Source organism: Daucus carota, chromosome 3 (genome assembly GCF_001625215.2).
Source record: "Daucus carota subsp. sativus chromosome 3, DH1 v3.0, whole genome shotgun sequence".
NCBI classification, from domain to species: Eukaryota; Viridiplantae; Streptophyta; class Magnoliopsida; order Apiales; family Apiaceae; genus Daucus; species Daucus carota.
The window spans coordinates 3759105-3900816 of NC_030383.2; the positions used below are offsets into that span (position 1 = coordinate 3759105).

At 33.7% G+C, this 141712-nt stretch overlaps 18 protein-coding genes and 1 long non-coding RNA gene across 19 annotated transcripts; 14 read left to right on the forward strand and 5 right to left on the reverse strand.

The window, feature by feature from the left end:
• Positions 1 to 6653: 6653 nt before the first annotated feature.
• LOC108211776 (1-acyl-sn-glycerol-3-phosphate acyltransferase 2) lies at positions 6654 to 14190 on the forward strand. Its single transcript, XM_017383459.2, has 11 exons — positions 6654 to 6933; positions 7032 to 7154; positions 8355 to 8394; positions 8492 to 8565; positions 8812 to 8871; positions 9906 to 9983; positions 10118 to 10276; positions 11820 to 11945; positions 12173 to 12265; positions 13158 to 13244; positions 13830 to 14190. Exons 1-11 carry the CDS (start codon positions 6853 to 6855, stop codon positions 14049 to 14051), a joined length of 1143 nt encoding a protein of 380 aa, XP_017238948.1. The 5' UTR covers positions 6654 to 6852; the 3' UTR covers positions 14052 to 14190.
• A 3885-nt stretch (positions 14191 to 18075) lies between these two features.
• Positions 18076 to 19871, forward strand: LOC108213673 (cytochrome P450 93A3). Its single transcript, XM_017385467.2, has 2 exons — positions 18076 to 19033; positions 19118 to 19871. The coding sequence occupies exons 1-2, from the start codon at positions 18125 to 18127 to the stop codon at positions 19772 to 19774; spliced, it is 1566 nt and encodes a 521-aa protein (XP_017240956.1). The 5' UTR covers positions 18076 to 18124; the 3' UTR covers positions 19775 to 19871.
• Positions 19872 to 21184: 1313 nt separating this feature from the next.
• On the forward strand, positions 21185 to 23119 carry LOC108213340 (cytochrome P450 93A3-like). The gene is made up of 2 exons (XM_017385124.2): positions 21185 to 22244; positions 22364 to 23119. Exons 1-2 carry the CDS (start codon positions 21339 to 21341, stop codon positions 23018 to 23020), a joined length of 1563 nt encoding a protein of 520 aa, XP_017240613.1. The 5' UTR covers positions 21185 to 21338; the 3' UTR covers positions 23021 to 23119.
• A 691-nt stretch (positions 23120 to 23810) lies between these two features.
• LOC108212077 (cytochrome P450 93A3-like) lies at positions 23811 to 26013 on the forward strand. Its single transcript, XM_017383807.2, has 2 exons — positions 23811 to 24782; positions 25279 to 26013. Exons 1-2 carry the CDS (start codon positions 23874 to 23876, stop codon positions 25933 to 25935), a joined length of 1566 nt encoding a protein of 521 aa, XP_017239296.2. The 5' UTR covers positions 23811 to 23873; the 3' UTR covers positions 25936 to 26013.
• Positions 26014 to 27799: 1786 nt separating this feature from the next.
• On the forward strand, positions 27800 to 29923 carry LOC108215468 (cytochrome P450 93A3). Its single transcript, XM_017387984.2, has 2 exons — positions 27800 to 28826; positions 29056 to 29923. The coding sequence occupies exons 1-2, from the start codon at positions 27918 to 27920 to the stop codon at positions 29710 to 29712; spliced, it is 1566 nt and encodes a 521-aa protein (XP_017243473.1). The 5' UTR covers positions 27800 to 27917; the 3' UTR covers positions 29713 to 29923.
• Positions 29924 to 33630: 3707 nt separating this feature from the next.
• LOC108214563 (DExH-box ATP-dependent RNA helicase DExH10) lies at positions 33631 to 42574 on the forward strand. Its single transcript, XM_017386625.2, has 17 exons — positions 33631 to 33736; positions 34254 to 35259; positions 35413 to 35727; positions 35821 to 35925; positions 36014 to 36082; positions 36214 to 36381; positions 36462 to 36533; positions 36645 to 36761; positions 37389 to 37613; positions 37717 to 37875; positions 38590 to 38679; positions 38827 to 38919; positions 39332 to 39485; positions 40589 to 40737; positions 41003 to 41098; positions 41328 to 41420; positions 42166 to 42574. The coding sequence occupies exons 2-17, from the start codon at positions 34294 to 34296 to the stop codon at positions 42274 to 42276; spliced, it is 2982 nt and encodes a 993-aa protein (XP_017242114.1). The 5' UTR covers positions 33631 to 33736; positions 34254 to 34293; the 3' UTR covers positions 42277 to 42574.
• Positions 42575 to 43127: 553 nt separating this feature from the next.
• On the reverse strand, positions 43128 to 46453 carry LOC108210633 (FCS-Like Zinc finger 14). The gene is made up of 2 exons (XM_017382005.2): positions 45552 to 46453; positions 43128 to 43715 (listed from the first exon to the last, which is right to left on the reverse strand). Exons 1-2 carry the CDS (start codon positions 46136 to 46138, stop codon positions 43556 to 43558), a joined length of 747 nt encoding a protein of 248 aa, XP_017237494.1. The 5' UTR covers positions 46139 to 46453; the 3' UTR covers positions 43128 to 43555.
• Positions 46454 to 50309: 3856 nt separating this feature from the next.
• Positions 50310 to 53849, forward strand: LOC135151156 (uncharacterized). The gene is made up of 4 exons (XR_010289698.1): positions 50310 to 50428; positions 52430 to 52634; positions 52707 to 53019; positions 53715 to 53849. It is a non-coding gene; the product is annotated as an uncharacterized LOC135151156 (long non-coding RNA).
• Positions 51215 to 54167, reverse strand: LOC108213999 (pollen receptor-like kinase 4). The gene is made up of 3 exons (XM_017385779.2): positions 53288 to 54167; positions 52359 to 52967; positions 51215 to 52273 (listed from the first exon to the last, which is right to left on the reverse strand). Exons 1-3 carry the CDS (start codon positions 53961 to 53963, stop codon positions 51702 to 51704), a joined length of 1857 nt encoding a protein of 618 aa, XP_017241268.1. The 5' UTR covers positions 53964 to 54167; the 3' UTR covers positions 51215 to 51701.
• Positions 54168 to 56026: 1859 nt separating this feature from the next.
• Positions 56027 to 61263, reverse strand: LOC108211111 (protein APEM9). Its single transcript, XM_017382622.2, has 6 exons — positions 61104 to 61263; positions 60865 to 61032; positions 60088 to 60165; positions 59553 to 59835; positions 58203 to 58525; positions 56027 to 56394 (listed from the first exon to the last, which is right to left on the reverse strand). The coding sequence occupies exons 1-6, from the start codon at positions 61148 to 61150 to the stop codon at positions 56265 to 56267; spliced, it is 1029 nt and encodes a 342-aa protein (XP_017238111.1). The 5' UTR covers positions 61151 to 61263; the 3' UTR covers positions 56027 to 56264.
• Positions 61264 to 70595: 9332 nt separating this feature from the next.
• On the forward strand, positions 70596 to 73348 carry LOC108211265 (sodium transporter HKT1). The gene is made up of 3 exons (XM_017382817.2): positions 70596 to 71926; positions 72212 to 72436; positions 73031 to 73348. Exons 1-3 carry the CDS (start codon positions 70770 to 70772, stop codon positions 73215 to 73217), a joined length of 1569 nt encoding a protein of 522 aa, XP_017238306.1. The 5' UTR covers positions 70596 to 70769; the 3' UTR covers positions 73218 to 73348.
• Positions 73349 to 75610: 2262 nt separating this feature from the next.
• Positions 75611 to 81589, reverse strand: LOC108210418 (probable serine/threonine-protein kinase PBL17). Its single transcript, XM_017381687.2, has 6 exons — positions 81105 to 81589; positions 80186 to 80490; positions 78091 to 78226; positions 77279 to 77415; positions 76866 to 76989; positions 75611 to 76388 (listed from the first exon to the last, which is right to left on the reverse strand). Exons 1-6 carry the CDS (start codon positions 81184 to 81186, stop codon positions 75829 to 75831), a joined length of 1344 nt encoding a protein of 447 aa, XP_017237176.1. The 5' UTR covers positions 81187 to 81589; the 3' UTR covers positions 75611 to 75828.
• Positions 81590 to 84518: 2929 nt separating this feature from the next.
• On the forward strand, positions 84519 to 87818 carry LOC108211711 (ankyrin repeat-containing protein NPR4). Its single transcript, XM_064090455.1, has 6 exons — positions 84519 to 84693; positions 84941 to 85144; positions 85573 to 86061; positions 86249 to 86356; positions 86427 to 86908; positions 87059 to 87818. Exons 1-6 carry the CDS (start codon positions 84681 to 84683, stop codon positions 87668 to 87670), a joined length of 1908 nt encoding a protein of 635 aa, XP_063946525.1. The 5' UTR covers positions 84519 to 84680; the 3' UTR covers positions 87671 to 87818.
• Positions 87819 to 89716: 1898 nt separating this feature from the next.
• Positions 89717 to 94003, forward strand: LOC108214924 (serine/threonine-protein kinase STY13). Its single transcript, XM_017387173.2, has 3 exons — positions 89717 to 89917; positions 90750 to 91719; positions 93368 to 94003. The coding sequence occupies exons 2-3, from the start codon at positions 90818 to 90820 to the stop codon at positions 93705 to 93707; spliced, it is 1242 nt and encodes a 413-aa protein (XP_017242662.1). The 5' UTR covers positions 89717 to 89917; positions 90750 to 90817; the 3' UTR covers positions 93708 to 94003.
• A 1251-nt stretch (positions 94004 to 95254) lies between these two features.
• LOC108215163 (YTH domain-containing protein ECT1) lies at positions 95255 to 103666 on the reverse strand. The gene is made up of 8 exons (XM_017387538.2): positions 103348 to 103666; positions 102113 to 102150; positions 101841 to 102015; positions 100869 to 100945; positions 100262 to 100774; positions 98551 to 99039; positions 97140 to 97352; positions 95255 to 95941 (listed from the first exon to the last, which is right to left on the reverse strand). The coding sequence occupies exons 1-8, from the start codon at positions 103415 to 103417 to the stop codon at positions 95714 to 95716; spliced, it is 1803 nt and encodes a 600-aa protein (XP_017243027.1). The 5' UTR covers positions 103418 to 103666; the 3' UTR covers positions 95255 to 95713.
• Positions 103667 to 108376: 4710 nt separating this feature from the next.
• On the forward strand, positions 108377 to 111758 carry LOC108212078 (uncharacterized). The gene is made up of 3 exons (XM_017383808.2): positions 108377 to 110820; positions 110916 to 111021; positions 111120 to 111758. The coding sequence occupies exons 1-3, from the start codon at positions 108377 to 108379 to the stop codon at positions 111756 to 111758; spliced, it is 3189 nt and encodes a 1062-aa protein (XP_017239297.2).
• A 1353-nt stretch (positions 111759 to 113111) lies between these two features.
• On the forward strand, positions 113112 to 114701 carry LOC135151101 (uncharacterized). Its single transcript, XM_064088661.1, has 5 exons — positions 113112 to 113210; positions 113300 to 113425; positions 113516 to 113932; positions 114064 to 114324; positions 114414 to 114701. Exons 1-5 carry the CDS (start codon positions 113112 to 113114, stop codon positions 114699 to 114701), a joined length of 1191 nt encoding a protein of 396 aa, XP_063944731.1.
• Positions 114702 to 114800: 99 nt separating this feature from the next.
• On the forward strand, positions 114801 to 116029 carry LOC135151148 (uncharacterized). Its single transcript, XM_064088764.1, has 5 exons — positions 114801 to 114962; positions 115048 to 115149; positions 115254 to 115320; positions 115422 to 115520; positions 115619 to 116029. The coding sequence occupies exons 1-5, from the start codon at positions 114919 to 114921 to the stop codon at positions 115706 to 115708; spliced, it is 402 nt and encodes a 133-aa protein (XP_063944834.1). The 5' UTR covers positions 114801 to 114918; the 3' UTR covers positions 115709 to 116029.
• A 16162-nt stretch (positions 116030 to 132191) lies between these two features.
• On the forward strand, positions 132192 to 133259 carry LOC108212079 (putative F-box protein At4g21240). The gene has a single exon (XM_017383809.1). The coding sequence runs from the start codon at positions 132192 to 132194 to the stop codon at positions 133257 to 133259; it is 1068 nt and encodes a 355-aa protein (XP_017239298.1).
• The last annotated feature ends 8453 nt before the right edge of the window (positions 133260 to 141712 follow it).

Genomic DNA, 141712 nt, shown 5'->3' on the forward strand with positions numbered 1-141712 from the left:
TTCATCAAATAAACCAAATCTAAAACTTCCTATACACTTAACAAAATCATAGATATAATTTTTTCTGGTCCTCTTAGTTATATATACATGGTCCTCTTAGTTATATATACATATCTGATTAAAATGTATACCAACATAGTCATATACATGACACACATGCAAATAACAAATTATATGATGTAACTAATATTTCACCTTATAATGTTGTGGCATCTACAGATTGAAATGGAGCAAAACATTAACAACAGTGTAACAGAACAGGGTGGCCTAAGCGGAGTCGGCAGGATTGATCAGAACCGAGGTGGGAATACCCATATGGTTGTCGTTGCTGTTGATGGTGGAAGCGGAATTGCTGCTACTGGTAGCTACAATGAGCAACCAATTAATGCATCAGAAGAGTAAGATTGATCAAAATTATTTATACATTATTTATACATTGTCATGTTCTCGTCTCTGCAAACTAGCTAGTTTTATTATCCTTAATCGAGAATATAGTACTAATTATGTTGTATTAATTATTTGTTTACATAATTAATTTGTCTTGACATATTTTTTTGTAATTTAAATTTAGCTACTTCAACGACGGTGGACAATTTAACATATCGGGAATGTTTAACATGTTGGGAATGGATGAGCTTAAACAAGTCCAACGTAACTTGGAGAATGAGCTCACTCAAATCAAGGTATTAAAATTTTCATGACTTTGTCGAGTTTTGCCTTTTTTGTATATATGTAGTCTAGGTACTAATAAGATAACTTAGTTAGTGTACAGTTATGCTGCTTCTTATTTATGTAGTTGATACTTGCATTTAATTAACCTAGCTCTCAACTTTTTAATTTCAGGAGGAAAATGATGCTATCCAAGCCGAAAATGACAGGCTTCAAGCTGAAACAAAAGAATTACTGAATAAAATTTGGGGAAAAATTGTAGAATACAGTAACCCGGATTTCCTCATGTGATGGTGTCTCCGGTAACGGAAGCACATGATCCCCCAAACTGTGCAGGTAATGGTCATGTTGAAGGACGTGAAAATGGTGGCGAGGAGGTGGGAGAAGGCAGCTCAATGGGTGACAATGACGGCAATTAGGCTGATATTTTGTTTTATTATCTTTTGAACTATTGTTTGGGTTCAATGTTGGAATAAATTAATATGGTTTGATCTTGGTTTGGATTTTTCTATATATGGATTGGTTTTGGATTATGTCTGTGGATTGTTTATGTTTATGGAATTTGTGTGTTAATTAATCTGTGCTTGATTGTTATTGGATAACATACGCACTGGTGTGTGTGATGCCAGAAAATCAACAAGTTTTTTCTCCGATTCCAAGCTTTTCACCAAAAATATATGTTATTGTTCTCTTCTTTCAGTAGAAATTTTTATCGCGCGCAATGCTGACAAGGTCGATGTTGATCGCAGTTTTAACATATTGCATTGGTGATAAAGAATGGACTGCTAAACAATTTTATACCGTTGCCAATTTTGTGCCTTGTTCTTACAATCTTGTCTACAGTGGTGGAATGTTGTACTTGTACATAGTCTCTCCTTGTGGACAACTAGCTTCCTATAATATTGTTAATGGGGAACTTAAGTTTGAATTTTTGCTTGTAAACCAGCTTTTTCTTATAAATTTTCATTTTTCGACGAGACTGAAGTGTTACAAGACAACTATAAGAATAATTATGGTATTGCATTCTGAGATAAAATAAGTTAGATTAATGGCCAGAACTCCCTTGTGTCCTTTTTTTGGTCCATTGACCAAGAGGACAAGATAGAAAGAGTCGAGGTTCATTTTCAATTTTATCCAAAAAAAAGAGATCCAAAATGTAATTATACCTCAATTAGCATGCCAATTTCTTCTCCAAAGGCCATCATTTTTGCAAGACCTTTTTGGCAGTTTGGTCCTCCGGTGCTCACATATATGTGCATTCTTGCAGCTTTAAGTATTGATTCTTGCAGTTGATAGTAATTTTCACATACAGGTTAAGAAAAGTGTCAAAGGCATCAAGCATGATCCATAAAAATATACACTCGCCATCTCTTTTAGCCTATGAATTATGCTGTTGAGTGTAGCTGGTTAGAAGCAACATCTGCAAAAGTTAACTACTCCAATTTCCACCGCCTACAATTAAAACAGGCCATCTTTAGGTCTGACTATGGGATGGCTATTTTTTTGGTGTGAGAATTAAATCAAGGTTCCATCCCAATAAAAGGTAATTTTGGAAATGATTATTGCCCAGTACTAGGCTCTTAGTGATCAAGTAAGAGCCTAAATAACATGTAATATATGTTAGGTTTAAAATACATGATTATTTGACTTTCATAATACGTGGTAATTTCGTAATAACATGAAATTAATATTTAAATGGTTAGAATTCATTTGGTATAGTGGCCTGATAATTGTGTAAACACCTCCTCATTTGGTGCCCCGCTACATTCTGCATACTCAATAAGTTCTTCAGCAAATCCTAAATCTTTAAGCTGAACACATTTATACAGCGAAGGCTGGCAAAAATTACATACTTAATAAGTTCTTATTACATGATTCATGTTATGTTTTGATTGTGAATCTTAAGATAAATAGTAAAAATATATATGTTTGCTTTATATTAATATTCTAACTATGGTTTTTTTAATTATAAAAATTAGTTATTCTCTAGAAATTGACAAAATAATTTTTTTGAAAAAAGAAATTATTGTCTTGATATTAATAAAAATTTATTTATTTAAATTAAAATAAATATTATAAGTGTCGGTCTAAATTAAAATTATAAAGTGAAAGAAATAACAAATTAGTGAATAATTAAATACGGAAAAAAGAGATTAATCCTGGCTTGGATTTGTAGAACTAATTTCAACGGCAAACATGCACTTTAAATCGAGTCAGAACAATCAACCCATATGCAATACTCTTTTTGAGTTAATTTTGTTTGGCAGTCAAATTAAGTTTGTGACGTACTTAATTGAGATTTTAATGAATTATATATATTATATATTATAAAGAGAAAAGGGATATGAGATCATAAATCTGATATAAGCATATTTCTTAAATAAGGTGAAACTACATGAACCATGTAGTTTTATACAAAACCCTAGACCACCCACGTTTTATGAAAAACAATACACACCCACGTTTTATGAAAACAATACGTGACTTTTGCATCATATCAGCATTCACATACCACAATCCTGTACTCAGAAAATCATCAATCATCCCGTGGTTCTATACCAGAAGACTTACATTCTTTATCGGATCACTTGGAAGATAACCTCAATAATGATATCAGCAGTACAGGAACATCACTTACACCTCGAGAGGGTTTACAGTTTCAACCCCACGAAGAAGCATATGATTTCTACAATACTTTTGCTTTGACAAACGGATTTGCAATTCGAAGGTATTCTACTTACAAGTCTAGAAATAGTGATGTTATTATAAGAAGAACTTTTGTATGCAACAGAGAGAGTTACAAAAAAATAGTGCAGAATAGTGAGAAGTCTAAAACTATCGAAGAATCCGAGAAAAGTTGGATCCTGTTATGTGAGAAATACAAGCCAAATAAAGAAGAATTAACCGAGTCTCAAAGGAATATGGCAAAGTCTTGGAAGTGGGTTGAAAATATGTATGTAAAACGACGTCACTGGGTGAAAGCATATTTGAAAGACACATTTTTTGCAGGTATCTATACTTCCGAAATTTTTAAATGATACTCAAGGATGTTATATTCTAATTTAGCGAGAAATATTTTTTTTGGGTATAATTTGAGTAATTCACAATTGATCACAAACTTGTTCACTTATTTCTCAGGCATGAAGTCTTCTCAAAAAAGTGAGAGTATGAATTCATTTTTTGATGGATATGTCAATAGCAACACTCCTTTATCCGAGTTTATTGAGTAATATGAGAAAGCAATTGCAAGTCGTCGTGACGCAGAAGAGAAAGAAGATTTGATTTCAATGATCACAGCTCCCGATTTTAAAAATATGCACTCTATAGAGGCTCATGCAGGATGAGTTTATGTAGAAATATTTTCAAAATATTTCAGAATGAATTTAGTCAGATTTTGCATTGTCAACATAGTAAGGGAGTAAAAGAGGGTGTTGTGACCACATATGAGGTAGACTTTAAGGAGCATAAGAAAGCACACATTGTTAAGGTGGATATTTCAACAAAATTTTGTAAGTGTTCACGTGCAAGATTTGAGACCTGGGGGATTCTTTGCAAGCATATATTGTATATCATGAAGCAGAAGTTACGTGTGAAGGTTATTCCCGAAGAATATATTTTACAGAGATGGACGTTAAACGCAAGATATAAGACTATATCTTGCCAGAATTATGGTGAATCTGAAGCTAATGAGACTAATACTTCAAAAGGGGTTACTGGAAGCTTGGATATTACGGGGTGATCTCAACAAAGTATATGAAAAAGTAATCTGTCACAGGGAGCTATATGAACAACTGAAGAATACAATACATGAGTCGCTGAAAAGGGTTCACGAAATTGAGAAGATACAAATGTTACCATTGTTGACCAACAATGTGGAATCAAGCACGGCAGAAGGTTCTCAAGCAACACAGTTAAATTTTACTATCCGTGATTCGGCCAAGTGCAAGACTAAAGGCAGACCAAAAATTGCATCACGTATTCCTACTGGGATGCAAGAAGCTCAAGATTTAAAACAAAAAAGAAACTGCAATTTGTGTGATCAAACAGGGCACTATAGGAGTACTTGCAAAAAAGTTGACTAGTGATTGTATTGTATGTTCTTTACCTGACAATTTAATGACAATTTAAAAATTGTTGATTATGATTATCTGTTGGGTGTTCTAAGTTTAAGATTTGTACTTCAATTCAAATAGTCATTGATGCTTGGTAAGGTAGTGTTCTATACTACTGTTTAGTGGTGTGTCCTGCAATCGATGAAGTTTTGATCTGGGTATTAGTTGTTACAATTGTACCAAGCTGTTAGGAACTATGGACATAGGAAATAATCAGAATATGAAGTTTTTGATCATTTAAAAGATGTAGCATTCAAACCAAGACTATTTTATTCACAATCTCAACACTACATAAGTAACATCTAAACTATACTTCTTGGTTCTGCAAGAGCTAAAATTGCAGAGCATTCAAACTTGATTACAGCAACATGATCTTTGTATTTTTGTCCATACCAATTTGAGCATTGTTAAGTGCAGCAACAAAAAAGGAAAGAACACTCCCTTTGTGAGCGTGTATTTGGTTGAAAGCGTCTGATAAAGTGTAACACATGATGGTGTAGTGAGCCAATCCAATAGAAAAAATTAAATTCGGGCCTTGATTTAGATCCTTTATTGCTTCAAGTAGCGACCCAAGTAAAGTGCAACAAACAGGACGGTGATAATACTCCCGACAAGCAGCCTTAAAGTAGAATAAAATCTTCAAAATATAGATCAAAGCGACTCTGAAAAAAAAAAGAACAATGGATAAGTATTGCAGAACAATATTTACTTTCTATATTACATGAAGTAATCCACTATATATAGTACTACAACACGGTCACTAATAGACGTACTGCATTACACAAAAAGCAATTCACCAATACATAAAGAACTAGGAGTAGAAATCACGTTAAGTTAGAAAGTATGAAGAAGTGCAGGATGCTAACAAGGAATATAGATCAAAGTGAATGTTAAAAAAAAGAAAGAAGATCAAAGGATAAGTAGTGCAGAACAATATTTACTTTCTAGCTTACATGACGATAAGGAATATAGACCAAGCGACTCTGAATAAAAAGTGAAGAACAATGGATAAGCAGAGTGCAGAACAACATTTCCGTATAGCCGTACTGCAGTATACAAAAGTATGAAGAAGTGCAGAATACTAACAAGGAATAACTAAGTTCTGTAATTATATCCTCACTAAAACTAAGTTCTGTAATAATAGTCGTACTGCAGAATACTAACAAGGAATCCTAAGTTCTGTAATAATAGCCGTACTGCAGTATACAAAAGTACGAAGAAGTGCAGAATAAGCGTATTGAAGTGAAGAAGTGACAAAGTTTCTCAAATGTGAAATGTGATCGAGTCTTGTGTTTTTAGTACAAATGAGCCTGGCTGTTTTGACAAGATGGAGTCGTTTAACCTGATTTAGGCCTGGTCCTTAACTGAGATTAATCTGATATCCCGTACTCTCATATATTATATTAATTTATTTAAATTTTAAATAATTATCATATAAATAAAATGGGATTTTAATATTTTATGAATAAAAATAATATTTCAAAATTTTAATTAAATACAAACCATAGATCAAAAACATTTCTATAATTTTAACCAAATACTATCACACGAATTTGTTTATTTGAACGACAGAAATTTGAAACTAGAGTAATAAGCATTCACACGTGTATGCTTAAAAGTGCATACTATAAACGATGAAGTGGACAGCTGTCAGAATTTGTCAGTAGTTTCAGGCAGGGACGTATTTAGAGGGGGGGCAGTGGGGGTATTTGCCCCCACTGACCTTCCCAGTAGATATATATTTCTACTATCATTCTCATCAAATTGTTTATTTGCCCCCATGGTTGAGGTGTTCTATGTTAACCCAGGAGGTAGAAGTTCGATCCCTTCTGGCAGTTTTTATAGCAATTTTTTTGCCCCTCTTCCTTTCTTACCCTCTCTCTTATATTTTGCCCCCACTAGTTCAAAAGTCTGGCTCCGTCCCTGGTTTCAGGCAGCCACCTTAATTGTTGCACACATACCTATGCGCCCTTATTCGGTGGAAGTGGCAACTGGCAACTACTAGAACAATCTTTGTTGCAAAACACACTTTTTACTCTCTCTCTCTCTCAACTCTCGCTCTTAATCAGCCATGGCTATTCCAACAGCAGCCTATGTGGTGCCACTGGGGGCCATCTTCTTTTTCTCAGGATTACTCGTTAATCTCATTCAGGCATGTCTTCTTTTTTTTAATGATTTTGTTAGTTGCTAATCACTCTCAAGTTCTTGTCAGATAAAATAGCAATGATACTATTACTCAATGTTTTTCAGGCGTTTTTCTTCATAACTGTGTGGCCATTTTCCAAGAAAACGTATATAAGGATCAACAAAGTGATTGTAGAGCTCTTGTGGCTTGAATTCGTCTGGCTTGCTGACTGGTGGGCTGGGCTTAAGGTACCTGATATGATAATTTATTATACCGATTTTCTTCCGCGCAAACTAACAACCACTTTTTAGTTAGATGGTGAAATTCTATGGAGTCTAATAGCGCTAATAATGATGGTCCGCACAAAAATCTTCATCAATTAAAATCTTTGGCCTAACTAAAAGTAGATGGAACATGCTAAGCACTAAATTCTATAGGTTTGAGACATTTTGATTGGTGTGGTTGTTATATATGCAATGGGTCCACTATTATTAAGAAAGAAGAGCCAATCAAAATGTCTCAAATCTATAAAATTTAGTGCTTAGCATGTGCCCATAGCCACATACTAGAAAAACCGTAATTTTATACTACTAGTGCAATCCTTTACTTTCTCTTTTTCTTGAAGGGGTGTTTACTAAGAGAACTACAATTTTAGCTTTTCCCATGTTTAATCAGTATAACACATTTCGATATTTTGATTATTTGAGATGCAACTTCTTGACATTTTAGTTTTGATGATTAATTATGTTGACACTGTTTTGCTAGTGTAAAGTTCTATATAGGAAAAACCTTACTCAGACTATTGCTTTAAGCCTTTAACTGGATATTTTGTTTCTACTTGCAATAATAAGCATCGTCAATGTGCAACAAAAAAAATGATAAATGATCATCTGAAATTTTTTTGGGGAAAAACAAAATGATACCTCCTTCAGAACAGAAAATCGGAACCGAGTGCAGCAAGTATTGTCAGTACTCTTGGGTTCTTTCGCACTTATTAACCGACAGTATGCTCTTTTACAATAAATTTGTAATTACTCAACAATCTATCTGGTCTTGACACTGGCAAGTACCACTGCCTTTGGACTATTTCTTTTGTGTACCAAGTAATTCACTCCCATTAGGGCCAGCTCGGAGCCATAATACAACATTCTCCAAGGAGATATTCATTCCAGTTAGGCTCGTAGGTGCTGTTGCTTCCAGAAGCACATGGTCATATGGCTGTTGTGGACATTGACATTGGTTGTGGAAGGAGGAGGAGGATGGTTATTAAGAATGAGGAGTCCTCGTGAAGTAGTTTTGGATTGAGATAAAGCCAGTAATACCCAAAAATATTGTGATTACTATAAATTCACTGTACTTGTGGTAGCTGCCACCTGCCAGTTCCTTTATATTTAATAAGCTAATTTTAATTTTTGCCGAAAAATTTGATAAATTGATTTTTGTTGCAGATTGAAGTGTATGCGGATGCGGAAACATTCCAGTTGATGGGTAAGAGCAAATATTGGTTTTGTGCAAGGTGTTTGTTTCTATTTGGTGATAAGCCTGTCCAGCACTAAGAGGTCAATAATGATGTTATATATTCCAGGGAAAGAACATGCGCTCGTCATATGCAACCACAAAAGTGATATTGACTGGCTGGTTGGCTGGATTTTGGCTCAGGTTCCTGTATCAAAACTTTCATTATCTATATGCATGTGGATCTCTAGAGAAACATAGGCAAAATTGATTTCATTATCTCTGTAGAGAGCAGAATCAGTCTAACAGTGCGAGATATATTCCATTTTGGAATAAAAAAAAATATGGAACTGCATCATTCCAGTTCTGTCTAATCTAAAAGTTGTTTTTTACATTTTTGAGGCTAACATATGGTATGCTTTTGCTGGAACCGTTTCTTCTTTTTGACAGCGAGCTGGTTGCCTTGGTAGTTCATTTGCCGTGACAAAGAAATCAGCAAGATACCTTCCTGTAAGTGACAGAAATTTCATCTATGCTCTGCACGTCACTTTTTGAAGGCATCTGCAAATTGAACTCGAATCAAAAATAGGAATTGTTTGCTTTAGCCTCTTAGGTTTTTGGAGCAGTAGACTAGCATTTGACATACTAATCGGGTAGAGCATAGTTACACTAAATATACAGAAGATGGAAGTAATTTAAATCAATTTGTATTAAAGATGTTTAATGTACAATTGTACACATTTGGTAGATGCTGGTGTCTCTTCCAAAAATGGCACATATGAGTTGTTTATCTCACCTACATGTCACCGGGAGGACAGTGGAGAGGAAATAAAAGAATGCATAATTGAACTCATGAGTGGATTGAGAGCCAATATACCAGGCAACAAGTTAACCAGATTAGAGTATTAACTGATCTGAAAAAACTACTTGATATTTGAAATCCTTAAGTAAAGCAAAGCTTGTCTGCTATGTAATTAATTAGGATTTTAGCAAAACAATACATAACTCTGATTATTAATTGATATTAATAGGTGCATATTAACTAATGTTTAGAACTTTCATATTTTTCTCATTTTTCTGTATATTTGGCACAGAACAGATAGGCTGATATAACAAAAAAAAAGTGAAGGAAAAACTCCATGTTGTCAGCTAGCTTCTTAAGCCTACTGAACAATCTGGAATATTCTTAATGTGTCGCATTGCAAATAAAAATGCAAAAACATGGTTATTGTGGGAATGTTATATGTTGATCTTTCTCTTACACATATTAGTGGTGAGGTTTATTTGTTTATTTTAGTATATTCTGGATGGCTTGGATGTCGAGTAAGAAAAATTCTTTATGCTTTTGAACTTGAAGTAGCTAGCGGAAAACTCTGGGTGTTGAATACCATGTGCAAAGATTAAGTTTTTGTAAATCCTACTTATTTGGCTTCCTACTGTGTCTTCTATGTTTGCATCATAGTTATTTTGTATAGCGTCAGTGAACACCTGTTGTTTTCAGAATTGTCAGTGAGTTTACAGCTGCAGAGTGCCAACTTGTACAGGTTGTGGGTTGGTCAATATGGTTTTCTGGGGCTATCTTTTTAGAAAGGAGTTGGGAAAAGGATGAAAATACTCTCAAGGTATGGATTGATATATTCGTAATAGGTTAGATGCATGCTATTTGATGCAACTTTTGCTTTTTTGTTTTTTTTATCTCGTTGGTGGCACTTGGATATTTATGGTTTTGTAAGTACTGTGCTGCACTTTTTGTCAGGCCGGATTTCAGCGCTTAAGGGAATTCCCATGTGCTTTCTGGCTGGGGCTATTTGTTGAAGGTACTCGCTTCACACAGGCGAAACTTTTAGCCGCTCAGGAATATGCATCTACAATGGGATTGCCTTTTCCTAGGAATGTTCTGATTCCAAGAACGAAGGTTAGGTCTTTGGTACTCATGAAATTTTTTGTCTTTGTGCCTTTTTATTTTTCTAGAGATCATTTGGTAAAGCCTGTATTGCTTTCAGCGTATGTCATGTTGTTAATCTGCAGATACTGTGTTTTTGTTTTGATTTGATCTAAATTTTCGTGATAACATATTTTGTTGCTCATCTTGGACTTTTATCCTTCATACTATAATCATATATTCATATCTATTTAGAATAGTGATTGGGTTGCGAGTTAAGGTAAACTATTATTCAACTGGATTGATGATCTTTTTATACAGATGTACACGAAGGTCTTATGTACATTTTATTGAAATTTATGTTTTTTTACATGCTGCATAGTGTATTTACTTTTTCCTTTCTTCATTTTTCTATATATTAAAAACAATGATACTACATGCAATTTGAGTTTATATATGGATTCTGCCTGTGGGATATTTTTCTAAAATAATATTTAAGAATAAATTATTAGGTGACAAATAGGTGTCATATTTTGGGAACACGAAAAGCTTATTACTTACAGCATATTGAAGTATCATGATGTTTGTTTTCTGTTATATACTAGTTGACTAGTAGTAAATATTAGTCCCTCGGGAGCTCAGCTTAATTAAGTAATCATTTTCCTTCATTTTGAATAAGGGGACAAAGTACGACAAAATGTAAATCTTCTATCTTCCGGTGGGTTCATGTACTAGTTAAATAGTAATCAAGGATAAAGGAGAGGGGCTGTGCAGCATCAATGAGTAATGAAGGATAAAAGGATTTTCTCTTTCAGTGTTTGCCAGTAATCAACATTTTACGGTGATGTGTGTGTGTCTTTGGTGTTTTCCAGTTGTTGGATTTAGGATGAAGAGAGATTATATCTGATGATCTATTACTATGGTTTGAGATTGCTTAGATGAATTTTCAAGATCCTTTTTAGAAGTATGAGAACTACATGCATCTCTATGTGACTATGTTGGTTTTAGCATCAGTTGTGACTGCACCTAATGTTCAAGATATAGAGCAAGTCTGCTGTATTAGTTGGAACGTTTGAAGAAAAGTATACATACTTGAAATGGACATACTGAAGGCGACATTTGAATTATAGATTCTTTTGCTTCCTGATTCACGAATTACTGAGATCTTCGTCTTTGACAACCCTGAGCATAACGTCTGTCAGATAAGGCTTGAGTAAATACTTACTCCAGTTGAGGGTCCAGATTTTGACTTGCAAGTTACAAAGATAAACGCTCAACCTACTATACTAGAACCTCTTGACACAAGTACTATGAGTTTGCACCTAATGTAACTATCTAGTGATTGTTTGCACAACTCATTGATTTTCTCGAGTCTGTCATTAACATCATAGACAGTTATTAGCCTGTTTCTAATAGTGCTAATGTAATTTCTAAAGACTTTAAAATCATATACTTTGGAACCTTCTTGCTTCAGATCATAATATGAAAACATATGAAGCAATATAATCTTCTTCCTCTTCTTCATAATTCAGTTCATATCATTTTGCTGGAATTAGCTGAAACATATTATTTTCAGGGTTTTATTGCCGCAGTAAATCACATGCGTGAGTTTGTTCCAGCTATTTATGATCTAACATTCGCGTTCCCCAAAGACTCGCCTCCGCCCACAATGCTAAGACTTTTAAAGGGGCAACCTTCTGTGGTAAGTCAATTGTGATACTTAAGCAGTTTGTTAATATTTTAGGATGAAGTGCTTACTTTGGCAATAATCCGATACTCAGTATACTCCACAAAGAATGGTTTACAATATTGGTTTTTATTGAACGATCTGCAAAATTTTAACAAAATAAACTTGAAGAAAAGTCTATGCAGATAATAAAGTGTACTATTTAATCATATCAGTTCCAAATGTTTTTTGCTTTGTTGCAGGTGCATGTTCACATCAAAAGGCATTTAATGAAGGATTTGCCTGAGAAGAATGAAGCTGTTGCACAATGGTGTAAAGATGTATTCTTGGTTAAGGTAGTACTTTTCTTTCTCATGCATTGACCTGATTAAGTAATTGGCTTATCCTGCACCTTTGGTGATGCTTTTCTTTCTCATCTATTGACCTGATTAAGAGGATGTTTATCCAGCACCTTTGATTGCCACATGTGTTACAATACTGGCTATATGGGTGCTTGATAGGAGCACCATGGACAACTTAACTATTTCCCGCAGTCAGTAATTGTTGAGCGCTATTGGGCTTATCTCATTCACAGCCTCTAGCGTGTAGGCCAAGGACCCTCACACTTGTTAAAGTGCACCCTGTCCCGTTCATATTGGGTTTAGGATTCCTAAAGCAAACCAAGTGGTGACTGTACCCTGTGAAGTGTGCCAGCCTTTCCTGTTAAGATGCATGAGGACTTCCCTCACACTTACTAACACCCACCCTGCCCTCCCACAACCGGTATGGGGTAACCTACAGTACTGTGTCTAACATATACATCGCACCATTTACTTTGAAATTAATGCAGTCAATATATCATTTTAGTTTAGCCTTTTCCTTCAACATACTTTTGTTGTCAGCTTTGATGTCAAAAGAAGTTGTTATTAGGCTGTTAATTGAGAAATATATGCAATTTAAAAACAGATAAATTTATTCAGTTCAAATCAAATGCATTTTAAAAAAAATATGCCAAGAGTTAATTTATAACTAGGTGGAGTATTATGTCAGGAATTAAGGTTATAAAACACTAATATAATGGCCGTTGGTGGTGGGTTTAGCCCTCAAACAACAAATTAAAAGGTCTGGCTGCCAAGGTACTTATGTACTAGCAAGTTTATGTAATGCTTAAACTATAAAATCTGATGTATATCATTGAAATTCTGCTTTGAGCATATGCTGATTTTCTGCTCTGGAATTTGTAACTAGGATAAATTACTTGACAAACATAAAGAGGACGGCAGTTTTGGTGATGGAGAGTTGCATGAAATTGGCCGACCATTGAAGTCTCTTGTGGTAAGATAAATATGATTAAACAGTAGCCACATTATGTGTTGTTCTCTTTACCCCAATTTTAATGGTCTTGTGTAAAGCATAACTTGAAAATGTACTACTAAAGATATTTTTGTGGTTACCATGAATCAAGGGGTTAAATATCATCAATTATAAAGTGGATTTCATATTTTGATTTCTGTTGTAAGCCATACAAGTATCATCATTGAATCTTTTAGGTTTATTTATGGATAATTCTTTAAGTATATGCCTATGTGTTTTACAAAACGTCCCATGTGTAGATTTTATTGCAAAAGTGACTGTAACTTTGGTGTATTTTGTAAAAATTTAGAGCAATTTGAAATGTTCTCTTGCATTTGTCTTGCAATGTTTTCTAGTATAACAATACAGACAAGCAACATAATAGTGTAACAATAATGTGCTTGATATATAATAGTTGAGAAGGATCTGCGAGCAGCATAGCTTATATTTCCGGGTGGTGTTATTTGGCAAAACATGTAGTCTTTGTTTTCCCTGCACTCTGCAGTCTGCACCAGTTTCTTTGGTAAGGGTATTGTTTCTGGGGCTAACTCAAGTATGTGTAAACAGGTTGTCACCGCTTGGGCTTGTCTACTCATTTTAGGAACCTTAAAGTTCTTGCAATGGTCATCGCTCCTGTCTTCTTGGAAGGGTCTTATATTTTCTGCTACAGGCTTGGCTGTTTTGACGGTACTCATGCAATTTCTAATACAATCAACGCAGTCAGAGCGCTCAAACCCTGCTAGTCTGTCTAAACCTGTCAGGGCAAAACCAGTGAAGCCAAATATATAACTATAATGGCATATTTGGGAACTTGGATTTCATTGAAATCCTGAATTTGATCAAATGACATGTTTGGATACATAAAAAAAGTTGGATTTAAATTTCATTTAAAATCCAGTGCATTCAAATACTAGTATAATGCTGAGAATTTGAAATGACACCTGAAATCATGTCATTTGGTATCCAAATTTTGAAAAAAAGTATATGTTCTCAAACGCAATCTAAGAGAAATCTGGTAACATTCGTCCTAGACTGGTAGAAGAATGATTAACGTAATCTGTACTGAAATGTAAGCAGTAGTTTGTAACTAAAAATTAAGAGAGGCCAAGTTGTCTCAGTTACTTGAATTATTAAAGGTTTCTACAAGAAGTGAACAAGTTTGATGTGATTATCATATTAAACTATATGTGTGAGTGTATGCTAAGTATACCAAGTTTGGTCTCAAATTTTTTTCTCAAATGACATGACAAACAAATGGCTGATTTTAGTTGGATGGTTTATGTGCATACATTGGTCTCATTATTATTAATAATATTATTAATGTGAGTGGAACTGGTTAAACATTGCCGACTAGAATTTGGGAAAAGAAATTGGGAAAATTTCTTGGGTACCTAACATAGAATCAGATGCGATACAGTGACTACTTCATTTACATTCTGCTTTCGAGTAAGCAGAAAAGCAGACCGAAGTAGAGAAAAATGAAGCAAGAAAATGACTGAAGTAGAGAAAAATGAAGCAAGAAGATTTGAGGTTTATACCAGTTAGTTCTATGACTTCGCTTAAAATGAGAACTTAAAACCCGATTATAGGTAGTCTTTTTTCCGGGTAATGCAACGTATCCCAAATTTTGTTTCCAAATTTTTTTTTGCAAATGACGTGGCAGACAAATGACAAGTTTTAATTGGGTGGTTGATGTGCTTATTGCAAGTTACCGCGTGATTCTCGGGTTGTCACTCCAAATCGGTTCCCAGTTAATTCAACTCTTCACTTGGAGTGTTCGGCTTATTCTTTCGTTCTAGTCACTTAACTACCTAAGTACTGCTAATTTTCTCCATGGAACTTATATGTGGTTATGGAACAGTCACACATTGAATAGAACTTGTAGATTAACGTGTGATGACTTCTATAATGTGGAATTATGTTAGCTGTTTTCTACGTTCATACAATTTTAGTGTCGTGGCTATCTCAATCTAGGACTCTGGTTCTACTTTTCTTGTGTGAAATTTACAAAGAAATGAAATGCCTTTATTTATAACCAAATAACAGTATAGGCAACATTGGTTTTTCCTACACTAGTTGTTTCCTAGGCTAATTTATACGCACTGCATCCTCGTAATTCGTAAAGGAATTTCGAATCTGCAACGTGTTGGAAGACCTCAGTTTTCGTTACTAAATCAGTTTGATAGGCCTGTTGATGGATTTATCCTGTGTCGTATCGGGATATCAAGGTTCGCTCGCTCTTCCTCCTAAGAAGAGATACTCATTTGTCGCTTATAAGCTTAAATTATTAAAAAAGTGCTTGATTCTGAACAAATATTCACAACCTAACAAAAATTCGACGATATGATGAGGAATGATACTCATACACCGATTTTTATTCGGAACAGTAGTACATGTATAAGATACAACACAAAATATGCTGAAATGATACATTGATCTTTATTCACAACAAACAGAGTACATTTATCATATACGAAACAAAGAAACTCAAATCCTGATGAGAGCAACAAGAGAGAAAATCAGGGAAGTCGCGACGAACACGATGGAAGCAGGGAGAGAAAACCCGGCTGAGTCGGCGGTGGGTGAGGGAGCAGGAGAAGGAGGCATCATTTGCTGCCCGGATACCGCGACAGAGGCCAGCAGGGCAACCATCAGGGCCTTGTAAATGAAGCTGCTAAGCTGAGCCATTATGATGATACAAGTAGTAGTAGCAGCAGCAATGAAATGGCTAGAGAATTGGAGTGAATGGTAAAAGAGCAGAATGTGTGTGTATTTATAGGCTGATGTGGTGACATAATGCATGCAAGAATTTTCTAGTTGGGTGATGAGTTTTGCCAGGAAAGTTGGACTGAGAGCTGGGTCTATTTCTGCATTTTTTAAGACCAGGAGCGTGTTGCCTGGGATTATGGCCTAATTGGTTTCGAGTGATTTTCATTCCTAAGCAAAAATGTGTGTACTAAATTAAAAATCAGTTTAAAATTAAAACTAATCTAAAAAATGATTTAAAGTCAAAGTTAGCTGGATAAATTTTTTTGATTAACCTACTTTTTAAACAAAATTAGTTTCGACACTACAACAAATAATCTATCAAATTTATTATTTTAATTATTATTTTAATAATTATTAAATCATCTATAATATAAAATTATTCAAATTACTGAGTGATTATTATATTAAATCACCGTGAATCTTTTGGGTGATCAAAAACTAGTTATGAGTTATGACTTGATTGTCACATATAACGTGTTGGTTATGAGTTGACAAGTTTTCTCTAATTTATGTTTGGGAGTTCTTTTGTTTTTTTTGTTTTTTTTATCGGAATTCTGTATTTGAAAGTTGAGACTTCCTGTTCGTAAGTTCAAGTTGCTTTACAATCCAAATTAAAAATCCATTTCATTGCAAGTCTCATCATATGAGAGGTAACTCAACTTTACAGCATGTTATACAATTTAAAAATCAATTTGAAGCCAGCATCAAAACATTCTGATTCCATGCTAGATCATGAAGTTTATAAAAAGTGAACAAGTTTGATGTGATTATTATTTTAGTAATTAATATTAATAAATCATCTATAATATAAAATTATTCAAATTATTGAGCAATTATTATGCTAAGTCACTGTGCATCTTTTGGCTGATAAAAACTAATTATGACTTGATTGGCACATTATAACGTGTTGGTTACTCCTTAACCGTGAGTTGACAAGTCTTCTCTAATTTGTGTTTGGGAGTTTTTTTTCCCATGTTTGGAAATTAACTGTTAAGCTGATAGTAGATTGAATTAGATGTTTTGACTAGGTGATTGAAATAGATGTTTGATTCGCGGATTGAATTAACGGTTTAATGTAAAACTGTTTGGTAAATAGTTGTTTCATTAGTTTTTTATGACACATATCAAAACCATTAACTCAAAAACTCCTCAAAGTAGCTTTTTGAAAATTAACTTTTTGAGATCAAACCTCTATTTCAATCCGCTAACTATCAACCACTACCATTAGCGGATTGAATTAATGGTCAAACTTCTAACTCACTCCAAACCTCTACTTTTTTCTCAAACCGCTAACTTCCAAACACGACCAAAGTTTTTTTTTTAATCAGAATTCTGTATTTGGGAGTTGAGACTTCATGTTGGTAAGTTCAAGTTGCTTGACAATCTAAATTAAAATCCATTTCATTGCAAGTCTCGTATACGAGAGGTAACTCAACCTTAGAGCGTGTTATAAAATCTAAAAATCAATTTTAAGGCAGCATCAAAACGTTATGATTCATGCTAGATGATGAATTAAGTATTTTTTTTATAAAAATGGATCCTAAACAATCGACATCCCGTTTAAAGGGTGAATAATAAAAAAATTGTCAATAAAATTTTAAACAATAACAATAATTAAAATAAATTAAATGAGGACTTATACTTGACTTAACTTCCTATAAAAGAAATTAAATAACTTATTTCTATTTATTTTTTCCTTTACATTATATGTAATATATGTGTTGATATATATCTATGTACATAGTCAGTGATATTGCATTATATGTATAAAGTATTTATTTAATATATAATATTATTATTTATTGAAGGTAAGCAAATCTATACCTAAAAACAAGTCGTTATTACTCCCAACAAATTCCAACAATCAATAATCAAGCACCAAATATTACCAAATCTCCAACCAAACAACAACAATTAACAAAATCAACCAATAATTCACATAATCAACACCTAATAATAGAACAATAACAATACATATAAATATCTAAACCCTTGAGTATTAAAATTCTCTTACCCTTTAAAATCAGTATATAAGCGCTGCAACCTATGCAAACCATACCACATTGTCTCTAGTTCTCTAACAAAATTTGAGCATGACAGACTATCAAGTTTATCTAGTTTACTCACTGCTTCTGATCATTTCCTCCATTACACTACGAGGCATTTTTAAAACTCGAAACACCTCTAGCCTTCCACCTAGCCCTCCGAGAATTCCAATCATTGGTCATCTGCACCTTCTTGCCCCTATACCACATCAGGCTCTTCACAAGCTCTCGACGCGTTATGGACCTTTAATCCATCTCTTCCTTGGCTCCAAGCCTTGCATTGTGGCCTCGTCGCCTGAAATGGCGACAGAAATTCTTAAAACACACGAGGCATCTTGGTTAGACCGGCCTAAAACTGAGGCGGTAGATTATTTAACATATGGTTCACAAGACTTTGCGTTTGCCACGTATGGACCATACTGGAAGTTTGTTAAGAAACTTTGCATGTCTGAGCTTCTTAGTGGCCGAACTCTTGATCTTCTACAACCAATTAGACGCCATGAGATTGAGAGTATGGTGAATGCAATGATGAAAAAGGCCAGAGCTGGAGAGGCTGCTGATGTTAGAGTTGAGCTTATTAGGCTCGCCAACAATACATTTTCAAGTCTGTTTATGGGCAAGAGGTGGTCAGAGAATGAGGACGAAGCTGAAGAAGTACACAAGTTAATCCAAGAGATCACTGAGCTTGCAGGGAAGTTCAATTTCTCTGATTATATTTGGTTCTGCAAGAATTTGGATTTACAGGGTATCAGGAAGAGAGTGGTGGATGTACGCGGAAGGTTTGACAATATGATGGAGAGGATTATAGAGGATCGCGTAGACCTGAGGAGGACGAGGAAACAAAATGGCATTGGAGGACATTTGGAGAAAAACTTGCTTGATATATTACTTGATATATCAGAAGATGAGAGCCGTGAGATTAAATTGAGCAGAGAGAACATCAAGGCTTTCACACTGGTACAATGAGTAATTTTAAATTAATTTTAATGCTTGGCAAACAATCACAGATGAGACATAATTTCTTCTGGTATTAAATTGCAGGATTTGTTTTTTGCTGGATCAGAAACTTCTGCCACCGCAACAGAATGGGCGCTAGCAGAGCTAATCAACCATCCGGACATCATGAAAGAAGCTAGACAAGAAATAGATACTGTTGTAGGAAAGAACAGATTAGTTGAAGAATCCGATATCATAAATCTCCCTTACCTTCAATCTATTGTAAAAGAAACACTGAGACTTCACCCTCCCGGTCCACTAATAGAAAGAGAAGCAAGTGAAGACTGTACCATTGCAAACTACCAGATACCCGCCAAGACAAGACTATTTGTTAATGTTTGGGCTCTTGGCCGAGACTCAGACTACTGGGAAAATGCACCTGAATTCATCCCCGAAAGGTTCTTCCTGAGTAGTGAAGATAAAAGGAATGGAAAAAGTCAGTTGGATGTTAGAGGGCAGCATTTTCAAGTGTTACCATTTGGAAGCGGACGAAGAGGGTGTCCAGGGATTTCACTAGCATTGCGGTCTGTCCAAACAACTCTTGCTGTACTGATACAATGTTTTGAATGGGAAGTAAGAGGTGAAGGGCAGAATGGTGGGAGTACTGTGAACATGGAAGAAGGTACTGGTTTGACAATCTCCAGGGCTCGGCCTTTGGTTTGTGTTCCGGTTGCTAGGCTTGATCCGTTTCCATCTATGTAGGCTAGACAACCATGCAACAACTATAAATATACGACCATATAGGCCGAGTCACCAAAGCATTGGAAACTTCTTTGTGATATATTGTATTTTCAGAATATATGGTAAAAGCTTATAGAGTAGAATCTGTTCTCCAATAATTTTCGAGCTACAGATACATAGAAATACGTGGCGTTAAGCATGGTTCAAATCTAACTATGTCAAAATGAAGTTAAATCGGGTTCATTCGAATCAAATGAATTAAACATCCGTGCATATGTCTAGCAAGCAGGTAGTATGATCCCGGAGAGGAGAACTGCAGTTGTAAGTCTTGAGATTGTCAAGAAGAATGAGATTTGAAAATTAGTGAAGATTCTTGTTTTTCACAACTATTACTCTAATAGTCCTCATCTGACAAATTCTGCAGGTGTAAATTTTCCCTCGTTTTACTTCAAGTTAGTTAAGCTTCATTTTCTTGGGGCTTCATATGCACCCAAAAAATATATAGATTTATTAACTCCCTATGCTTATTATATAAAATGATCCAATTAGAACGGGGCATCCCAGGATAACAGAGGATATATAAACCCAACCACTTGGGCTATCCATTCGCGCTCTAACAAATTACAACACTAATAGCAATTTTAGTATGATTTTATTTTACGTTTTATACAACATATACTCACCTAATCACGTACTCGCAAAAAACTGCAGTTTTGGAAACTACTAAATATCAGAAAAGACTTGATTGTGTGATAATATAAAATTTCGAGATAGACCTATAGGCTACCGCAACCAACTGTATCAGAATCCAGGTGATCAGGCTGCCTGGTTACGTGATCAGGCTGCCCTATCTACCGCTGATGTTGAATAAGAATTTAACGAATACAATGCAAGTAACGGGTCCTGATTTTCTTATGGGCAAGAAGCTTGAATTTTTGTTCCTGCCAGATGCCAAGTATTCTGCTTGACCTTAATAATACAAGTGGTAGGTGAAAAGAAGATAATGTTAACATTGCCAAAATGCCCAAAATATGGATGCAGCACGTTGCATTTACAATAATACAACCAAGATATATATTGTTGGTTTATCCATATGAACTGCATCCAGAGCAATCAACACCACGTTTTTCAAGGCAGTTCTTGTTAAAAATATTATAAGATCCTGGTAAGCCTCCTCATCGAGGTTTTAAGAGAATTTGTCACTTAACATGATATCAGAACTCAGTCTCGGGAAGACTCAGATTCGACTCCCTATATAATCATTAACATGAAAACAAAATTATGCCTAAAAAATGAGCGTCTGTGATCCACTCTCAACCCAAAAATGAGCTTTCGAGCTAAGGAAAATATAATTAATATGATTCCTGTAAACCCTTATTTTCCGTGACCCTTATTTTATATTTATTTAAATACCAGCCATCTATGACCCTTCTTTCTGATTCAAGAACCAGAAAAAAAATGCTCAAATGGCCGCTTTCTGTGACTCTTTTCTAAGCACGCAGTTATGCTTTAAGGGTCATAAAGTATATATAAGCTGCATCATGAGCAATCCACATTGTCTCTCCTTCTCTGTGATAATTTTAGCATGACAAACGCTGAAGTTTATCTAGTTTACATATTCCTCTTGATCATTTCTGCCATCATACTAGCCATTTTCAAAACTCGAACCACCTCTAGTCTTCCGCCTAGCCCTCCTAGAATTCCAATCATCGGTCATCTGCACCTTCTTGCCCCTATACCACATCAGGCTCTTCACAGGCTCTCGACGCGTTATGGACCTTTAGTCCATATTTTCCTTGGCTCTCATCCTTGTCTAGTTGTATCATCTCCTGAAATGGCAAAAGTGTTTCTCAAAACACACGAAGCATATTGGTCAGACCGGCCTCAAACTGAGGCCACGGATTACCTAACATACGGTTCACAAGACTTTTCATTTGCTCCGTATGGACCATACTGGAAGTTCGTGAAGAAACTATGTATGTCTGAGCTTCTTGGTGGTAAAACTCTTGATCTTCTACTGCCTGTTAGGCGCTATGAGATCGAGAGCTTGGTGAAAGTAATGTTGGAGAAGTCTAGAAGTGGAAAGGCAGTTGATATTGGTGATGAGCTCATGAGGCTCACCAACAATATAATTTCAAGAATGATTATGAGGGGGAGGTCTTCAGAGAATGAGGATGAAGCTGCGCGAGTTAAGAGCTTGATTAAAGAGGTAGCGGAGATTACAGGCAAGTTCAATGTATCCGACTACATATGGTTTTGCAAGAATTTGGATTTGCAGGGTATTAAGAAGAGGCTCGTGGATATCCGTAAAAGGTTTGACAAAATGATGGAGAGGATTATAGAGGAGCACATTGATGCAAGGCTGAAGAGGCAAGAGAATGGGAATGGAGGTGAAGTAAAGAAACACTTGCTTGATATTCTACTTGATATATCAGAAGACGAGAGCCTTGAGATTAAATTGAGCAGAGAGAACATCAAGGCTTTCATACTGGTAAATTATTTCTTTGTTTACACATTAGTTGACGTGCTCTTGTTTTAATGGTATTTCTCTCGCTCTCCTTACTGGATGTCACGGGTTTGATTACTTATTCTTTACTAATTAAATTGCAGGATTTATATGTAGCTGGAACAGACACTTCTGCTGTCACAATAGAATGGGCGCTTGCAGAGCTAATTAACCATCCGGAAATTATGGATAAGGCCGTACAAGAAATAGATAATGTTGTTGGAAAAAACAGATTACTTGAAGAATCTGATATCGTGAATCTCCCCTACCTTCAAGCTATTGTCAAAGAAACACTCAGACTTCACCCTGCTGGTCCGCTGACAGTAAGAGAAAGGAGTGAAGATTGTACCATTGAAGACTACCACATACCTGCAAAGACTAGAGTCTTTATCAATATTTGGGCTATTGGGCGTGACACGAATCACTGGGAAAATGCACTTGAATTTAAACCTGAAAGATTTCTTATGAGTAGTGAAGACATGAACCATGGGAAAAGCCAAGTAGATTTTAGAGGACAGCATTTTCATCTGTTGCCATTTGGGAGCGGACGAAGAGGATGTCCAGGGTCTTCACTTGCTATGCAAGTTGTCCAGACAACTCTTGGTGTATTGATACAATGCTTTGAATGGAAAGTAGGAGGTGCAGGGGAGAATGGTGAGCATACTGTGAGTATGGAAGAAGGCTTGGGTTTGACACTTCCGAGGGCTCATCCTTTGGTTTGTTTTCCAGTTACTAGGCTTGATCCATTCCCATCCATTTAGGAGCTGTCTTTATATTGTAACGTTTAAATATCACTTTGAAGTGCCTATCAAAAAGGAAAAGGTATATGCACAGGTACACTGGTTCCTTTAGTGATTTTACTACTCTGCAATATTATTGGTAAGAACCTATGAGCAATCTGTGCTGCCATGTGTGCACCCAACATGCCTATTTTATGATACTAGAGTCATTAATGGAATATTTAAGAAAACGACAGAAAGGCATTTCAAGAGATTTTAGTTAAAAGGTTGCAGAGGACAATCTTGCACCCTGGCTCGACAATGTTAGTTATATAGTGAACTGATACGAATGGCAAAAGTACAACTGAGTTGTGGAAGGTCATGCTTGGCTTCAAGTGTTAGCTTGGCATCCATATATCACATATTCAAATCTCCAGACAGTCTCATTACAGAGAAAAAGTAAAGTTAAAACTGACTACTGCCTGCTAAATCGCGAGGCTTTTGTATTTTGTATTTGACATGACCGACTAATTTTAGAAATATATATATCAGAAAAAATTAAGGCAGATTATAAAAATACACGACAAGAAAGTTAAGACGAACAAAAACTATTAGAAACAACAGTGCCTATATTAAGCAACCTTGTTTAGTCTTTGGTGCCGGCATCATGCTCAGCTCTGAAACAGCAGTCTGCAGAAATTACCCATCACAATCCAACTGATAGCCATATTAATATTAGTCTAAAAGATGTCTGAATCATTAAGACTTGATTATTTAATTTGGAAGCAGAACTTATACTAATTCAACCAAGCTATTGTTAACTCTATATAAACTGCAGCAGGAGGAATCATCACCATATTGTATATTGCCTGTTCTTTGCCAAGTTAACTTTTCAATGGAAGATTTTCAAGTTTATATTGTTTACTTCTTCATTTGGCTCATCTCAACCATTATTCTACGAGCCATATTCAAAAGTCGAACCACCTCTAGCCTTCCACCAAGCCCTCTTAGAATTCCCATCATTGGTCATCTTCACCTTCTTGCTCCAATACCACATCAGGCTCTTCACAAGCTCTCGACACGTTATGGACCTTTAATCCATATTTATCTTGGCTCTAATCCTTGTATTGTTGCCTCATCGCCTGAAATGGCCAAAGAGTTTCTCAAAACACATGAGGCGTCTTGGTCAGACCGGCCTCAAACTGAGGCAACAGATTACCTAACCTATGGTTCACAAGATTTTTCATTTGCTCCGTATGGACCATACTGGAAGTTTGTAAAGAAACTTTGCATGTCTGAGCTTCTTGGTGGTCGAACTCTTGATCTTCTTCAGCCTGTTAGACGCCACGAGATTGAGAGTATGGTGAATGTACTGTTGAAAAAGGCCAAAGCTGGAAAGGCTGTTGATATTGGAGCTGAGCTTATGAGGCTCACAAACAATGTTATTTCAAGAATGCTAATGAGGGAGAGGTGCTCAGAGAATGAGGATGAAGCTGGAGACGTTAAGAACTTAATCAAAGAGGTCGCTGAAATTACAGGGAAGTTTAATGCCTCTGATTATATATGGTTTTGCAAGAATTTGGATTTACAGGGAATCAGGAAAAGGCTTGTGGATATACGCGGGAGGTTTGACAAAATGATGGAACGGATTATAGAGGAGCACAGAGACGTGAGGAGGAAGAGAAAAGAAAATAGCGATGCAGGACCTGAAGAAAAAGATTTGCTTGATATCTTACTTGATATATCAGAAGATGAGAGCCTTGAGATAAAATTGAGCAGAGAGAACATCAAGGCTTTCATACTGGTAACTTTTTTCCCCATAAATTTCATATTGGTAGCTTATATCTGATCTAGCACTTCACATTAGTGGTCTTATGATATTCATTCTCTACTACTATAAGTGTCAAAGTCATCATATCTATTCAGTCGCTTTAAGGCCCTCGAGTGCAAAGGCATAATCACCACCATCGTCCATTGGAGATGCTCTAATCACAGAAAAATGACGGTCCCTTCTCTGAAATTCTTGTGATACTAATATGTTTAGGAATTAGTATAGATGCTAAAACGAAGTCAAACTGAATAAAAATATACATGAATTTCAAGTATAATTCTGTAGAGCATCAGGTTAGCCTGCAGAGTTGCCAGAGTTTATTAATTAAATCATCTTGCATTAACAAAGTACATAAGTAATTAGTTGACATTTATTTCATGTTCTTTATTAAGCTATAGAGTGGAAACGAGTAATTTTACATGAAATGTTTGGCAACTAATCACGGTTGACAAATAACCCAAAATTGCAGGATATATTTGCAGCTGGAACAGAAACTTCTGCCATCACAACAGAATGGGCACTAGCAGAGCTAATAAACCATCCAAACATCATGAAAAAAGCTAGACAAGAAATCGACACTGTTGTTGGAAAGAACAGACTAGTTGAAGAATCTGACATCGCGAACCTCCCTTATCTTCAAGCAATTCTAAAAGAAACACTGAGACTTCACCCTACCGGTCCACTCATAGTAAGAGAAGCAAGTAAAGACTGTACCATTGCAAACTACCACATACCCGCCAAGACTAGACTATTTGTCAACGTTTGGGCTCTAGGCCGTGACTCAAACTACTGGAATAATGCACTAGAATTCAAACCCGAAAGGTTTGACATGAGTATTGAAGATATAAAGAATGGTAAGAGCCAATTGGATGTTAGAGGCCAGCATTTTCATCTGCTGCCTTTTGGAAGCGGACGAAGAGGGTGTCCCGGGACTTCACTGGCATTGCAGGTTGTCCAAACAACTCTTGCTGTATTGATACAATGTTTTGAATGGGAAGTAGAAAATGCAGGACAGAATGATGAGAATACTGTGAGCATGGAAGAAGGCCTGGGTTTGACACTTCCCAGGGCTCATCCTTTGGTTTGTGTTCCAGTTGCTAGGCTTGATCCATTTCCATGCATGTAGGGTCTGATTCAATATCATTGTACCTCTCTTTATGCCTATACAGCATGCCTGCATTATTTTCTAAATCGATTTTTATCATGCTCTGGCGTTTCTCTTGATACAAAAAAATTTCAATATGTATTTTGTATTTTAGAAGGTTTGAATCTTAACAAAAGTGAAGGTAAGTTATAAAGTGAAAATGTTGTTTGATAAATTTTTTTATACAAAATATGTGAGAAGAAAATATTTTTTAGGTGAATTTTAAATTTCGAGTATATTTTTTGCTTATAATATGTTTTAAAAATTTAGAAACAAATATTCAAATTTATATTAAGATGAAAAATCATATTACTTACTGATCTTTCGCACATGACCCGATAATTTTGACCCTTCTCTGGAATCCAACTTCCGACATTCTAAAAATTTGTGAAAACGGGTCACTTAATATATAATAATAGGCCTAAAGACAGACGATCAGTTCGGTCAAAAATGAACCCAATCGAAATAATAGAAATCGAAGTTTCATAATTTTGAAAATCGAGCCGAACCGAATTCTTCTTTCAAACTGCACCGAAACTGAACTGAAATATTTCAGTTTTTTCAGATCGGTTATATAAAAACCTAACTTTAAAAAAAAAATTGCAGAAAAGAAGCCAAAATTTGGATTCGAAAGTACTACGACGAATAAGCAAGGAATCCCTTTTATTAAATAAAAGTAAGGTAGAACTGAGCACGATCGGATAGCCGTGATGGGTTTATCCTCTGTTATCTCGGGACATCCGGGTTTGACTCTGGCTCACCTCGAGTATTATTAGAACAAATACTAATTTGTAAGGCATATAAGTCTGCATTGTCAAAAAAAAGTAAGATAGAGCTTTTTTAGATGTAAACTAGTTGATAGTTTTAATTGGCCATTAACTTGGTGAATGTTCCTTTCTTCTGCACTGATAGAAATGAACACAGTGCAACAATATACTCAGCATTTGTGTAACCTCTTGATATGTTGTGGAAATTATATATATATATATATAACTTCAGTTTAACTGAAAGACGAACCGGATTTTTTTTCGGTTATAACCCAACTAACTGGATTTTCAAAAAATTCCAAACCAAACCTGAAATTTGTATGATTTAGTTTGATTCGGCCCGGTTTTGCTCAACCAGATAAATAAAGCTCGGAGGAAAATCGTAGTGCATGAGATTCAGCTCGGGGGCAAACTGCAAATTTAGTGAGTGAGATGAACATGTAACAGCCCCATTTTTTCCATCTGTGATCTGCCCCATTAAGAGGTCGATGTCTCAATGATCGATTCGCTTCTTGCTTGGTGTACTAGTACTGTACTAGATTTTGATTATAAGGTTACAGAAATTGACTTGAGTACGTATATAATTGAGAAAAAAAAACATTAAACATATTGTCCGTGCATAACTATATTCTTGTACACACGATTATTTATAAAACATTCACAGCCATGACAAATCAAGCACGCAATATAAGAATGATATCACAAAACTGGTGACATATTTTAGAAATTAGACATATAAGATTGATACGCAGATTTTAAACCTAACAGATACCTAGGGTTGCTCTTAGATATGACAAATTAGTATGTTATATATTATAAATAAAAAATAACAAGATTTGGACCAATATATTTAGGATTACACATGGAACATTTCAAGCGAGAGATGACGTGGGTTTTTTAAGTAATAGCAAAATCATCTGCAAATCTAAACGTATGTGTTTATCGGTATTTAAATTTATACCTAACACGGTTGGAGTGGTCCATAATTTATGACTTTTACCTGAGACACTTATCGTTTAATGTTAGAGATGCTCAATTTACGACTTATTAGTCACTTTATTTGAGTACTGCTCGGAACTTAGAAGTTATTCTCGTCCAACCAATTGGCATCTAGTCTATATAAACTACATCTTGGGGGATCACATTCAACAGTATCATCATATTGCCTCTTCTCCTCTGAATAATTTTAAGTTATTCATGGAAGATTTCCAAGTTTATCTAGTTTACTTTTTCATTTCCCTCATTCCAACCATTATCCTAGGAGCCTTATACAAAAGTCGAACCCCCTCTGGCCTTCCACCCAGCCCTCCTAAAATTCCAGTCATTGGTCATCTTCACCTCCTTGCTCCGATACCACATCAAGCTCTGCACAAGCTCTCGAGGCGTTATGGACCTTTGTTCCATATTTACCTTGGCTCCAAGCTTTGCCTTGTTGTCTCGTCGCCTGAAATGGCCAAAGAGTTTCTTAAAACAAACGAGGCAACTTGGTTAAACAGGCCTCAAACTGAGGCCCTAGATTACCTAACATATGGTTCACAAGACTTCGCTTTTGCTACTTATGGACCATACTGGAAGTTCATAAAGAAACTAACTATGTCTGAGCTTCTTGGTGGTCAAACTCTTGGCCTTCTGCAATCTGTAAGAGTCCAAGAGGTTGGGAGTATGGTGAAAGAAATTTTGAAAAAGGCGGAAGCTGGAGAGACTATTGATGTTGGATCCCGGCTAGTGAGGCTCACAAACAATGTTATTTCAAGAATGCTAATGAGAAAGAGAAGCTCAGAGAATGAGGATGAAGCTGGAGACATTACGAAATTATTCAAAGAGGCAACTGAAATTTCAGGTAGGTTTAATGTTTCGGATTATATATGGTTTTGCAGGAATTTGGATTTGCAGGGAATCAGAAAGATCTTTGTGGATATACGCGCAAGGTTTGACAACATGGTGGATAGGATTATAGAGGAGCACTTAGACGTGAAAAGGAAGTGGAAAGAAAATGGCGATGGAGGACATGCAGAGAAAAACTTGCTCAATATCTTACTTGATATATCAGAAGACCAGAGCCGTGAGATTAAATTAAGCAGAGAGCACATCAAGGCTTTCATGCTGGTAAATGTTTAGAATTTCATACTGGTAACTTATATCATATCTAATCTAGAGTTTCTTTGTCTAGGCTTTAAGTCGGGACTTAAAGTGTTTTCTGATCTTAAGCTGAAAAATGTCTGTCGGCTGTTATAAGCCAGATTCTGAATTAAACCGACTTCATTTTTTTAACTGTTTTTTTATATAAAAGTTACTAGCAAGTCATAAGTTACTTTTTCCTGGTATTAATTTGCAGGATGTGTTTTCCGGTGCAACAGATACTTCTTCCCTGACATTAGAATGGGCACTAGCACAGCTAATAAACCATCCACACATCATGGAAAAAGCGAGGCAAGAAATAGATACTGTTGTTGGAAAGAACAAACTAGTTGAAGAATCCGATATCACCAATCTCCCTTACCTTCAAGCTATTGTAAAAGAAACACTGCGACTTCACCCTCCTGGTCCACTAGTAGCAAGAGAAGCCAGTAAAGATTGTATCGTCGCAGGCTACCACATACCAGCCAAGACTAGACTATTTCTTAATCTTTGGTCTCTTGGCCGCGACACAGACTACTGGGAAAATGCACTTGAATTCAAACCCGAAAGATTTTTCCTGACCAGTGAAGATATAAGGAATGGAAAGAGTCCGCCGGATATTAAAGGGCTGCATTTTCAACTGCTGCCATTTGGCAGCGGACGAAGAGGGTGTCCAGGAATGTCACTAGCATTGCAGGTTGTCCATACAACTCTTGCTGTATTGATACAATGTTTTGAGTGGCAAGTAAAAGGTGAAAAGCACAATGGTGAGAACACTGTCAACATGGAAGAACGTTTGGGTTTGACACTCTCCAGGGCTCATCCTTTTCTTTGTGTTCCGGTTGCAAGGCTTGATCCATTTCCATCCATTTAAAGGGCTGCTGTCCATAGTTATGCTAGCTGATACATGTTATAATCAGCATGCCTTAATATGCTAAAATAAATCTAATAAGTTGGCAACCAAATTGCTTGGATTGTCCCCTGCAGCCTGTTGTGATTATACCAACTACTTGTATGCTTTCCCTGCATATTTTATTTTTTCTGAATTAAAGATAAAAATAAATTATCACAGATTTTGTGTAATATACTGTTGTGTTGAATATAACTAAATATTTGTTGTATAAATTTTCTTACCTCATAAAAATCTAAAATTAAAATAATTTTATTAGAGTTCATTTTCTCAAACTATTAAATGTAACTCGCACATTAATTTTTAAGAAAGGTAAGTTATACATAGGAGAAATAGGAGAAATGTTGTTAGGTGATTTTTTCAAAAAATATGCTAGAAGAATATATTTTTTAAAGTGAATTTTAAATTTTCTATCCTTCTTTTCATAAAGTGTTTTAAAAGTTTAAAAAACAGTTATTTAAATCAATCAAATAATATACTTATATAAGAGAAGCGAGGGGCGTGCTCCGTTCTATTTTTCTAATTTTCAATTTTGCAATTTTATATATTAGTATTGGTATTATATCAAGATTTTTATAATATAAAATTTATTTTATCCTACAAATATTAATTTTGAAACATTAATATACATTTTATAGATAACCACAAAATTATTTTATTCTACAAATATTAATATCGGATTGTTAATATAATTTTTATAGGTCCCCGCAACGCGCGGCTTCTCAACTAGTTTATATTAAAATACAAAATTAAGACCGCTGTTCGCACATCTCCCTTAATATTTTGTTCTCTTCCTAGATCCGACATTTACCATCTTAAAATTTTGGGAAAACATATCACTTTGATATGATGAATCAAGCTCGGAGGAAAAACCAGATTGAGCTCGGAGATTGAACATGTAACAGCCTCATTTTTTATCTGCCCCATCAAGAGGTCGATGTCTCCATAATCACTTTGCTTCTTGCTTGGTGTACTACATTATAAGGTTACGGGGATTGACTTGAGTAAGTATATAATTGAGAGAGAAAAACATTTAACATATTGTCCGTGCATAACTATATTCTTGTACCGATTATTTCCAATACATTCACATCCATGACTAATAAAGAACGCAATATAAAAATATGGTTTTATTTTTAAATATTTGATGTTTAACTTTTTGACACACTTTTTTAATGTATTTGTTGAATGATTATAAATAATTTTGCCTTGGTTATTTGAAGTCGTAAACTCCCTCCGTCCCCTTTTACATGTCCAGTTTGACTGTTGACCAGTCAAATTGACTATATTTTGACTGAAATTTATATGTATTATATAATTGTGAAAAATAATAAAAAATATATCATTAGAAAGTATATTTAGTCTATTTTATTATACAACTTTCAGATTTTAAAAAATAATGAATGGATAATTTATAATGTTTAGTCGAAAATTAGTCAGTTTGACTCCTCGAAAAGCAAAATGGACATGTAAAAGGGGACGGAGGGAGTAAAATATAAGGATGATGGAAGGAGTACGAGCTAGTTTGGCTTTCTCACTACTTATTCATGCTGTAAGAGCAACTCTAATGCCTTGTTATTTGAAGTCGTAAACTAAAATATAAGGAACGTCGAAAAAAATCACTTAGAACAATATTCTGGTGACTCCTTAAATCACTAAGATCTTGTTCTTATTCTTTATCTTTAGTTGACCTTTCACCTCTTCTGACTCTTATTTTTTAATTTATATTAAAAATTACATTCTCTCTCTTCACTTTTTATAATAATGATATCTTTTAATGATAGTAAATTATATTAAAAAATGAATATAAGATGTGTGGTTGCAGATGAGAATAGCTATGGGAATACAATAATTATATCAAGTTTGAGAAATGAACTAAACGTGAAAGACATTGTCTTCTACTCTCGAGGACTTATTTGTTTTTGAAACATATATTGTTCCTATTTACCTTATCATATATCTATACGTAATTACTTATACTCGTGTGTCATTTATTTCTTAAACATATATTGTTCCTATTTATCTTGTCATATATTCATATATTACTATTTATACTTGTGCATTCCCATTAAGATTGAATACTTAAAAATTAAACAAATAAAATATAGCAAAATGATTAAGAATTCATTTGCAAACATAATTTCATTTGTGAAATATATTATTTATGAATGTATATGACAAAAGCTAAAAGATAATGGTGTAATTAGACTCACAAGACGAGCTTTCATATCGAGAGACTTTCTCACTTCGTCACAACTCACAACATCGATATCATGTGCCGAAAATAAAAAGATAAATGATGTAATTACGCTCACAAGACGAGCTTTCATATCAAGAGACTTTCTAACTTTGTCACAACTCACAACATCGATACCGTGTCCCGGAAATAAATGTCTTTAACAAAAAATTTTATACAATATTTGATAATAAAAAAAATTCAAAATACCTCAAAAACAAGATATAATTATGAAGAACTAAGTGTAAACGTGATTCGTAAATTCAATGTTATGGAACGGAATCAGCTTCGTCATACATGCTAACGAAAGATAAGTTCATAAACTATACCGATGGATACAAATTTTGAATTTTTCAGATGGGAAAGTCTCAAATAAATCCAAATACGAATGAAAAAAAAGGATCTGTGACATAAAATTCCATACTTGTACATTTTCATGCTATTATTTGTCTTGGCTTACCATCAAAAAATTGACAGATGTTCTTCTTCTTCTTCTTTTTTTTTTTTTTTATGATCAAACTATATTATAGTTATAGTATAACTTTACCACTGAGCTACTCTCAACCCATTGAGAGATGTTTTTCTTGAATCACCGTTTATCAAAAATGTAAATTTTGTCTTTTACTGTTTAATATACTATCATAATTTTAATATTTAAATCTTAAAAATAATATATTAATATGACATTGATATAATATGACATTTGTATGATTAGTTCTAAGAATCAAAAATATGTATAAAGTTTAAATATCATCAACCATATATTATTATATTTGATTTTATTCAAATAAATCTAATGTTATGCTAGCTAATTTCTTAATATACAAATTCCTACTAAACTAAGAATTTTTATTTATAGTATAAAGTAATATATCTTAAATCATTATATAATTATATTAAGATTCATTTGACCCTCACAAATTTATTAAAATATAAATGAAAATTTATAAAATATTTTAAAAGCTCATGTCAATTTTAACTTATGTTAGAATTTCAAGTGTTTATTATATTCATCTGTTTTCTCATATGTACGGTCAATAATCTAAGACGTTTTTCTCATTTTCATGCCGTTAATATAATTATATAGATCTAATCTGCGTATTCTTCATCATTTTACTCGTTTTAAGCACATATAATATATTTTTCAATTTAATAACAAGTTTTCAGAATACTAGTCATTTTTCAATTTAATAATAAGTTTTCAGATGACTTGTCGGTTTTCAATATTCTTCGTACGGAGCTGGAATTGCTAGTTATGGATATGATGTCGGCAAAAGACATCACTATCGTCTACTTCTATACCGAATGACTTTCTTTCAATATATTTCAATTTTAAACGTACTCAAATTCTCGCCCTAAAACGGAATCATCATAAACATATTTCCAAGAATCATCTGCAAAATTTATCGACAAAACCACCATTTTACACAAAAAAGACCATCACTTCAACAACTTAAATGATAAAAACTTGTTGACAACAAATCTTTGCTGAACAAAAATTTCCAAACACAAAACCCTCAAATTGAGCATCATTCAAAATTTCCAAAACAATATCCACAAATGATACAAATAAGAAGGCCATCGCCTCTCAAACAGGCTTCCCCCTAAATCAACAAAAAGGCCACAACTCTGTCGGCCCAAAACCTGCCCCAATAAACACACAATTATAAGTTTAGTACACTTCATTCATTTTAAATCCCCAATTTCAAAAAATAAGGCAAATTAGGGTTTTGAGTTTCTTCGTCGCTTGAGGTATGTTTCAAACTCTAAATTTTCATATATACGCACATTTTTTGTATGTAAATGCACTTATATTACATGATATTTGTTGTATAATTTGTTGTGTTCGTTTGCATTGTTTTATAGATGTTTGGAGATTAACGATTGGTAATTAAAGATTTGAGCCTGATTTTTCGAGTTGTATATGTATTTTGATATGCATTTTAGTGTTTTTTTGCTTGGATAATGTGTGTTTGTGTTTATTTATGGCGATTGTTGGGTTTTGGTGTGTTTATGTTAGCTTAGATTGAGTTATTGAAGTTCGGAAGTTGGATTTTTTGGTTGGGAATGGTTTGTTGTGTTGCGTGAAATTAATGGAATTGGGTTTTGTATTTTGCTAATGTTTGGATTTTACGAGCGGAAAGGGAAGAATGTAATGCAATTATTAGGTTTCGGTTAGTTTTTGGATTTTACGAGCGAAAAGGGAATATAACGTATTGCAATTATTGAGTCGGGTAGGGTTTTGCTGACTTTTGGATTTTACTGACAGAGGAACTAGGAGATTTGCGGTTTAGGTGATATTGGAGTAAATGGAGGGCTCACCGAGCATGGGGAAGAGAAAAGTATCGGAAGAAAATTTAGGAGATGTAGCGAAGAAGGAGGAACCTGTACTGAAGAAGGCTAATGTGACAAGAACATGTGTGCATGAAGTTGCTGTTCCTAGTGGGTATACAGCGGTTAAAGATGAGTCGGTTCATGGTACTCTTTCGGACCCTGTTTTTACGGGGACAATGGCGAAAACCTACCAGTTTACTCTTGATCCGTTTCAGAGTGTGTCGGTGGCTTGTTTGGAAAGGAATGAGTCTGTTTTGGTGTCGGCACATACTTCGGCTGGTAAAACTGCTGTTGCAGAGTATGCAATTGCGATGTCTTTTAGAGATAAGCAGAGGGTGATATACACTTCTCCGTTGAAAGCTTTGAGTAATCAGAAGTATAGAGAGTTAAGCCAAGAGTTTACTGATGTTGGATTGATGACGGGTGATGTCACACTGTCACCAAATGCAAGTTGTTTAGTGATGACAACAGAGATTCTTCGGGGAATGCTTTACCGGGGTTCTGAGGTTTTGAAAGAAGTTGCCTGGGTTATATTCGACGAAATACATTATATGAAGGACCGGGAAAGAGGTGTGGTTTGGGAAGAGAGTATTATATTCCTGCCACCTGCTATTAAGATGGTCTTTCTTTCGGCAACGATGTCAAATGCCACAGAGTTTGCCGAGTGGATATGTAATATACATAAGCAACCATGCCATGTGGTTTACACAGATTTTCGGCCAACTCCTCTGCAGCATTATGTGTTCCCTGTTGGTGGATCAGGCTTATATCTTGTTGTTGACGAGAATGAATCGTTTAGAGAAGATAATTTTGTCAAATTGCAGGATACTTTCGCAAAACCAAAGCAGATTGATGGGAACAAAAGTGGTGGTAAAGCGAATGGTAGAATTGCTAAAGGGGGAAACGGTTCCGGTGGTTCTGATATATATAAAATTGTAAAGGTGTGTAATCATTCCCACAGTCCGTTATTTGATTTTTGATCACATAAATTTACATTTTCCTAATATATGGTCTTAGGATTGTGTTCACTGAAGTTTCCGTATACTCATCTCCTTTCCATAGTTTACTAACTTCTCACCTGTTTCATATATCAGATGATTATGGAACGGAAATTCCAGCCTGTCATAATTTTCAGCTTTAGTAGAAGAGAATGTGAGCAACATGCAATGTCAATGTCCAAGCTTGATTTTAATAGTCAGGAGGAGAAAGATATTGTGGAACAGGTTTTTCGGAATGCAATACTGTGCTTGAATGAAGAAGACAGAAACTTACCTGCAATTGAACTAATGTTACCACTACTCCAGCGAGGCATTGCTGTTCATCACTCTGGTCTTCTTCCAATCATTAAGGAATTGGTTGAACTTCTTTTCCAAGAAGGCTTAGTAAAGGCACTCTTTGCCACAGAGACGGTAAGTTCTTTCTTAAATTAATTTTACATTCACTATAATCTAAGAAGGTCTGTTTTTGTTTTTTGTGTCTTTTGTTGACTTCGTCTCCTACAGTTTGCTATGGGATTGAACATGCCTGCCAAAACTGTAGTTTTTACCAGTGTAAAGAAATGGGATGGTGATAGTCACCGCTACATTGGCTCTGGTGAGTATATTCAGGTGGGTATCATACAATTTCACCCTTCTCCTTGTCCAGAGTGTTTTCATTGATTTGTATTTTGTTGATTTTTATTATCCGACTTTCTAGATGAGTGGTAGAGCTGGGCGTCGTGGCAAAGATGACCGCGGTATCTGTATCATAATGGTTGATGAGCAGGTGACATTAGATAAATGAACTTTTGTAAGATTGGGAAGAATCATATGTAGGAAAAATATTTATGAACAGCTGGATCATGTGCCATTTCTGAAACTATATTAGATTGAAGTTAAAATTTTGTGTGTTGTCAGATGGAGATGAACACCCTGAAGGACATGGTACTGGGTAAACCAGCTCCACTAGTTAGCACATTCAGGCTGAGCTACTATTCAATTTTGAATTTGATGAGCCGTGCCTCTGGCCAGTTTACTGCTGAGCATGTCATCAAGAACTCATTTCATCAATTTCAATATGAAAAGGTTCATCTCTGTCTGATTATGTAAATATATAGTAATATATTTTTTGGGACTAAATATCTGTTATATGTGCCCCTTGCTAGGCCTTGCCTGACATAGGGAATAAGGTTACAGAACTAGAGAAAGAAGCAGCACTGCTAGATGCATCTGGAGAGGCAAGTTCTCTTACCTTGTATCTTTTCAAATTTAATCTTCTAGTTTGAGTCTCCAATTCATTTTCCTTTTTCTGTTTTTGATTCGGAAATAGTAATTGATTTTATATGCAGGCCCAAGTTGCTGAATATCATAATTTAAAGCTCGAGATAGGTCACCTTGAGAAGAAAATGATGGCAGAGATAACAAGGCCCGAAAGGGTTCTCTATTATCTTTTACCTGGAAGGCTGGTATGGGGTCACTTTAGACATTCGACTTATATTAAGGCAAACTGTGATACAAGTAAATCAAATGTATGACTTGTCTTCATATATTTGAATCATATATATGACAAAAAGGAAAAAGTATTGAGGTAAAAGTATGTCTTACCTCGTGGATGTATTCAGTTGTATCTGTAATATTATCTTGAGTTGAGTGATTGCCACTTTGAGGTAGAAGTATTTCTTACCTTTGGTATGAGGTTCTTATTTTTGTTTTCTCAAAGTCATTCAGTAACCTTTGTATATTAGTGGTGCATGCTACCCTTCATAACTTTACAAATATAATATAGAAGCAACATCTCCATTTGGCCTAGGCTAGGGCTAGTATTTTTTTGATTAAGAGACTTAATACACATCATGTTCCCATCCCTTTAGTTTGTTTTTGTTTCCAGCTAAAAGTTTCTGTTTCTGTTATCTTATAATTATAAGACTTTCTGCTTGCAGTCCTTTTTTATTACATAAATGCTATAGAGAATTAGCGATAACTTGAATATTTTATTGTGATAGCAATGGAGTTGCTATTTGAGGCTATTTGCTTTACCTATATTGTAACAGACATAAAATTGCATCCTCTTGCTTTTTTATTTTTGAAAATAGGTCAAGGTACGGGAAGGTGGGACAGACTGGGGTTGGGGTGTTGTAGTTAATGTGGTAAAGTCTCCTTCAGCAGCACCAGGAACTTTACCCTCTGCATTATCTTCTTCCCGGGGTTGCAACTATATAGTGGATACTTTACTCCATTGTTCTATTGGTTCAAATGAAAATGGTGCTCGCCCAAAACCATGTCTTCCTCGTCCTGGAGAGAAAGGCGAAATGCATGTGGTAATATGAAAATTCAAAAATATTAGTTTGGTTCTGTAAATTGAGTGTCTTCTATGATAGATATCTGATAGTGGAATAGCTTATATCTGCTGCTTTGTTTTAGGTTCCTGTCCAGTTACCTCTTATATCGACGTTGAGCAAAATCAGAATTTCAGTTCCTTCGGATCTTCGTCCAGTAGAAGTAAGGCAAAGTATACTGCTTGCTGTACAGGAGCTTGGAAAACGTTTTCCTCAAGGTCTCCCTAAGCTTAATCCTGTAAAGGTGAATTTCTCTAAATTATAGGGTTTTACGATTTCTTCATTGATGAGTAGGAGATTGGTATGAAATGCGGCTTTACAACTGTGTTCATAAAAACTATCTATTATTAATTGAGTATCTGGATTGTTACGACCTTATGCTGTTATATCTAATACCCAAGTTAGTAAACTTTAGAATCTGTGATAGTTTTGCCTTTGGGGTTGCCATGTTGCATTAGTGGTCAAATATGGATTTATGGTCTAGCATGTGCACTGATATCAAATTACTAAGCTATATAGAAAGTGTTCAATTATTATAATCTATTATGAAAATAGATTTAAAGTTTTGGCAAAGGATGTCCTAGGTACTGTTGATATGACTTTGCATTCCACAATATTATAGTTTCTTACTGTGCTTCACTTCCAGGTCTTGTCTGCACTATGCATCCTCACAGGATAATTTAATAATTTTCTAGTACTTGCTCCACTGCAAAAAAAAATTACGGAAAATTTGATATATGTTATGCCTTCATTGTTTAAGTTTCTATTAGCTGCTAATCTTGCTGTAATGCCGTCATAGTAAATATTTTCTTGGAGTATCTGTAGCAAAAGAACTAATGGTTTATATTTATACGTTTACATGCATATAACTCATGCTCGGTTCTAACAACGTAGGTATCACCGGATCAGTTATGCAAGGCACAATTATTGATTTATCTACTTGTCTACCTCTCTGCAGGACATGGGTATTGAAGAACCTGAATTGGTTGAGTTGGTAAACCAGATTGAAACGATTGAGAAGCAAATGATGTCTCATCCACTATTTAAGGTTTTGGCCTAATTTGCATGAGTTCTCCAATATCTCATATATTTGATCTCAAAGCATGGCTTAAAAATCATAAGCAAGCCCAGTTTTACTTTTATCTTTAAGTGAGCTGCCATAAATTTTTAAGTGTCAAATTATTATGATTTGCAGTCACAAGATGAAAATCAGATAAAATGTTTCCAGAGGAAAGCGGAGGTGAATCATGAAATTCAACAGCTAAAAACAAAAATGCGTGATTCCCAGGTACCTGTACTTCACATATTTATCCTATAAGTGTTATGTCATAAATCTGCTCAACATATAAGCATACTTCTTTTTTTTGCATACTATGTTTGCCATTATACATCTTTTGCATAAATATTTAGGAACAGAATTCTTGGTAGATTGTAACTGAATTTGACACAACGGGCATGGATGTTTAGGTTGTTTAGCAGACCTTGTATTTTTATAGTATTGGATATTATAAAATGAGTTGAAATAGTTTACTTGATACACTCAGTTCATACGTCTAAATATTGTTATTGGAGTTATGGCTCAGTTTCACCTCTTATGCCGGTCTGCTTGGATTCTTAACTGTGTTAATTATGTATAGGATGCTAAACTTGCGAATTTTTGGACTTGTTTTTGACCACCTGTTTTCTCATCATGTATGCAGCTTCAAAAATTCCGTAATGAACTGAAGAACAGGTCACGTGTTTTAAAAAAGCTGGGTCACATTGATGCTGATGGTGTTGTCCAGTTAAAGGGCCGGGCAGCTTGCTTGATTGACACAGGAGATGAACTTCTTGTTACTGAACTAATGTTTAACGGTAAATTTATATTATCTCTCTTATACTTTAGTGTTGGTATCATGCCATAGTTATATGTTAATTTGTGTAGTTTGCATTCTACAGAGTATTCTTGCTTCAGTTTGATGGCAAAAGTATTAAGGCTTATATGGTTGGTCGGGGTTTAGAGCTACCTCCTCTGTTTGCTATGTGACTTTCCATGTCAACATGGTCCTAGCTAGAAGGATTTCGAAAGCTAATTCTTACATCGTAAATCATGATAATCATGTTACATCTTAAATTAAGTTAAATCCTGTATGCTAGTATTGATCAGCTTAGATGCCTGGCCAAGGTGACATCCAATCATGGATTTTGAACTCAGTTCATGGGAATAGCAATGAGATACCATACAGTATTTGCATTCAAATCTCATTCCAATTTAATCGGGTTGAAGTCCAATGATCCAAACAGACCCTAAAATAAGCTCGCTCTCTCTTTTTTAAAGCTCTCTTTAGTGTAAAGCATATAATGAAAAATCTGTGCTCGTGGTAGAAGTATACACCATAAATTTGGTTAAAAATTGGTCAAGCATCTGGCCTTACATGATGCATCTTGTCTCTAGGTTGGAATCATCTGGTTTGATGGAATAGTCTACCTACTCTTTTTGCTTTGAAATCCAGTGTGTGGAAGGGAGTTGGGGTAGGGAGCTTACGCTCAGCATCTCTATGGTTGTAAAGGAAACCAGAGTGATTGCAAAATCCTACCACTTCAATTTCAATTTTTTAAATATATAAAAAAATTTAGAGAGTTAAGGATCAATATCTTCACGCAAGGAGCCTCTGTACTCCTTGCAGTAGACCTAAGGTCTCATGCATCCCACACTTTTTAACCCTGCAGTTAGTCGAAGATGCCGGATATGCTTGGTTTGTTTTGTTATATCTGAAGAATGTAATGTTTATACAATGACTACAGTGAATGTGGGGAGGTTACTGGCAACTGATTATTATATACTCATCTCTATCGGGAGTAATGTAGGCTTCAAGATCTGGGCTCTTTTGTCATTGAACTTGTTGCATCAATGAACTTTAATTAGATGTGCTTACTGGAATTCATGTCATATAATATATCTGACTGTTTCTTGTCAGGCACATTCAACAATCTTGATCATCATCAGATTGCGGCTCTGGCAAGTTGCTTCATTCCAGGAGACCGATCAAATGAACAGATACAATTAAGAGCAGAACTTAATAAGCCCCTGCAACAGCTCCAAGATAGTGCGAGAAGAATAGCGGAGGTAATTTTGATTCAAGTGTTATCTTTATTTGAACAAACTTTAATTCTTGTGCTTTTTTAATCTTTTGTTTTGGTTATTGTATGATGAAGTGGGAATTGGAATGGTCTTTTAGCTCTTAATTAGTTTTACAACAAAAATAAAATAACAATAACATTTGGAATAACGAGGTGTTGTGTTTCATTAAGTTTTCATTTCCCAATCCACCAAATTCGTGACAATTTGTGGCATACACAGTTGATGATATTCTCTTTGTGATATGTTGCAGATACAACATGAATGCAAATTAGAAGTAGTCGTGGATGAGTACGTGGAAGCAGCTGTTAGACCATTCTTGATGGATGTCATATATTGTTGGTCGAAAGTAAGTTTGATGTGTGACACTTAACATTTTCTGAAACCATGTGAACAACACCCCCCCCCCCCCAAATGTAAAGCTGTTGCAATATAATAGAATTTGTTTTTCCTCATCCCTCTGGTCTCGTACAGTCCTCACCCCTCTGTAGAACCAATTTGTTGCTGGTTAAATCTTGTATTATATCTTTGCATATACTGAAGTATAAAATTAGCTTTTATTTCATTGTGCTTTTTAGGGTGCAACATTTGCTGAAGTTATACAAATGACGGACATTTTTGAGGGAAGTATTATACGGCTTGCTAGAAGGCTTGATGAGTTTCTAAACCAGGTAAAATCTCAGAATTATTCCCCTGGGTTGCTGGAAGTCCATATAACATGTTTGTAATTACTTGAACAGGACTCTGTAGGGTTGATAGTGATGTAAAAATACTTCTTTTGGTCTCTTACTTAATATTTGTTAAGAGTTAAATATATAAATGTTCATAGTTACTTGAACAGGTCGGTAGGTTTGGTTGTGAGCTAAAAATACTTATTTTAGCTCTAATTTAATATTCGTTAAGTTTTAGAGTGGAAAACTAAAAAGGTAAAGATGTAAAATCAGTTGCCTAAGGTTTCAAGAAAATTAAGTGTGGAATACAAGGCCGAAAGACATGTTACATGTATGAAATGTCAGGTTAGTTTAGATTGGATAAAATGAGCGGAAGTAATGAATGTTGTGCAATGAATGTCCAAAACATTGTTTAAATTTTCCCAGACCCCATTCTGTCCATCGAACAGAACTAATATAAATGTGCATAAGATGCATCAAGGTGAGAAATGTCAGTGTGTACATCAAGGTGGTATATGTCTGCACCACCGTCTCCTCTCCAAGAGCTTCTAGTCACTGTAAAGCTCTAAATATTATTCAGACATTGAAATTCTTTGTACGGATGTGGAGCAAAACTCTTAGGCCACTTCCCAGCAAATTGGGCATAACAATCATATTTTATTGATTAAACTGTGATTTCAAGTTGCATTTTCCTAATTTGTCGGATAGTAAATCTTTATCTTTATTGAAATCCTGTAATTGACAGTTGCGTGCTGCTGCCCATGCTGTTGGAGAGGGTGATTTGGAGAGCAAATTTGCAGCAGCAAGTGAAAGCCTTCGCCGTGGAATAATGTTTGCAAACTCGCTCTATCTTTGAGTATCCCCTCCCCTTTCTATGGCATCTTCTTTTTGTATAACCTCTTTTAGTTTCAGTTCCGTCGACTAAAGCTCTTTTAGAATGTAAGGAAGCTGTGATATAGTCCAGTTTTTCTTTTCAGATGATTTCATCTGTTATAAAGATTAAGGTTTAGAACTGTAATTATGTCCATTGTGCTTACATAGAGAGCCTGAATGACTTATGCTTTAAGCTTGTGAAAGATTATAGAAGAAATGATATGACGCACTGTGCTAATTCTGTTGTTTTTGTTCTTTCAGAATACATTTTTAGTTTCCTAGTTCCCATTTGTTTTTTATGATATATTTTTATATTTATTTTCCGTTTTCAATTTACAATAGCGTTTGGCCTGGTTTAGTTGAACAATTTTGCTATTTTTCAATTATTCAGATTTTTGGTTCCTGATACGCCGGTGTGTCAATTTTAGATTTTAGAGAAAGAAGAAAAAAAAAGTGGAGGCAATTCAATTACAGAATGTTTAATTGCTGTCATAAAAGATCAAAAAAAAAATAAAAGAAGTAGAGGCAATTTAATTAGAGCGTTTATTTTGCTTAGTATCTCCGCAAATGTGCATAATTGCTGTCATTACTGTAACTCATGCATCAATCTCAATTAGGAGTATGTAATACGAATGCCTATGAAACATTTATGCAAAAAAATCAGAATATTATATTGTTTCTCAAATAATACTATGTTTTTAAGTAAAATTTTCTAAACGATATTGTTTCAATGGATGTTGTCTCATAATACACATTTTCTAATGGCTAGTTAGCAAACAAATTATTATACAGACATGGTATAAACTAGTGAGCTGGCCATGTAAGAAGCACAACTAGACAGGAAAACTACACTCCATGTTACTTGATCAATCATATATAAATATGTATATATTAAATCTCCAAATACATTTTTTTTCTATAGTTATTGTATGCACCCATCAGATATGGACAGCTTGATAACAACAAAAATTGTGCAAAAAAGAAGAGGGGGGTATAATAATATATTCTCTTGGCTCTTGGGTTTCAAACAAACTTTGGAAAGCTGCTAAGCTCTGAGTCTCTCAAAATTTTGTGATGCCAATTGCCAGACAATCCGCTAAAGCTCAAAACCTCTTGAAAATTGTGACACCAACTCCGATTTTTTTATTTTTATTTTTTTCATTTAGTACCACCTCAAAGACCAAAATCTTTCACTACATTCCTTTATTCCATTCATATGATTATATTATTTATAGTCGGCCCTGCTTAGAGTTTAGATGCTTCTATGCGGCAGCCACCCCAGATGAAAACTGAATCGAACCCGAGCAGGGTGAAACAGAGTACTCTTGCTGTTTTTTCACTCCAGATCTGCGTTTCTCCTTGAGCTCATCGGAGGATATCTGCTTGTACCGGCACTCTGCACTACAAAATGCTTTCTCTCCTCTGCAGTAAATAAATAAAACTATCATTGAGATGCTATTTGATCAGAATTCAGAACACTTTAATTTACTAAGACGATTCCACTTGGCGATATAACATTGTGTTAGAAGCTCATGCAGATGAAAACAGATTTACTTGGTACATTTTTTCGTGTTGAAGATGCTGACGGCCGAGAATGGAAGCTCAATAATTATAATAAAACCGTGTCATCAAGTATTAACCAAAGAACAGACAGTTTGGCATCCGATATTTCAGGTGTGGTACAAAGGAATACAGCACACGAAAGAAACTGTTAACATAACAACAAGAGTTGATGGTCATGAAAATAAGAAAGAAGGGTTGCAAGTCTCTCCGTGGCTGTACGTTACTAGTCACTAAACCAGTCCAAACATTCCACATCCAGTGGCTGCAATTCATTTTCATGACATGACAATATTTTAGAAATTTACACTAGTGACAACGATACCTAACTACTTAGAAGAACAGACCAAAGCAAATAACTCCATTGGAAAAGAATTATAATACATATTTAAATTAATGTGTCAGAAAAAGCATATAAACTGCACACCTAGTTTTTTCGCAGAGTTAATGGGAAGGTTTGGAAAGAGATGTAATAAAAATACTTAACTTTTATGAACTCTAATTAGTACACCATTTTCAGAAGGAAAAAAACTAACATTCTTTTTCTTAATGCGTATTTTTTTTTGTGTGGTGACCGATTACTTGATTTCATAACTTAAAGTCAATTACACAACTTGAAACCAAGAAAAGGGCTGTTGCCCATCATCTCAACCTTTCATGTCTATAATCCAGAACATAATTTCCTGACCCCCAACATAAGCTTTTAGTAAAAATAGATCCATCTGATTTTGAGGTTCATAAAGTGCGTCTAGTGTCTACAGATAGAGTTCCCATATATAAACTTCGTATTTCTAAAGCAAAGCTCAAAAGGTACTCGCAACACACACACACACAAAAACAAAATTCTCCTATACACAACTTCTAAAACATATATGCTATTCTTCTCCAACTAGCTAGTCCTAAAACAAGAGGAATCAATGGACTATGCATGTATTCATACAACACCTAATCACCTTTTATGATCATCTCATTTTTTTTCTTCTAAGATCATGAGTAAATTAGAATATTAGATTATGGAGTAACAAACACTGAAAGATGAAGAAATTGATATTGTAAATTATGCACCAAATTACTTCACAGTAGCAGATCTGCCTACTATCTTGTTTGGATAATAGAACTTGGGGAATTGGGAACCAAGAAACCAGAGAAACAATGCGGGTTTACACAGTTGCAATTGTAAGACTATAGCACATCCCATGATATATAAATCAAATGGCTCAAAAGTGAATTGTAAAATAAAGCTGAGCGTCCAAGTTTAATAATAGACTTTCCTATCCTTGATAAATAGTTTACCATTTTTGACGATCCTCCTTAGAATTATACCTCAATCATCAACAAGAAGAAAGAATATATACTGCGTTTCACATACAACATCTTCCCCACAAAAAGATCCACTTAACTAGTCAAACACACAGATTTTCTTGTACAGCCCAAACTCAAATGTTTACCCTTTTCCACCCGTGATCCTCAATATCAGACCTCAATGATCAATAAACAAGCAAAATCACATGTAAACTATTTCAAAAACAAGAATTTGTCATAATTCAGATCAATTGTACTCAAAAGCCACATATTTTCTCAAACACCACCACGAGTCAAGAAACGCTACTAAACAGTTACAGTTCACAAGTAAAATTTCATCACAGTTCACCAAAATATTTATTCATCATAATCAACAACAAAAAAAAAAACCCATACCTATACATGAAAATGTCCAGCCCATGAAGCTTCTTCTTGCAAAGATAGCAAGAACTCAGAAAATCAGCTGTCCCAAACACAGCCATAGCTGCAGATTCACCAGCATTACTCATCGAAGGCGGCGAGGCCTCCGTAAAAATCCCAGAACTCACCCAATAGCTACCACCTTTCTTAGCCACAATACTCTCACACTTATTAGTCAATTTCCCATCAAAATACTCTCTTTTCTTAACCAAATTGTTCCCAATATGAGATATAACACAAGTATACTCCTCAGACAGCTCCATATCATCATCAAAGTTAGACCCTGCAGGCTTAGAATCACCCATATTTCCAAAAATAGGGATTGGGTTGGATCTTGGGGAAACACCCAAGAACCCGGGTCGGGTTGAGATTAATGGGTCTTGGGGTTGATCCAATTGGGTCATAGCAGCTACAATTCCAAGACCCACAACCCCATCTTGTCCATTTTCAAATTTCTTGGATGATTTTGTGGGTAAATTAAGTGGGGTTTGAGTTTGATCATTAAGGCATAAAAAAGAAAGATTTATTGATAATCTCCTCTTTGTTCCTTTCAATTCTGCCATTTTTTCAGAAGAGTTGGGATTTTGAAAAGACCCTTTTGTTAAAATGGGCAGATGATTGTTTTTTTACTTTAAAGTTTCATACTTGGTTGCTAAAGTTGTTCAAGGTAGGCTGAGAGTTGGGGGAGAGTTAATGAATTGAACACACACATACACAGGACTTGTGTGTAGAAAATATAGGAGAGAGAGATGTGAGAGAGAGAGAGCTCTTCTTCTCCCTCTAAAAACAAACTGTGGGGAGAGGGAGGAGATGAGAATATAAAGCAAGCTGCACAGTATGAGGGGAGCAGAGTTATAAATGGTTTTTGCAAGTCACTTATTGAAAGTTTAAATCGAACTTTTTGATTTATGAGAACAAAAATTTAGGAGAGTCAAAACTGGTCTACAATTTTTTATTAGCAGGATCCTGTCAACATATTTCCTACTCATCAAAATCTTTAACCAAAAGTAAATAAAAATTGATACAAATAAAAACTATGAAATATATATGTATAATTTTTAATGAACACTGTTTATATTAAAATTTATGTCAAACATTTAATATAAATTACATACCTATTTTTTATATAAATTACTTTATTTTTTAATTATTATATTAATATAAATTTTATAAGTTATATATTTATATAATATTTTAGTACTTTAAAAATAGAAACATCATTTTAAGTTTTAATTAAGGCATTTCAATTCTAAAACTATGGAAAAAGAAGATTACCTATATGATATCTTAAATTATAATTTTGAGAAATATATTACAAAAATTCAGAATTCCAATCATTTTTTACAAAAAGTTATTTCTCATAAAATAAATACTCCCTCCGTCCCCTCATTTGTTTATATTGGGGGACGGGGCTCGGCACGCATTCCAATGCTCCCGTAAAACGTAGTTTGATAGATTATTTTAAACTTTTTTTTCTTCTGAATAAAAATTTGATGGTTATATTTTTATAAAAAAAATAATTTTTTTTTAAAATATTATAAAACTATATTTTATATGCGCATTAAAGTGCGTGTCTAGCAGTATAAAAAAAACTGTAAAGAAATGAGAGGGGCGGAAGGAGTAATAATTAACTAATTGTTTATCTGACTTTAATAATTTAATATTCACTTTCCATTTTTACACAATCTTTCCAATATTTTTTACATTATTATTTTACGATAACTTTAAATATATATTATAATATTAATGGAAAACCCAAAGAAAAATTATTGTTAAAGATATTATTTAACAATATAAAATCTTACTTTTTAAAATATTTATTAATTATATATTTAAATAATTAAAACGCGCTCTAGGATATTTAGAGAGCTTGAGCACTTGATACGAAAGATAATGGTAATGATGATCATGATATTCGCAATTCCCACTAAAAGTAAATGTCACATTACAGTATAGTTTCATGAAACACGATATAGAAACTACTTTTCTTTTTTCCTTTTGGAAGGCAAATACATTTTAATAGAGAAGACACGACCCTCTTTCTTCGCGAATCCATATATAGTGCAAATAAGTAATAACCATGCATTTAGCTACTTAATTTTTAATACTTAATTCTGAAATTAGTATGCGAATATAAATCAAACTCTTTACTTTTACGTGGTAACGCTAGCCAAATGATCGTTAGTAGTAATAATAATAATAATAAATTTTTTCTACTAAAAAGAATAGTGATAAATTTTCACTTTTAAAATTAAAATTTCAGATGAATTGATCATTTAATATTGAAAATTTAGATTTTATTTTGAAAAGACTTGAATTTCAATTATGAACGGTACATGATCTTATTAATAGTTTATTTTAACAATACTTTTGATTTAAGACTAAATATATATATTTAAAAAAATCGGTGACTTATCATCATCATATTATACTCAAATTTGATATTGCAACAGTATTTTATATGATTAAATATTTATTTTATCCATGATAATAATAGTATGATTATCAACTATTTAACGAGAGACATATTAATTAGGACAAAAATACTATAAATGTGATGGTAAAATTTCAAATTATAATTTATACAAATATTTGTTTCCCTAATTTGAAACGTATATTACTTTCTAATGACCGTTTTGGTGTAATGGCATTAACGCAAGTGGAACCGAAGAAAGGTTAAAGGAGCCCTATATTATCATTATTCATTATCATAATTTATAATGTATAAAGTGCGAGTAGAATATCGGTTTTTCTATGGTGTGCTTATGAGCACATAATAAGCACAAAATTTGATAATATCTTTATATTTTAATTAACTTACACATTTTTAATAATGATGCCCCCTCATTCACACCAACTATACTAATAAAAACACTCCAAATTTATAAATTTTCGTGCTTTAGCATGTGCTCATGGACACACATCCGACAAACCCAATGAACATTAATGCTGTTTCATTTTATGGCAACTCTTGTTGTGATAGTGGTACAAACTATAAAGTTTGACATGACCTTATGCCTATGTTCCTTTTCATATGAAAAGCCTTAGGCTCATGTTTTGTGACATTGTATTTCTGTTCTCAGTGATCGCAATGACCGAACAAGTCTATAAATATGATATTATGATTGTGGTCTATGCATTTATAAAAGAACTTGACTTTACTTGAATAAGAATCGTAATTTATTCATTAATCAGATGTATTCCTAACTAATTCATCATGGTTCGACACTCCAACCTCTTAAATCAGAATTGTCATATTTTAAATTTATTAGAATACTCAATTATTGTAAATTAAATTTTTCTCTAAATTATTATTACACAAACGAGCATAATAAATATTTTCAAATCGCATATGCTAGTATTACGAATCACGTAAACACTTCAGATTAGATAATAAAAAGGATAAATAAATATCGTGTTAAAACTCATTATTCGAAGAATAACACAAGAAAAGAATCTCTAACAAATAATTTGTTGTTAGGAGATCAAACCCTTACTATTCCACACACATAGAATAATACACTTAAACCAAATTCTATAATTCAATTATTTTAATTTTCAATAAAAAACAAAATCAAATCTCTTTTTTTTTTAAAACTATCCATCACTCAAGTGCACATAATGTCCACACATGAATATTGTAAATTTCAAAATATCAGGAGGTCCTAATGTGCCATGAGTTGCACATTTGAGTGGGAAAATGAGAAAATCAAAAAAGAAAAATAAAAAATACTTGGAGATATTACGAAGGAGGAGTGGTCCCTTTGAAAAATGGGAGGGGGTCATAATCAAGATCGTAGCCAACTCGATAGTCCACAACATAGAGAAGGCATGTTAAGTCGCATTGATGTTAACATATTAGTGTTTCGTTAAAGTTTGTTTTGTATCTATTCTATTCCTCTTTTTCTAGATTAATCTCATTCACTCCTTTTTCTTTTTAGTTATTGTTATTCTATTCATCCACAAGTACATTTATGCGTTTATTTATTTATTTATTTATTTCTGTTCGTTCACAGGTCACACGCATGCTTACTTATTTATATTTTGATGGTTTATTATATTCCTTTATTCTGTTCTACTATTAATTGTATATTATTGTCCCAACTCTTTAATGATTGAATAGAAAGAAAAGTCTTGAAATAATAAGTTGACCTATCGGTTAATAATTTATTGGAAAGATTTTACGGTAAATTAGAGATTTTTAGTTAAATCAGAATATAATCGATAAATCAATTAAATATTTTTAATAATTAATCAGGGATTAATGTGACTTTTAGAATACCAAATAGAATTTAAAAAAATCAAAGAAAAAAGTAATACTCTTTAGTGTGGTGTGGTGGTAGAAATCGAAAAAAGAAAATAATCGGTTGATCAACCGATTCAGGATGTATAAAAGATTTATAGGAGATTTTTGTTTAAAACAAATATTTTTAATAAAATCAGAATGTAATTGATAAATGGATGAAGTTTTTCTTTCAGGGGATTTTTAGAACTGAAAATCAGAATGTTATTGATAAATTAATGAACTTTTTTCAGGAATTAGCAGGGGATTTTCAGAACACTTATATATAGCATTTAATATATAAATGGGCTGATTGGGCTTCCGGAAGCATGAATGGATCTTTAATATACAAATGGGCTGATTGGGCTTCAGGAAGCATGAATGGACTAGTCGAACTCAGCTCAAAATTATCTGTACACTACTGTTAATTAGCAATTTAGCATGCCTTGGCATTTAACTTGTACTTTTATAGCTTAGAATGGAAGAGATGCTTATTTCTTCCTTAAAATTAAACTGGTGGGAAGTAAAATCAAGTAAGAAATGCAACCCAGAACCATTTTTGGCTCAGAAGGTGTGCATTATATATTTATTTATATTAATTTTGTATTAAATTGTTGCAAGTCTTATATATTGCCTGTGTTTTTATGTTCTTATATGAATTGTATATTACTATATTTTTATGTGATTTTCTCTGATGAATTGAATACTGCAATTCAAGAACAAGTTTGATTTGCTGGGTTCTTGGTATAATCGTTTTGAATAATATTTGGTGAAGGGATAGAGCATCTCCAACGGCATATGAGTCGTTAAGAGAGTGCTCTTCAAATGATATTGACTATATTTCAAATGTTACTCATTATAATGTTGCTTGGCTAATCTTTTGCTTGATATCCATCCTCTGTGTACCTCCCGCTAAGACCTATGTTATTCGGGCTCGGCCAAAAGTGTGAACATAGACATGTATCGGAGTGTTGGACTCGGCAATAATTTGAAAATTTTACATGTTTTTGGCTTAAAATAAGTGTGGAAGTATCCATACCCATGTCCGAGTGTCGAGAGTCCGACACGGGTACCCGAGACAAAATGAAGAGTCCGGGTAACAGAGGCTAAGACTACTATCTCCGGTTATATTCATTGATACTATGAAGGTAGTGCTTAAGGTCAGCCCTTTATTCCATTATACATTGTAGTTCTTGACACAACCATTTTTATGACTTCTATTTAGGTGAGGCCTGGGTAAGTTATCAGAAGGTTCATCTGGGGTGCAGTTTAAGTTTCCATTTCCACAAGAACCTGCATACCTAATCGAAATATAAAACTAGGCAGTAAGAATAACTGTGGACTCAGTTCCTGTATAGATCATATGTTCCTAATGAAATAGGAAGGATATTTGAATAAGTTTTGTTGATTAGTATATCCACACGGACCTGTGAATTTAACGATAACATTACCAGTTTCAATCATATGGCATGATCAGACTGGAAGAAAATAAAAAATCCTACCCAATTGGCTACGATATAATGTATGAAATCAATAGCTAAATTGACAAACCCTTATTCCCACCCCCATTTTAATTTATAACATCTATACATGATGAACCAAAATTTCCCATTCCTTCTGAACTCTGCAAAATTATATAAATCCTACCTTATAATTTTACTCCATAGCTTTCTCAGTACTCGAAGAAGTCAAAATCCAGCTGGGAAATCTAGAATAGTATAGCAGTATACCATGGGACTACCGGTGGTGGGATGAAATCAAGCAAATTCTTGGATAGTTGTTGAAAGCACCAGAGCAGTAGAAGTCACGTCTTCTTCATCTTCATCTCGTCATGCATCCTCATCCTATTCCTTTATCTTTTCAATCCTCTCAACCGCCTCTTTGATCTCCCACCTCTTTTCCATGTCTGGTTCACAACAACCCAAAGCTACTTCTAAAAGCTTTATCAACTGATCTTCACGGTTTTTTTTGCCTGCCATCTCTTTATCAAACACTTCAGCCTTCCAGTCCGCTCTATCAATAGATTGAACCCAAGCTGCCAAATCGGTCTCATTTCCCCTTTCCTTTGGCGAGGTATTTGATGGGTATCTTCCTGTTAGGACTTCTAGGATCAAAACTCCGAGGCTCCAAACATCCGTTTTTTTGGTTATGCGGCTTTGTTGCTTATATTCGGGTGACCTGTATGCGATCATGAGCTCATGTGCTTGATCTTGGTTAACTATGGGAGATAAGGCATAGTCGGTGAGTAGAGGTTCCCACGAATCGTTGAGAAGAACATTCGCAGATTTGAGGTGACCATGAGGTGCGACTATGCTTGGTAGCTCGTTGTAAAGGTACAGAAGTCCTCTGGCTACACCTTTCACAATTTTCAACCGCTTTGGCCAGTCTAGGCTAGGTACTCCGCGACCGCGATTTCCTGAAATTTAATTACCAAAATTCTCAGTACAACATTCAGAAGAATGATAATTGTGGAAGCACAACAGACCTATTCTGTAACTTACCATGTAGATACACAGACAAGTTTGCATTGTCAATGTATTCTGTAACCAAAAGCTTTTCTTCTTTTCTATAGTAAAATGCCACAAGAGGAAGCACGTTGTTGTGTCTCAACCTTCCCAACCTTCTCATATGCTCCTGGAACTCTTCTCTTCCCACATTATTCATTTGTCTAAATCTCTTCACAACCATAACCCGGCGAGAGGCTCCAATAGCTGCTTTGAACGTAGATCCAAAAACCCCGCTCCCCAATATTTCAGCAGAGGCTTTCAATAAGTCAGGCAAGTCAAATTTCTCTACATCTTCTCGCAAGAATGTCAACCTCACACTAATTTGATTACTGTTCTTGACAGGTTCACTTTCTGCAGGAGGCACTCCTTTTTCCACGCTGTCCATATCCACAGAGGGTCCTTTCTTGTGGACTTGCGATGCAGGTGGGACGTTTTGGTTTTGTGCTACAGGGTCTTCTTTACGACGCCGAAGGATGCCAATAGCCACAAATATTGACGCCAGTGCTGCCACTGCAAGTAATACACAAAGGATAATGGTTCCAACTGGTACTTTTGTCGGAGAAGGACATGGAGGCATGGGCCCACCGCAGAGTTCGTCGTTGCCTGGATGGACACATACGGAAGGATCAATTGTAAATTACAGCTTAATAGTTAGGTAATTGTCTCCTGACCAACTTATCTCATTGTTTTAACATTATCTTGTTTATCATATATGGAGTATCTGAATTTCTATGTATAGGTGTATAAATTGATGATATAAGAAGAATAAAAAATCAATAATGTATCAAGTATCCTGCTCATACTGTTTAAAGTACTTCTTTTCCCATCTTATGTGAACAATTATGCTCTGTGCATAATCAATGTACTTATTTGCTATATGATTTCTGGCATATATAATGGATGAAAGATATAAAGTTCCTTACCCATAAATGCAGTTGCGTCGAGTTTTGTGAGTTTGTCAGGGATCGGACCATCTAATTGATTGGCGGATACATTGAAAAGTGTTAGCCTGTCTTGTTGAAAATTTGGTATCTGACCAGTAAAAGAGTTTTGTTGAAGCTTCAATTCCGTAAGCAATGGTAAGGTTGTCAGCGATGTTGGAATCGAACCTGTTAACTGATTATGTGATATATCAATCTTCTTTAGTCCAGTCATCTTGTCAAAAGCATCTGCTTTGATTTCCCCAAAAAATTTATTGTCGGCGAAATAAATGGATTTGAGTGCACTTATAGCCCTCACATTTGGGAATGCTCCTTCAAATTCGTTTTGCATTATACTGATAGTTCTCAAAAGAGGCAAATCTTTCAAGATTTCCATGTCAAATTTACCCTTCAATCCCATATTCTGTAGTTTCAATCCCCATACGCTGGCATCTTGACAAAGAACACCTGCCCAAGAACCACCTGGACATGGAGGTTTAGCAGGATCCCAACTCGACAATGCAGCAACACTGTCACCCAACGAAGCTTTGAACTTGAGGAGGACTTCAGCTTCGGTGGGAGCTGAAAACGCGGTGATAGCAAGATTTAATGTAACAGATAGCAGGACGAGAGCACAAGGGAGCAACCGAGCAGCAACGTTGTGGTTTACGAGGGCCATGGATGGAGATGGTGGTGCGCGCACTAGAATGCGCGCGCCTCGCCCTCACGAGGGCTGCTCGTACTTGTTTTCACAAAATGAGGTAAAAGCTATCTCCAATGGCGAACGAAATTAAGCAAATGCAAAATGTGGGCTGATAGGCTAAGAAAAAGAGAAGAGGGTGAGAATTAAGATTTGCCAAATATAGTTAGAAATGCCAATGGTGAAGTTAAAAAAGGGTAGAAAAATAAGTAGAGGAGGCCATTTCCTCAGTTTAGAGAAAGCTATTTGTGTCTCTGCATGGAAAGACATGCGCTTCACCTTTCATTTGTCACCTCATTTTACTTTGTATTGTTTGATGGTATACGTTTAAACTTGTTAATTATCTAGCACAAGCGTAATACATTGTGTGATTAAACTATTAAAACATCATTAACATGTAAAAAGAACTGAGCAGTCATGCTGATCTCAACACTCAAATCTCGTACAAAAGCATGACTGAGTAATGACTATTAGATGATAATCTGTTGATTATGCATGATTTTTCATTTTATTAATTATGTAGTAAAAGAAGTAATTTTTGGGTCGAGAGATGGAATGAAAATGAGGTTATAGTTTAGTAATGGGATATTAGAGTAAATTAATAGTTTAAGTTGGACGGGAAAAAATTGTATTTGAATTATTTTTTGTTAGAGCTCCGCTGATACAGGAAATAATAAACAATTGTAGAATTGGGATAAATACTCACCACTATACCGAATTAAAATTGTTAGTTTTAAGTTTAGACTCAATGAATTGATAAATATACTAAATAACATTGTGATTGACATTGAATTTGTTTCGTTTCAAGGTTGAAAAATACGTTACTCAGAAAATGCTTTATTTTGGACCATTTGTCCACCTCTGACTAATAATAAGATAATTTGCTATGAAAACTTAATTTTACATTCCTTATCAAAGCGGTTTATTCTGCCGAGCTGAAAAACAGTCTCAGAATTTTAATTTTTCAACCTCACATGCAAATGTTGTAATTATTTATTTAATAGACACGTGTCAATCTCTTCTCATGAATATTAATCTAATGGCATAGTTTATTTTGCGAAGCTAAAAAACAATCTAAAAACTTTAATTTTTCAATCTCGCCTACAAATGTTGTAATTATTTATTTAATAGACACGTATCAATCTCTTATTATGAATCTTAATCTAATGGAATTTAAGTTTTTTAGATAAATAAATTCAAATATTGAGACAAACTTCTATGCTAGTTGTTGACATTAAATCACCCAGAGACAAGTTTCGATTGACGATAATATATATTAAACAAATTCTTTCTAAAATGTTTTCTAAAGTAATATAATCCGTAACAGGGACACAAAGACATCATAGCAAAGCAGTCATAAGATATAATAAAATGAACTAAATTCTTTTTGCTAATTTTAACAATGTAATTTTCTTTTCTTTTCTTTTTTCAGAAATAATATATCATAAAATTTTCTATCTTCCACCTTTAATAATTACATATTAATATTTTTATACACAACTAATTATAAGAAAAGATGCATGTTTCCTAATCAATATTATCGACAAATTCATTTCAGAAGATATTTTAACCCATCTTCTTTTTGGCCAAATTTCTCTTGATTTATAGACGATAATTTTATAATTTTAGAATAGATAAAGAGAACGTGAACGGTGTCGATTGAGGGGTTTGTACGTGTATACAGATAAAATGAAATAATAATATAAGATCCAGAATAAGACTGAGGTCAGAAATGATTTTCTTATGAAAATACTATTTGCTTTTTTCAGGTTTTTTCACCTGTACGCTCTCTCTTTCTTAGCTGGATGGATTAATGACATTTTGGTACATTTTTACCGTCTGGCTAAAAGAAAGAGCAGGTAGTGTGCTACTAGCTAGAAAAATGTGCCGGAAGCCGGAATCCTGGCTGTTGGAAATTCAATTCACCGGCCAGGCCAGGAAATGATAGGCTGTGTAATTCCTCCAGGCCATCAATGGCCAAAGATTAGGTGCCATAATTTAATTACCTGAAAAATAGATGAGATAACATACAGATTGTGATGTGTTAATATAAAACATGCGATTTTATTCCAGATTTCTTTCATCGTACACTAATGTATCAAATCTTATTGTTGTTAGATCAATTTGATATAAAAATCAAGGGGAACTGTATATAGTGACTTCAAAAACAAAAAGTTTGCAGGTCTGGAGGTGTGTACACAAAATGTTCGGCAGAGTTTCTTGTCCTTGAAATGTGATTCTGGTTTCATGTGAAGAAACTTAATGAACGAAAGACATTTGTCATCGGCCTCCATGTGAGGCAGGAGGGAGAGGCTGAACAGCTGCTAAAGGGTTCACCTGGTATGAAAATGCAAGCTGCCACAAGTCCGTCACGGCTTTCTTCACATTTAGAGCTTGTCTTTTTAGAACCCTGCAATAAGCAAAGATTTCAAGGTATATATTACACCCACAGAGTTTCATAATGAAATGTTACCACTGGTATGGATCAAAAAAATTATAAGCCACTCACTACTAGTAAGTAGGGCCCAACTGAAAAAGAAAAAGGAAAGAGGGATCATACAAGTAGATAATTGTGATTTCCAGAAAGATATAGATTCAAGATCATTAAATAGTAAATGCAACTAACTAGCAGGAATGCAGGATGCATAGTACAAAACATATAAGAGGAAAACTATCCATGTTTTCGTTAGGAAAGATCAATTTCATTTTACAAAAAACTTAAGAACGGCCAAGCATGTACATCAAATAGTAAATGCAACTAACTAGCAGGATGCATAGTACAAAAGATATACGAGGAAAACTATCCATGCTTTCGCTACAATTTCATTTTACAAAAAATTTAAGAACGACCAAGCACATCTATATCAAATGTATTGAGCATGAGCTGGGAAGAATTGAGAAGGTTGTGGGGCCAAGTGACCACCATTTCTTCTAAATATACAAAAGACAATATTGAAATCTAATCCAGAGCCGTCTAGGAACAGGTGTAGCTAATAGCTATCATTATAGAATAACTAAGTTATACGATTGATTAAGGAGGTAATGATGCATATATACGGAAAGTCTAAAATAGAACTACCCAAAGGGGATGCATACATACGCTGAGTACCAAAATTACAGATGTGGAACTAAGAGGCAGAAACTTTTTAATTGGTTATTTCAGATGATTTAACATCAAATTTAAGCATAATACTTAATAAATAGAATTCTACTCCCTCTGTCCCAATCAATTGTATACGTTTCTTTTTCACTGCTCGACACGCTTTTTAAGGCACTTATAAAACATAGTTCTACAACTTATTTTTAAGATTTTCTTTTTTTGTATAAAAGTATAAATGTTATACTTTTATACAGAAAAAGAACATTTTAAAAATAATTTACAGAACTATACTATATTGAAGCATTAAAGTCCGTGCCGCGCCCCCGTCCCCCAATGTATACTATTGACTGGGACGGAGGGAGTATAGGATAATTTCACGGTACTAAATAATTTTCAGAAAGCTGGCATCATCTCGAATTAATTTTAGAGTCACAGTAATCTCACAATCCTTAATATTCTATTTCAACTCAGTTATCTTCTTAGTTTTCTCAGATTTTGAAACTTATGATTATAATTTGATTAATTGTGCTTCAATGTCTTCTGTACTTAGATTTTTTTACTAGATTTCTATGATTCTGTCCCCCTGGCTCCCTTCCTGCATCACTTTGGTACTGCAAAAAATGACCTACTTTCTCTATTTCCTTTGCCAGCTCTTCAAGTTTAAATGAGACCATAATCACTTGCAACAGAATCTCATCACACTTAATAAATCTACAAACAGTTTGTAGATAGTATCACCTAATCACATAATTCGAAAAATTAATTAATTATCAATTACCCTAAATCCTGATGGAACGATATAACCAAAAGTCAGGTGCAGTACATATTAATTTCTAAGTTCAACTTTAACATTGTGGTATATTTTGGGCTAAGGAAAAATTTAAGCAACTTCGAAAACATAAATTTTCCTTTCTACTAAACTAAATGCACAAACCAAAAAATTCATTCAAGTTTGTAAATATAACTGAATGAAGAGGAAAAATAAAAGCACCCGGAGACCGGAGTCGAGAAGCACATTGTTACTAGACATTAACATAGAATATAAGGGGAACTTTTCAGATGCAGCAAAATTAATAAGCAAAAGGTTTGTAGAGAAATCAAAGGAGAAGCCTATTTACCTTTTTAAATCAGCCTGCTTTCTCCGGACAAAATAATATGTAAGTAATATCAGACACCCTAGTAGGATACCTCTACTTGATATAACCAACTCTGCATTGCCAAACCTCAAAGTGATATTCCTGAACCAGGAGATTCCTGGAACTCTCTGTTTAGATAATCTCATAATTGTTTCTTTGGCAGCATTGTCACTAACAGATCGTAAGTTTGCGTTGTCAGATACCATTGCTGATCTAGTGTCCACATCTTGTTCTTTTAAGGAATTGCCTTGTGACAAGCTGGTGGCTTTATAAGCATACATTGAGTTCAGGCGTCTTAAGAGTTCCTATAATAAAATAGAAAATACCTTATAAGTTTTCAGTACAACAACAATATTTCTTGTTATTCAGTGTGCAAAGCACTGTGATAGCTTGTAAGCACTCTAATAGTCATAGATCTGAAAGCACACATCACTAGAAAAATACAACAAATGGTCTCTAAAAGAAAAACAAGTATGCAATAACTCATACGCAAAAATAATACTGTAATATCCTAGGAAAAGACAAATGAGGTAAAACTTACAGACCATCCATTTCAACATCAAACAGTTCCCACAGGCAGTTTGCATATCTTATTCTTGTAAATCAGATACATGATGCGATATTATAATAAACAGCTAGATCAGGCACACAAGTTTATAAGACTAATGTCAACTTTTCACTAATGAACTATGGATATCAGTTAGATTGGGATATAGTTTTGTTTATTCAGAAATCTTATGGCACTCAACCATAAACCTAACTGTACACATAAACAAAGACTTGGCAGGAAATGAGGATCATTAATCCCATATGGAAATTTAATTAGTACAAGGTTATCGATACAAGTGCAAAATAATATATCTAAGGCCTACAACGACTTCTTGACAAAGTGAGGTCCATAGAGGATCTTCCAATGTTATCCTTTTAATTTAATGCTACGCATTTGAGATAAACATTTTATAAGAACATCAAATGAATTAAGAAGATATAATATTTCACTTATGTAAGCTCATATGCCGAGTCCCTGCACCCGTGTCTAGTTTCGGATATATACTAATCCTATTTACCAAATTAATAATCCGACATTTGGATCCACACCCGTCCCCGAGTCCAGGCGACATAAACAAGGTCAAATCTTGTTTATAAGGTTACAAACAAAGCATGTTGATGACTCAAATAGCAACAAGCAAAAAGTTCATGAGGATAGATATATAATCCAATGAAAAAACTAGTCAGTAACCAGTTTAAGATAGCCAATATTATTTTTGAATAGTGTTACTATGTCCAGGTAATACCATATGTATAACAAAAGATTGGAAAAACCACAGTTACCTGTCGCTTTTGCTCGGGTAATGAAGCTTTCTCAACCCAAGATATGGCAAAGTTAAGGTCCCTCTGAAGCACCGCAAGAAGTGTTACAACATACACCTCAACAACTTCAAGATACTTGTCGACTTCTATCGAAGCAGGACCGCCATATCCTACCAAATTATCTAGATCCTTCTCGGTACTGGCACGAATATAGTGTTCGTCATCAACACATTCCCACATGCTAAGAAATTCCTCAAGAGATTCTCGAACATCAGAAAGGCCTTCTTGCATCTGAAAACAGACCCTGGAAAAGATAATGTATGACAGCTTTATCACCTTTTCAACCAATAAAACAATTTTTGAGAAAGAAAGTACTGCATAGTTATTTCAGACATAAAGAATAAAATATATTGGTGAGATTTATCATGCTTTACTTTGTGGCTGCTGTAAAACGGAAAGAAATGAATAAACAGACACCTCCAAAGTATTATGCTGCAGTAGAAAATCTAACTTTCTAACTTGACATGGTAAGTGATATGAGCCTGATGAGCCATACCCTGTTAGAAAAACTTGGATAGGTATAATGCTGACTGAACCAAATAACATTTTGAGCTCCTTCAGGATTTCGGATGTCCTGCACAGTAACTGAAATATTGAATACTTATGTACACATCTATCACTTTAAAAGTAAGGAGTTATAGTAAATGTACTAGGACATCATATCATTAGCCCTAGGATATATTAGTATTTTAACAATAAGCATCTGCTGCACTGATATGTCTTCAACCACACTTGTAATCAGTGAAATGAATGTCCCTTCACACTGCAGGCTATAAAAAGCTGAGCAACTTTCTTCTCTAACCCAACGCCCACATGTTTGTTCGTCAACACATAAGCAATATACACATTTTAAACCCTTCTTTACCACCTAAAAGTTCTAAGAGTGGTAAATTAACATAAAATCAGAACCCAACATACTTAGCCAGGAAGAAAAACACCAAGCGACTCATTCTTCCAAGTTCCATCCCAAAATTTGATTACAAGCAAGTTTGCATAATACTCATTCTCTCTTAAACTCTCACGCCTTTGCTATAGTTGGCAACTCCACACGCTCATTTCCATTTCAATCCTCATTCTAAACCGAAAACCCCGTAACTAACTAAAACAAAAGCCCTAACTAAAAAACAAATTTCACAAACTCAATTCATCATCCCCACAACAATCACAACACCTCCATAATTTATTCAATTGTATATATAACAAACTACACCGCTCAAATTATCGAGATTCAACTGCATATCGAAATAAAACAAGCAAACAGATAACAACGCACCTCCCGAGCTGATTGAGGGATTGAACGAACACCATACCAGCTGATTCCAACATATCATTAAACTCACCAGCATCAATTTCAATTTCATCACATCCTTCTTTTAGTAATTGTTTGAGAAGAGAAGCTGATGATGATTCAGCTTCTTCGTACATACAGCACACGAGATAGCTGCAAATTCAAAATTACAATCAAATCTCGATGAATTACGGCTTTGCAGTTGCTGTAAAGTGATAATTTACCTTTCGGAGCGATCGATTTCATCCCAGGTTGAATTAGTAGAACTCATCTTTGCTGTCGTTTAATCTCGAACAGGCAAAAAACTAGGGTTTCTTTTTTACTGAATATAGGTCAACCCGATTATCATAACCCGTTTGTCTGTTACTCGGAAGCTGAATTAATCGGTCGGAAACTTCATGATTACTCGCACAGATTAATTAATTAAAATTATTTTGATATTATTTATAATATAATTATTTTTAAAAAAAATTCTCATAAATTCTATATATTTTAATATTCTAATCAGTTTAAAGTAAAAATGTTCTAAATTTTAACCGGTTAGAGCAAGTCCAAAGCAATATTATAAGTAGTGTTATTTATTTTTACTCAAAAAAAAAAAAAGGTAGTGTTATTTATATAATTTGAAATCAAATACTAAAAATAACTATAATTATTTTGCATCTTACATTGGATTTGCTCTTAATCACTAATTAAGTATCAAGAGACTAATATTTGACAAATTTATATGTCAGAGATTAAAATGATGTCTATTCCGGTTCATCCGATTACTCGATTAGGCGGTCAATTTTTAGAACATTATTTTTGAAATAAATATAAATTTTTGTCAGAGGTTGGGTATATGATGAGATCCTTGTGACTCTGTAATTCCCCGACGCTTGAGGTTCGAGTCCCGATCTCGGTCGGCAGATGAGTTGAATAATAGAAACGACTCTTTCCTAAGTATATAAACGGATTTTCTACTGTGTATAGTGGACATAGAGATGGCAGTTTTACCCGACCCGATGGATACCCGATCCGTTCCGACCCGATTGGGTGTACCCGAACCCGATTTTTTTGGATCTGGATCCGGATCTGGATCTTATTTTTAGACCCGAAAGAGTTTGGATCTGGATCTGGATCTCAGGTATTCCGAACCGAGACCCGACCCGAAACCCGAAACCCGATTTAAACCCGATCCGAACCCGAAACCCGATAAAACCCGATACAAAATATTATATATATATATATAGAGTTTTACTCCAATAGAAACCACCTTATCCTAGAAACTAAAAACCAAGCTGAAATATCACTAAATCCTAAAGCAAATACCACTAAATTCTTAAACAACCCCATCTCCACCTCCATCTTCACCAAACCCACCACCACCTTCACCAACCCCACCTCCACTACCACCACCTCCGTCGTCGCCTCCTTCATAACCACTACCACCTCTATGCCGCCCGCCCCCTTGATAACCACCACCTCCATCTCCACCTCCACCTCCATTATTTCTCTAGCAACACAACCTCCACACCTCCATCTTAATCGATGCTTCAACCTCCTTCAACCCCGTTCATACTTCTTTCTCCACCTCGACTCAACTTCAAACGCGAAGCCCCCACTATTCCGGCAACACTCCAACCCCCCACTTCAAGCCGCCCAAACCTCCGCTACAATCATCCTTCCTCCATCTCCACCTTCACCTCCACCATCTCCACCACTATCACCACCATCTGAATCGAAAACATGAACAGATCTGGAGATTCTAAGCTGAAACAGATCTGGAGATTAAGTTTTCACTAATTCCTGCAACACAGATCACTAAATCCTAAAGAGAATATCACTAAATTGTACTGAGAATATCACTAACTTGTATTGGTTTCTAGTTTTTATTTTAAAATTGGTTTCTATTTGATCATGAGCCTATATATATATATATATATATATATAGGGGCTTATTCCACTACAAACCACACTCCCACTGCTGACGTGGCAGATGACGTGGCAGTGCCACGTCAGCAGGTGCTGACGTGGCAGATGACGTGGCACTGCCACGTCAGCAGTGGGTGTGCCCCAGTGCTGACGTGGCAATGCCACGTCAGCAGTGGGGGGACCCCTGCGCTGACGTGGCGTGGTGACGTGGCGGGGTGGAAAGTGTAAGTTTGGGGAAGTTGATGGCAAAGCTAGGGGGGTGATATTGTTAGTTTTTAAGAGTTTGGGGGGATATTTGTTTAGTTTTGAAATTGGTTTTTAGGTTTTTATGATAAAGTTGGTTTGTATTTGAACAAACCCATATATATATATATATATATATATATATATATAGGGGGCTTCTCCTTGGGGATCCAGTAGAAATAGTAACTTAGTAACTTTTAACAAGAGCCATTGATCATAAAAGAAAACGACGATCAAGATTAAAAGTAGAAAAAGAACACGGCACAAAAATAGGAGAGACACGTACGTCCACTCAAACCCTAGAAATTAGGAAGAACGTGTACTGTTTAGTTGTATTTATGTTCTGTACTTGTAGTGTATGTTCTGTATTTGTATATAAATTACTTATAAATATAATACCAAAATATGTTTATTACAAAAATGAAAACTATTAAAAATTAAAAGTTTTAAGAACACATAACACAATTATAATTTGTAAATAAAATAATTTTTTTATAAGTTATGTAAAAGTAGTTATGCAGGAAAATACCGAACATAAAAAAATATTGTAAACAAAAAAAGATATAAGAATGTTCAAAAAAAGAACATACAAAAAAAATACAGAACATAATAAATTCAGAACATAAAATAATTACAAATGCACAAAAAGAAATTTTTAAAACACGAAAAAGATTATAGTTACAAATAAAAATTATAGAATTGCATAACATCACCAAAAATATAAAATGCATAAATAAATACATAACATAAAAAATTTAAAGAATAAAAAAAAATACAGAACACAAAATTTATGTAATGCAAAAATTATAGAACACGTAACACTAAAAAATACATAACACTAAAAAAAATACATAACATACAAAATTAAATATAAAACACTTGAAAATACAGAACCTAAAAAATTTTGAACACAAAAAAATATTACAAAACGCACAATAAAAATTATTGAATACAAAAAAATATAAAAATATGAAATTATATAATATAGAAAATTATAAAATTTATATGTTTTAGAGTATTTAGTATGTAATGTAAAATTACTAATAAGAATATTTTTATATCAGAAATATCTTTTACAAATTAAATTCTATTATACGTAATATAGAAAAAATTTCGTTAAATTAATGTATAACATGTTATTAATAAATTATTGTATTATCTAGTTGTGTTCTTTTGCTAAAAAAGGTCCATGCATGTTCAGAAGTCTAAACACCTTGCGTGAGAGCAGTTGTGTTTATAGGCAGACTTGTTATAGACACGTGCTCCACTCATATCAGAGTTCCTAAGTTACTCAATAAAGTTGGTTCCTCAATGAACCACACCCTATATATATATATATATATTATGTGTTTAATGTAAAGTATACATATTGAAATATTATGAATTATTAGGTATGAATATTAACATTTTACTTAATTTTATATGCCCAATATAGAATTATTATTCATTTCATCAATATTTTTCTCAATTATTGTGCATTAAAAAATCTAAATATAATAAAAATATAAAATATAAATGATAAGTTGAATGATTGTATACAATTAAGTTAACATGTTTCACGTGTTTATTGTATTAGACGAAACTTGTAAAACCCTTTTTTATGTTCTTAAATTTTAAAAAAATCAATCATCACATTTTTTTTATAGATATATATAATTTTTATTTTTATCTAATTTTATTTTTTAAATACCCGAATTAGACCCGAACCCGAACCGAAACCCGAAAAAACCCGACGGATCGGATCTGGATCTTCATTTTCCAGACCCGGACCCGAACCCGAACCGACCCGAAATATAATGGATCGGATCTGGATCTTAAGAAACCCGATCCGACCCGACCCGTTGCCATCACTAACAACTATTTTTTACTTTTTGTTGAGGTGAAGCATTTTTAATGACACACTAGAAAAGACCCATATATAAAATATATATTTGTCAGGAGATTAAATTGAATGTAAACTCCAACAAAATTTCTTCTTCTTCTTCTAGTGATGATTGAAAAGAGGGAAAGAATGGGGAAAAACAAAAAGAAGTGAATATATTATTCTCCAAAATAGTACGAGGAATGGTTCCACATCCTTAAAAATGAGAAATGAAGTTGGCGTCCAAACTTTGAGGTCGTGTTTTTTGTCATAATAACTTAGGGCACCATATAGCTAAACTGTGTAGATGCTCTAATGTATATGAGAGAACAAGAGCATGTTAATTAGAAATTTTTAAATAGATTTTAAATGTATTATTACATTTTAATATCAGATTAAGATGATATATATATATATATATATATATATATATATATACAGTTGAACCTCGATGAATTAATAATTGATGAAGTAATATCCTCACTAAAGTAATATTTTTTTCTAATCCCAACATAATGTAAATAGTGTATTTTTACTCTCAATAAAATAATAAACTCGATAAAGTAATTTTTTTCGTTGGTTCCAGCGTGAATACTTTAAAGAAGTTTAACTATATGATATATGTTAATCTTTACGTTCAAGTATGTCCAAATTTAGAATCGAGATTGAGACGTCATATAAGAATTCTCTCTTTGTCTCATTCTAACTGCTTTTGAATTTTTTACACGTATTTTAAATAATAAAATAGTCACATCTAAATATAATTATTATTTATAAAATTATATCAATTAGAGTTAAACTTTTATTTGATATAATCCTTCACTAACCCTGAGTCTTTGTGGTCAGTTTATCATCATTTCTTGCGGCATAATTTTTTATTGTTGGTCAAATTTTTTAACAAAATATATGGTACAGATTCTAAAAACACTATCATACAGAGTATGAAAAAGAAAAATCTATTTATATTCCCATTCCCTCTATCATATCCTTGCATGGATATATTCTAATGGAAGGACTACGAATCTACGATCGATGATATGATCTGTGAATGAAAGTTTGTGAAACTGAAAAGGTCCTCCAATTAAAAACATAGTTCTACAACTTATTTTTAAGATTTTCTTTTTTTTTTATAAAAATATAAATGTTATACTTTTATACAAAAAAAGAAATTTTTAAAAATAATTTCCATAACTATACTATATTGAAGCATTAAAGTCCGTGCCGCGCCCCCGTCCCCAGTGTATACTATTGACTGGGACGGAGGGAGTAACGTATTCAAAAACTGTTTAGGATTCTGTTCTTAGACTTAGAGATCGTTCAGGACAACTTTAGGCAGAAAAGAAGTACACACCCAGGAACAAAGCGTGAGTTAGGGCAGTAGAGCTGCGCTTTTGACTTCCAATTTTTGAGCTTATAATTTATTTTTTCAGACTTATAAGTTGCAATCAAGTTTTTATACCGTTTATTTAAAAATTTGTAAATTAATTTCTTATTTATAAGTGAGAATCTAAAAAATTGAAAATTCTAATGTTTTTTGTAGCGGTATATCTTAATATTTTAAATGTGATTTTACGAAAATACAATGGCCACTTTAAAAGATAGCCTACAATATTATTACATTAATAAATTTTATATCGTTAAATTATAAACATCAAAATTTTTATCCGAAACTATAATTAAAAATAAATTTTCACTTATAACTACTTTTGATTTATAAATAATAAATATTTTTTTTGAAATTAAACTAAACAGTCGTTCCTTAAGTTTTGTATTTATGTGGCCACAGATCCGTGTGCAAAGAATATAAGTACATATGGATTAAAAATTTAAAATGCAGAATGTTTCCCGATCCTTTACTCCGACAATTTTAGAACATGGTACAAATTCTTAATAATATAATAATTTTTTTCCGAACCTATGGAGACCAATTTGACCAACAGAACCATTGCAAGTCCCCAATAATGCCCCATTATGTTTATATTCCTTTTGATAAGAGATTCTAATATTCTATGTTGAGTATCTTCGATGAATGGATTAGAACGGTTGATTATGGATAATAATTATTTAAAGTCTATTTAATTGATAAATATTTCGTTTTGATAAAATTAATTATTACAATGATAGGTTTTCTTGTAAAATTAATATATTATTATTTTAAATTTTTATAGATAAAATATATTATTTTAATTTGATAATATATAATGTGTTCTTTTAGTAAGTTATTCGAATTTCAATAAATATAACCAACTTTAACGGGTTGAATTTATATTTCAATAGTGAATAAATTTTTGCTAAAACCAAAACTTATAATACAATTAATAATTTTAATTTTCAATATCTTTTATAAATTCTCAGAGATACTCCTTCCCTCCCTTTTTAATTGTTATATTTGTAAAAAAAAATTGCTTCAAAATATTTGTCTCATTTTTTTCTTTTTCTTTTTTGAAATTAATTTGTCTCTTTCTTGTTTCAGTGCATATTTTTCCAGATTATTTTTTAATTGTAAATTCTAATATTTGACTTTATAACCAATATATATACTTATGACTTAACATTTTATACAATAAACAAGAATATGCATTGAAATAATTTATAACGTCTATTTTTTTTAATATGTGTATTTTTCTTAATGTATGTATTTTTGGCCGAACTAAAAAGAGACGAGGAGTATTTCTTACTTTTTAAATCGCTGAATAGCAGAGGATTTGCTATTGTAACAGATACTAAACGACAAATTACTACATGATAAATGATTGAAATGACAAAACCGGGAAAGCTTGTCTAAAGATTATGAATGTTGAAATATTACTCCCTCCGTCTCAATTTATAGGTCCATTTTGGAATAAACACGCATATTAAGAAAAAAATTGGTTAGATAGAATCTTATATCATGTATCATTAATTAGTGCATTGATAAGTGAGAATGTAGTTGAGTTTCAAAAAAATCACAATAAATATAGGGATTTAGTGCATTGAGAAATGAGAATAATATTGAGTTTCAAAAAAATCACAATTAATATGTAGATAAATTTGTATTGAAAGAAGAGAGGGACAAATATTTTGGGACAATTTTTTTTTCAAAATGGACCTATAAATTGAGACGGAGAGAGTATTTTTCGTGGGATGCATTTATGAGAAGTGGAACAATCGGCTTGTATTAAAAACAAAGAAAAAGCAATATTCCCCATCGTCGTTCCTAGGTTAGTTACCGAGACGTGTGCAATGCGTGTCCGCAAGCACGCGGAGATAAATGAGTATGGTTTGAGGATGTTTTGACTCCAAGAGCAAAGTCCAAAATTTCAAAAATATTAGTATGTGCTAGTAATTTAGGACATATTTTGTTAACTTAAACTTAAACCGTGTGTCTTATTGTCTCAAAACATTTAATATTTTATTATTAAAAATTCTTTTTCATTACTAAAACATTATATAAAATAGAGAGAGAAAGTGTATGTTCATGAGAATTTATCGTAAAATATAGAATAAGGTGTCTTAAAAATATGGTTTTAAAATATTGTCCTAGTGATATAAGATGTCATTTAGACATTATTGGATAACCTTTTTCATCAAATGCTAATTATAACTTAAAACATGACATAAGCATCCTTGGACTTGCTACACAGAATGTTGGGGTCGTTTAGTTTAGGTTAAAAGAAATGACTTCTTACCTATAGTAAAAAAGTGGAATAGAAGTGAGAAGTAAATAAGTTAATAAATTATTTGGAAAAGAAGTAGAAGCTGTAAGAGAAAAGTTAGCATTTTCAGCTTCAAGAGTGCAAACGGGTCAAGAAAAGAGCAGAGCTAGGTAGAAGCAGCTTCTACTTCTTGCAGACAGACACCACCATATACTCCCTCTCTTAGTTGACATATGTATTTTGATAATCCTATAATTACGTACATAATACTTTTTAAATTTTTTTCCCAAATAAATTTTGATATTTAAAATTTTATTCAAAAAAAAATGTAAAGGAACTATAATTTATAAGTACCTCAAAATACGTGTAAATAATTATAAAGAACAGACGGAGGGAGTAGGAGACAAATATATATATATATATATATATATATATATATATATATATATATATATATATATATGATAGCTTAGTATTGTATTTAAATCTATTTTTGGAATATAAAATCAATTTATATTTAAATAATAAAATCTATCATAGATGTATTTATCTAATATTATCAAGAATGATATACTAATTTCTTCTAATTAGTTGATTGACTGATCAGTATTTGTGTCAATTTATTATTTTATTTATTTTATACTCTCGGTCCAAAACGTTTAACACGTATCTTAAAATTTCTATAAAGTATGATTCATAAATTAATTTAATTTATATTATTAAATAAGAGTTTAATATTATATTTATTCTAAAAAATAAAAATTTAAAAATAAATTATAAAATTATATATTATACACATCTTAAATGTGTACCGGTCATTGGAAACTATAGTAATGAATTGAGTTAAACGGAAAAAATATTTCATTTTAACAAATATTTTTAATAATTAAAATCAAAATCAGTCATGAGATATTTAATGTCGTTAGTAATTTTTTTTTCACTTGACGATAATTTTATATTTGATCAATCCACTTACAAAGATATCTAATAAACAATATTCTCGCAAAGGATTAAAAACAAGTTAAGTGTAACAAGAAATTATTATTAATTGTAAAAGATTTTGTGGTTGAACAATATTTAAGAATATTCCCGTAAAAGGTTTGAGGCTATTTTAAAATAAAGTAAAATTGTGTGCCACAGAAAAAACTCCGCCACAATATACACACACATTATTTTGATGCAAAGGAGACAATACATATTAAAATTTCTTTCATTCCTTTAAACATATACTAAAAGAATTTGTCACCTTAAAGGTTTTTTATGAATACCCCCGATCTTTTGGCATAAGCACGTTGACCCAGTAATTAAAATATTTTTAATAATACTTAAAATTATATTTCAAATCTACTTATTAAAAGTTTTCCAGTGATATAATTATTGGAAATTTATTTATTATGTCCTAATAAAAATAATATTAACCAAGACAAATTTATTGATTATTTAAAATTTATTTTAATATAATATGTTTACTGAGATTTTTCTGTCGGATGTATGAAAAAAAATAGGGGTTAAATTTGAGGATCTCGATTTGTCTCTTCCGTCAAATTCTAGTTGATGCCGGATTCTATCATGAGAAACTTTAAAATAAATAATATTAAAAATATTAAATTAATCAATTTTAATATTGAATTAATTAAATTAATATAATATAATATCGTAGCTATATCTCCTTTGGATTTGAAGAATATCATTGTAGATATATTTTGATATATAGATACCGCCAAATATGTAAAGTAGTGTTATTTTAAATCTTGTATTATGTGTTTCTGTTTGGCGAGACAAAAGAAGTACTTCTTTAAAGAAAGAAACTATTTTTAAGCTCTTTTCCAAAAACTTTAATACTTATAAGTTTTAACTTACTTCCTAATCTTATTTAAACTCATCGAAACTCTCCCTATATTATGACTAACTTTTAATTCTTAATAATTGATATTTGTATTTTTTTTTTAATTTCAAAAAATTGATGATAATTTTAATTGGCCCCTTCTATCTCCAACAGACCCACAATCAAGAATAATGCCTTGTAAGCCTTAATGCCGCGTTGGCATGGCCACAAGATGCTCACAACAACACATGTGTATAAGGAAGAGGAATAAGTAATACATGTGGTAGCTAAATAGATACATGTCATTCTCTTATAAATGTTGATCATCACTCTTTCGAATTTAAGTAGTTGAGCTAAGCATGCAATTCCAAGCAATCCAATAGTACTTGGTCCAAATCAAGAAGCACCAAACATGAAGCTAGCCATGATCAGAACAAGTGCCAAGAAACTACAGTTTCTGTTAGAGAGATTATGCACAAGAGTTTTAAATACATTCAAATTCTTCAAATATCTGTTAAGGTCTTTTTTTGATCATCTCATGTTCTTGTTCTTACATTATGTTCCTCCTTTCTGGACTCATCTCCTGTACTTCACCTTCTTCTCTGTCTCGGCCTTCTTATTCTTCAAGTCCTCGTCGTATTCGTCGAGGCCTAGAGACATCGATTTGTTCTTCACGGCCGTCTCTGCCATCTCTCTGTCGAGCATGTCGACAGTCGAGATGGAAGTTTTTTCTCATTTTCAGCTACTCATATTGACATTCTTAATGCTAATAGGTGGAGAAGTATTTCTTTCCCTTGTTAAACTTCAAATATCGAAATTCGAGAAGAAACATACATTCCCTGTGACTTCTCTATCTGAATACTCTGCTTCTAATCCTGAGCTAGGATTGACAGAGCAAGATATGACTAATACATTTGAAAAATCCGCTGAGGACAGATTGCGGATCTCTTCTATAAATTGTTTGAGTTATTCTATCGTGGCGTATTTGCTTGCAACTCATATGATCAGCTCCTTCATGATTTCCTTCTACATGGAGTCTGTCCCGAGTGCAAAACAAGTCCTTACCCAAAAAGGGATCAAGGTCAGTTTATTTTCAGTTTTCGCCGCGATTTCTTCCTTCGCAAACTGTGGTTTCCTTCCTACAAACGAGAGCATGATGGTGTTCAAGAAAAACACAACCCTTCTCCTGATTTTAATCCCCCAGTGTCTTGTGGGAAGCACCTTATACCCCTTTTTCCTACAACTCCTCCTCAGTTTCCTCAACACCGTCACGAAAAGGCCGGAACTGGAATACATTTCGAAACACTACAACAAACTGGGCTACACCAATTTAATGTCTAGGAGGAAAAGTTGTTCTATTGCAGCAACTGTGGTCGGATTTGTTATGATTCAGTTTGTTATTTTCGCGGCGATGGAGTGGAACAACAAGGGCTTATTCGAAGGCCTTGATTCTTACGAGAAGATGGTAGCGATACTATTTCAAGTCACGAACACAAGGCACACCGGTGAAAGTGTGTTCGATATTTCAACTATTTCTCCAGCTGTCCTCGCTTTGTTTGTCGCTATGATGTGAGTTTTTTCTCTCTGGCTGTCCTCTCCATTCGTTTCCTGTACGTATTGTGATCACTCATTAGCATTAGCGCCTCTGGGTCACGTAACTTAATGATTGAATCCCAATTGCAATCACTGAGTTCAATTATTAGTTAGGAAGTCGGAATACACGGCATCTACAGAAATAATCGGGAATTTTGTGGTGATCATGTAGTTGTGTATTCCGAGTAATAATTCACACATTCGAATAAGTTGAAAATGAATTGACAAATGAATGATCCTAATTTATGTTTATATGTGTAGGTATCTTCCTCCATATGCTTCACTTTTGTCGGTTAAAAACGGTGAAAAATCTTCAACAATTGTGGACGCAACTGCAAGTAGGAGAACCAAAAGGAAATATGTGCAGCTCTCGGAGCTCGCTTATTTAGCCATCTTCACGATACTCATCTGCATATCTGAGAGAAAGAGCATCAAGGAAGATCCACTAAATTTTAGTGTGTTCAACATCATCTTCGAAGTGATTAGGTAAAAAAATTAATATTCCAAGATCTTTTTTTTCCAATTTGTTTCTGGCATGCATGCATACGCAACCTAACAAAGATCTACAGCATCCTCAACTTTTATATGTACTTGGAGGTATATTCCTATGGAAAATCCAGCTACCCCAATTTTTTTCCAAATTTCACGTGTCATCTTTTCATCGGATATCGAGTCATTCAATAGATCTGAACCCCTGCAGTCACGTCAACCTCACCCGTATAATCATCTCAAATTGACACATCAATTTTAAAAACGTTTTTGTGAAAATAATTTAGGATATCTAGCATTGCCCATATTCGTATACACAAGATAATCATACCAGTTCATATGATTGTCACACCGCACAGTGAATTAAAATAACGAATTAGTGTGAACTCAAAAAAACTAGAGATGACATGTGTCTGGTTAAAATAAATAAAAAACTAATCAGAAAACTGTTTATCAAAAAGTTTCATTCAAAACTACTAATTCCATATATCGCTTCAAAACGGTTACTTCAATCAGACAGTCAAATTAACAGTTAATCGCTAACTGCGACCATAAACTTTCCGAGCTTTATGGTACAAATATGTATTGCAGTGCATATGGCAACGTGGGATTCACTATGGGATATAGCTGCGGAAGACGAATAAAATCAGATGAAAGTTGCAAAGACGCGTATTATGGATTCGCAGGAAGATGGTCTGACAGCGGGAAAGGCATTCTCATTCTTGTCATGCTCTTTGGTCGCCTTAAATCCTTGTTTTACAAGGGGAGTGCTCCTTGAAATTTTCCTAGCTCTACTGCCAATGATCAGTACATGTTTGTTTCGAGTCTCTACATAAATTTTGAAAATTTTTGTACATGGCGCCGTTTGGCTCAACTTAAAATAAATACTTCTTGTTTAAAGGTAAAGAAGTCAAGTAGAAATGAGAAGCAAGTTAAGAATTAAAGTGTCCGGAAAAAAAGTAAAATCTTGAAACAAAAACTAAAATTCTTAATTTTTTATAGTGATTCTTGACTTTTTACACACTAAAAATAAATGTTTCCAACTTATAAATCTAGAATCCGGGCTTTTAAACCGGGCAAACACCCCCTATGTCTTATGATGAGAGTTCTGAGTAATAAAACCAAACATTTCTCAGTCCATTTCTTTGTTTTACAGTCTCACACACACATGTTACATGTATCATCCTAACAGAATTTCCATTATCATTGACTCGGTCTCTGCAACAGCCAGCCACCAAGAATGACTCTTTAGCCGACTCATTGCCTCTCCGATTGTCACAGGCCATGTTTCACAATTAACGGTTAACTATTAATAAAAATAAAATACTCACTCCCTCTATGAAATGATTGACCTTAGAAATTGGACTTCACACGTACTATAAAATTTATTATAAATAAATTATTTTTTTAAAAAAATCGGATTTTGATATTTAAAATTTTAAGAAATAAGAAAATATTACAAATAAAGTATGAAATTATATGTTACATGCATTTTAAAATATGTGTCAAGAGTGAGTGATAAAAATAAAATAATACAAATAAGGGAATGTACCCAAAATATCACTTTTTCTAAGTGTTTTTTGCGATTTTACTGTATTTTGAAAATATTTGTAAAAATATCGACTTTTAGAAAATATTTGCAAAAATACAGTACAATCATATGCAATTCAGTGGTTGCAAGTATAGTTACATATGATGCAACTGGTTGTATACAGTATTTTTGAAAATATATTCAAAATTTATAAAATATTTGAAAAAGATGTGGTATTTTTTAAAGAAAGATTTTGGACTTGGATATTTATTAGAAATCCCCTATGATCTATGTTTTCTATAAAAAAAATTTAAAATTAAGTCACGGAAAAAATATCTCAAGCTAATTTTAAATCTTTTATTTTTAATCTTGAACCGCTTATTATATGAATAGACATTTATCAATTTAAAGTTGAAAATGATCCAAAATCATGTGCTACTTTGTCTTCCTGTCAAAAAAATTCTGCTACTTTGTCTTGGCTCTCACTTACCATCAAATTTAATTTGTCACACGCCATGAAATTTTGATCTTGATGGCACAACGCAATCACAACCTGTCTTGTCCTTAAAAATTCTTAAATGCATAGCCTGTTTTTGTCCTTCACCTACACTTATCATGAGCCTTGCTCCACACCTAACTATTACTCCCCACTTTCTAAATAATTAAAATTTAAAAATTTGACATATCCTTTTAAACTATTAATTATATATTTAAAATTCATACAAATTTTTTAAAAAAATTATAACTTTAGAAAAATTATGAATATAAATAAATGATTAAACATCTTTCTATAAAATATTTTTTAAAAAATCCCTCCATCTATGGTCGATTCAGGTTCGAAGGTTATTATGGGATCGCATGGTCGATTGTTCAGAACATTCAGGTGAAAACCAATCAAGTGAATTTTTCAGCATCGATCCAATTTCGATTGTATTTGTAGATACTATGTCTTTTAATTAATGAATTGATTTTTTTATATAAAAAATGGGGAAGATGAAAATTAAACTAAGAGAATAATATATTTAAAAAAGGTTAATTCCGCTAAAAACGAAGGGGTTAAATATGCATAGACCGGCCCAAAGTAAACAGTACACACCATAATAAATAATGATTGTGACGTAATTAGTAATGAATGTGATGTAATCAGTAATGATTTTTTGATACCACTTGCAAGTAGCCAGAGGCCCAGAGCAAAGATTAAAACTTACCTGACCACCTAATTGTTTAGGCGAGATTTAAGATATAATTTCAAAATTTATTTTTCAATCTATTTTTGAATAAAAAGAATTAAATTTTTAAAAAAAATTTTATCTAGGAAAAAGTTAAAATATTTACAAAATTATGTTTGCACGTATTTCACAGTATACGCTAAAAATGTACATATTTTATATTACATTGCATCTCATCATTTATCCTTACCTTTGTAAACGTTTATTCCATAACTAGTGAAATTAATGCTTGATTTGTTTGGATGGGTAATTAAACTTTATTTTGTGATGCTTTTAGGGTTTATAAGACTGATGGTTCATAGAGACTGCAACAGGATATACCTTAAAAAAACATTCGAGTACATTGCTGCATTGCCACCAGCTCTGGAAGCTCCATCAACTAAAGGTGAGCCTGTGCTAATAGTCAAGAAAGAATAACAAGAAATTTGAATTGGAAAAACTGATCATCTTTATGGTCTTGGTACATGGTAGGCTTTGAAAAAAGAAAAAGTTGCTTTATAGAATGGTTCTCCTTGTAAACTTGTTTGGACCTGGCAGAGCTCATGAGCTTGGTACACAAGCTAGATTCCCGAGCACGGAATCTTTAGGGAGTTCATACTTTGAGCTCACATAAATTTGGATGCTACCGTTCAAATTCTTAAAGAATCTGATCTTTCATCATCAAATATCGCATCATCACATGGATCATAGAGATCATTCTCCTTCGGAGGTTCACTCTTGCTCCTTTGCTTCACTGGCTTGCACATTGACGTTTCTGCATCTTTTTCTCTCACATTTTCATTTGGCTCACTCTGATTATCTGTGGGGTTCTGTGGAACACTCTTGGGGACCTCGTAAAGAGTTACACTTGCTCCAGTATGAATTGATACATCTTCTCGCCTCGCTCGTGTCTGAAGGGATTCGAGTATTTCAACAACCTGGCTCATTAAAGGCCTCCCTTTTGGATTTTGGCTGAGGCATTGATATGCCAAAGTCGCCACCTTAATAGCAGTTTTATTTGAGTATTGCCCTTCCATCCTAGGATCTATAATTCTTAAAAGCTTCTTTTGGTGATTTAAAATAGGCCGGGCCCACTCAACCAAATTATGCTCTCGGCTAGGTCGGCTCTTGTCCATGGCTTTCCTTCCGATCAACATTTCAAGTAGCACCACTCCAAAACCATAAATATCACTTCTGAATGTCAAATGACCTGTGACCAAGAATCATGAATATAGTTCAAATTATAAACTAATTCATGATGGAGATGTTTACACACAATAAAGTCTTAACACTTGTGCAACGAACGCATGCAAATGAAAAATAAACTTTAATAATCCTAAAAAAGCTAACTTGTTCTATATCTACTCCGTAACAAAGTAAATCATGAACATCCTTAGATATTGGAAGAAATTATTACATAACTGATACCGTAGTGAAAAACCTAACACGCCTAATAGTTTACTTATAATATAAATATATAATCATAAACTAAACTGACAGTATCCTGGTGCAGGCCAGAGTAGAACAAAGAGTTCTCTGTCCAAGTAAATTATCTTTATACAACTTGCCTCACTTCGTGGTAGAACAAGGAGTACTGTACTTGTCAACAACTACAATAAAAGGATCTTAAATTATGAATTATGCAATAAATGCTAATAACTCAGGAGCTTGCTTATAGAAGAATTACCTGTCATTACATACTCAGGAGCTGCATAACCATAGGTCCCCATAACTCGTGTTGATACATGGGTTTGGTCTCCCATGGGTCCATCCTTTGCAAGCCCAAAGTCAGAAAGTTTTGCATTGAAATTCTACATATTTAAGTTTATATTTAATTGTTAGAACTTAGAACTATGGATGGAGAGTTCGACGCACATAATGCTTATTATTTGAAAAAACATAGTGATTGCTGGCGAAATCTAACAATTTTAATATATGTGTGTGATAATTGATAAGTGATTTGGCGAAGTACATCTTTTTCATTGTGACTGTTTCTACTACTAAGATACGGCTTAACCGCTTAACAGTATTTTCAGCAATAAAGCCTTTCGAAATGATAACTTTGAAATCCAACAATACAAAAAAATCGGTGCAACTCACCGCATCCAGCAATATGTTTGAGGTCTTAAAATCGCGATAGATAATAGATCTTTCAGCGCCGTGAAGAAAAGCAAGCCCTTTAGCAGCATCCAAAGCAATCTTTATCCTTCTTGACCAAGTCATAGTAACACTCACTCCTGTCAAAATTCAGAAGACAAATAGATTTACACCATATACCATTTCAGGAATGCTTTTGTAAACAAAAAATTTCACTAATAAATCCATATACTACCGAAACAAAAGACTATTCACATGGCCATGCCAATCTATTTAATCATGCTATAATACTCACATAGACTTTACAAGTATGAAAATTAAGATCAAAGAAACATCAGGAAACTACTAATCCTAAATTTTGAAATTAATAAAACATTATTGCCACAACAGGGAAAGTCTAATCTTGAAATTCCAAATTAATTTAACATGATTGCAGCATTCAAAAACTGGGATCATATTCATTCTTAAGAATTAAAGATTACAGCTTCTTCAAGTTGTGGGACAACAAGAAACCAAAAGTATGCATATAGATGCAAACGTCAACCAAAATTGTAAATATATGCCAAATGTCCCTCAAAAAACTTAGAGTGCTCTAGGAAGTTCAGCAGGGATGACAAGTGGGATTTAATACTATGTCATGATATCTCGATTGTCATAGGAGCGTCAACTATTTTCTCAGCATAATTTACCTATATCAAGCGTGTTAAACGATATCTTATGTCTAAAGATGTGTCACTGTTACTGATAGTGTGTGTGTGTGTGTGTATATATGGCATACAACAGTTGAAAACATGCACATGATAGCTGTCACTTACTCTGAAAAAGGTGATTTTCCAGGCTCCCAGATGCCATGTATTCATAGACCAGAAGCCTGTGATCATCATCACAACAGTATCCAATGAGCTTCACAAGATTAGGGTGTTGGAGTTGGCCCAGATAGTTGACTTCAGCCTGCGAATGTAAAATACCAGTGTTTATTATTTATAACCAAATAAAAAAATCCACATAAAAATTGTTAATTTTATCTAGATTCAAGGTAATTACATTATTAGTTTAGAAAAACAATATAATAAAATAAATAATATCTTCATTAAAGCAATCCCTTTGATAGCACATGTCATTCCATTAGGCATATGTCAAAAGAAGATGCTCAACCTTTCAGGTCATCAAGCTGGTAGATGGACATGTAATATGTAAGAAGGAGAAGTTAACCCTCACACAGAGGATCTAATACCACTTTGATTGCAGTTGAGATATTCAATATGGTTATTTCTTTTGATAAGGAGTAATGGTTTGAAGAAAAGCTTGCTCATTGATTCTCTTCTTCTAAGTAGTGTTTAATGATCTTCGATAGACAGTTCACAAGCGTAGCAGTACTTTGTAATTCATTTATAAATTGTATTGTACTTGCACCTGAAGCCTTTGACAAGTTGCTCAGGTTAAAAAAGCCCGTACACGTGATTTAAACAGCTCAGCAAATTGGCTTCATAATAGTTTGTTTTGCCATTTACTAAAAGTACTTTACAGTGGTGCATCATTCTTTAAAATCATAAAATTCTCTAATACCGAAAATTACAGCACACATTATAAACAGGGACACCCTTAACATAATTATTGATTATGTTACTTTTTATCTTTCTGGAAATAGCCATTGCATAAATTAGATACTCAAACGCTCATTCATGCCTCCACTAACACTTGTACCCTTAACCCAGTAACGAGGCTACATAGGGGCCAGAGGTGGCCATGCCCCCCCCCCCCCCCCCCCCCTAGCCTAGGGTTGTCATTATACTGGTATATGTATATTAAAATTAAAAATAAATAAATTCTATTTTAGTCTTTTAATTATATAAATATAATACTTGGCCCCTGTAAAATATTTTTGACCCTTATAAGAAAAAATTGGCCCCTATAAAATTAATAAATTTAGTTTATTAGAAATTTTGTACTAGTATTTTTGTGTATTTGCTAGATTGAATATTTAAAAGTGTTTAAGGAAAATTTTTGTGGCCCCCTCTATGTACATTTGCGGGCTTCGTCCCTGCCTTAACCTCTTATTACCAAAAGAAGAAGTGTACCCACTATGCTCGAAGCCAAAGATGATGATTTGTTTAGAGGAGTACAGTAGCAATTCATAATTATAGTACATACCTATATACCAAAACAGTGAATAATAACTATTGAAGAGATTAATTTTTTCCAAGTTGGCAAGCACATACTGACCAAGGTTAATAATACCTATGTACCTACAATAAACTGCTGGATTAAACTCGCGGAGAAACTTCTACATGCAACTAAAGAATAGACCACCTTGACAAAGTGAAAGTCCATAGAGAACTTAAGGTTTTATCCGTAAGCAAACATACATAAGATGTGATCAGTAAGACAAATTATAGTATTCATTTATTTGAATATAGGCATTTAGCCAATAATTAGCTAAAGACTGTTGTGGGATCAATCTTTGCATTAGCAAAAGAGGCTGAAACTTGAAAAGGCTTGAATAATGACACCAACAGAGACATATTAAGATGAAATTTACTCTCCACTATATATTACATAATACTACTATGTTTAGAAATGTTCTAGCAAGCGGCTTACACTATCCTTATTAGATATTAATAAATCCATTATTCAATTTTATTCATGCTGTTTACACTATCCTTATTAGATCACATGTTTTAACTGGACGTCCATGGTGGCAACCTAGAAGAGGCTACAGTTTCAACTGCTCCCCTTCTGCAGTATACATTGGATTAAATGATTTATGATCTCCTCTGTCACTAAGACATGTAGAGAGTTTCCTACGAACAAATGTTTTATTCTCTTCAAATCATATTTGTGTAAAGTGACACTGCAAAACCCCAAAACTATATCTAACCAGAAAAGCCATTGGGAAAGGAAAATAATTACCAGCCATTCTCTGTCGCCTTGGATCCCTTCTGGATCAAGCTCCTTGATGGCCACTTCCGTTTTAACGTAACCAGGCCTAACATTTTCATCTATAACTCCTTTGTACACAATTCCGAATCCACCCTCTCCGAGAACTTGGTCGGGGCGAAAACGCTTGGTGGCCAACCTCATCTCTTCATATGTAAAGATATCAAGATTACTATTTCCAGGATTTTGACGAAGAGCCTTGACATCTCTGGGTATCACCACAATACTGCTCGCATATGTGGTTCTGTTTGATTCAGCAGAGTTTTGGAACTTGGAATCTGCTTTTAAGGGTGATGCAACAACACCATGATCAGTTCCAAATGTATATATTGACAAAGGGTTTTTTCAGCACTTTCACTGCATTTTTGAGCATTTCTTTTCCACAAAGAAAAAGACACTGGACCTTACATCAATGCCATGAGTTGTACTGCTTTCATTCAGTTTAACAGACTGACAAATAAATCTTCAGACATATAGTACATTTTGTGCGTTGCACCTTAATATACGGGCACTATAACTACATCTTTTTCTTCGTAACAACAAAATTATTGCTACAAGTGACAGTTAAGATGAAATATATTTACAACTGAGAAAAAACACCATTACATAATTACATGCCATAATTGACATCACAATAAGATTTAAGTAACTATCCAAACTAGTTCATTATAGACATCCTCAATGCCGGTCAACATAGAATTGTACTACTAATCTATAATACCCAAATGATATTCCGATAAGATACTAATAAGTAATAACCCCTTTAACAGTTCCAATATAATCTACTTCAAATTTCAATCTCAATATCTCAGCGAATTAAGCTAATAGCATAACCAACACACACAAATAAAAATCAAAAGTTATAGTAGTACAAATACACTTGAAGACATACCTGAATTATTATTCACAGATTGACCATTTTGCTGTTGCCTTTGAAACTGCTCATCTACTTCAGAACTGTAACAATTACCCATGAATCCAAATCCAAATACAAATCTTTTCACATTTCACTTCCCCATCACTTAGCAAAACATATAATTATTAACTATGAACAAGAAATCTTGAAATTTCACTAAAGAAACACAATTTCTGATCAAAAGGCACAACAATCCACCTGGGTGTCCAAGATTTTGTTCTGGGTCAGCCCAAGATCAAATCTTTTTTCACACCAAGGTACCTAACTAATCTGTGTTGCATACAATTTGTGTGTCCAAGAATATGATGTGTTTTCTTGTGAAATGGTGGTTTATGAGGAGATAGATAAGTGAGGGAAGACCAGTGTTTTGGTATGTATATGCAGTTTGTGATTTGAGGCGATTGTTTTGGAATAAAATCCAAATGTGATTTGTCAGCAGACAGGTCTTGTTTCGAATGCTTAGATTTTTTACATTCGACCTTGCATTTAAAGGCTAGCAGTCCTGTTTAACGGGCGAATCTAGAAATCGTTGATTTATTCTCATTCGTAATTTAGTTTTGGAATTCAGAACCTTCATATAAAATTGAAATAATAGGGTTGTTGAAATATACTAATTGATAATATTTTATAAGAATCAATAGAAAACTTTCCGATATCAGAAATTTTTAGAATATTGAGTATGTGGTTTTTAAAAATTTATATGAAATAATATATTCTAAATAATACTCCCTCCATCTTATCAGGTTCTTTACGTTATTTTTTGGCACGCGTTTTATGACTCCTATAAAGTATACTTACATTATATATATTTTTTAAAAAATTCTTGAAAAAAAGTTTAATTTTTAAACTTTTATTCAAAAAAGAAAAATGTTAAAAATATGTTATAGAACTATACTTTATGAGAGCGTTAAAATACGTGCAAACAGTATACGTAAATAATCTGGCAAGATGGAGGAAGTAGATATCTTTGCACGAAAATGTATATATATCCGATAAAAAGAACATATGCACATTTATATAAAATAAATTTTCTTCTATAAATCAGTAAAATAACTATTTTTCCATAAATGAGTAATGATCATGTATTCATGTCTTGTAAATGTAAATATAAAGATTAAATAAATAGATATTATATTTGAAATTGGAATTCACCGGCCCTGCCTAATCAATTTTCTGTATCAAGCAGTTGGTCATGGTTAAAGGGGCAGATTTGATATTGAAAAATGAAAACTGCAAAAACAAATGCAATAGAACAAAAGCCAACGCGCCTAGAATTTAGAATTCACTTTTACACGCTTGCGGCTTGTCTAGCTGGCTAGCTGGTTTGGTTGAAACTTCGTTGAAAGAATGAAAGTTCTCCCATCTCTAATTCTTCCGAAACATCAAGTACATAAAGAGGGCTATTGAGCTGAGCTTAAATAATAAAATAACTCAAATTTTCATTTATAAATAATAATTAATTTATTTATATTATTTATATAATAAACTTATAATTTAGTTTATTGTATTTATCATCATAGATGCCATATCGTTGTTCACCTCCTGTTTTTAGATACTCCCTCCTCCGTCTCCTTCATCTTCTTTTGTATACCGATTGCTTTTCGGATGTCACGTCATTTTTACATTTCAAAAATAGTCCTTCTGCAGTCCCACTATTTTTTTACAATTTTATTTTTGAGATGTCTCATCCAATTCTTTATATTTCAAAAATTATCAAAAGCAGTTGATGAGTTTCGCCGCTTTCTCACTTTTCCTCCTTCTCACATTTCTTCTACTCCACTGCCCAATGTAAAAGATGGAATAGAAGGAGTAACTTTTAATAATATAAAACACTATATTACACTCACGGCTCTCTTCCACTATTTTCATTATATAATAATAAAAACACTATTACACCCATTGTTTTCCTCCGTATCAAATATATTATTAAATACAAGTGTATCACCCATTTATCCATTTTTCATTTTAACTTTACTTATTTGATACTATTAAATACAAGTGTATCACTCATTTATCCATTTTTCATCTTAACTTTACTTATATTTTACATTTTTTCTTGGTCTCATGTCCACCCTCAATATATATAATTGGGTGAGACGGAGGGAGTATTCTGGCTGCAGCCTCGTGCATTCAAGGCGTAGATGGGATCCCATTCTGGTCAGTTGTTTAGCAGGAGTGCCTGTTAACTTATTTTGTAAACTGCAATATCGTCTGTTCTATGATATCTATGTTCAGGTCCAGATTTTTGTTTAAGGCTAAAAAAGAAACTACTTGGTTTGGTTTATAGTTCATGTTCCACTCAGAACCCAGACTGTTTTGTAGCTCATAAACACTACTATTTGATAACAATATATGTTGTAGACATCTATCCTTGTTTGTGCTGTTTTACGACGAAAGAAGTAAAATTTTCAACTATTCATTCTTCACTTAAGGCACATTTTGTTTTGGTGAGTTTGTTTTCATTTCCAAGCTCTGGGAGTTCAATATAAGAGAAACCTTGCAATTCTTGTATTAATGTGTATTCAACTTTAGTTTTCATTATTACAGAGATAAGTTTCTATACAGTACACAAGCCGTGTATTGGTTTGATAACAAAATAAATGAGAACTTCTTAACTCCCCAACTACTTTACTGCTGAGCTATGTCAATGACGTTGCTGCTCAATGATCAATTTCTACTGACATCTGCTATTAATTTAAAATCGATTTTTCTATGGTGTGCCCATGGGCACACACTAAGCACCAAAATTTATGAAATTGGAGGGTTTCTATTGGCTTACCTTCTTTAATAATGATGGACCCCCTGCAGTTACAACAACCACACCAATCAAAATCCTCCATTTTTATTAATGTTAGTGCTTAGCATGTGCCCATGGGCACACACTAGCCAAACCGATTTAAAATTATATAGTATATATTTAACATTAAGGGGCATTTGGATCGTGGGTGGGGATGAGAATCGGGAATGAGAGTGAGGGGTATGAGAATGGGTATTCGAAGGAGTGTAAGGAATGTTTAACTCCAAGTGGGATTGGGATTCCCATGGCCATGTCACAAAATTGTTAATCCAAACACCAACACATGGGTTTGAGGTTCCGATTTCTGTCGGTCTCATCAACCATGAACCGATCCCTCCGTTACTCAAAAGTTGGCGTTATGTCAAAATTTAAACAGATCGAGGGGCTGAAAATCAAATCGATTCTTGATCTGGGATTTGAAACCCTTATCCAGCAGAACCTGCAACAAGTCAATAGTTCTAACAACTGTACTAGTACTATTACAATGAAAATTGAATAATAATAAGTCAACTATCCAGCCATAATTATTCAGTAATTCGACTTCTAACAAACTATCCTGCCATAAGCATGGAGATCTGGTATATAATATCCTTACCACATGGAGATCTGATATATTGTTTTCTTAGTTGCCTTCAATTATGAAGCAAGGTTTTTCAACTCACCATTCACACATTCATGCTTAGTGATTTATATTCAGCAATTTATACAGGGCTATCACGGTTCAGGTCCACACAAACTGCTGAAACAAAGCAACAATGTATTACGAGGGTTAGTTTTTTCATTCCCGTTATTTGAACACATGTAATTTCATGACAGTTGAGAAATTTGTGACATTGTAATGTGCATAGATAATGCTCAAAATCTAACATTGCTGATCATTAGGCATCTACTTTCTGCGATGTAGCAAAATAATGTCATGTTCATTCTAGCTTCAAATGTGTTTACTATGACAGTGGAATGTTTGTTAATGTAACTTACTTTTCTGACATTTAACCTATGTTGTGATATTTACAAGGGGGATTTTTGGAAGAAATGGGACGGAATATAGTAGTAGAAATGGGACGAATAATATTCATAGACCAGGATGAGACAGCTAACTATCCAGTTAGAGACAATCCACCCCCGCCAGAGCAGACTGAGACAGTCAGTCCAGGCATTCCAGCTCCGCCACCGGCTCCTATCTGGACTCCTGCCAACAGGCCTCCTCCAGTATCTTTCGGTTAGCTTCTACATTTTCATAATTAATACATATCTGAACACATTTACTAGACACCTTTCATTGTGAAACTAGTCTACTTACTTTTTTAAGTAAAAGTATCGAGTTTTGAAATATAAAGATGATGTGGTGAAAATTACAGCCTTAAGAATGCAAATAATGCCTCTATCATATTCGTATTAAATATGTTTAGGAATTGGCTAATTAGTGCTCTGAGTTGCTCTCTCTATTTCATTGTAATATTTTGTGCATAGTTAGAAGTATATTTTTGTTGAAATTATATACTTTTATTCAAAAAACAAGATTTGAAATATTTTAACTATGCAGTTAAAACTCCTTATGACGTAATGACACATGTCAGAAAGTGAAGGAGTAGCACTGATTTACTGAACATGAATCTTTCTAAGCTTTCACCCTTAATCTTTGTGCAGAACCAGACAAAATCAGCTACTTGAGTGTATGTTTGCCTCTCTACAGAGCTGCACTTACAGGGGACTGGAAAACCGCCAAAGGACTACTAGAAAGTCACCCTGAGATGATAAACCAGAGCATTACAAGGCAGTTTGAAACTCTTCTTCACATTGCATCATCAACAAAACACACCTACTTCGTGACAGAGTTGGTGAACTTGATGGATGCTAAGGACTTGGAACTTCGGAATCATGCTGGACACACTGCTCTCTGTGTAGCAGCAGAAGGTGGAATTGTGGACATTGCAGAGATTCTTTTGAGTAAAAATAAAAACCTTCTAAAGCTACGTGGTGAGAGACGAGGATCACCACTTCGTATTGCCTCAACTATGGGACACAAAGACATGGTGTCCTACCTTTATTCTAAAACCAATCATATGGACTGTGAAGACTGGAGTGTTTGGGACCAAGACGCGGTACTCTATAATTGTGTCGATAATAACATATATGGTAAATGTTCAACACTCTTAAGGTTCAATATTTGAATTCTGATATCTTGTTGCAAAAAATCCAGAGTTATTCTACTGGTGTCAATACTTTTGTGCTTTACCTTGATTTTTTCTTTTTTGGATATCAAAACGATTGCTTTAATATTCTCACTATATAAGTTGTTATAATAGCTTACTTAATTGTGTAGATGTTGCATTAGATATATTGAATCACCACAAGAAAAGAGTGTGCAAGGACAGATATTATAATCCACTTCATATCCTGGCTAAAAAGCCTTCAGAATTTTATGGAACAGGTAAGCTTTTGATTTGGAGACTTCATTACAATTACCATAGTCTGTCGATTAATGTTGACTTATTTTTCAGATGACCAGAATCAAGCACTTAAAATAGTCAGACTAATATGGGAAGAAGTTGTCAAGCTGAATGATTCTGACATATGGAATATAATTGATGGCCCTCCAACCATTATCAAACAGAAAAATATTGAAGACCCTGAAGCCGGATATATTGATACATTTGCTGGGTATAATTCTAATATTCTATTTGTTGCGGCTAAATTGGGGAACACAAGGTTCATATTGGAGCTACTTAGGTTGTATCCAGAGCTTGTTTGGAAGTTGGATCAAGAAAACCGAACTATTTTTCATATTGCAGTTTTATATCGTCAGGAAAGTGTTTACAATCTGTTATTTCAGATTGGCTCAACTATGCACCAGATAATATCATTGAAAGATATGAATAACAATAATATAGTTCATTTAGCTGCTATGAAACCAGAGCAAAATCGGCTGCTTGCTAATACGGGAGCAGGTTTACAAATGCAGAGTGAAGTACAGTGGTTTAAGGTACATTTTTCTCAAAACATACTGAAATTCCAATGCAAATATACAAATCTTTGCTATATCAGATTGTAACTCAACTCACTAGGTACAAGATTTCTGCTGTATCTGATTTTTACGATCTTTTAATGTGTTGTACTAAATAATTCCTTCTAGGAAGTACAAAGCATGGTGCATCCTTCTCTAAGAGAAGCTAGGAATTCACAAGGCCAAACCCCCCAAGAGTTGTTCACAGAGCAGCATGCCGATTTAGTGGAGAAAGGCGAAAGATGGATGAAGGAAACCTTGTCTCAGTGCATGGTTGTTGCTGCCCTTATAGCAACAATTATGTTTGCTGCAGCTTTTACTTTACCAGGTGGTAATAATCAAGTCACTGGGCATCCAATTTATCGCGGCAAAAGAGTTTTTATCCTATTTATCATAACAGATGCCATATCGTTATTCACCTCCACTGCTGCCCTAGTCATGTTCTTAGATATCCTGACTGCACGTTACAAAGAAGAAGATTTCTTGAAATTATTACCTACGAAACTGAACATTGCGCTCCTGACACTTCTGGTAGCTGTTACTGCCATGATGATTGCTTTTAGCTCCAGCTTCTTTCTTTTATATTCAAAGGGCAGGTGGGTTGCTATTCTAGTCAGTTGTTTAGCTGGAGTGCCTGTTTACTTATTTTGTAAACTGCAATATCGTCTATTCTTCGATGTCTATCGTCCGACATTCAGGTCCAGGTTTATGTTCAAGGCCAGGAAAGATATGTTTTACTAGAGTGTTCCAATTTGGACTGTTACCTGGTTACTTGGTTTTTATTTTAGTTCATGTTCCACTGAGAAGTCAGAATTTACTGTAGCTTATCTTCTTAAATACTCTTGGAATATAATATGATCCTGGTAAGCCCTCCTTCCGAGAGGTTCTGAAAGAATTGGTCACTTACATGATATCAGAGCTCAGGCCCACAGGAGACTCGGATTCAACTCCTCTTAGACGCTGTTAAATATTTACGCTCATATTTGCAAATGAATCTTGTTGTTGTTAAAACTGAGAGATAATGTAGGTAAAGATCTCATCTTTCTTTTGTGTTAATTCATAACTAAAGAAGTCAGAATATTACTGTATCTTTAAAAAAAGGGAGTCTGATTATCAGCTATTCATTTTTCATTTAAGGGTCTTTTTTTGTTTTGGCAGAGTTTGTTTTTGAGTACTTCTGCAGTATTATTAACAATTAAGATCTACAAAATTACAAGTCTCTGAAAAGAATAATTTTCAGAGGAATCAGTTAAGTTCCTTCATTTTGTTGTTGTTTGTTTAAGAAAAGGTATCATTGAATTCCCTTCTTTCTTTGAGAGAAGCAAAGGATTCAGAAGGGAAACCTCCCCAAGATTTATTTACCGAGCAAGGTTAATATTATGACTTATGGCTTATAGTGATTTCTTAATATTGCTGTCGCGGTTACTACCATGAATCCATGATGATCGCTTTGAGCTCCAGTTTCTTTCTTGTACATTCAAGAGGTAGATGGATTGCTATTCCTGGTCAGTTGTTTAGCTTGTTTGCCTGTTTTCTTGTTTTGTAAACTGCAATATCACCTATTCTTCGTCGTCTATCGTCCAACACTGAGGTCTAGTTTTTTGTTTAAGGCCAACAAAAATATGTTATACTAAAGTGCTTGTTTCTGGAGAGTTGGTAGTTACTTAGAGGGGTGTATTGGATTGGGATTTTAAAGCATTTTTTTGCATTCATGAAATCCGAGGGTATTCGATTGGGATTGTTTGAAATCCATTAAAATCTTGAGGTATTCAATTGGGATTTCAAATTATGCTACAAAATCTGGTGGTATTCAATTGGGATTTTAAATTATGCTTTAAAATCCGATGGTATTCAATTGGGATTGTTTAAAATCCATTAAAATCTGATGGTATTCAAATGCTGATGGATTTTTTTGCATTTCATAAAATGAAGGATTTTGTGGCATTCTTCAGTGTATTTTAAGTTTTTTGAAATCCCATCAAAATCAATGGGATTTTGAAGCATTGTGCTTAAATCCTATCAACTCTGCGACATTTTATCAAGAATCCGCACAAAATCAAAATCAAACACAATCCATTAAAATCCATAGACTAAAAACAATCCATTAAAATCCCAATCGAATACACCCCTCTTAGTTGTGCTTGAGTTCATGTTACACTTAGAAAGTCAGAAGTTTCAAGTTACTTGGTTGTATTTTGGAATGTTGTGATTACTTGAATTTATACTTGAATTTAGTTTTTATGTTGGTTTATTTTGGTATATAATTATATTAATTTTTTATATAATTATTTCGAATATTAGTTATTCTATATTATACTTTATCAATTATATATTAATCGAAATTGGAGAATGATTAGTATATGAATTCCAATTTCCTGTCACAAATATGTGAGTGGGGTCAAAACAAATGTCTTCTATATTTTAACTAACGTTATTTCAATTAATTATACATTTTTTATTTATATAATATAAAATATAAATATTTGTAGTCTTATTTTAGCAACTAAATTAGTTTGCTAAGGTAATTTTTCTGACAGACACCGTCCGACATGTCATATTATTTGTTATACTAAATAATAAATATGATATCGGGATAACTCAATAAAAAATTACATTCAAACTAATATATACCATTACAACGAATATAAGCTAAAACGATGATTTATTCTTTCCATAGACAAAGGTCTCTAGATCAACCACTATCTTTCAACGGTGAAGATGCTGCCACGTAGGATCACCTACTGTGGGCCACACAACACTAGATTACATCTCTTGTGAAAACGAAATGTAAGACGAAGACTAGCTCTACTCTTTCTTGCTGTGTGTGTGTTGTGCGTGTTTTCATTATTTCTTCGTCTCCTCTTCTCTTCTCTTACTCATTCTCTCCGCACATACACACCAACTGCTTGTATCTATCTTTCTTTAAATTGGTGGGTCGGGTCGGGTCAAGCTTTCATTTGGTCAATCAATCGAGGCTTATTGATCAAGGTATGTTTCTGCTTTATTGTGGTGTTTTTTTACATTTGGATCACTTGTTTTTGCTTGATTTATGTGTGTTTGACTTGGGTATTTGTGATTCTTGATTCTTGTGGTTTAATTTGAGGTTTTGTTGTGTAAAGTTGGTGTCTTTGTGGGAAAGATTGGGGTTTTTTTGGGTTGTAGAGGGTAAAGGTGTGAACTTTATTGTTTTGTGGAGCAAGAAATGATTTTGGGAAAGTGTAGGTGATTATGGTGATGTTGGTTGATGGAATTAGGGTTTTGTTGATGGGATTGTTAGAATGTTGGCTTTGTTGGGTGTTGAAAATTTGAGAAATAACTTGTTTGTTATGTTTCTATGCGTAGTCGGAGCGTAGGGAAATTATATATGGGTAATTTGTATGTTTAGAAGTTTGAGGGGCCGTTTGGTTCATGGTTAATGATCATCAGAACCTCAAACCCCTCCCGGTGTTGGTTTGGATCAGTAATTTTATTATGTGGAATGGGAACCTCAATCACACTCGGTGGGTAAACCATTCCTTACACATCCCTTAGGATTCCCATTCGCATACCCTTCACTTCCATTCCCACCCATCATTGAAATGCCCCCTTAATCTACTGAATTTTGGGGTTTTGGGTTTTCTTTGTCGTTTTATAGTTGTTGAATCATTTGTTGAGGAAGGATTAGTTGTCGAGCCTGATTTTTGTTACTAGGGAGGCAGGTTTGATGTAACAAGTTCTGGTTCATTGAGGAATTTAATTTAGTCTGGGTTTAGTAACTAAACATAAGCATGAAGGGGTTTAAATATGTTCATGATAAATTATGCTTGTGTGATTTTATTAGGTTGTTTCTGGCTTGTTCTGATGCACTAGTGAGTGCATGTTAAAAGCTGCATTTGTGTACTGGTGAAGATGTTGGAGGGTGCAAAGTTTACTGGTTTGATAGACTTGAACAGCCACCATGATAATTATGATATTCCACAAGGCTTTTACCGTAAGCTTGATGAAGGCTCGAACATGTCAATTGATAGCTTTGGAAGCTTGCAGTTGAGCAATGGAGGAGGTTCAATTGCTGCCATGTCTGTTGGCAATAGTAGTTCTGGCTCCAATGATTCCCACACTCGCATCCTAGGACACCAGGGAAACAAGCATGTTAACCATAATTATTCAGCTGTTCAAAGTGTTAATCGTGGAAAAGTCTCTCATGGCCTTAGTGATGATGCACTAGCACAGGCTTTGATGGACAATCGTTTTCCCACACAGGGCCTTCAGGATTTTGATGAGTGGACCATTGATCTTAGGAAGCTTAATATGGGACAAGCTTTTGCACAGGGTGCTTTTGGAAAACTATACAAAGGTACATACAATGGTGAAGATGTTGCTATCAAGCTTTTGGAGAGGCCAGAACATGACTTAGAAAGGGCGCAATTAATGGAGCAACAGTTTCAGCAGGAGGTAATGATGTTGGCAACACTGAAACATTCGAACATAGTTCGATTTATTGGTGGGTGTCGCAAACCCATGGTCTGGTGTATAGTCACTGAATATGCCAAGGGAGGCTCTGTTCGGCAGTTTTTGGCAAAGAGACAGAATCGAGCAGTGCCTTTAAAATTGGCAGTAAAGCAGGCGTTGGATGTTGCAAGGGGAATGGAATACGTTCATGCACTTGGTTACATTCACAGGGACTTGAAATCAGACAACTTATTGATTTCTGCTGACAAATCAATTAAGATTGCAGATTTTGGGGTTGCTCGAATTGAGGTGCAGACTGAAGGAATGACTCCAGAGACAGGAACATATCGCTGGATGGCTCCGTAAGTGTTCTATTTCTTTATATTGTTACATTTGTCTAGTATTTTGTTGGTTCTATAATCATCTCACAGACTTGCTCATATCTTATTTCTTTTTATGCATATGGAGAACTTGGTTGTTCAAGTGATTTAAGTCTTGATTTGCTTATCATAATCTGTTGCATGCGTTTATCTTTAGCTGCAGTTGGCAGCTAACTTGACAGTCATGTATGCAAGCGTAGTCCTTGATTTTGACCTAGCTATGTTGAAAATGATATCTGATGAAATGATGGCTTAAACCTCTTACTTCCTCTTACTTTTTTATACATATTTTTTCAGTTACTTCGTTTCTTATATATATGCAAATATATTTAGCCTCCTTTGACTCTCATCTTTATATGATGGTTTTGTTGGTATTTCTCCTAGAGCTCTATTTAAAAAGTCAAATATTTTTATATTCTGCCATGTAAGCCCTTTGTAGATTTAAATAGTTACTCGATTCGTTGTTTTTTTTATTCAACTACTTCTCCCCTAGAACTTGTGTCACAGATTCCCAGGGAATAGCATGCCATTTTCTTTATAATTTGGTAATAGTTTAAGAAATAAGCAGATTTGGTAATTTTCTCTCTCAGGGTGCCTGTAATATATATGTTTGTAGCCTATAATGATAATTCATACTGATTTTTCTCAGAATATATTAAATAGTAGAAACATATTCGATTTTATTTTGGAACAAACTCTTCTCAGAAGGTATTTATGTATTGATGGCCTCTTGAGGCTCTTTGTAACTGTCTACAGATTTCAAGTTTTATTGTCTAAGCTTTCCTGAATCAGTTTTTTGGTAAATTCCAACAATCACTCTTGGCAAATTTGAATTGAACTTTTTATTTGTTCTTGTTTCTGGACAAGTATAATACAGGCACTTCTTTTTTCTTTAGGCTGCATGTTTTTACTTCATGTCCACTGGATTGAATTGAATTAATATTTACTATAAGCAAGGGTTGGGTCTGAAAAGTGGTCTATTAAATCCAAATGTGCAGCGTCCTACTGAAAGCAATGCAGATTATGAGCTTGTTCCATGATCAGTTGCGTTTCTTTGCCCCACTTGTACTGATCTAGAACTTGCAAATCTATATGGAAGGGTAAAATGCATACAGGTCTAATATATATTCTTTACCTTGGATGTAACTTGGGTTAACATGTTAATCTTTGGAAGCTGTTAATCTTGTTCCGGTGCAGTTACATTCTTACATTCGTTCTTTTTAAATATTTTTAGTGGTTGGATTCTTGGTGAGTTAACCTTCTGCCCGGTTTGGTGTTGTTTCCCTGTCAACCTTCGGACGGGTCTGGCTCACAAGTTTTGTTCCCAACTGTCTTAGCTTTATTTTCATGGCTGTTTCTGTAATTTTGGCTCAAAGAGAAAGAGCTATTTTTTGTGATGGTTGTTTAACATTGTTATTTTTTATAATTAAAATTTATGTTTATCTGTATGGCAACTAATAAAATTGGTGTAGACGACCTTGGCTAGTTGAACTCTGATGTCTTTTATGTGTAAGATTTAAAAAATGTTCAATATGTTTTATCCTTTTTAGTTTCATTTCCTTTTCATCTCCGCTTTTGTTTATTTATCTTGGTCTGGCTTAAATCCATTATTTCTACTGTACATTTTTAGGGAGATGATCCAACACAGGCAGTACACCCACAAGGTAGATGTTTATAGCTTCGGGATTGTTTTATGGGAACTCATTACAGGAATGCTGCCATTTCAGAATATGACTGCTGTACAAGCAGCATTTGCAGTTGTCAACAAAGGTGTCCGTCCAAACATCCCCGTTGACTGCCTGCCGGTTCTTGGTGAGATTATGACCCGTTGCTGGGATAGTAATCCTGATGTACGGCCACCATTCACTGAGGTTGTCAGGATGCTAGAGTATGCAGAAACTGAGGTCATGACTACCGTGCGTAAGGCCCGGTTCAGATGCTGCATGAGCCAACCAATGACTATTGACTGATGCAGAAGAAACTTACAGCTGTAAGTAAGAAAGAGAAAAATTTTAAATGCAAAAAAGTCCAAAAAACAAGAAAAAAAAACTGAAACCGGTGATTTTACGTCAGCCCCTTGTGTATCTATCAGGGTTAATTTCTTTCTTCAGATAGAAAGAGAAAGGAAGTTACTATAAGAACTGCCTAATTTGTGGTTTTTCATTTTGTGGATTTGTTTTGCTGAATCGGTTGTAGTAATAGGAGAGATTCGATGTGTATTGAAATTAAAGCCTTTTCTTGTTATATATGTTAAGCTTTTCCTACACTACTATTCCATATTTCTTCTCTTCTGCCATTCCATAGCAGGTTATTTGTGATACTTTAGCCAGTGGAACTATTATTTTCTTATTTTATTTTTGAGCAATAGACTTGCCATCATTTCTAGACGGGCACTTTAATTTGATCTGTACTGTACCCAAAAATTTAAGAGAAGCTTGCCGAGGTAAGATATAAAATCTTGCAGTAATTTGAAATTTTATAAGCAGTTTTAAATGTGTTAAGATAAATTAAATTATATGGGATTTGCTCGTAGAGTTCCGACTTCCAAAACATTTCTTGCAACCAGAATTTGTCAAATGCAACTCTGTTACAGGAAAGTTTGTTATGTCTGTGTTGGATTACGATAAATTAAATTATTTAGTATAACTTTAAGGGGTCGTTTAGTTGCAAAAAATTTATATTTCAAACTCACATCGTATGAGTTTTTGATACCCAAGGAGGAAGACTGAGCTGGAGGTATGAGAATCAAATATATGATATCGGATACGATATCTTAAACTCATACCACTATATCACCTTAACCCGTTCCTCATTCCAATCACATACCACCCTACGAACCAAACAAGTCCTAAATATATATCTAATTTCTAAACATGATCTAAATATCATACTTTGGGTTGAATTATCTTATATATCACATTCCGTCATTCCGAGAATATGATCTTGGATACCACATTTTCTCATCATGTTATAAAGTGATATTTGAAATCGTATTTTCCTGATTTGCTATTTGGAACATTATTGTTTGAAATTGTGATGAAGAGGGCAATACACTAATTTCTAAGCATTCAATAATTCTAACATGTTGCAAAGGCTCTGATGCACACAGATCTTTGTTATTTCCAGAGCTCAGCTCATAATTCTAGAGCTATATACCTAAGTAAATTCCTCCTGCACAATCCGCAATCTGTAGCATATATTAATATCAAATGCTACAAATGGCTTCATATAAAAAAAGAGCTCTGAAAATAACACTTCTCACATATATACCTAGAGCAACCATAAGGCATAAAGTGGCAAGCAAAATTTACAGCAGATTAAAAGTAAAAACAAATATCAACACGAAGCTATACTAACAAAATCTAATATAAAAAGAAACTTTTGCACTTGCATATAGTCTAAACAGAAGACACCAACTTACCGATTACACCATCTTACTTGAAAGTTGAGACTCTAAGTAACCTGCCAAATGCATTTAAACATGCGGCTCGGTAAAATATACACAACTGAAACAAAATTGAAAACTGAAGCTCTCTTAATCAAAGATGGGAATCTCTCTGATACTTTTGAGTTTTATGCAGCAGCACAAATTTTAATGCCCTGCACTGGAATTCATATATATAAAATAAACTTACAAACACCTCAATATCATGCTTGTACAGAATCAAGCCAACTTGATGGTGTCTAACTGTGTACCTACTTTTCCTCCCAAATCTTTAGCCAAGAATACCCAGATAGCCGGGGTAATGCTCATTAATAGTAAAAAAGAAAAAGAAACTAAGGTGAAGGTGAAAGATAGAGAAACTTAGTGTACAGATGAACTTAATTGACCAGAAAATACAAAAGCAGAATACTCCCTCTCATTGCTTTCTTTGCTTAAAGTAGCAACATTTGGCTGCTTAGTATTTCTATCCCTAAATGGCCAAAACCCAGCTTACATCAATTCCACCTATTAATTTGGCTTCGCCTCCACAAATTACTTTTGTTTGTCTTCAATGACTTTCAGATGAAGGGTACCAGCCAGGTTCTCAGATAATTGAGTTATTGAAGCATCAGGTATTTTGCCCGGACTTGACTGTTTAGCTCTCTTTTCCTGCAACGAACGCTCCTTCTCATCATAATAAACAAAATCATCCAACATTGATGTATCAGCTTCATGCTCTTTGAATATTTTTAACATCGCAAGACCTTGTTCAAGCTTCACCTGAACAAAATTACGAAGAAATATCATGTTTGTGTCGTAACAAATGTTGCAAGATCAGCTCAATCAAAGTGAAAAGGCCAAATTCTGACAATAAACAGAGGTCAAAAATCGAAACAGAACAGATGATATAACCTCAGCTTGTTTGTTTGAGCTTAAAGTCATTATTGACTTGGAAGTTAAAAAGTGTCTGTTTGGTGAAGTCAGGACCTAAAAGATTTAATGGAATGGTACATTGTAACAAGTCAGAAACTGACTTAAAGTTAAAAATAAGCTAGAAACTGGCTTAAAGCCAGAAGTTAGTAAGAGGTACTTCTTGAACAAATTATTTTAATTTTATATTTTTAAATGATAAAAGTCAATATTACCATTCAAATAGATAAGCTATCAAATTTATTTTTTATTACTAAGTTATCACTTGTCATAATGCAAAATTACCCAAACAAACAATTTTTACCTTGGACTTGTCACTTTAAAACACTTCAAGTCGTAAGTCATTATTTTAAGTATCCAAACGGGCACTGTTTATATATAATTACCAAACTATGGGATATTCAAATTTAAAAAGGTGGACTTCAATACATATGGATAGAATTACAGAGTAAAACTTTGACTCTAGTAATAGTGTAACACGGAGTGTTGAAATCATCATATTGTAGGTATGGTGGACAAAGATGCCCAAACAGGTAATTTTAACTTAATAAAGTGAACAATATTTCGCTTTGCTGTAGAATAATTCGAATCCTTAGATAGGGCTTTTCAACAAGTATGGTAGCAGTAGAAAAGTCTGGTGAATAAAAAGGCTAAATCAGCAATCGGACTGGCAAGTGTATCTCAAAAGCTAATGAAAACAGTATAAAGCCATAAACTATCTAGGAAAATAATACACCTTACTACCAAAGTCCAAATCAACTGACTCAGAGCCCCTTAAGGTGGCTCGCCACCTAAAAGTACAGGTAGCTATAAGGAAGAGATGTGTGTAGGGGTGAGATTTGAGAATATAAGAAACACATGGTCTTGAAAAGATTAAATGAGAAATGCCAACACATTGAACCGACCAACAAATCTTAAAAAACTGCTACACATCCTTTTGTTTTTCTCAATTTCCCCCCAGGTAATAACAGTTGACGATAAAAAGAAATAGACTTGTAAGAACAAAGAGTAACTGTAAAGTGTAAACAAAACTTTAACTGGTACGTACCTCCTGAGAGTCTCGGCTGTGAGTGACGGGCTTATTTTCATTGTTGTCCAGAAGAATATGGCGAAATCGACCATTTGGTATATCTTTTATTATATGCCACTTGACAGGAAATTGCCCACTCCATCTATCCTGCTGCCAGTAATCTGCATCATTCTCAAAATCGACAGGGCCAGTCATTTCAGCCACACCACAGAACTGCCCGCTAGCATTAACCTGCAAAGTGTATAAATAGTGATTAAAAATGTGGCTTAGAACAAAGTGAACCACGAACATAAATAAATGCAAACATATACAGATAGAGAAATTGGTGCAATATCTAATTTTCATACATTGCAACTCTTCATCAAACAAAATTCATTTGCCTATCTTTTTAACAACGAGTCAAGTATTCAGCTTCTTCCTAGGTATTTAAATATAACGACTTGCATCGAGTACACTCCTGTCTTGCAGATAACTATTTATCCGATTGATTATCATCTTTCAACAGTATGAATTCCTTAATTAATAAGAAATGAAGTAAACAATTAATAAATGCCCTGTTTAAATAAGTCATATGGAAATACTATTAAACAAGAAATATAGATCTTGCTTAAATATAGACGATTTATTCAAATACTTAAAAAACATACATAAGCGATTGTTCCACAAACACCTAAATGTAAGAGTTAATAGCCTGCCAATTATGCAGTAGTCTTTAAACTGTACAACCCACATAAGAGCTTAACACAAATTGATATTTACCACATCCAGTATACTTATGTTCCAAAATAATATAAACATTCTGATGTAGGAAAGCAAAGTTGAGAAACCCGATTCAGTATAACAGATTAAGCGCAACCACTGAGAGAAGAGAAAAGTGTTTTGGATCCTAATCCATGACACAACCTACATTTAAGAGTTTCTAACTTCTCTAACGATAGATATGGCCTCTTTATAGAACAGAGAGTACTGCAATAACATAATCACTACAGATCTTAGTTGAAGATTATTCATTTCTAAGTCCAATCAAAGATCAATATGAGAAACCTATATATGAAATTTGAATCACCATTCACCACACACTGTTTTATTCTAGCATACGGTAAGGCAAAATATTATCACATTACACTTACCAAACAAATAATGATTCACACTACAAAACTTTGATAGGGAGTGTTTAGTCAAATTAGATCCAAACAACTGCAGGTTGGTTTGTAAATATGTGCAAGTTCACAAATACAACTAGGCAATCCCCAGGATCCGTAGTCGGTGTTGCTTTTAATCAGATTTCTGATGAGCAGAACTGATGAACCACCATGTATATCCACATACCCATATTTTATAATTTTATTAAGTGATTATACAAATTATGATTTATATTCAATCAAGATAATACCTAATAAATCTGATTTAAAAAAAGTAAGTAGCATACCGAGAAGAAGAGAAAAACGGGGTATATGCTATTAGAATCCTTAGCTTCTTGAAAGGCAGCATCCAGTTTCCTGTTCCCAAGGGGTGTGCTGGCCCAAACACAATATTTAATACTTTTGTGAACATTGTCTTCACTAAAAGACTTGATGACAAAGAACTTGGCTCGCTCATAGTCTGTGACAAAATCTGGTTGGTTGTATAGATCAAGATTGACTCCAGAAGTCGATGCGCCTGCTTTTGCAACACCAGGTGCAGCCTTTTCTTCAGTACTAGTTTTTATTTTTGGCTTCAATGCTCTTGGACCTCGATTACGGTCGTTGGCATTGCCATGTGAATCAGCAGAAATACTGATTGAGTCCCTATCCCTTCTTCCACCTTTATCAGGAGTGAATCGGTTGGAGCGACTAGCATCCCAGTTCCCATAGTTTGACATTCTAGAAGATGTACTATTATGATAGCGCCTTGTAAATGGTATTTGCTGCTGAGAAGCCTGCAAAATATCATATATATTTAGACACATTTTTCATGTAACAAGTTCCATATAAAAAAAAAATCATTCAAATTACCATACATAAACTGTGTTAAACTTTAATAAATTAATACTCGACTGCTTATAGAACTTAATAATAATAAACTTTATTGGTCTTGATTATAAAACATATGATATATTTCTTTTCTCAATTTAATTAATAGACTCAATTTTTATTATAGAACTCTCCAGTCCCCAGCTAATGATTTAAGGAGTTGTACTCTAACAAGTTCAAATATAGTTCAAGTGAAGTGTACCCCAAAAACATGTGCAATTTTTTTTTTCCTGTCTTGGACGGGTCATACTAGTAATGAGAAACCAAGAGTTTTTCTAACAGTATAATCTGCAGTTTAGTATTGATTCAAGATCAGGGAAGATATTGCAAAGACAAACTTGTCAAACTGCAAAGATAAATGATTAACTGCATACTTCCACCCTGCAAATGGGTAATAGAAAGGAGGTTCGTGGTGTAAATATCCAACCTTTCTTTTAATATGTAGTGTAAATATCAAACTCGACTTCATGAAGAAAGAGGAAAACAAGTCATAATAAAGCATGGAAGTGACCAATAAAATAACAAGCAACACATCAAGAACCCATGTACATAAAATCAGTATTGCAATTAACTTGTAGTCAGAAACCATTGCCCAAGGAATACTTAAAGTGTGTATCAAAGAACCAAAGAGTTCCCTCAAACATGATGTTATTGACAGCAGTTTTAACGTTTAACTCAAAGTATAGTCTTATAGGTTTACATTTGGGTGTATCCTAATAGAGGGGTACTTCTACATAGGAAAAAACAAAAATGCAGAAGGGAGAAACCAATGAAGATATAGTATATGTCAGTATGATTTTATTTTCATTGTCATCATATATTTATTATTATATATTTATTTAGTTGTTTTCTCTGTCTTCACAATTCTGATTCTTAAAAAATTATAAGCTTCCAATTTTGATTCTTAAAAATTACGAGCTTTTACGAGAGCACCTAAATATTGATTTTAACATAAATGTGGTGATGGTAACAATCATAATAGTGCTATATAACATCAACACAATAACTTTGGTCACTGAAATATAAGACAAAAAAAGAGTACATCTAGAAGCAATAACATATTTTTAATAACAATATTCTCATGGTTCAGATTACTGTAACAGAAAATTTCCTATTTAGAGGACGAACCTGTGCCAGGCTGTGGTCATATGATCCAAGTATGCCAACAGGCTGGGTGTAAACTGCTCCTGGGGTCAACGGAGACAAAATGTTACCCGTGTCGTTGGAATTCGATCGAATTAGTGGATTTTCACCAGATCCAAACTCTCCTGGATACTTGTACAAGCCAAGGCTACTGTTTGCAGGTGCACTACTAGCAGGAAATGATCCAAAATGCAAGTAATAACCAGATCCTGGTCCAAGAAGCATATTATCATTAACACTGTCTTGACCTGTACTTACTGGGGTCGCCATCTCAGTTTGAGACATTGAATGAGATGATCCGACATGGGGCAGTCCAGGAGAGATTGACTGCGGATAAAAATTCGGCGACATGGGTATTTGATGTGGTGAGTACAGCTGACCATCAACCAAAAATGGGGACATTGGGCTGGCCAGAGGAGGAAACTGGCCATAGGCCATTTGTGTATCAAAGCTATAGCCGGAAGGATAAAAGAGTGAGGAATTATCGTTGAACATAGCCTATGATTGATCATAAGAACATCTAGTGAGTTAATCCAAAGGCAATAAACTTAAAAATAAATAAATTATATTGTTTGAAACAAGCTTTACTCACTGGAGGTATTATCTGCAAGTTGTTTGCATTAACATAGTTAGGATACTCCCCCCAGTTACCAGCATTGTTCTCGTAACCTGAAGCATGAACAAAGAAAGGAGATGAGTAATAAGATCAAAGAGAAATTTAGTTAGGTAAGCAATACATCAACCAAAAGCAATATGAGAATGGCATGCCAGGAATTGCTAACTAAACTAGCAGGAGAGTAAACTAAATCCAATGCCAATTTAGCTACATATAGTCGAAGAAGTTAGTTTCAAGTCAGCATGCCTATTAGACATTAGGAGAAATCATCAAACACAAGAAAGTTCTGCGTTGGCATAAAATTTTTAAAGCTGTCAAAATTAGTACTCAATGGTTGCTAACCAAGCCAGCTCAATTAAATCAGAAACCCTTCGAAGCCGACTCTCCTTCCACAAAAACATCTTGAACAAATTGCATTTACTTGCAACACAAAATTCATCACCACCTTCATATGCTCATTCTGTTACTCAAAATAACCACACATGGCACTACTCACTCACACAACCACCCTCCAACTACTTCAAATCTCAAACCAGGTCATTTTTTAAAACTAAAGGTAGCAGGAAGAAATTAATGGAAGTCATCAAATATCGATGCAAACATTTGATCAACATATGGTATTATGATCGGAACTCTTTTTTGTATGTCAGCTAATACACCAATAGTTGCTCGTTTTCACAACAATTTAATCACTACTGCTTAAAAGATGATACATAGAGCAGCATATCAAGCCCCTAGTACTACCAATCTCGACAACCTTTCCATTTAGATTGCAGTCAGACAAAGGTCACAATACGATATAACTCCTATCTGACTCTTTCTTTTCCATAGAACTTTGAATAAATACCTAATAGAATTTCTAGGGCAAATTATCAAGTAATTACAAGTGGTTGGGATTTATCCACTCATTTTGTTTAAAGCATAATGCGGACTGACTAGATATATAACCTCCATAGTAGAAACTTTGTTCTAGCGGAGCATATGCATTGGGCTGGTAGGATGTGGCAAGTGCTCCACTTGAAGCCAAGATTTCTGGCGGGCCTGTTATAATGCTTGGCGGCCCAGCAATGGTGGTATTTAGAGAACTCGCTGATACAACCTTATCCTCTTTAGGTTGCAATATCTGACAGCAAAAACTTAGAAGTATCAATAAGGAACAATAAACATTTCAGATAAAACTATACAAGTGAAAAGAAGATGCAGGTGTGCATCTTAATTACCTGTTCAATCCGGTTATCAGGACTAAAATGACTCTCAACTGCATCAATCAACAGATTGGTCAGTTTGCCAAAAAAAAACACTAAAAGATAGGTCACTGAGTACTCATTAAAAGCTATAAAAGCAGAGAACCAATTTGGATACCACCAAAATAAAGTCAAATTTCTAAATGAAATCATAACTGAGAGGAATAACTATGTCTTTGAAAATATTCTTTCAACAACTAAAAGTGTGACTATCTGATCCACCTACATAATATATTATTCAGCTGACTCCAACCATAGAAATGCTACCCCTATTACACTTGTCTTGACATAGTTGCCTATAAGCTACTACAGCATTGAGCGATAATAATTTCAATCCAGAAGCAACTCACTTGTTAAATACCAGCTGATCATATTATCTTATTAGATTAATTGGAACTGATAAGTGCAGCATATAATTCTGCTTATTTGATGTAGGCAAAGGAAGAGACAAGTAGAACCCAGATCAAAGCTACGATGGTTGTGATCATAATCATTTGCTAGACAACTAAACATACAGAAACTGAAGGAACAAATAATAAGCCATTCGAACTTGAAAACTACTTACACATTGTACAACACAATGGACTAATGAACACTACAATACTTCTCACCAAACCTCATAGGTGCAGTTAAATTAAGCAATTATATAGGTATAAAAAAGGACAAGTTCATGGGTTCAGATCCTTACACCTCTTCATGCAAATACTTAAAATCTAAAATCCTAACACACACAAACACACATACCATCAAATTGAAGCCGTCCAAAGACAAAACACAGTACAGTATACGGAATCACAAAATTCAACTACGACTCACATACAAATAGCGTAATCAACAAACCACGAACACATTTCGATATATCCCAATAACCCCAGAATCTCACTCTTAACACCATACTGGAGGCGGGCCAAATAGGAATCACAGTATAAAAACTACCAAACTAACTTATACCATCTCCGATAGCTTAACATCATTCTCTGCACTAATAACAATTACACAACAGCTCGAAAACCAATACCCGCAAACTCATAAATCATAACCAACAAAACCCACACACATTTCCACATATCCCACAACCCCAATTCTCAAAAACCCTAAATCCCAAATTCACTTAAATCACCAAAAAAATCACACAATCAAATTGAAAACTATAAAAATCAAGACTTAACTAAAACAATTAATCTTTATAACATGTATACACATACACATACCAGCAACCGGTGAGGTGGAATTCGACACGGGCACGACCCGATCCGGACCCTGTTGACCCGATTCTTCCATCACAAAGATCCACAAGCTCCAAGATTCAAATCTCAATCACAAATTCGAATCGAATCTCGACACAAACCGATGCAATTAGAGCCAAAAAGGTGCAAGAATCAAATCTTTATGCTTACAAGAAGAGCAAGGATTGGAATTGATCTCCGCAAAAATTCGAAAAGAGAGGGGTTTAGGTCATATATAAATGTGTGTGAAATGATGAGTCACGCGCCTAAGGGGTGTATCCAAGAGATTTCCAAGGATTTTCTTGGATTTTTAAATATTTATGAACATTTAAAGGCTGTATTTAATTATGATTTACTCCCTCTGTTTTTTTTTATATGACGTTTTGACTTTCACACATTTTTAAGTGTTTTGACCGGGTAGTTAAAAATATTATTTTTTAAATTTTTTTTTTCTGAATAAAAATTTTGATTATATATTATTATTCAGAAAAAGAAAATTCAAAAAATAATATTTTTAACTACCCGGTCAAAACACTTAAAAGTGTGTGCCAAAAGTCAAAGCGTCATATAAAAAAAACAGAGGGAGTATAAGTTTACACTTTACGGCAGTAACTATGCATGAGTCTCTAGCTTCGTTTATTTTTTACTCAACCGTGTGTAGTTCAAAATGTATTATTTATAATATAATTTTTGATAATAATTAATATTTTAATATTCAATAAATTGAATTTTGATTAAATCAATCATCAATCAATATACTTATATAAAGGAGAAGCGAGGGGCGTGTAGGTGGCGCATCTCATAACTCTGTTCTATTTTTCTAATTTTCTGAAATTTTTGGATAAAAGATATAAAAAAAAATTTGTTTCCAATTAATTGGTATGCTATATATCTTGGCATAAAGTAATCTGATTCTGTTTCAGATTATTTATTAAATATAGTAATTTGCAAATTTTCTAATCTGATTCTATTTCAGATTATTTAATCATCAATATCAATATACTTTATTTAATCATCAATATCAATATACTTATATAAAGAAGAATCAAGGGGCGTGTAGGTGGCGCCTCTCACATCGCTCCGTTTGAATTTTCAAATTTTCTGGAATTTTTGGATGAAAAATATCAAAAATTAGAACTACTTTTATTAGTTTCGGATATATTAGAAGCAAATTTCAGAATCTGATTTTGCTTCAGATTATTTATGGAATATAGTACCTTGAAAGTTTTAATCTGATATTGTTTCAAATTATTTAATTATGAAAAAGAGTAGCACACAAGTCTCTCTACACGTATAAATACCGGTATAGATTGTAGGGTTTTGGATTATTTAAACACAACCTCCTCTCTCTCAATGCCACAACCCTACCTCTCTCTGGTGATAGTTCTCTTGCTCGATTTCTAACTCGGTGGTGCCGTTCTTCTGCAACGATAAGTGAAGACTGTTTATACAGTATTTAAAAAATAAAGGTGGTTGCAAGTAAAGGCAGTTATAGACCGCTATGTTGGAGTAGTCTTGACATGATATTGATGGATGATATCAATAAATTAACTATTAGTAATGTATGTTTGTTGGTTATTATTTTATAATATTTGTTTTGTTTTTCGGACATGTTTGTTGTTGTTAATTTTTTTATGATTTACTTTGTATACGGGAAAAAATTATTCGCTATCTCACGGATTTAAGTTAGATGTTTTTGTGCACAATCAATCCAAAAAAATTGGAGTAAGGTGACAATGTAAGAAAATGATTACTTTTCAAAAAAAAAAACATAAATAAAATTAAGATTTGTCGTATTTTAAATTGTTAATTACGTGTATAAATTTATTTTCATTTTTTCACCATGAATTATAGTCCAATTTTGCAATTTTATATATTAGTATTGGTATTACATCAAGATTTCTATAATATAAAATTTATTTTATCCTACAAATATTAATTTTGAAACATTAATATACTTTTTATAAACAGTCAAAAAATTATTTTATTCTACAAATATTAATATTGAATCATTAATATAATTTTTATAGGCCGCCGCAACGCGCGGCTTCTCAACTTTATATTAATTGATTCATACATTTTCTTTTAAAAATTCAGTTCTTATGATATTTTCTTATATATTGTAAATCGTCAATGTATATAATGATACACACCTGGAGGGGGGTGAATAGGTGTTATGGCTAATATGACCGATTTTTAATTGTTACCGAATAGTTAAACTGTCACAGACAGCTTGCTGTTAATTTCAGAGTAAACAGTCAGCTAGCTAACAATGCAGATGCAATGCAAAACAGATATAATCAGTAAGCTAGCAACACAGAGAATTTTAGCCAGGTTCGACCCATAACCCTAATGGTCTACGTCCTGGTCCCCTACCAACTTGTAAGAGATTATATTATTAATCAATAATGTTGACAATTACAATGATTCAATAATATAACTCCCTTTAACCCTTGTTCCTGTTATCAGCTTGCTGAAACCCCTGAACCACGAACCAAAAGCTCTCCAAGACCTATACTTCTCAAGTATACTCTACTAGCTAACTAGTCCCCTTGTTTCACAAGCTCGATACACAACAACAAACCTTTACACTTTGAACAATACAATGAATGAATGTAATACAACCGAAACTATGAACTCAATATAGATATATATTCAAATATAAGTACTAGAGCTCAAAGAAGATTTTGCAATGAAAATATGTTGTATTTCAGAAAGCTTGAAGTGTGTTCTTGTTTTTTGAAAACAGAAACCACACTTAAGTATTTATACAACCATTCCAACGGTCATAATCCAACAAATTATCCAACGTTCTTGGCTTAACAACCTCACGTTTAATTTGCTTGAATAATGAACGTTTGAACAATGTATATTTTACTGAGTAAAAAGTGTAGAGACGTTGTAAATATCTCAGTAAAACGTTTATGTATAAAACCATAATTTGAAATCAAATAGGAGTAGTTAGAGATAAGATCGAGTAAGTGATAAAAACTCCTATAAGTTAGGAAATCGTTTTTGTTTGAAACACTTGTTTAAAACTGAGCTCTAATATTTATATAAGTCATATATAAATATTAAAGTCCTCACATATCGATTCCTAATAAATCTCCTTGCTTTTCGACTTTGATCCTTATCCATTTGCTTTTCTGTTAACGCTGTGAGCTTGCTGATAAGCCTGAATAATAACCTGTAAACTTGCTGACAGTTGAACATAATACTAAAACATATCAAGCTGTTAGCACATGTATATATAACTTTGACAGCTCGCTAACAAGCACTAGTTTTATGCTATTAGCTTGCTGGCAGTGTGATCATCAAAACCTTGAGAGTATCAATCTCCCCCTTTTTGATGATTACACCATATTTAGGAAAAGTAATTAAACTCCCTCTGAATACAGCAATCTAATATCATTAAACTTTAACACATATATCAATTCAGCACATAAATATTTCATGCAAAGCAGTAGATATATCAAACCAAGTTATGCAAACAATTATTAAACCAAGTACTTGCATAGATAATTAAACTAATAATCTGACCAGGATAAACCACCTGGATACAGATAATCATTCAAAACAAATCCAAATTAATCAGGATAAACCACCTGATACCAACCAAATTCAAAACAACTTAACCAACTTAGTCTGAAACAAAGCAGATAAACATAGGGCCAATAATATACTTAAGCAAATAAACACTTAAGCCACAGTATTATTTTCCTAAATTTTCTTCCCCTTAATCATTAAAAAGAGAAAAAATTTAAGCCTCGTCATCGTCCACAGATTTCTCCTTATCAGAACCCAACTTCTTGGCAATTTCCACAACAGCAAGAGCTTCAGCCACCATCACATTCCCCGCTGCATCCTTCACTACTAGAAAAAGTGGATATAACATCGCGGCTTTAACATCGGTTGTAAAAACCACCGATGTTAAAAGCTTTTCTAACATCAAATATGAAAAAACCGATGTAAAAGAGTACTTTAGACATCGGTAATTAAAATAACCGATATCTTATATGCAGTTTAAAAACGAAAAAAATACGCGCGCCTTGTTCCCCCCTTTTATCAGACAACACAAAACACTTCTTTTGTACTTAACAAAAAAAACCCAAATAATACATATTTCTTTTATTCCCTCTCTCCCCGCTCTCCCTCTCTTCAGACAGCCTCTCCCTCTCTCGGTCACCATCTCTCTCGCCATCTCTCACTCTCACAACCTCACGACCTCAGCTCTCTCACCAACTCTCACATTTCACCTAGCTCTCTCATCATCATCTCTCGCCATTCACTTCGCTGTCGAACTTGTAGATTCAAATTTGGAGCACATCTTGAAGACCTGGTTGTTACCCATCTTGGAGGAGCACATCTTGAAGACTCTTGCTGAAGAAATTAGGGTTTGCAGCTTGGTTCGTAGCTCAGTTTGCATTTTGGAGTTTAGGGTTTTGAATCAAATTTGGGGATTTCATCTACAACCTCATTTCTCAGTTGCTCTAAGGTATATATCCTCTTTTCTCACTTTTATTGTGGTACAAATTGGGATTGTAGGTTATTATAATTTTTTTCAATTCGTATTACATGCATTTTTTGTTTATTTTTGATTTGAATTCGAATTTGTTGTATAATATAGTCTCATTGGTGTTACAAGTGTGATAATATGCTCTGTTATTTGCAAGCTTATACAGAGTTTATAAAGTATATTGTGCTCTGTTATTGTTTTTGAAATTTGGGGATTTTATAATGTTTAGTGTGCTCTGCTATTGTTTAGTGTGCTCTGTTATTGTTTTTGAGATTTGATAATTGCTATATTTTATTAATGAACTGATGTTTAATTATCTTTTAATTATGTAATATATGTGAATCTTATAATTAAGTAATATATGTGTAATACTCTATGTTACTATATATACTAATTATCTGTTATGTTACTTATGTATATATATGCTGTTATGTTACTTATGTATATGCTGATGCTTGAAATGACAATTAGGTAGGTTGTACTTGGTCCATTGGATACATGGAACAACATATAGATAAAAACTGGATTTTGAAAGACAGGGATACATTGGATTATGAAATCGGGGTCGAAAAGTTTTTAATGTATGCAGAGGAACATTGTGAAAACCCAAAGAGTATACCTTGCCCATGTGCACGTTGCGTGAATTTTAAAAAATTCTCTGTGAAAATAGTTAGGGGTCATATCTATGAAAATGGTTTTAGTCATGGATATGTTGAATGGATTTGGCATGGAGAGAATTCTTCTAGGACTAGCAGGCCATCTAGTAAATGCCCTAGTACTGACCCCGAGTTCAAAGCTACATGTGAAACCTTAGGTGTTTGTGAAGCCGCATATAAGTCAGGGGATTATGATAATGATTCCGAGGATTTCAGGATGTTTGTGGCTGATGCTGAGAAACCATTATTCGAGGGCAGCGAATCAACCAAATTAGAAACAATTTTGAAGTTACAAAATTGGAAATCTAGGTTTGGTATTAGTGATAGTGCCTTCACTGATCTGTTATCTTCAATAGGGTCATTTCTTCCTCAAGATCATGTATTGCCAGTCAATACATATGAAGCAAAAAAATCCTTATCTGATTTAGGGCTCGAGTACATCAAAATTCATTCTTGTCCGAATGATTGTGTGCTATACAGGGGTATAAATGCAGATGCCTCTAGATGCCCAAAATGTAAACTATCTCGTTGGAAGGTGGGGAAAGATGGTAAATGTAGGGTTAATATTCCGGCCAAAGTTATGTGGTATTTCCCAATAATACCTAGATTTAAACGGATGTTTAAATCTCAGTCAACTGCTGAGCAGATGACTTGGCATGCGAACCAACGAACAAAGGATGGCAAGATGCGTCATCCGGCAGATTCTCCTTCATGGAGAAATATCGATTATAGGTGGCCAGAATTCGGTACCGAAGCAAGAAACATTCGTTTGGCTTTGGCGGCTGATGGTATAAACCCTCATAACAATGGCCTCACCAATAGGTATACTTGTTGGCCCGTAGTGTTAGTAACTTACAATTTACCTCCTTGGTTATGCATGAAGAGGAAATTTTTGATGTTAACAACTTTGGTTTCTGGTCCGCATGAGCCTGGTAACAACCTTGATGTATATTTACAACCAATGATTGAAGATTTGAAGAAGCTTTGGGAAGAAGGTGAACCAAATGTATATGACGCTGCCACCAAATCTTATTTTACTTTAAAAGCAGTTTTAATGTGGACGATAAACGACTTTCCTGCATACGGGAACTTGTCTGGGTGCGTCAACAAGGGTTATTTGGCTTGTCCTGTATGTGCTGATGATACTGTGGCTAAATATTTGCCTCATAGTAGGAAAATGTGCTACCAAGGTCATCGAAGGTATTTGGGTTTGTATCATCCTTATCGAAGGCAAAAGGCTGCTTTCAATGGAGAACAGGAGCTTGGGACAGCACGTCAACCGCTTTCTGGGGAAGAAGTGTTGGCTCGACAAGAACAAATTACATTTTCTTTCGGAAAAGAATTGAAGAAGTTTAAAAAGGTGGACTGTCCATGGAAAAAGAAGTCGATTTTTTTCGAGTTGGAATATTGGAAATTTCACCATGTTCGTCACTGTCTCGATGTTATGCACATTGAGAAAAATGTATGTGACAATCTGATTGGGACATTACTAAATATGCGATTTAAGTCAAAAGACAGCGTCGCGTCCCGTCTTGATATGATTGACATGGGTGTTAGGACTGATCTAGCTCCACAAGTTGGAGAAAAGAAAACTTACCTACCCCCATCTGCTTTTACCCTGTCCAAGGCAGAAAAGAAGAAAATGCTATCGTCTTTCTTGTTTATGAAACTTCCGTATGGACATGCATCCAACATCAAAAACTGTGTATCCATGGCTGATTTAAAAATGTATGGGTTGAAGTCCCATGACTGCCATATTCTCCTCCAACAATTACTCCCGGTTGCAATTCGTGCGGTTCTTCCCAAAAATGTTCGGGTCACAATCATAAGATTGTGTTTCTTTTTTAACTCTCTGTGTAGCAAAGTTGTAGATATATCAAAATTAGATAAATTACAATCTGATGTGATACTGACCTTGTGTGAGCTTGAAAAAATATTCCATGCGTCGTTTTTTGATGTAATGATACATCTTGTAGTCCACTTAGTTCGTGAGTTACGTTTATGTGGCCCGGTTTTTTATAGATGGATGTATGCGTTTGAACGCTTTAACAAAGTGATAAAAAGTTATGTAAGAAATCGTTACTATCCGGAAGGCTGTATAGCGGAAGGATACCTTAGAGAGGAATCTGTTGAATTCTGTGCTGAGTTTTTTAAGCAAAGTGGCACTGCTGGTCTTCCAAAGAACCAAAAGCTGTCAGGTCCTCTATCTGCGGCAGTATTAAAGCAACTGGAAGAAAAAGAGCGAGATGAGGCTCATTTATGTGTCCTTTTGAACAATCCTGAAGTGTATCCATATATTATGTAAGGTCTTTTTTATGAAATATTTTGTGTTATTTAGTTTCATTTATTTAATGTATATATATATATTTGCATTCTATCAGAATGCACAAGGAGCATCTAGAACAAATATACCGTGGAAAGAAGAAAAGTGTGCATTGGCTTATGGGAGAGCATAATCGACTCTTTGCGGATTGGTTTGAAAAAAAAGTTTGTTTTCTTAGTCATTTGAACTTTTTTTATTCAACTTTGATGCCTATATTATTAAGGAATTAATCTATATGAACTATATATATATATATATGTAGGTCAGTAGTGAAATGAAAGATAATGGTGAAAATATTTCAGAAACATTAAGGTGGCTAGCTGGCAAACCTTCATTTTCCGTCTTCACTTATGAAGGGTACATGGTTGATGGTGTCAGATACTTTACAAAAGATCGAGATGATGCACGTGTTGTTCAAAACAGCGGTGTGTCTTTAGTTGCCAAGACTGTGCAAGTATCCAGTGCAAAAGATTTAAATCCAGTTGAATGTGATATGACATTCTATGGCATCATCTTAGAAATATGGGAATTGGATTATCACGCGTTCAAAGCTCCGTTGTTCTTATGTAAATGGGCAGAGAACGATAAGGGTATTAAAGTGGATGATCTTGGGTTCACGCTTGTAGACTTCTCTCGACATGGCCATAAGAAAGATAAATATGTTTCTGTTCACCAAGTCAAACAAGTTTTTTATATCCAAGATCCGGAAAATGCTGCCTGGTCTGTTGTATTGACCTCCACAACCAGAGACTACCATGATATCTATAACGAAGATGATTTGGGAGACACGGCGATGGAACATTCCCCATTCTGCACTAGCATTCCTTTATGTGATATTGTCAATGATGATATTGGCCATAGTGTTAGGCCTAATATTGATGGAATCTGGGTTAAACCCTGAAGCATATATGCTGCTCTTTTTTTTGTCATTGTTCATTACTTTAGTAGTTGCACAATTTGAATTTTGGTTGTAATTTGGTTATACAATACTTGGAGCTGGAGTGCATTTTAAATGTAATTGCTGCTTATTTATATCCAAAATTGCTACTTGTACAACTTTTATTCATGCTTTATATCTACTTGAATGTGGAATTTAAATTCCTAGTGGTACAATTTCTATTCTTTTGTATGTCATTCATGAATTCTTACTAATACATTCATGTGTTTTATGCTATATTCTACAGCTCATAAAATTTAAATGGCTAAGAAGAAAGCAAACAACAAAAATGGAAAGCAGCCTATGGAGCCTGCAGGGTCAGGGGAGCTAGTGCATAAAGAGCCTGCTAAGTCAGGGGAGGCAGTGCATAAAGAGCCTGCTAAGTCAGGGGAGGCAGTGCATGATGATCAGCCTGGAGAGCATGAAGCAACAGTTACAAGCACCGAATCAGCAAAAAAAAGACTTGGAGCAGCAAGAGGTGTTTCGGCTCTACATAAAGTACTCGTGAAGAAGGCACAGGGTAAGAAGATTAAAATTAGATATAATGAACTTGGAGAGCCTATTGGAGATACAAGAGCCACTTTACAGTCCTACATAGGGATGGTGGCAAGGAATATGATTCCAATCGACATTCCTAGCTGGCCAGAAGTCGATACGGAATTAAAAGAAAAACTATGGCTCGATGTACAGGTGAAATTTAAACATCTCTTTAATTCCATTTTAGTACTTTGATTTAATTATAGAAAATACCCTGGAGTTTTAATCTCTTTAATATATAACTTGTAATATATGTTTATCTTCATCCATTTTTAGTACTTTGATTAAGTATAAAATAATAACTTGATTCTATAAAAAAGGATAAAATAATAACTCAGTTTATCAGTCTTAAAAGATATAATTACTATCCCTGTTTTAGATACTTATATCTAAGTACATAATCTTTGGAGAATTTTATATGTGCAAGTATATAATTTTGGGAATTTTACACCAGTGTTTTGTTATCATGTAGGATACCTTCGAAGTTGTTCCAGAACTTGAGGATAAGGTGCTAAAATCTGCAGGTTGTAAGTGGAGACAGTTCAAAACCACTTTAACAACCAAATATGTTGTTCCATATATTGGTCAAAAGAAGAAATTGATGAAGCCTCCAAGGAAGTATGCTTTTGTAGGCAAAGAAGCTTGGAGAAAATTTGTGAAACCTAGGATTGATAAGAGCTGGATGGTAAATTACATATTTCGCTCTAATTTTTCTTCTTAATACTGTATTTCAAAATCACATTGTTCAGAGCACAAGATTCTATATAGTAGTTCTATTCTATGCAGAAAAAACATACGGATCAGAGCGAGAGGGTCAAGAAGCGGAAATATCATCATCGTCTTTCAAGGAAGGGATACGTTGGGTTGCAGGAAGAAGAGGTATACCTTTTTGATCTTTTTTATATTTATACATTAGGTCTGCATATTACAGTGTCGGTCTATGTAATATATTTTGAAATTTTAAACAGATAAAGGAAGGAAATTTAGAGCGGGGAGAGATACCTGATCGCGCGGTGTTGTGGAAGAAGGCTCGTAAAGTTCAGGAGGATGTTGAGATAAGTGACAAAGACCTAGCCAAAGTAGTTGGCAAAATTGTAAGTTATAATGTTAATAGTTTTAATTAGAAGTATATTATTAATATATCATTGTTGGTCATAGTTATTAGTTTGTGTTCTCGATGATAGGATGATTTAATAAAGAAGAAGGAAATAGGTGAATTTCAACCCTCTGGGAGTAAAGATGTGTTGACTTTGGCACTCGAAACTCCTGAGCATTCGGGTAGGGTAAGAGGAGTTGGGGGATTTGTCACTCCAAAATTGTTCTTTAATTTGCCGAGACAGAAAAGGAATAGGGTCTCGAAGGCAGACTTGTCTGATGAGTTAGAGAGACAGAGGAAGGAGATTGCTGAACTAAAAGCAATGATACATGCATCCAATATTGGTTCCCCAATTTCATCTAAATCAAGTTGCCAACCTGTTGTTGAAGAAGAAAAAAAGGTTGCAGAACCTACAAAGAAGCCAGATGCTGCAAAAGAATTGGGGCTTAATGATGATGATGACTTTGTTGCTATAATCGATCCTCCTCCCCCAGCTAAAAAATCGGTATAAATTATTATTGTGTTCATTACATAATTTTCTCGTGTTTAATTAGTACATATATGTACTTGTAATTAGTATTTTGTGCTGATAATATTGCCAGTTTTTAATATATTTTTGTACATATATATCTTTAGGGGCAATGTGTCCTTGCAGTGGACACTATACAACGAAGGGTTGCGTTTGGGATCGTTTTTGATGATCCAGAAATGAATGCAACAGTGCATGGAGTGCCTGTGCCTCCTGGATGCATGCGTGTGTCTGTTGACGGAATCATTGAGCCAAATGCAATGGTTCCTATACCAGTTCCTGGTGAAATAGAGAAAGTTTGTGAAGCGGTTGGATCTCAACTTGCTTGGCCTGAGGAGTTGATTATCTTTGGAAGAGCCTCTCCGAAGGTATGCATAGCTACTTAATTACTCATTTTTGTGTCCTATGAAATGTTTCCTTGCTGATTTTTGCATATTAATTACTTAATTATTTGTAGAAAAAGAAAAATGAAGAGGGAAAACCAAAGACACTTGATAGTGAGCTGAAGAAACTACAACAATCATTTCATAAAGTGAAGTTAAGAAAAAAAGTGCCGAGCAAATATAAAGTTCTGTACAAACATGCGTCCACATTTATGAAAGCGACCGGGGCTTCTGTACAAATTCCATGTGACGCTGATGTATTTGGAGCTGTGAAAACAATATTTGTTTTGCAAGAGAATTTGATCTCGTTGTTGGAGTTTGACATGATCGGACAATCTGTGGTTGGTGCATATATGGCGTAAGTAATTTTTTCATATTTGTTTATTCTTTGCACTTTGCATATTCGACAACCATATTGTCCAATCTGAATTATTTTCATTTTCGATATGATGTAGGTACTTGCATCATTTATGTTATAAGGACCGGAAGAAGGATGACGCGCTCTTGTTTGGCTTTTTGGATCCTGCATCCACATATACCCTCAATAAAGAATTTCAAAATGCTGTGGTCAAACGGTTGATGGATAATTATTATCGACTATATCTCATGCCACATAATCAAATGTACGTATATTTGTTGTTGTTATATTTTAATTTTTAGTCTAAATATTTAAATTCTGACTTAGTTTGTATTTTATAATAAAAACAGGGCCCATTGGATTTTGGTTGTAATTTGGGATGGCGATCTCTATATTCTGAATCCTTTGCCACACAACACCCGTTTTCCAGATTTGGAACGAGGACTAATAGAGTAATTTTAGATTTTTCTGCTTGCTAGTTGAGCAATTCAATATGTATTGGCAAGTTATCATGCTCAAAGTGGATACTCATACAGTGCATGATATCTTTTTGTAGTGCATTGGCAAGTTACCATGCTCAAAGTGGAAGGGCAAAGAGAACTCCCAAAGTAGTCTATCTTATGGTAAGTCATGCATCTGCATTATAATATTTCATTTTCTTTATTTTAATTTCTATGGATGACCTTATTAATATATTTGTATCACTACGATTGCTCAAATTAAGGGATCGCCTAAGCAACCAGGGGGAACTGAATGTGGGTATACGGTCCTTAGATATATGAGAGACATTGTTATGGACAAAGAAATGTCTTTCATGACCAAGGTGCATATTTATTTTAATAGCCTTGCATGCAGGTTGATTTATTTAAAATGAAAATATATTATTAAACTTCTAATTAAAATTATATTATTTCTTTTCAGTGGGCAGTCAGGTCTCGAAACTGTTACACAGAGGAGGAGCTGGATGAGGTCCGTATGGAGGCTCTCGAATTTATTGAGGACAAGATGTAGTTTGAATTTCTTTTGTTGAATGGTAATTAATTAAACTGGTATATATAGGAGCTGTTATGTGGATGTTGCATGTCAGCTCTAGCACTTTGTAGTTCGGGAATTGCTTTAACGTTGTTGGTTGGGGATCGAGTTGGTATATATTTTGGATGCGTACGTACTGCTGAATTTTACTTGTTGGTTGGGAAGTTAGTAATTGGCAATGAAAGTGAATTTCAGTACGTACATTGGTTATATTTTTTGTGTCTGCAATTTTAGATTTATTGTTCTTCTGGTTAGTTTTGTTTGTTGTGGTATTGGCAAGAAGATTGTGCTTTCAGTTTTGGCAAGAGTGTGCTTTTAGTTTTTGGCAAGAGTGTGCTTTTAGTTTTTGGCAAGAGTGTAGAAGCTGCATATATGCATGGTATAATTTTTGTTTCAAAAATGTATATGACAATTACATCAGTAAGTTCACATATAACCGATGTCAAATGAGTTTATAGACATCACATTTTTCCTTGTATCTGATGTTGAAACGAACACTTACATTACAATATCAAATTAAACCGATGTTTTTTAAACTAAAGACATTATGTGTATGTTACAAACCGATGTTAAAAAAATGTTTAATATTAAAAAAATTAAAAAAATCGATGTCTGAAAACTTTATTAAATCAGTTTTAATCTTTAAGACGATGTCTTATAAACCTTTAATATCAAAGAGTTGTAACAAACCGATGTTAGAAAATTCTTTTACATCAGCTCCTTAACTTAATGACGGTGTTAAAACTCTATTTTCTAGTACTAAAGATGCCATTTTACATCCATTTTTATACTAAAAACGGTGTTAAAAAGTACTTTTACACCGGTTAATATACAAAAATCGAAATTGAATACACCATTAACATCGTATAGTATACAAAGTGCGGTGTTGAATACCTGATCTACATCAGTCCTTAAATAAGAATCGATGTTAAAACAGTCGTTAACATCGTCTAATATACAAAGGGCGATGTTGAATAGAGGATTTACATCATTCCTTAAACAAGAATCGATGTGAAAAACATCATTGACATCGGTCCGGTTTTCCTTATGATGTCTAATCTAGTTTTTACATCAATTTTTTTAAAAAAACGATGCATATGGTTTATATTGCCCTCTGATGTATGTGTTCAAAGGGTGCCAAATCTTGTAATAAATCATTATTCATGTTGTAATCAAGCAATATATTGGTAATATTTCAGCAAAAGACATCAAATTTTTTTAGAAAACTGATGTCTGAACATGATTTTTACATCGGGTTAGGACTGATGTCTATATACCATACATATAACATCGCACGCGAAGACATCGGTCGGATTTTTAAAAGACATCGGCGTTTGACCGGTGTCTAATGCATTATTTGTAGTAGTGCTTTGAAACAGTACCAGCAGCTTCCTGGAGAGCATCCATTGCTGTGCGTGGCCGTGGACTTTCAGTTGCATCGTCCTCAGAAGTGAAGGTGAACTTTACATCGGGAGAACCTGCAGAGCCAAACATTCTCCTACGAAGCTCATAAACAAAGCTCCCTGAGCTACACTTCTCAGGAGAATTTCCTGTCTTGCCCCCAAAAACAATATCTTTCCAGAACTGAAACTGGTTGGCCAAATCATCCATTTGCTCAGATAACAGCTTCTGACCTTCGACAAGCTGCTTATGGTTATCACGGAGTTCATCCATGAATTCCAATACTTCCTTAGCAGATATACCCAAATCAACACAACTACCAGAGGCCTGCTGAACTGGAGGTGGAGGTGAAACCTCTACAGCTGACAATGTTCCATCTTTCTCAAGCTTTAGATTGGATTGAGTGAGGCACTTAACATCTAGAAATTCCTTGGCCTGAACACTCTCAACCCCAGCAACACTAACACCAAACCACTCGAATATACGAGTTAGCAACAACCCATAAGGTAGTCCAGTGTTTGACTTGCCCTCTATAGCCCCAATCATATTTTTCAGTATCAAATCCCCAATGTCAAAAGACTTCCCAGATAACAACATAGAAACTACAATCACATCCTGAGTAGATAAGTTTGACCTAGTTCCCAATCTAGGACACAGATTATCAATATAAACTCTAAACAGAGCATGAGCCAGAGGTAGGATTTGAGTAGTAGAGGGAAAAGTCTCAGTAGGTCCATCAGCCCCAAACAACACATGAAATTGGTCCTTAACACTAAAATCATCCAACTGCTTAAAACCTCTTTTAGTGTAAATTGAGACCGGTGAAGGAGGGGTTTTCAGAATAGCATTCAAAAATAGTGGAGACAGAGTGATTTTAGTGTCAGCAACAAAAGACACATACTGACCAGATGCATTTTCAGTTAATTGTGAATAGAATTTACGAACAAGCGAGGGGTAACAGAGTTTAGGCATGTCAACCAAAAACGATTCAAAACCTAAATTACTAAACAGCTTAACCACACCACAGTTGAAGAAAGCCTTACCAGACAATGGCTTTCCCAAAATGATTTTCCGATCCTCAAGACCCTGACCTTCGGTCTTCTCTTCTACCGACATGCGAGCTTTCTTTCCAGATTTCTCAGCTTTGCGAACTCCCGACTGTTCATCACTGCTCTCAACATCAACCAACTCAGCATCCAACTCGGTGTCATCCTCGTCAACGAGTCTCCGCTTAGTGACCGTTGAAGCAGAGGTTGGAGTCTTCATCGAAGCCCTAGTTTTCTTCTTCATCGCAACGCGAGCACCGATCGTCGCAATCGTGAATTGAAAGAAGCGATTGTGTAGGAGAGATAAAACCCTAGAAGGTTGTTGAGGGCTTTTAAACAGGAAACTGTATAGACTCGGAGAGATGATAGATTTTAAAAATCTTTTGATAATGATCTCGGGAGAGGATTTAGGGATAATATTTGTAAAACTAATTTTGGTTATAAACGACATGATATATCTAAATAAATTATCCTGACAAAATCTAGTAACATGTCTCAGCAGATTTCCACTTAAATAGCTAACAAAAAAAATTTGAATTTTAAAACTTAGCATAGATTAACACATAATCACGTAGTAAAATTCAACACATAAATTCATGTAAATCAGCACATAACGGATAGATAATTTATGAATCTAACCAGCAATATAACCCTTGGTTTGACCTTCATGCAAAAATAATTAAAATTAAGTAAAGTACTAAGAGTAAGCTGATAGTACCCGGACCAATCTTATTAGCTTGCTGACTGCACATCACACATGCCCAATTCCCTTCTCAGCACGACATATCGTTCTTCAGGAAGAGGTTTTGTGAAGATGTCAGCTAGCTGATCTGCTGTAGCCACAAAAATCAACTTGACAGCACCCTTTGCAACGTTGTCTCTTAGAAAATGATGTCGAACATCAATGTGTTTTGTCCTTGAGTGATTGACTGGATTTTCTGAAATGTTGATTGTACTTGTGTTGTCACAGAAGATAGGAGTTTGCTTGCATTTGATTCCAAAGTGCTTCAATTGTTGTCTCATCCATAGCATTTGAGAGCAACAGCTACCAGCTGCTAGATACTCCCCCTCAGCCGTAGATAGAGCAACTGAAGTTTGCTTCTTGCTTAACCAAGAAACTAAGCTTTGACCCAAAAATGCACAAACACCACTTGTACTTTTTCTATCAGTTTGACTACCTGCATAATCTGCATCACTATACCCAACAAGATCAAAAGCATTTGTGATAGGATAGAATAAACCCAAAGTGATGGTTCCACTTAAATATTTAAATATTCTTTTAACAGCTTGTAAGTGAGAATCCTTTGGTTTTGCTTGAAATCTAGCACAAACACAAACACTATACATAATATCAGGTCTAGAGGCTGTAAGATAAAGTAAACTTCCAATCATACCTCTATACATTCGAATATCAACATCTTTACCATTTTCATCTGCTGTCAGCTTGCTGACAACGCTCATTGGTGTTGATTTCGCCTTGATATTCTCATATCCAAATCTTTTGAGTAGATTCTTGATATACTTGGATTGATGCACATAAATTCCTTCTGGAGTTTGCTTAATTTGGAGCCCCAAGAAATAATTGAGCTCTCCCATCATGCTCATGTCAAACTCACTATGCATGCACTTTGAAAACCACTTACACAAAGAATCATTAGTAGATCCAAATATAATATCATCTACATATATTTGAACAACTAATATATCTTGACCTTTGAAGATAGTAAACAAAGTAAGATCAATTTTACCTCTAATAAAACCATTTTTGATCAAAAATTCACTTAACCTTTCATACCATGACCGAGGTGCTTGCCTTAATCCATATAGTGCCTTCTTGAGCTTGTAGACACGGTTGGGATATTTTTCATCCTCGAATCCTGGTGGTTGCTTGACATAGACTTCTTCCTTTAGATATCCATTTAAGAATGCACTTTTGACATCCATTTGATGTAGCTTGAACTTCTTGTAGCATGCAAATGACAATAGCATCCTAATAGATTCCAATCTTGCAACCGGAGCATATGTTTGATCAAAATCAATTCCTTCTTGTTGATTGTATCCTTGTGCAACAAGTCTAGCTTTGTTTCGAGTGATAGTACCAAATTCATCAACTTTATTCTTGAACACCCATTTGGTTCCAACAATTGAAGCATCCTTTGGTGGATCTACAAGTTCCCAAACATCACATCTTTCAAATTGGTTGAGTTCTTCTTGCATTTCCATGATCCAATTTTCATCTTGTAAAGCTTCTTGAACATTCTTTGGTTCCTCTTGAGCTATGAAGGCAGCATAAGCACAAATGTTGGCTTGAGCTTTCCTTGTCTTGATTCCAGCTGATTTATCTCCAATGATCAACTGAGGAGGATGATTCTTCACTGTTCTAGTTGACTTTGGTAGATTATGTTGAGCTATGACCTCTTCATTCCTTGTAGTCTGCCTAGGAGGAGTCTGATCAACAACATTTTGGCTTGCTGATGAAGTTTGACCTCTGGATTCATCCAATGTGAGCTTAGACATCTTATCTAAAGTTTCTTCAAGAGATGGAGTGGTTTCAGTAGCTTTATTGCCTTCTGAAGTTGTGGCAGTTGACTTGTCAGCTTGCTGATTTCCAGTTTCCTGCACTGTCAGCTTGCTGCCAGTACCTGTACCTGCACATTCTTCCTCATCCCTTGCAAGATCATCAGAAGACTCTGGGAATGAAACATCAATAGACTCTTCAACAGTATGTTTAGCAAGATTATACACTCTATAAGCATGACTTGTTAAAGAATAGCCCAAAAATATAGCTTCATAAGATTTAGAGTCGAATTTACCATCCCTATCAATGGTTTCGAGTACAAAGCACTTAGATCCAAAAACCTCGAAGTAGCTGATATTAGGCTTCTTTTTCCTTAGCAATTCATAAGGAGTCTTGTTGAGAATTGACCTTATAAGCACTCTGTTAAGAACATAGCTTGTTGTGTTGACAGCTTCTGCCCAAAAGCTTCTTGGCAGCTTGCTCTCCTGCAGCAATGTCCTAGCTGTTTCTTGTAAGGACCTGTTCTTACGCTCTACAACTCCATCTTGCTGAGGTGTACGAGGTGCTGAGAACTCATGTGAGATTCCTCTTTCTTCACAATAAGTAATGAAGTCCTTTTGGAATTCCCCACCATGATCACTTCGAATACCTACAAGTCTTGTATCTAGTTTGTTCTCAAGCAACTTGATTAGTTTCTCAAATTCACTAATAGCACAATCTTTAGTACGCAAGAATAATACCCAAGTGAATCTAGAATAATCATCAACAATAACAAAGGCATATTGTTTACCTCCAATACTCTTATAAGCTTCGGGACCAAAGAGATCCAAGGGAAGAAGCTCTAAAGGTTTAGAAGTAGATACCATTTACTTTGCCTTATGTGGAGTCCTTGTTTGCTTTCCTAATTGACAAGCAGCTAATGTCTCCATCTTGACATACTTAAGCTTTGGTAGTCCTCGAACAAGCTTCTTTGCTGACAGCTTGCTGAGATGATCCATATGAGCATGTCCAAGCCTTCTATGCCAAATTTCTGGATTATTATCCACAGCTGCTAAACAAACACCTGCCTCCTGTTCTTCAAAGTTCAAAACATATATATTTTCTTCTCGTTTTGCAACTAGAGGAGTTTTGTTAGCACCAACAAGTATAGTACATTTATCCTTACCAAAGTTAACAATATGACCATCATCAAATAACTGACTTATACTAAGCAAGTTATAAGTAAGGCCTTTAACATATTGTACCTTGTTAATAGAAATGATACTATTACCTATAGTTCCTTTGCCAAGAATAGGAAGAGTCTTGCTATCACCAATTGTGACACGACCACCCTTCTTCATCTTCAAGCTTAGAAACTGAGATTTGTCTCCACTCATGTGCCTAGTGCATCCACTATCCAATATCCATTGATTTGGCTTTACTTTAGACACGAGACAAACCTACAAAACAAACACAAAACACTCAACATTTTGGTACCCATATTTTGTTGGGTCCAGCAGTGTTAGACGATAAAACATATAAAACATTAAGATCAGATTTCTTGATCCACATTTGGACCACTTTAGAACTCTTCTTCCATGTTCTGCTGGTCTTATCAGCATACTGTCTCGGAGCTGTCTTCTGTCTGTTTCTGTTGTCAGCATACTGTCTGTGAGCTGACTTCCTTCTCCAGCTTGCTGATTGAGTATTCTTCATTGGACAATTATTAGCAAGATGGCCCTTCTTTCCACACTTGTGACAAGTCACCCAAGGCATGGCATAATTGTATGGAATGTCATTTTGTTCTTCATATCTCATTGATGATGTGGATGTAGAAGCTGCACCAATGCCTCCTTTGTCATGAGAACCTTTAGCTTGTTTCAACATAGATTTGAGACTTTCTTCTCCTTGAACAAACTTTCCCATGGCTTTCTGAAGATATTTGACTTCTTGCTCCAATGATTTGATCTTTTCAGCTTGAATAGAGATTTCGGCTAAGCTTTGAGTTTTGCATAACTCGAATGCCTCCAAGCTTGCATCCTTAGCTTTAAGATCTGCTCCCAGCGAGCTGAGTTCCTTCATGAGTGTGTCATTCCTTCTTTGGATTTGCATGTTGTTCCCTTCAAGTTGTGAGATCTGTTCCTTGAGAGTAGCAATGATTCCACTACTAGCTTTGGCACTCTTTTCATTCAAGAAATCACCTATGACTTTCTTCAAATGAACATTTTCTTTCTCGAGCTCATAATTCTCATTCTTGAGATCAATGAGTTCCATTATTGATGAACAACTCTTATCCTGCATGGTTAGTTCACAAGCAGTTGTATCAATAGTATGTAATTCGGAATTAATAGAATTTACCTCACTATTTGTGTCCGTCTCCGAATCAGTTGTATCAATTGAGCCATCGAGACCAACAAGAGCCAAGTTCACCAACTCATCACTAGAATCATCAGAAGCTGATTCATCTTCATCATCACTCCAAGTTAGAAGTGCCTTGGATTTCTTTTTATTCTTGTAATCAGCTTGATGGCTAGGCGGCTTTGACTTGTTTTTCAGCTTGTAGCAATCCCTTTTGAAATGTCCTTTCTTGCCACATTCAAAACATGCATCATCTTTTGGATCCTTCTTGGCACCAAATGTTTTGCCCTTTTCTCTTTTCATTTTATTTTTCTTTTCAATCATTCTCTTGATTTTCCTGGACAAAAGAGCTAGATCCTCATCTGATTCTGTTTCCTCATCTGATTCCAGCTTGCTGACAGAAGAGTGTAGTGCAAGATTCTTCATTTTCTCTGTTGGCAGCTTGCTGCTTTCTGAGCTATTCGCTTCAATCTTAGCTTCAAATTGTTCCAACTCAGCAAATATAGCTAGGTGATCCATAGTATCAATGTTGAGAGCTGATTCCAATGCTCTGACCTTGGCACCATATTCGAACGGAGCTGCATTTAGAATATTCATGTTGATTTCCGATTGAGGAATCTTTTTGCCAAGTCTTTCAAGGCTGTTAAGAGTAACTTGGAATCTAGCTTGGCTTTCCCGAATGGATTCTCCCTTCTTGATAGCGAAGCTTCCAAATTCTTTCATGAGCTTTCCGAGCTTGACCTTCTTTAAACCTTGTGAGCCTTCATGATATGTCTCCAATGCATCCCAAATTTCCTTAGCTGTTTTGAGAGAAGAGACCTTGTCATATTCAGCTTGATTCAGCCCATTGATAAGTGTACTCCTTGCTTTTCCGTTGGCAGCAACCTTTGATAGCTCGTCCACTGTGAGAACATCAACGTCCTTGACTTTGCCATCTTTATCAAGATATTCATAAAGACCTCTTTGCACCACTCTTTGCATTAGGGGATCTCTGGATAAATGAGCCTCCATTTGGCCTTTCCACTAATTGTAATTGTCAGAACCGGTGAGGAGAGGAGCTCTAAAATCGGACTTTCCCTGAAAGTTATCAGCCATATCGATCGATACTATTCCTGTTACAGAAGTATTAGTACAAACACAGCTCTGATACCAATTGAAATTACACACCTAGAGGGGGGGGGTGAATAGGTGTTATGGCTAATATGACCGATTTTTAATTGTTACCGAATAGTTAAACTGTCACAGACAGCTTGCTGTTAATTTTAGAGTAAACAGTCAGCTAGCTAACAATGCAGATGCAATGCAAAACAGATATAATCAGTAAGCTAGCAACACAGAGAATTTTAGCCAGGTTCGACCCATAACCCTAATGGTCTACGTCCTGGTCCCCTACCAACTTGTAAGAGATTATATTATTAATCAATAATGTTGACAATTACAATGATTCAATAATATAACTCCCTTTAACCCTTGTTCCTGTTATCAGCTTGCTGAAACCCCTGAACCACGAACCAAAAGCTCTCCAAGACCTATACTTCTCAAGTATACTCTACTAGCTAACTAGTCCCCTTGTTTCACAAGCTCGATACACAACAACAAACCTTTACACTTTGAACAATACAATGAATGAATGTAATACAACCGAAACTATGAACTCAATATAGATATATATTCAAATATAAGTACTAGAGCTCAAAGAAGATTTTGCAATGAAAATATGTTGTATTTCAGAAAGCTTGAAGTGTGTTCTTGTTTTTTGAAAACAGAAACCACACTTAAGTATTTATACAACCATTCCAACGGTCATAATCCAACAAATTATCCAACGTTCTTGGCTTAACAACCTCACGTTTAATTTGCTTGAATAATGAACGTTTGAACAATGTATATTTTACTGAGTAAAAAGTGTAGAGACGTTGTAAATATCTCAGTAAAACGTTTATGTATAAAACCATAATTTGAAATCAAATAGGAGTAGTTAGAGATAAGATCGAGTAAGTGATAAAAACTCCTATAAGTTAGGAAATCGTTTTTGTTTGAAACACTTGTTTAAAACTGAGCTCTAATATTTATATAAGTCATATATAAATATTAAAGTCCTCACATATCGATTCCTAATAAATCTCCTTGCTTTTCGACTTTGATCCTTATCCATTTGCTTTTCTGTTAACGCTGTGAGCTTGCTGATAAGCCTGAATAATAACCTGTAAACTTGCTGACAGTTGAACATAATACTAAAACATATCAAGCTGTTAGCACATGTATATATAACTTTGATAGCTCGCTAACAAGCACTAGTTTTATGCTATTAGCTTGCTCGCAGTGTGATCATCAAAACCTTGAGAGTATCATATAATAAATATCTTTATTATCTATCTGTAAGTATTTTTATAATATTAATACGTGATAATGTGTTTTTTGATTAATTTTAAATTATAATTTTCATATTTTAAGAAAAATCATGGAGTTAAAAAGAGTTGCATAATTGTTCATGTTTGTATTGAAGTTATATGATAGAGACATGTTAGTATCATGTTGCTCATTGTTTATATTTTTTTTTAATAAAAGATATTCAAAATTTTATATTAAGAATTTTATTTTTAACTTCTTTGTATATTTTTTATGAGAAATCACATAATAATATACTGAAATTTGATAAACTATTAGTGACAAATTTATTACTCCCTCCGTCCCTATTTATCTGTCCATTTTGGAAGTAAAAATTTGTCCCTATTTATCTGTCCATTTATACTTTCAAAACTAATTTAATGATAGTTTTTCAAATATATCTTCATAATTTCAATTTTCAAGGCTTGACTTATTTAAAACTTGGTTGAATTCATGTTTTCAAGACATAAAGTAGGGGTATTCCACCATTTTCAAGATATTGATTAGAGGTATTTAATGAAAAAGTTTATACAATCAATTATTCCTTGGTATGCGTTTTTTTTCCAAAATGGACAGATAAAAAGGGACGGAGGGAGTATAATTTTTTTAGGGATTTAACTTTTACGGTTTTTATTTATATTTATATATATTGTAATAGGTGGTCTATTTGTAATTTTAATATGAGATAATGATGTTTGAGTTAAGTTCTATGGAGTACATAAAAGCATTGGAGTATTGGAGTACAAATCATAATTATTTAATTTAATCATAAATAATATCTTTGATTATCCAAATTTATATATAATTTATCATTTATAAGTAGTATTAAACATAATTATCAATTAATCATTAATATCATTCAACTTTAACAAGTATTAAGATTGTTGTTCTTATAAGTTATATTGCAGAACATAATGTCCTACGATTTATAAAGGTAATTGTTCTATCTTTTGATTACAATGTTTATGTTGTAGAACATAATCTGCAGTTAGAATAAAAAATGAAGATTTAAATGATTAGATTATATCGTATGAATCTTGTAGTCTAATACTCCAATAATTTTTGTACTCCATAGAACTTGACTCAATGATGTTTTTCAATTACTTTTGAATCATATTTTCCATAGTTCATATATCTTCATTTGTAAAGAAAAAAAAGGGTCAGACAAAATTAGAATTAAAAAGGGTTACATGATGTCCCTATATATTGTAAATATATATTGTAAATGGGTATTAGAAATAATATACTCCCTCCGTCCCACTGGGGACGCGGACGCGGTAAAATGTAGTTGTGTAATTTATTTTTAAATTTTTTTTCTGAATTAAAGTTTGGATGTTATATTTTTATTTAGAAAAATAAAATCTCAAAAATAAGTTACGGAACTATATTTCATAAGAGTATTGAAATGCGTGACGAGCAGTTGCAAAGAAACGTATACAATTAAATAAAACATAGGGAGCATATTTTATCATGCTTTATAAATATTTATATATGTGATTATCCGTGGTATTATTTTTTTTTTAATTTTTTTAACTAATTAGAAATTATATTTTTGTATTTTTTATTTCTAAGTTTATAAAGAAAGAATATTAATTATTATTTTGGAGTAGAAAATATTAGAATAAAAAAAATTCACACTTATTCATATAAATTTTTTATTTGACATCCAATTTAACTTTATAAATTATACATCAATTCTTAATTATTTTATAATATTAATATAGGTTAATGATAGTAAATTCACCTTTTTTTATTTTTTTAACAAACTATAAATTATATTTAGAAGAATAACGCTAGATTTTTTATCTTGTGTTACATCTTAAGTGTTTATAATTTAAACTGTATAAACTATTTAATGATAAAATTCATTAAACCAAGTATGTATAGGCCTACATAAAATTATAGATTTATTCAATACTTAAAATTATCGTAACACTAGTTTGGTCCAAAATTAATAGTGAAATAAACGTAAAAAGAATATTAGTAGAAAAGATATTTATGAATGTGATTATATAGTACATTTCATATTAAATAAAATGCTTATGTAACTCAAGTAATTTGAATATTTTATTTAAATTTTATGAGGTCATATATTCAAATGAACCACAATATTTATATAATATGAGTTCGGTGTTGGAAATATTTGATGTACACCTGACATATTTATGAGTTTTTTTTTTGTTTGCGAGCAAATATCGAGTGATGGCATCTAACTCAATTTTATATGAATTTTTTTCATTTAAAATTCTTTCAAAATCTTATAGATTTTGTATACTTTATTCAGATTTCAAAAGAGATATACCAATAAAATATTACTGAAAAAGAGATATAAAATAGTTTTATATTTATCAAAAATCTATTTTCTTTTAAGAAAATTCAAAAACTATTATAACTTTCATTAAATATTTTATTATAATTTTTAAAAAAAATATGAATCCGGTCGAACTCGTTTGACCCCTATCTTATATTTCAAAGTAATTAATTTGTTCTATTCTATAAATTAAAATTATTCAATGCCCTCTAAATATTTTATTTCTGGATTAGATCTTATATTAAAAGTTCTCTAAGACAAATAAGATCATGTTAGATTTTAAACGATGAACATCATTATATATGAAATATCTTAGACATTGGTTTTTAAAAAGAGATATCTTACAAATTTTATTGAACCTAGTAACTCCTTCCAAATTAATGTCCCACTTTTGACTATTCAAATTAATTATATTTTGACTAAATTTATATATTTATATATTATATAATTGGAAAAATAAAAAAAATATTATTAGAAAGTACATTTAGTTTATTCTAAAATGTAACTTTCTATTTTTTAAAAATGATAAGTAAAATATTTCTTAATATTTAGTCAAAAATTAATCAATTTGATTGAGAAGAGATATGTAATTTAGGACTGAGTGAGTAACTAAATATTAATAATTTATTAAAAAATTTTAAGTTAAATATGTTTAGAATTTTAAGTTCAAAAAATGTTATTCATAAAAACACCTCTTTTCGTTTAATTTTAAAATATTCATTAAATTTTTTGTGCTATTTATTTATTTTATTTTTTAAATATATCTGAATGTTAAATAGTAGGCTATTGAGATGTTATATATTGATATTAAATTAAAAATTGCCAAAAAATTTAGATTTCATAACAAATTATCTATATAATATTATTGTTAAACTCAACTAGTACTATTTCTTAATTAAGTAGAGTTTACGAAACTCCGGCCTCATCAATTCTAGAAAAACAAAAGACTAATATTTGAACTTGATTTCAGAGTGTTTAAAATATAGTTTTTTTTATTAATTCATTAAAATATAAATTGAATATACATTTAATTGTATGTGCTCCAACATATAAGACCTAGAATTTAATTTAATTTATAAGACCTTGTAATAGTAAAATGATGGAAGAACATTTTATAATCATAATGTACAACTTGCACCATCTAAAAGTATTAAAAATATTTCATAAATAATTATTTTATTGATATAGAATATGATGTAAATGAAATATAAAACATTATATCAAATGATCATTACTCAAACTAATTTCTTACTTACATTAGTTCAGTTTATAAGACTTTAAATCAGTTTCTGACATTTTTCAACTTATACTCGAAGTTGGGCAGAATCTAGTGCATCCATTCATTTCAACAATTATCTTGATAAGAATTTCACACCTAGTTTAGAGAATATTTCTCCTTTTAAACCATTCTTTTTAAACTCATTAATTTTAAACTTTCACTATTTTTGTTGGGTATCCTCACCATCAAAAAGGTTTAAAACCACCGTTTATGAACAAATACTTTTCCTTTTCAGACATGTGATTTACAATGAAAACAGGTTTTTTCTCAAATTCAAATTCTGCAAATAAAACTTTCTCTAATAATCTTTTAGATACTATATATTGATGATAATACTCAAACAAACACCCGTATTGAATCTTTTGGCAACTTCTTCTGATTCTATACTTCTAGACACTATTGCAGATTTTTGAAGTACTTCACCAAAAACCTTTTCTCATATTGTATATCCATCTGAGCCTACTTCTCCAAGAGACCAAAACAATGATCAATCCACTATTACAGCAATTGTTCGAACCAATTCTAAGCATGCAAGGGTTTAGGATTATGTCATTCCCTCTACCAGTATTGTGGCACACACTGCTCATGTCAGTACAATGTTAATGTCAGTACTATATATGTTAATGCCATGCCCTTTTAATGCTACTAAATTTGGCATTAACAATAATAGTCCACACCACAGGCCATTTTTTAGGTTGTTAAGTATCTTCTAAGTACTTCCATTCCAAAAGAACCGTATGCTTATGAAGAATATAATACTTGGCCAATTAGTTATGTGCTAGAGTGTTGACAAATTTAAAGCTAGGTTAATAGACAAGATTACACACACGAGGGCGAATATTATCATTGCACACATTTGCTCATCTGGACTAGCAGTTTATAGTCAAACATTCGGATGTTCATTAGTTGGACATCAACAATAATGCTATTCTTCATGGGGATATGTGGAAGAGATAGTCATCTGTAAAGGTTATGTTTTACATAATCAAAGAAATTTGATTTGAATGTAATTGAAATCTATCTATGGCCTCAAACATGCCTCTAAATGTAGGTTGAAAAATTGTGAATAGTTCTTGATCTTGGTTTTAAGCAGACTACAATTTCTTTCAAGTACTTCAAATTATATATGTTAAGCAAGGAAAACATTAAAAATCATGAGACTTCTCCAAATATAACTTTACAAGACGTATTGTTATACCAAACATGTTTTAATTTCAAAAATTAAATGATTTTTTAGAATATGTTTTATTAAAAAAAAATACTCTCTCCATCCCAAAGTAGATGAACTAGTTGGCTTTGAACACGTAACTTAAGGTGCATACCTTCTAGTTCCGAAATTTATTTTTCAAAATTTTTCTTTTGTAAATGAAAATTTCATATTTAAATTTTTATTTGCAAAAATAAAATTTTAAAAATAAATAATGTAGCTATGTGATCAATGAAATTTAAAATGTGTGCATGAATTCAACGACCTCATCTAATTTGGGATGGATGGAGATATAATTTGGGATGGATGGAGTAGATTTTACAAGGTTTTATATGTAGAATATGTATGTTGTCTAAGTGTTCGATAAATCAGTGGCATTCATATAATACGGAAAAAAGTTCAATGAAGACCATATACTCTGTCCAATAAAACACTAAGAGAAAATTATCTAAACAAAATCGCAATCAATGAAAAAAGATTTTAGGCTATATGATGTACACCTTGATTATCTAAAAAAATATTGAACAGTTTAAAAGGATAAAAACCAAACTCAAATAAGAATGAATGAAGCCATGAGAGCTCCATGTTACTAATGCAAGAAAACGATATATATATGGCTCAGTAAATGATCTTGAGACTGTAGGTTGTTTTAAATTTTTTCTTATATTACGCTTTATCCTAACACTTTATTATAATAGGTGATAGATGGGTGAGTAGTTTCACAACCAGCCTAGTTGGAGCAAGTAAAAATAGACAAGAGGAAATGAACTTGAAGATGATAACGTAAATTTTAAATATTATAAAGAATCCTTATAATTTTCTCCTCAATTATAACTTATTTTAAAAAAATTATATTAATAAAATAATAACAACACAAAATAAATAACATCTACTAATTTATTGAATAGCTTATTGAGTAAGTAAAAACTTATATTTTTGAAGAAAAAAAAAAGATCATTAATAATATGTGTTGATGTCATACAATATTATACACTATAATGAAATTATAATATTAATTTAAGTGCAATGTTTATTTGAATGCATAGTAAACTAAACTATATTTTCTAATCAGTTATGTACTTTCAACATTCAAACTAATTATATAAAAAATATATTCATATTTAAACAAAGATGACCTTTTAAATATGTTAAAATTTGTTGGGCTAATTCTTGTTTGGGCCACCACATGTCCTAGTTTGTAAGGAACCCATGTCCATATGGCAAGATAGTACCACAAATCTAAGCAGGGTCGGTCCTGAGATTTTGTTGGCCTAGTGCAAGAAATTTTTTTGGGCCCTTTGAAGATGCTCTTTAAAATTTTTATAAATTATAGTTTTATCACTTATTTTTAATTTTTTAATAAAAATTTAAATATTAAAATTTTATTCAAAAACAAATCTTAAAATCAAATTATGAAACTATACTATATAGGAGCATTAAAGTGCATGTGATGTCCCCGTCCTCCAAGATATACAATTCAGGAGATGGAGGGAGTATAATATTTGGATAAGATATAAACAATTAAATCAAAATTAAAAGCTTGATTATCTTTATTTTTCTGAAAATTGAAGTCCTAAATTGGAGATTGAAAGACAAATATGTAGGTGAATGGATCCTTAATATCTGGTGAGTTAGAAGCGTTGAATTTTATTGACATTAAATAAGAAAATGGTTCTGATTTTATATTACAAATAAACCGGCACATATACTAACAGTCTAACATATATACAGGGCTAAAAAATCTTTTGGGCCCCTGGATCCAGTGGGCCAGTGCTGGAGCACTTGTTGCACTGGTCCAGGACCGGCACTGAATCTAAGTTGCAGGAGCATATCCCAAGGTAGTACCACAAATGGAGCATATCCCGAGGTAGTACCATAGATCTCAGGCATAAATGTTGGCCATCTAGTTAGGGTTCAGTACAAAACTACTACTTTAGTGAAGAAATCATCTTCTTAATACTTTCATTTAGAAAGAATGGCCGTCTCAAATGGATACTTGGCTGAAGAAATCATCTTCTTAATACTTTCATGGCTGCCTGCAGTATCACTAGTCAGGTTTAGAAAAGTTTGCAAGTTGTGGAACTCCATAATCACCAACCCTAAATTTATTGAAAATCACCGCATCAATTGCCAAAAAAGGCAGCCCTCTTTGCTCAGTTTGGCCCAGATAGGAGATGTCCAGCAAATGTGTATCACTTGTGAAGATTATTCGTTTAGGCTGAACCTTCCCCAAAATTGTTATGGTACGACAATTTATTATGTTCGCTCCTGTAATGGTCTTGTTTGTCTTGCTGATTTATATGCTCAAGTTATATGTGTATGCAATCCATCCACCAGGCAGTTTAAAATACTTCCTACCCCCAATATAAAATCAAATTGCATCATTGGAGTTACTCTAGGGTTTGGATTTGATTTTATTGGAAATGGATACAAGATTTTAAGGATGGTGTTAGGGCTCCATGGGGGTAATGGTTTAGAACAATTGGCAGAGGTGTATACCACAAATGCTGATTCCTGGAGAATGATTGAAACCCCTCCTATAGTACAGAAATTTAGGATTTTTCCGAGCGGAAAATGTGTAGAGTCTAAAAATGGAGTATTGTATCTGGAAGGTACTAATGGTTTGCTGTGGTTCAATCTGCATAACGAGGTGCTTGGAGTACATCCATATCCCCAAAAATCTTTGCACCATGTAAAGATGTCAGATCTCTTAGATCTCCAAGGATCCGTAGCTATGATCCGTAGATCCACGGATGATGAATCAGTTCCTAGTCTATGGTTGTTGGATGGTGATGGGGGCAAGTTGTCTTGGACTAAGAAGTGTAATCTTGAGGGTGCTTCTGACATACAATGGATAGTTTCTTACTGGTATTCTGGGTATTTTATTGGATTTGATGATGACTCGGGACGCATATTTTATGGTTACAAAAAGAAAGAGACTAATAAACCTTGTTTTCCTGCTGATGTATTAGACGAAGCTGAATCAGTTGTCAAGCATTGTGACTCCCTTGTTTCACTTAAGGGATTTGAACAACTAGAGTGAAGTGGTAAGTATATTCTCTATCATGGAAGATATAGCATATGCATATTTAAGAATAAAACATTTAGATGTTCTTAGTTTTAATCCTTAAGTTGCCCATCAGTTTACTATATATGTAATGTCCTTGCACAATATCTGATAGATTGTTGCTTCAGTAGTAATATTAGTGATTGTGTTCAAATTATTTTTGATGCCATTGATCATGTGCAAAGTATTTAACTAAAATTAGAATGATGAATTGCACTACTTATTGACAATGTACAATTTTGTAATCAATGCAAAAAAAGGTGATGGAAACCAACAATGCAACACTAGAACTGGCATGAGGTATCAGATTCTCAAACAAAAAGCAGGTGCCCAGTTCCAGCTGCTGGGGTATTGCCAATTAAGTTTGACAAACATAATTACAATTAGTTGCTTAAACTTAATATATCATATTACTGTATCTTGATTTTGTGATCTATTTGCCCAAGGACATGCATCATTTTGATCAAATACCTATTTGTCTTCCCAAAATCTCTTAATACAACTTTTAGTTTTATGGTTTGGAGATGGTGGTAGTGTTAATGTTCCTGTGGTGATGGTAGTGTTATTTTCTGATGCCAACTGATAGCTGACATCTGTTGTATCGCATGTTCTTATCACATATATTCATAGTAGCTCTTGTATCATTGATTTCGAGTAACTTACTTTTCTCAACAGATTAGTCAGCGAGAGCTGGTGGGGAAGGAGGTTGCAGTCGCAGAGGCAAGTGGTGAAGAGGAATATGATCGCGATGCACATCTGTTCCCTTTGCCTTAGTCTTAGTCTAGGGCAGCTGATGATGTTGCTAGTTTGCTAGAATTGACAAATTTAAATATTAATACTTTGGTAAATGAATTGTGATGGTAGTGAGGGATATATCATTGTGATAAATATTTAACTTCTATTTTGGTTAGTTTGTTATATTTGGTTGTTGGATTTGTACAGGAATGCAGGGTCTCGCCAAATGGTGCTTTTTAAATTGATGGTAAGTTAAATTCGACCAACTATTTTCAACTGTATACGGTCGAAATAATATTTAAGCGCGGGAAATTTGAAATTTGAGATCCCAATCGAAATTATGATTTCGACTAAAACGGGGGAGATTCTATTTTTTAGGAAACTTTTGGCGGCAATTTAAATGTAAAAATTTTCTTGTTAAGTTTTGAAATTTTGGCCACAAAAAATCCACCAAATAACTTCGACCGCTTTTGATCGAAAAAGAACGGTCAAAAAGTTCAGTCGAATTTATTTAAATTCGACCATTTTCTTTTGTTGTTGACTCAGTTTCTCACGACCAGTTCATTTTCGGTCGAAAAAAGTTAGTCAAACCAAAAAGGTCAAAAATGGACATTTTTTATCACTTTTTGACAGTCGAAAATGACCGTCTTTCCTATAGTGTCTATGCATATCATATAAAGATGCCAGATCTCTTAGATCTCCATGGATTCATAGCTATGATCCTAATATCCCTCGATGATCTGTTAGTTCCTAACCTATGGATGTTGATGATGGTCGGGGCAGGTTGTCTTGGACTAAAATTTTGATATTGGGATGCTTTAGACATATAGTGGATGGGGTTCTGAGTAATTTATTGAATTTGATAATGATATCGGACTCATATTTCTGGGGTTATAAAAAGAAATGGACTAATAAACATTGTTATTGGAGTGATGTATTAGAAGTTGAATCAACTGTCGAGCATGTGACTCCTTTAATTCACGTAAAGGGTTTAAAACAACTAGAGTAAAGTGGAAGGTGCAACATTCCACATCGATTAGATAAAGAGTATGTGGGGTCTTTTTAACACAAGAAAATAACTAATATATACCAGTTTCCTAGCTAGGACTGAACTTTATCGGGTTGTTGGATCCGGTGTGAATTTAGTTGCAGGCTTAAGATGTTTTAAATGATATTAATGCTCTACCCATCAGGAAGTGCAAAGACCGATTTCCTTTGTTAACATTTATGGATTGTTGCTTGCCGTATATGACCGTGTTCAAATTATTTTTGATGTTTTTTTTGTTCCTTAAATATCAGTGATCACATGCAAAGTATCAGAGACCAATAAACCTTGTTTTCCGGCTGATGTATTAGAAGCTGAATCAGTTGTCAAGCATTGTGACTCCCTTGTTTCACTTGAAGGATTTGAACAGCTAGAGTGAAGTGGTAAGTATATACTCTATCATGGAAGATATAGCATATGCATATTAAAGAATAAAACATTCCCACATGTTTTTAGTTTTAATCCCTAAGTTGCCCATCAGTTTACTATAATATCTGTGATGTCCTTACACTATGTGATTGACTACTGTTGCTTCCAGTAGTATTAATTAGTGATTGTGTTTGAATTATTTTTGATGTTTTATTCTGCTCCTTGAATGCCATGCATTGATCATGTGCAAAGGATTTAACTAGAAATCACTACTTATCTTGTTGACAATGTACAATTTTGAAATCAATTGAAAAAAAAAGGTGATGGAAACCAAAAATGCAACACTAGAACTGGCATGAGGTATCAGATCAGATTCTCAAACAACAGGCAGGTGCCCAGTTCCAGCTACTGGAGTTGTGATAATTGTAAAGGATGCTTCTTGTTTTAAATATAATCTGTGCAGATTCAGTATGATTGTTAATTTGGCAATATTGCCTTAATTGTCTGTAAGCAAGGAGATGAATAACCAAAAAATATAACCTTAAAAAAATATAGGGTTTACTCTTTAATTATTTCACCATCCTGTGTAAAAGTGTTCCTGGACCATTGATGCATATATTAAAACCTTTAAAAATATGAAAATTTTCTGAAGCATTAGAACTATATATCAGATAATCATTTTATTGCCGACATAGGTCAATGTTGTTTCAATATTAAGGAGAACCAATTTTTCTAATCTAAATAAAATCTAATTGCATATAAGCCAGATTCGAAAATCTGGACCGGATTTGATCCAATATTATTTCATAATTTATCTAATTTTAGTCTAAATTATTTCAATTTAAAATTGACCTCATTCCAATTGGTTCAAATTATGCAAAATCAAAATTAGGCTCCTTCGTTCAGAAAAAAATAAAATATTAGGCTCCTATAGAAATTGTTACTAACAATCCAAGACCTATCAAAATATACAATAACATAAAGTAAATTGATGCGAAACTGGTCTGAATTCCTAATATTTAGTTTGAGTCGTGCTCCAGAACCACCTAGGAGACCTGATTTACATTACCCCAGTGTGGAGCTGGTTCATAATGGATAGTCAATCAACTCTCTACTTCAATGCTTGACCCAAACTCTGCGAAGAAGACAAGAAACAAAATCCTGTTGATCAGGAAGTATACTGTGAATATATATGTCGATCTTTACTAAGATCTTAATAGTGTACACCATATCACTACAACAATTCTAGGTATTTACGACAAAATTTTAGTGTCTTTTTCATCGTGATTAATATTATTTACGACGAAATTTTTTCGTCATTTTTGCTGGCGTCTTAAATTTAAAAAATGGTTGGCGTTTTACATTGTGTCGCAAGTTCCACCATCGTCATAAGTTCAGTCACGTGGATTCCACTGTCCAATTTATCAACCACAATTAGCGATGAAAATATAGTGTCGTATGTTAATATAGGCCCAGTATATTGTAAACTTCTTAGACAGCTGATGACTGTAGCAACAAAAACAGATTAAGCTTTTTTAGGTTAGAAAGAAGGCAAAACCAAATTCCGTGATATGGTTTTTTAACTTACGACGAAATAATAAGAACATACTCACTCCGTCTCATTTTAGTTGTCACATTTGGTTTTGTGCCGGTCAAATTGACCAAAGTTTAACTGAGATTTATTAATATTTTATCAATTGAAAAAATAAAAAATATATGTCACCAGAAATAACTTTTAATCTACTTTAATATGTAATTTTCAATTTTTTAAAATAATGAAAGAATGATTTATAATCTATGGTCAAAGATTAGTCAATTTGACCGACAAAAATAGAAATGTGACAACTAAAATGGGACGGAGGGAGTATTATTTTCATTTATTTTTTGTTTTTAAATACATATGGTTATCTAAATACTAAGCTTACGACGGCTAACTTACGACAGAAAATAATAGGAACACATTATGACGACTATCTTACCACCGATAGATTTCTGAGGGATTTTTTCTTTTTCTTTTGGACAGTAAATAAGTTTGTATATATTAAACTTGCGACGCTTAACTTACGATGAAACGGATTTCTACAAAAACTACCTTGCGAAGGCTAATTTATGACAGAATATATTAATTTTTATTTGATATATATATATATATATATATATATATATATATATATATCATTTGGAAAGATGATAGCTAGGTTTACTTATGACGGCTAATTTACGGCCGAATTAGGTTTTCATCTATCTTATGATGGGAACTTACGACGGTTTATGTACTAGCAATATATAAGAGTAGGGGTTTCATGAACATACAACATTCCTTTCTTTTGTGCAGAAATAACAAAATGAGAATTCTGTAGAATGAAGGCATAACTATATGAGTAACTTCATCATCTCATAGCAGACGAATATTTCCCTTCCCGACTTGAGGTGGAGTTTCCTGACTAGTACTAATTGAAAAAATAATGATTAGAATTATTTGTTTTACTTCTCGTGAAGTCTGATATTGGAAGAGCAGAAAAAGATCCTTGCTGTACATTTTGCTGAGACCAGCAAGAACAAGAAGTGCACCCATTATTAGCGAGTTCTGCGTAAATGTGATCTTTCTGTGTATCTACATATGTTGACCATGGGAATTAAGTACTAGGAAGTGGCACCTGTTTATAAGAGGCTGGTGAATTAGGGGTTGGTGATTATGTTTTACCTGCACTCACATCATCAAGCAAATGAATGTTTTTCTGTTTCTTCATATCGAGTACTTTTGATGAATTTTTTGGTTGTTCCATTGGGCACTGTGAATATGATGATGCATTTTTTTTCTTTTTTGCTCTGATACTTTGTCCACCCTCTTGATTTGCTTGAGAGTTGAGATGTGAAGAATAAAATTTTGTGATTTTGTGTTTCTGGATGAAAAGTTGAAATGAGAGAATTGAGGAGCAGCAGGAACTACAACAATAGTACAGCTTTTTTACAATGGAATTTTAATTCCAAATCCATCATAAATTGCCAAGTCATGATGACAACATAAGTATTTTTTACTCAAGTAGAAAATTCAACAAAACGTCACAATTTCGGATATTTGGTAAGTTCATCAAATGATCGCAAGTTCAACCTCATAAGCCCCACAACCACTACAAGAAAATTGATTAGAAGCGACCAAGTAACGCATCGTCGTCCTAAGATAAATTGTGAGCTATTTTATGGGTTTTAAAATATAAAACAAATTGAATAGTAATATTATAGTTTATGACTAAACATTCGTCGTAATTTAACTAACACCACAAATTATTGATGAATATCCACCATAAAGTCTATAGAAACTTTAAATTTTTGACATGCCTTTGAGAAGCACAACGCCCCTCTTATATATGTATATTGATTCAGTGAGATGTTTAATTATATTTGTCGAATCTCTAAAAAGTTGTAAGAATATTCTACCATATTTATTACCATAATAAAATAACATATTATTTTTATAACAATTAAAATAATAATATATCAATTTTAAAAATAATCATTCATTAATATAACAAATCCGTCCCGTCCAACTAAAATATAGGTTCGACAAGTTTACATAATTTGATAATATATATTATCAATTTAGTCAATCATTTAGCTGATTGGAGTTACTCTTGTGTATCCTTGATATAAATTCATGTATTAAAATTAGAAGATATAAATTGAATGTAGTTTCCATGACTACACTCCGGCGTCACAATTATTATTGTTAGAGTAAATAGCTGGTGATGATTTTTATGGTTTGAAATTTGGGAGTAGGTTCTGAACAATTATTCAATAACAATAAAAGATACTAAATCATATATAAGATCTGGTATCCATGTCAAAATTTACCACTCCTACTTAGACGAATTAATTTCCCTTTATTTTCAAGTGATATATTTATTATAATAAATTAGTGCTTCATTCATTATTTTCACTCATGTAAGGGGTTTTAACACAAAGGAAGGCGAAAGTTGCCCAGCAATTTCTGGTGCTATTTGCAAGTGCACATGGAACTGGATTGAAGATAATAGAAGCAAACAACACACGAGATATATGTACGAAGCCAACATTTTATAAGATAATTAATTCATCAACTCATAATATCGAAATAAAATACAAATTCCTCAACATTTAAATTCGCACAAACACTTCATTGCGTTTTTACACTTAGCATCCAACAAACCTACGCCTATAGTTTTGACACAGAAATTGGCACAATCCGCGTTATTGCATTGTTTGTCAAATACCGTAAGACATTCGCATGTTTTCAAGTCCTTAGAGTGAGCTGTACAAGGCCAAAAAAACACAAAATTTTATGTTACAAAACGATATATACTTAGTCCCCTGTGTGGGGATATGAGGACGAAAAAAGGAAAGAGAGGGACGGGGTTTCTCTCGCTTTTGAAACGGATAGCAAGGTACTTAACGAAACTGATACTTACATGGTGGAGGATTCTTTGGACAAGTAGAAAATTCTGACATAGCAACATTCAGAATCATCAAAACGAGTGTCGTATAAACAAATACTTTGCAACTCATCTTGTTTATGTGAGTACGAGAAGTACTCTTCTTCAAGAAAATACTAAAGAAAAATATCAAGAACAAGAACAGATTTGATTGTGTAAAGAATGGTTTGTTCTGATCTATTTATAGATGTGATTGTAAGATATCGGTGGAAAGTGAATAATAAAAGATTTGATTTTTTTGACTAACAAAAGAAAGATTTGATATATAATAGAAATTTACGAAAATATTTGTATCAATAATTTTTCTTGTGAGATTTGTAATATTTTTCCATAAAATTATTTACTTGCGACTTTGTATATCTATGATTATAACTTATAAGATATATGGAAAGTGAATAATATATAAATTGTTTGATATTTACCTAGCAAAAAAATGATTTATATATAGATATAATATTAAAGAAATTATATTAGTAATGATTTTTCTAGAGGTGTAACTAGAAATATTATAATTGGCAACATTTCAATATAAATTATGCAATAGTTTTTTTTGATAGAATATTTGTTTATTCTTTAAAATATCAAAATTTCCTTTCATATCGAGTAATATTGTTAGGATTTTGAAACGAGACTAGGATTTTATTAACTATTTTAAAGATGGTATAACTTATAAGTTATTATTTATCAACTACTGGTTGGTGTTTTTGAGTTTGCGTCGTTGGAAGTCCGATCTTTTCTAATAGCAGGTGAGCTCGAATTTTTTAAGATTCCATTTACATAAAGCTATTCTTTGACAAATTAGAGACTTTGACTAATTATTATTTACGAGTTATTTTGTACATTGCTTTGTAGTAATATCAGGCTCAAGTATAATTATCTAAAATCTCGTCTCATTTGTATATAAATAAATTCTCAGTATGATTTTATAGCTGGTCTTTATATAATTAATGACTTATTTGAAGTTTAAGGTTTGTGTGACAGATTTATTACCATCCCATAAAAAAAATTTATATGCACGAATACGATTTAAAATTGAGATTTTTGTATATAGAATCAGATTTTGGTTGGATACATATTTATTTTGAAAAATTCTTGAGTTTGAATTGCATTATAATTAGTAGAAACTTGTTCATTTATTTCGAAAAATACCGAAATAATTATCAGGAAATATAAAACAAAAAACAATATAACGATAATGTTTGTTTCCGGAAAACAGAAAACACCTCACCCCTAACAGACTTGAGTAAACTTGATTACAGATATTGTTGACTAAGAATAAAGATTGTCCAGAGTAGGGGTGTACACAGTTCAGGTTGGTTGATTTATCGAAATTTAACAACCAAACTCAATTAAATCGGATTTCAAAATTTCAAATCAACCCGAACCGTTTAAACCTTAAAACCAAACCAATTTGTAATGTTCCGATTTAGATCGGTTTGGATCGGTTAGTCGGTTTATTAAATATATAATAAAAAAAATTAAACAGATGCTCAATTCTCCTATGCATATCATATATTAAATATAATCAGATCAGACTACTCGGTAAAACTAAAACATGTACCGCTAGTATATTAAATATTTCATAATAAATTCTCTAACGCATAGAGGTTAAGAAACTTTACCTTTGGAAACATGGCTGAAGATATATATTTGGTGAACAATAATCATATATTTGCAACACTAATCACTAATTTAGACAGCAGAATATATTTAAAATATATTTGGGGTGCTGGGCTATGCATATATATATATATATGTATAATATTTAAAATATTTTGTTTTTTATTCGGGTTGGTTTGGTTCGGCCCAAA

Coding starts and splice junctions, on each gene's coding strand:
- LOC108211776 (XM_017383459.2), top strand. CDS start 6,853: ATGGCTATTCCAACAGCAGCCTATGTGGTGCCACTGGGGGCCATCTTC. Junction 7,155..8,354: donor ACTGGTGGGCTGGGCTTAAG/GTACCTGATATG, acceptor TTTTTGTTGCAG/ATTGAAGTGTATGCGGATGC. Junction 12,266..13,157: donor AAGATGTATTCTTGGTTAAG/GTAGTACTTTTC, acceptor ATTTGTAACTAG/GATAAATTACTTGACAAACA.
- LOC108213673 (XM_017385467.2), top strand. CDS start 18,125: ATGACAGACTATCAAGTTTATCTAGTTTACTCACTGCTTCTGATCATT. Junction 19,034..19,117: donor ACATCAAGGCTTTCACACTG/GTACAATGAGTA, acceptor ATTAAATTGCAG/GATTTGTTTTTTGCTGGATC.
- LOC108213340 (XM_017385124.2), top strand. CDS start 21,339: ATGACAAACGCTGAAGTTTATCTAGTTTACATATTCCTCTTGATCATT. Junction 22,245..22,363: donor ACATCAAGGCTTTCATACTG/GTAAATTATTTC, acceptor ATTAAATTGCAG/GATTTATATGTAGCTGGAAC.
- LOC108212077 (XM_017383807.2), top strand. CDS start 23,874: ATGGAAGATTTTCAAGTTTATATTGTTTACTTCTTCATTTGGCTCATC. Junction 24,783..25,278: donor ACATCAAGGCTTTCATACTG/GTAACTTTTTTC, acceptor CCAAAATTGCAG/GATATATTTGCAGCTGGAAC.
- LOC108215468 (XM_017387984.2), top strand. CDS start 27,918: ATGGAAGATTTCCAAGTTTATCTAGTTTACTTTTTCATTTCCCTCATT. Junction 28,827..29,055: donor ACATCAAGGCTTTCATGCTG/GTAAATGTTTAG, acceptor ATTAATTTGCAG/GATGTGTTTTCCGGTGCAAC.
- LOC108214563 (XM_017386625.2), top strand. CDS start 34,294: ATGGAGGGCTCACCGAGCATGGGGAAGAGAAAAGTATCGGAAGAAAAT. Junction 35,926..36,013: donor GCTCTGGTGAGTATATTCAG/GTGGGTATCATA, acceptor CCGACTTTCTAG/ATGAGTGGTAGAGCTGGGCG. Junction 37,876..38,589: donor CTAAGCTTAATCCTGTAAAG/GTGAATTTCTCT, acceptor ACCTCTCTGCAG/GACATGGGTATTGAAGAACC.
- LOC108210633 (XM_017382005.2), bottom strand. CDS start 46,138: ATGGCAGAATTGAAAGGAACAAAGAGGAGATTATCAATAAATCTTTCT. Junction 43,716..45,551: donor CTGGACATTTTCATGTATAG/GTATGGGTTTTT, acceptor TATTTACTGCAG/AGGAGAGAAAGCATTTTGTA.
- LOC108213999 (XM_017385779.2), bottom strand. CDS start 53,963: ATGGCCCTCGTAAACCACAACGTTGCTGCTCGGTTGCTCCCTTGTGCT. Junction 52,968..53,287: donor CGACGCAACTGCATTTATGG/GTAAGGAACTTT, acceptor GTGTCCATCCAG/GCAACGACGAACTCTGCGGT. Junction 52,274..52,358: donor CTTGTCTGTGTATCTACATG/GTAAGTTACAGA, acceptor ATTAAATTTCAG/GAAATCGCGGTCGCGGAGTA.
- LOC108211111 (XM_017382622.2), bottom strand. CDS start 61,150: ATGAGTTCTACTAATTCAACCTGGGATGAAATCGATCGCTCCGAAAG. Junction 60,166..60,864: donor TCCCTCAATCAGCTCGGGAG/GTGCGTTGTTAT, acceptor GTTACTGTGCAG/GACATCCGAAATCCTGAAGG. Junction 56,395..58,202: donor AAGCAGGCTGATTTAAAAAG/GTAAATAGGCTT, acceptor TGCTTATTGCAG/GGTTCTAAAAAGACAAGCTC.
- LOC108211265 (XM_017382817.2), top strand. CDS start 70,770: ATGAAGCTAGCCATGATCAGAACAAGTGCCAAGAAACTACAGTTTCTG. Junction 71,927..72,211: donor GCTTTGTTTGTCGCTATGAT/GTGAGTTTTTTC, acceptor TTATATGTGTAG/GTATCTTCCTCCATATGCTT. Junction 72,437..73,030: donor ATCATCTTCGAAGTGATTAG/GTAAAAAAATTA, acceptor TATGTATTGCAG/TGCATATGGCAACGTGGGAT.
- LOC108210418 (XM_017381687.2), bottom strand. CDS start 81,186: ATGGGTAATTGTTACAGTTCTGAAGTAGATGAGCAGTTTCAAAGGCAA. Junction 80,491..81,104: donor ATCTGTGAATAATAATTCAG/GTATGTCTTCAA, acceptor CCTTAAAAGCAG/ATTCCAAGTTCCAAAACTCT. Junction 77,416..78,090: donor GGAAAATCACCTTTTTCAGA/GTAAGTGACAGC, acceptor GAATTTTGACAG/GAGTGAGTGTTACTATGACT.
- LOC108211711 (XM_064090455.1), top strand. Junction 86,357..86,426: donor TTCAGAATTTTATGGAACAG/GTAAGCTTTTGA, acceptor CTTATTTTTCAG/ATGACCAGAATCAAGCACTT. Junction 86,909..87,058: donor GTGAAGTACAGTGGTTTAAG/GTACATTTTTCT, acceptor AATTCCTTCTAG/GAAGTACAAAGCATGGTGCA.
- LOC108214924 (XM_017387173.2), top strand. CDS start 90,818: ATGTTGGAGGGTGCAAAGTTTACTGGTTTGATAGACTTGAACAGCCAC. Junction 91,720..93,367: donor ACATATCGCTGGATGGCTCC/GTAAGTGTTCTA, acceptor GTACATTTTTAG/GGAGATGATCCAACACAGGC.
- LOC108215163 (XM_017387538.2), bottom strand. CDS start 103,417: ATGGAAGAATCGGGTCAACAGGGTCCGGATCGGGTCGTGCCCGTGTCG. Junction 102,151..103,347: donor TTCCACCTCACCGGTTGCTG/GTATGTGTATGT, acceptor TGATTGATGCAG/TTGAGAGTCATTTTAGTCCT. Junction 102,016..102,112: donor CTGATAACCGGATTGAACAG/GTAATTAAGATG, acceptor TTTTGCTGTCAG/ATATTGCAACCTAAAGAGGA.
- LOC108212078 (XM_017383808.2), top strand. CDS start 108,377: ATGGAACAACATATAGATAAAAACTGGATTTTGAAAGACAGGGATACA. Junction 110,821..110,915: donor CTTTTGAACAATCCTGAAGT/GTATCCATATAT, acceptor GCATTCTATCAG/AATGCACAAGGAGCATCTAG. Junction 111,022..111,119: donor CGGATTGGTTTGAAAAAAAA/GTTTGTTTTCTT, acceptor ATATATATGTAG/GTCAGTAGTGAAATGAAAGA.
- LOC135151101 (XM_064088661.1), top strand. CDS start 113,112: ATGCAGAAAAAACATACGGATCAGAGCGAGAGGGTCAAGAAGCGGAAA. Junction 113,211..113,299: donor TTGGGTTGCAGGAAGAAGAG/GTATACCTTTTT, acceptor AATTTTAAACAG/ATAAAGGAAGGAAATTTAGA. Junction 114,325..114,413: donor TTGGAAGAGCCTCTCCGAAG/GTATGCATAGCT, acceptor AATTATTTGTAG/AAAAAGAAAAATGAAGAGGG.
- LOC135151148 (XM_064088764.1), top strand. CDS start 114,919: ATGGATAATTATTATCGACTATATCTCATGCCACATAATCAAAT. Junction 114,963..115,047: donor CTCATGCCACATAATCAAAT/GTACGTATATTT, acceptor TAATAAAAACAG/GGCCCATTGGATTTTGGTTG. Junction 115,321..115,421: donor CCAAAGTAGTCTATCTTATG/GTAAGTCATGCA, acceptor GCTCAAATTAAG/GGATCGCCTAAGCAACCAGG.
- LOC108212079 (XM_017383809.1), top strand. CDS start 132,192: ATGGCCGTCTCAAATGGATACTTGGCTGAAGAAATCATCTTCTTAATA.